Source organism: Syngnathus leptorhynchus, chromosome 6 (assembly GCF_054491065.1).
Source record: "Syngnathus leptorhynchus isolate UIUO chromosome 6, UIUO_Slep, whole genome shotgun sequence".
Lineage (NCBI taxonomy): Eukaryota > Metazoa > Chordata > Actinopteri > Syngnathiformes > Syngnathidae > Syngnathus > Syngnathus leptorhynchus.
Genome location: NC_141200.1, coordinates 12,289,859 through 12,411,754, shown reverse-complemented (window position 1 = coordinate 12,411,754; position 121,896 = coordinate 12,289,859). Strand labels below are relative to the sequence as shown.

Below are 121,896 nucleotides of genomic sequence, written 5' to 3'. Positions count from 1 at the left end.
GAACCGCTTATATTCTTACCTTACAAGGTTCATTCCGTGATTAGATTCCTGTGCATTGCTTTGAAGTGTGAAAGCTTTGACTTATTGTCGGTAAAAACAACAACAACAAAATTGTTAAACATGCAATGCTAGAAAATCCAGTGTAGTGCATCTGAACTGAGAACAAAAGTGTTTGTTTTCCATGAGGACTTCCCTCTATCCCCCTCCCACCCAATCTGACTCAAATGTGACAATATTTCTGATTCTCAGCCAGACAGGAGCAACTGTTCCCGGCAGCCATTTAGAATAACAAACATTTCAGCAGGCCTGTAGGCTCAAACTACACTTCCCGGAGCATGAAATACACTTGGCTTATGATCGGCTGCAGTGCTGTCAGAAGCACATATTGGTCCCATAATGTAAGGCTACTGTGCAGGATGCCAAAAAGGATCCCTGGAGTACCCCAGACATGGGTAAGAACCAATTAAATAAAAACAGCTCAAGCACACTCTCACTTCACAGTGACTTGAGCTCTAAAAGTTGTAGTATGTTGTAACTCTTTTATAGGAAACTGTTGTGTCATCCTAACAAGTAATCAATAGTTGTTCACCTAAATCTCTTTGTTTAAACGAGGTATGCATAAATATTCTTTGCAAATTATTCCAAGAAAGGGAGATGATTCACCCCAGCACTGCATTTAAATAACTTTTTTGTATTTTTTTTTTCCACAATCTTCACTTTCTTGGTCATTAAATATGCTCACACTGTGATACAGTTTGTGGGTGGTACAGTGTAATAGGGGTTAGCATTGCTGCTTAGCAATTCTAAGGTTCTGGGTTCAAATCTCAACTCTGGCCTTGCTGTGTTGAGGTTGTGTTCTCTTCGCACTTGTTTGGATTTCCTCGAGGTAATCTGACTTTCTCCCACATGACCAATCAATTTAAATCACCCAAATATTTGTGCCCTATGATTGACAAGTGAGCAGTCCATAGTGTAGCGCACCTCTCAACGCAAGTCAACTGGGATAGGCTCCTGCTAGTTAGTCACAGTGAGAACTAAACCAACCCTGCCTTCAACAAAGTCAGGCAAATGTACCACTACATCACCTATAAACCTCATAAAGACTTTTTTTTTTAATCATGTTTAAAGAGAATTTGTATTTACAGAAAAGAGTAAGCAACATAGTACATCCAGAGCAAATTACCTCTAGTTTTAAATCAACGCTTTTAGTCACAACAAGCTGATAGAGCATCATAACATCAGTTGACTGCATGTATTTTTGACTGAGATCAAATGTGTGTGACTGTTTTAAATTCCAGGGGGGATCCGATGCGATCAATCCAGCACTTTCATGCGATGGCTCATAAATGGGTCTGACTTATGAAGCATGGAGTCTCTGGAGAACAGTGACAATTTGTGGCTGTAGAGGAACACTCATCTCCACCTCATCTGTATATGCTAAGGGCTGTGTATGAAGGAAAAAAAACCTTGCAGTGTCATGAAGGTATATCATGCTTTTTGTACTTAATACTGAAACATGCACCTTGAAGTCAAGATAAGCTGTACACTCTACACGCAGTGAAAATGCTTGCAGTTAGTCTTGAAAAATGTTCATGTAAAAGCCTGCAATATAAAAGCAAAAGCTTTGTCATCCACTGTTTTTTTTTTATTTACTTGAACAGGGCATTGGATATGGGTCATTGCTCTGTCCTTTTGACAAAATTTATGAGACAAATGATTTTGAGTTTCAAGACTGTTGTAGTGGCTGCTTTTTTTTTTTTTCAACTCCACAATTGAAACACACAGTTGAATCTGTAAAAAATAGGATTGATGAAATTCAGCAAGAAAGCATGCATTCCTCTCTTTTGGTGTTTTGGAAAAGGCGGGCGGTGAGAAAAGTTGGAGGCGAAATTGTACAAAGTTCATAATGTATTTACTTGAGTCCCATTGTATTGAGACGATTCTGTTCAAAACAGCAACAGCAAAGACAGAAGTATGACAAGGTTGTTGGAGGCAGCCAAACGACTGACTCGCGCTCTTAGAGACTCTTGGTTGAGCTCTCCTTGGATGCGGGAGCCACGCGGGGACGCTGTTGTTAATGTGTGACTGTCGCGGTCCGAGCACATGTCGTAGAGGTTTCCCGAAAACTGCATCTTCTTGGATTCTTGGCGCAGGGACTCCCAGACAGTCGCTGCTTCCTCCGGACAGCCGGCCATTGCCAAGTTGGCGCAGGCATGAAACTCATCCCATGACCTGAGGACAAAAGGAACACGGCATCTTGTTCATGATTGGCATTTATTCTTGATCATTTTATATCAATTTCGGGTTGGGTTTAGTTTTATTCCATGCTAGTCTTGTTCACTGTTTAAGTTGTCATTCCCACTCATTTCCTTCAGGCCCTATATCTAACCAATCAGCTTCTTCCAGGTCATGGTCTTGTAAGTTTGCTTGTTTTCAGTTCAATATTTTTTGTTCGTTTGTGTCGGATCATTGTCGTCATCACTAGTCTTATTATTTGGACTTAAGGCACTTGTTCCTGGAGCTCCTGCTCATGCCTGCTTTCATCATTTTCTCTAGTTCTTAGATTTAGTTTGAAGTGTGTTGATCACACACTTTGGCAAGTTTATCAAAGTGAAAGTTAGTCACAGAACTATTAAAAAAAAAAAAACTCATCAAAAACCTTTCAAACTGCAGAATTGATTGATTTGATATCATCAAGATCGTTAATATCTATCCATTTTCTATGCTGCATGTGAGTTGGAGTCTATCCCAGTTTATTTTAATCACCAACCAATCCCGGAGGATATTAAAAAAAAAAAAAGCAATGGACATGCACAGTTACCCCTATGGGCATTATATTTTCTTCAGTTAACCTAGAACTGATTTTGGGGGCGAATGTGCGTATGGAGTTCCATTTGTACCATTTGTATGTTCAATAGAAATAGCCAAATGTCACGTCATATGCGCAGACGAGATGACACGTCCAAAAAAGAAGAGACAGCGTTCATACTCGTCGGAATTTATTGAGAAATTCATCACGGAATGTTTAGACCTCATGAGGACTCACTGAGTTTGTGCAAGCTGCCAAGCTATAGGGCACTTCATAAACTCCCTAGACCGTTTGAAACAGGGTCATTTTGAATGCATCATCTGGAGTATTTACCATTATGCCATTACTTGACAAACACATGTAAAGTGATTACAAGATTTAATTAGTGCTGTTGTTTTGCTATGCAATCAACAATCTCACCGCAGCAAGGAATTAACTCATAGGTCCTCTAGGGTAAAGCAAAAAAAAAACCAAAACAACAATTTAGACATGTCATGTGGTTTTAAAAAAACAAGAGACTGACAGAGACTAGAAAATGTATCCTATTGTCATCTTATTTTAGTAGTATTCGTTTTTATTGAAATAACCTTCCATCTGGATCTTGGGAGCGCAGCCTGCCTGACTACAAATGGCCACTAATGCATCCAAACACAATGTTGGCTATCTTTTCCCAGTGGAAAGACTGGCAGAGTGATGACAGAAGAGAGAGAATGGGGGGAGTTGAGGTAAACTGAAGCAGATGGTTCTGATAAAACAAAAATACTGACACAAAACACTCCAAACCTAAAGGCATTTAAAGACCTTCCGAAGAGATTAGCGCCAATGAAAAATCACATTTTTCAGATAATTAACATAACATAACAACTGATGTTGTAAAACACATGTAAGGCCCAAATGAAGCAGTCAAAAGCATAATTAATCATTTAGTGTGTCTACTCTTTTCAAATATTACTTATCTAAGGTGATGAAGGTTGTGTATGTATTAAATAAAAGCTGGTGCATCTAAGACATTTTGTGGAATGCACACCACATCACAAGTGATAAAACAGATTTGTCTGCTTGTTCTGCGTAGGCGTATGACGTGACGATTGGCTGTCACCGACACGCCACCGTCAAGAGATCTATCGGCGAAATAGACAGAGGCAAAATATTTGCTTCAATAATTTAAAACATACCGCCTGGTGCACAACTGTACCTGACCACGGGAACTGCATCGACTATTTGGATTAGATCCACTCAGTTAACCGTAGCATTAGACAACACTCCGCACGGGGTATGACTATAGTCTACAAAACAAAGTGAACGAAATGACCTTGAAAAGTGCCGATATAACAATAAAAAGTGATGTTTGGAAACTTTTCAATATCATATTTGCTTCTTGTCACCTTTACACACGACCTGCTACTTTAAGATAACATTTGGAAAACGTCCAGGACGTAAGCATTCCAGCAGTCTGCCGCTGGTTCAGGGAGGATGGTGTTCTTCTTGTTATGGTAGGCACAGCAGATGTCTGCATTGAGTTGAAAGGTGTTGATTTTTTGCATTGGCCCATTCTGTATGTTTCCTTGTGTTTTGGCTCTAAGTCACAGGTGGTGCGTAAACAGCAGAAGCACTGAGGACACTTAACAGACAAGCAGCTGCTTCCAACAAGTCTAAAATCTCAAGAGAGTTCTGCTCTACTGATGCTAACATCCTATTCCTGTCATTCTCTAACTTCCAAGGCCCTGTTCTGAGTTTTGTTCTTCTAGTTACTTTCTTCAATTCCTAGGAATACTGTCACTAGAAGGTTATTGTGGATCTTAAATTAACAGCACTATTTGAGATATTAAGTGGCAAAGTTGTATCGGTAGATTTGAGGAGTTTCAAATACTGTACTGTACTTCATAACTATTCATTTGATTTTAATGTTAGTTACAGATGATGTATCATTTTATGTGCCAGCCTCTTGCCCTGGGATTAACTGGCAACAATTCCAGGTGGTCATCCGACTTTTGCCAACTGAAAAAAGCTCCAACTCACCTGCAGCCACGGACAGCATGAGCAGCATAGAGAATGAATGGATGAATGTGTTTCAATGTTCCACTTCAATTGGCCACTTTTCATTTTCTAACTGAGTATAATTTCCAATTGCAGTAACCAAGACTAGACAAGCAGACAAGAAACAGCAAAACGCTGGAAACAATTCAGATGCAGCAAAAACAAAACACAAGTGAACAGCAGATACCCTATTTTTTTATTATTGTTATAGAAAAATAATGATTCAAAACATAAAAAATATTCTGACTAAAATCATTTAAGAACAGATTGTGCTCAGCCATAGAAGCAATTGTGCCCAATCCATTAAAATATTTGACTCAGCCACTCAAAGTGGGCGTGAATTATGAGGTCATTGTTTAATGGATCATAATTTAATTCTCTATTTTATTTTGTACTTTTTACTACTACTACTACTACTTTTTACTACTGCAATTCCAGTGGGCGAGTAACCTTTAAGCTATATAATTTTGCCTTGTTGAAACACAGCGACTATTTTTTATCAATGCCTCATCCGTTCTTTCTTAAGCACAGTAAAAGGTCACTGTTTAATTCTATTGCGCATCCTTAGCCCCAAATATTTTCCTTCACCTCTCCTGATGTGCAGCCACTGAGATTACAACGGCACAATACCAATTGTGAGAATGAAGGAGAAAAGAAGGGTTGCATTCATGAGATGCCTCTAGCAACGCTGCAGCCTTGGCCTAGATGCAAAATGCACTTTCTCAGGGAATGTACAAATATTGTTGCTTTCCATTCGTGCTAAAAATCGTGTTATCAGAAGGAAGGATGGAACTGCGCAGTAAAGATGTAATAGGAAGAGAGAACAACTAAGTACATGAGAGTGAAGAGAATGAGAGAGAATGAAAATTTATGGTAGGAACATTGGGAGGACAGCTTGGGGCAAAGTGTGGATGTGGACAAGCGGGTTGTGTGAGTGTTTTAACACCTCTGTCATTACGTTAGGACCACTCCTGCTAAGGTGGCTGGGTTTCAGGATAAGTGCTTTAATTGGTACCTCAAGGAATAGAAGCAAGTGAACAATAGTGAAGTGGTGCGATTTGGGTGGGCTGTACACTCAGAGTAACATGTAAATACTCTGTAAAACCAAGGGTTTGAAGATATTTTTGCTTAGGAGGAAGCATTGGGAACTTTTCCCTTAATCACTCTTTCCACTAGACTACAGGTGTCAAACTCAAGGCCCGGGGGCCAGATACGGCCCGCCACATCATTTTATGTGGCTCGGAAAAACAAATTGTATATCAAATTAGTGTGTCATCACTAGAATTACAAATTGTCTTCACTATTAATAATATCTTTTTTTTTTGTAATATTTGACCAGTTTTTACTCGTCTGATTTGAAAACGAGTTATTTGTCAGTTTGTTTTGTAGCTTTTAATGTATATAATATGAGGTGCTCATTCATTTATTTGGGTTGACTGTCATAATGGGCCTCCGAAAGAAGCTATGACTGCAATGCGGCCCGAGAAAAGATGAGTTTGACACCTCTGCACTAGACTGTTCACAATGAACAGCAGTAGATCTTCAGGTTGGTTTTTAACCCTTGCTCCTTCTGTCCTTGTATTAGCTGACTTAGTCACTTCTTTTGTGGCTGTTAAGTACTCAGAATAAGAATAGCAGTATAGGTTTAGTTAACTAACAGCAAGTGAGATGCATTATTATCTTAACTTCTGAAGTCAAATGCCCCTTATGTCGTATAATTTGGAAGTCTGACAAAATTCATCTATGTCTGTCTATCCACCCGGCCACCATCCATCTATTACAAATGTATTTATTTTTCAGAATCTGAAAATTGATTTGTATCTGAACTTTTTTTTCAACATCAATGCATTGCAATGCTCAAGTTCAAAACATGGCCTTGCAACATTGTTCCAAACCACATTTTGCTTGAGTTATATTGAGAAAATGAATGCCTGCACAGGCGGATGTTGTTGAGCAACGCAGTGGACAAACCGGGTTCATAAAAAAAGAAAAAAGAAAAACATTGATCCCAGGTGCCGAAACCCCCCCCGTTCTGAACAACCAAATTAAAGATGAGAACACTTCATTGAAACACCCAACACCACGTGAAGGTGGTTCTCATAGTCAGGCTGAACTGGCAGATGAAGTGTGCTTGGGTGTAAAACCCTCTTTCATTATGTATTGTGGAAAGAGTGCAACTTCTCGTCCCTGCTGCTATCAGTCAGCTTTACCGTACAGGCAATTTTGACTGACATCTGCTGTGCTATCCACTGAGATGATTCCATTTGCTTCTTTTAGCTCTACATTTTTTTTTTTTTTTTGGACAGGAACACTGCACTTAAATCGGTGACCTTTTTCTAAGACTCTCAGCCTGAAGATCTTTAACTTAGTCAGAAGCATATGTATTCACGAGAAAAAATGTATGTATAAATAGCACAGTGAATACAGATGACAGAGTGAGAGCGAGGAGTGATGGATAGGTACAGGATATGGAGGATGGTAGTGCTACATGAAAGGAGAATGGGAAAATAACGTACGAGAGATGTAAATCTTTAAACAGCGGCAACTAGCACAAATAAAGAGAGTTTAAAAGGGGAGTAAGAATATGTTGCGGAAAGAAATACGCTCTTTCAATTCCCATTTGTGAAGCTATACGTATCGTATATAGAACGGCATAATGCACAAAAGTCTTCGTAAATATGTTAAACTGAATCACCCGCACTGGGACGCTCAATTAATTCACAATCTGTGGTTTACTGACTTTTTGCCTGAATCAGAATTTTATGATGTAAAATAAAATTAAATCAGAAAGATACACTGTGTCGGGAAAAAAGCAATTAAGATCCAAAACTCCCCGTTTGATACAGTATGCTGATTGGTGTTGAGTGGTCAATGTCCACATTTTGTTTGTGACTTTTTGTCTGCAGACCTGCACAAACAGATAGTTTATGATAGATAGATGGATGGATGGATGGATGGATGGATGGATGGATGGATGGATGGATGGATGGATGGATGGAGGGAGGGAGGGAGGGAGGGAGGGAGGGAGGGATGGATGGATGGATGGATGGATAGATAGATAGATAGATAGATAGATAGATAGATAGATAGATAGATAGATAGATAGATAGATAGATAGATAGATAGATAGATAGATAGATAGATAGATAGATAGATAGATAGATAGATAGATAGATAGATAGATAGATAGATAGATAGATAGATAGATAGATAGATAGATAGATAGATAGATAGATAGATAGATAGATAGATAGATAGATAGCGCCTGCGATCGAGTACAATTGATCGATCGTAAGTATTGATGAGTCATATGTGTAGTTCAGAACAGGATAAGCAGTATTAAAAATGGATGGATGGCACCAATCTTGCCATCCTGTGAGCCAAACCACACTGCAATGGTTGGACGACAAAAGTGGTATGCACAGCAGGTTTGTTTTTCTCAGCAACTCAGCATGTGGGTGTTTCAACAGGACCTTCGTGTCACTTATCTACCGACAAGACAAGTAGTGTGCAGTTATTGTTGACACCCTGGGAAAAGAAACAACAATCACAACAGCTTGCAAGCCAGCAGATCTCGTCTTGGATTGCATCCAACAGCTCCGAGTGCAAACAATCAATTTCATCCACTTCTGTTATCATCCTTCCTTTTGAATGGATTGATAGATTAATGGATTTAAACTTGAGCGCATGATGCATTGATGGTGAAAAAAAGTTCAGATACAAATCGATATTCAGATTCTGAAAAATAAATACATTTGTAATGGATGGACGGATGGATGGATGGATGGATGGATGGATGGATGGATGGATGGATGTAATAATCATAATGTGAATTTGATGGAGTTAATGGAGTTGCCAGTAGATTTAGCTAAAGTGGGTACAGCTAAAGTAGTCTAGTGCTAGCTGTAAAATATGTTGACCTTGCTCCAAGTCTGTGCTGATGTCCGGGGGCGGGATTGCAAAGATAATTATGCCCCGAGGTTTTTAAAATCATTTATGAAAAACACCTTTTAGGACACATGAAAACTGACTCTTTACTTGTTCCATCAGACCATGCACAAATACTGTATGTATGCAAAGATTTACATAGATGAATAATGGTTGACCTTCATTTTAAAATGAAGAGATAAATGATTAAAAAAAAAAAAACGATGAAAAGGATAACGAATACTACATGATGAATCTACCCAGGGCATGGTGACCCATGTGCTTTACACATTTGCCTCAAAGACACTGGTTCTGGTTTTGAATCTCAACATGGACATTTCTGTGTGGCAGTTAATTGCATATACTACTCTTGCTTGCATTCTTTTTTTTTCCCCAGGTGCTTCCTCCCAATACACGAAAACTCCTTTGCAAAAGGCCTGAGCGCACACTGAAAGTTACTGTGGCAAGAATGCTCCTATTTCACACCACTAAGAACTGAATTTAGTTTATGATTCAAATATTTTGATAGTTTTCGGTGAACAAAGTGAAGTGTAATCCAAAAAACAACATCCCAAATATTTTCTCACCTGAAAATCAATGACTTATTTGTGCTCTCACATCTGTTGACAGTAGTAAAACAGAATCATACTGTCTGTGTTGGGCCCTCATCAAATACACCCTACAACATAAAGTCTTAAAGGTGAAGGCAAAGTAAGGAACTGTCTTGAGATGAGCCTTCAGAAGAATAGACAGCACTTTTCATAGTGAGTTTGAACTTGTAACGCTAGGCTATAACAAGTACTATAGCACAATAGTTGAGCTATAAATTCAAAATAAGACAAAAACATCTACGTAACCAGCCTGCAGAATTTCCATTATGGAGTTACGGGGGTTGTGGAAAGCTCTTGAAGCCCAATAACAAAATATTAGCAGCTCAATAAGAGTAACATTTATGACATTGATTGCAAATAAAGAAGATTCACTGGCAAAGACACGTTTACGATGGCACAACTCAAAATTAGCCAAAGGTATTAAAGTCTATAATTAAATGAAAAATCCGTATGCGGTGACCATCAAAGAAGCTTAAATTGGTGATTAAGTATCTAATATAAAGTGACAAATAACAACCAATAACAGTCACAATGTAAAGTTGAAATCTTGAGTGAGAGAGAGAGAGAGAGAGAGAGAGAGAGAGAGAGAGAGAGAGAGAGAGAGAGAGAGAGAGAGAGAGAGAGAGAGAGAGAGAGAGAGAGAGAGAGAGAGAGAGAGAGAGAGAGAGAGAGAGAGAGAGAGAGGAGGTGGCACCAAAGACAAACAGTGTCTTTTTAACTTTAACCAAAGTGAATAGGATTATCTTTGTGAATAAATTGTTTTTTAAGGTTTTGTGTTGCATTTCCTCTATTGTGTAATTTGTCCCTTCTCATGTCAGTGACGACGGTGCTAACAAAAGAGATTACACTGACCTGCAGATTGAGTGTATCTCATGTGTGTCTTCATCCTTGCGTGCGGTGTCCGTCAGACTGTCACCCAGAGCCATAAGACACCGAGCAAAGCCCTTGTAAATGGAATGACACCTTCTTGTTGAAACTGTGGCAATAGAGCAAGGGCTCAGCACTGGAAGTACACACAAGAAATCAAAAACACAATATTCAATTGGAATTGAAGGCAACGCATACAGTATACAAGATTATGTTCATTTTTGTTCAGCATATCTGAAAACATAAACTGGTTCTAATTATTTTAGTCACATTGAATTTGAAATTGATGTGAGGGTAATAACACAACTGATTTGCTTGAAAGAAAGTACGAGCAGTCCATTTAGTTTCTTGAAGTACAAAGCAAAAAAATTACCTTATGGTATCAAGACAGCAAAAGAGAGGTACACACAGCCATTGAGGTCAAACATACTGTCTTTAGTGGGTGGAAATCATCCTTCATCGGGGTCTTATCACTTGGTAATAGGTTTTAACGTTACCAGACCCAAAGGAAAGACCTCATCACGTGTGTCATTGAAACGTACAACCAAGGAAGCAGTTTGGGGGGGAAAAAAAAAAAAAAAAAAATTTAATGATGAAAATTTTGGGACATTTATTGACCAAAATTTCACATGGTTGTGGCCTGTTAGCTCAGTTGGTTAGAGCGTGGTGCTAATAACGCCAAGGTCATGGGTTCGACCCCCATATAGGCCACAGTCCTTTATTATTACTGCATCTCGAGGTTTTCCTGAACTTAATGTTGCAAAGGTCCTCACTCAAACATACTGTCCTTAGTTGACTGAGGTCGGCCTTCGTCAGGGTCTTATCATTTGGTAATAGACTTTAACTTCACCAGACCCCAAGGAATTACTTTACCACACCTCATTGAAAGTTACAACCAAAGCAGCAATTTTTGGGACATTTATTGACCAAAGTTTCGCATGATCGTGGCCTGTTAGCTCAGTTGGTTAGAGCGTGGTGCTAATAACGCCAAGGTCATGGGTTCGACCCCCATATGGGCCACAGTCCTTTATTATGAGTGCATCGGTCATCCTTCATCGAGCTGTTATCACTTGGTTTTATTAGTGCACCTCGAGGTTTGCCTAAACTGAATATTGCAAAGGTCCGAACTCAAACATACTGTCCTTAGTTGACTGAGGTCGTCCTTCGTCAGGGTCTTATCATTTGGTAATAGACTTTAACTTCACCAGACCCCAAGGAATTACTTTACCACACCTCAGTGAAACTTACAACCAAGGCAGCAGTTTTTGGGACATTTATTGACCAAAATTTTACATGCTTGTGGCCTGTTAGTTCAGTTGGTTAGAGCGTGGTGCTAATAACGCCAAGGTCATGGGTTCGACCCCCATATGGGCCACAGTCCTTTATTATGAGTGCATCGGTCATCCTTCATCGAGCTGTTATCACTTGGTTTTATTAGTGCACCTCGAGGTTTGCCTAAACTGAATGTTGCAAAGGTCCGAACTCAAACATACTGTCCTTGGTGGGCTGAGGACATCTTCGTAAGGGTCTTATCATTTGGTAATAGACTTTAACTTCACCAGATGCCAAGGAATTACTTTACCACACCTCATTGAAACTTACAACCTAGGCAGCAGTTTTTGGGACATTTATTGACCAAAGTTTTTCATGGTTGTGGCCTGTTAGCTCAGTTGGTTAGAGCGTGGTGCTAATAACGCCAAGGTCATGGGTTCGACCCCCATATGGGCCACAGTCCTTTATTATGAGTGCATCGGTCATCCTTCATCGAGCTGTTATCACTTGGTTTTATTAGTGCACCTCGAGGTTTGCCTAAACTGAATGTTGCAAAGGTCCGAACTCAAACATACTGTCCTTGGTGGGCTGAGGACATCTTCGTAAGGGTCTTATCATTTGGTAATAGACTTTAACTTCACCAGATGCCAAGGAATTACTTTACCACACCTCATTGAAACTTACAACCAAGGCAGCAGTTTTTGGGACATTTATTGACCAAAGTTTTTCATGGTTGTGGCCTGTTAGCTCAGTTGGTTAGAGCGTGGTGCTAATAACGCCAAGGTCATGGGTTCGACCCCCATATGGGCCACAGTCCTTTATTATGAGTGCATTGGTCATCCTCCATCGAGCTGTTATCACTTGCCTTTATTAGTGCACTTTGAGGTTTGCCTAAACTGAATGTTGCAAAGGTCCGAACTCAAACATACTGTCCTTGGTGTGCTGAGGAAATCTTCGTCACGGTCTTATCATTTGGTAATAGACTTTAACTTCACCAAACGCCAAGGAATTACTTTACCACACCTCATTGAAACTTACAACCAAGGCAGCAGTTTTTAGACATTTATTGACCAAAATTTCACAAGCTTGTGGCCTGTTAGCTCAGTTGGTTAGAGCATGGTGCTAATAACGCCAAGGTCATGGGTTCGACCCCCATATGGGCCACAGTCCTCCATTATTACTCCATCTCAAGGTTTTCCTGAACTGAATGTTGCAAAGGTCCGAACTCAAACATACTGTCCTTGGTGGGCTGAGGACATCTTCGTCAGGGTCTCATCATTTGGTAATAGACTTTAACCTCACCAGACGCCAAGGAATTACTTTACCACACATCATTTACAACCAAGGCAGCAGTTTTTGGGACATTTATTGACCAAAATTTCACATGGTCGTGGCCTGTTAGCTCAGTTGGTTAGAGCGTGGTGCTAATAACGCCAAAGTCATGGGTTCGACCCCCATATGGGCCGCAGTCCTTTATTATGAGTGCATCGGTATTCCTTCATCAAGCTGTTATCACGGCTTTATTAGTGCACCTTGAGGTTTGCCTAAACTGTATGTTGCAAAGGTCCGAACTCAAACATACTGTCCCTGGTGGGCTGAGGAAATCTTTGTCACGGTCTTATCATTTGGTAATAGACTTTAACTTCACCAAACGCCAAGGAATTACTTTACCACACCTCATTGAAACTCACAACCAAGGCAGCAGTTTTTGGGACATTTATTGACCGAAATTTCACATGTTCGTGGCCTGTTAGCTCAGTTGGTTAGAGCGTGGTGCTAATAACGCCAAGGTCATGGGTTCAACCCCCATATGGGCCACAGTCCTTCATTATTACTCCATCTCAAGGTTTTCCTAAACTGAATGTTGCAAAGGTCCGAACTCAAACATACTGTCCCTGGTGGGCTGAGGACATCTTCGTCAGGGTCTTATCATTTGGTAATAGACTTTAACTTCACCAAACGCCAAGGAATTACTTTACCACACCTCATTGAAACTCACAACCAAGGCAGCAGTTTTTGGGACATTTATTGACCGAAAATTCACATGTTCGTGGCCTGTTAGCTCAGTTGGTTAGAGCATGGTGCTAATAACGCCAAGGTCATGGGTTCGACCCCCATGTGGGCCACAGTCCTTCATTATTACTCCATCTCAAGGTTTTCCTGAACTGAATGTTGCAAAGGTCCGAACTCAAACATACTGTCCTTGGTGGGCTGAGGTCATCCTTCGTCAGGGTCTTATCATTTGGTAATAGACTTTAACTTCACCAGACGCCAAGGAATTACTTTACCACACCTCATTGAAACTTACAACCAAGGCAGCAGTTTTTGGGACATTTATTGACCAAAATTTTACACGCTTGTGGCCTGTTAGCTCAGTTGGTTAGAGCGTGGTGCTAATAACGCCAAGGTCATGGGTTCAACCCCCATATGGGCGACAGTCCTTTATTATTACTGCATCTCGAGGTTTTCCTGAACTTAATGTTGCAAAGGTCCTCACTCAAACATACTGTCCTTAGTTGACTGAGGTCCTCCTTCGTCAGGGTCTTATCATTTGGTAATAGACTTTAACTTCACCAGACCCCAAGGAATTACTTTACCACACCTCATTGAAAGTTACAACCAAGGCAGCAGTTTTTGGGACATTTATTGACCAAAATTTCACACGGTTGTGGCCTGTTAGCTCAGTTGGTTAGAGCGTGGTGCTTTTAACACCAAGGTCATGGGTTTGACCCCTTTATGGGCCAAAGTCCTTTATTATGAGTCCATAGGTCATCCTTCATCGAGCTGTTATCATTTGGCTTTATTAGTGCACCTTGAGGTTTTTCCTAAACTGAATGTTGCAAAGGTCCGAACTCAAACATACTGTCCCTGGTGGGCTGAGGACATCTTCGTCAGGGTCTTATCATTTGGTAATAGACTTTAACTTCACCAAACGCCAAGGAATTACTTTACCACACCTCATTGAAACTCACAACCAAGGCAGCAGTTTTTGGGACATTTATTGACTGAAATTTCACATGTTCGTGGCCTGTTAGCTCAGTTGGTTAGAGCGTGGTGCTAATAACGCCAAGGTCATGGGTTCGACCCCCATATGGGCCACAGTCCTTCATTATTACTCCATCTCAAGGTTTTCTTGAACTGAATGTTGCAAAGGTCCGAACTCAAACATACTGTCCCTGGTGGGCTGAGGACATCTTCGTCAGGGTCTTATCATTTGGTAATAGACTTTAACTTCACCAAACGCCAAGGAATTACTTTACCACACCTCATTGAAACTCACAACCAAGGCAGCAGTTTTTGGGACATTTATTGACCGAAATTTCACATGTTAGTGGCCTGTTAGCTCAGTTGGTTAGAGCGTGGTGCTAATAACGCCAAGGTCATGGGATCGACCCCCATATGGGCCACAGTCTTTCATTATTACTCCATCTCAAGGTTTTCCTGAACTGAATGTTGCAAAGGTCCGAACTCAAACATACTGTCCTTGGTGGGCTGAGGTCATCCTTCGTCAGGGTCTTATCATTCTGTAATAGACTTTAACTTCACCAGACGCCAAGGAATTACTTTACCACACCTCATTGAAACTTACAACCAAGGCAGCAGTTTTTGGGACATTTATTGACCAAAATTTCACATGCTTGTGGCCTGTTAGCTCAGTTGGTTAGAGCGTGGTGCTAATAACGCCAAGGTCATGGGTTCAACCCCCATATGGACCACAGTCCTCCATTATTACTCCATCGCAAAGTTTTCCTGAACTGTATGTTGCAAAAGTTCTTACTCAAACATACTGTCCTTAGTTGACTGAGGTCATCCTTCATCTGTGTCTTATTTGGTAATAGACTTTAATTTCACCAGACGCATAGGAAATACTTTACCACGTCTCATTGAAATCAACCAAGGCAGCAGATTTTGGGACATTTATTGACCAAAATTTCACATGATTGTGGCCTGTTAGCTCAGTTGGTTAGAGCGTGGTGCTAATAACGCCAAGGTCATGGGATAGACCCCCATATGGGCCACAGTCCTTTATTATGAGTGCATCGGTCATCCTTCATCGAGCTGTTATCACCTGGTTTTATTAGTGCACCTCGAGGTTTGCCTAAACTGAATGTTGCAAAGGTCCGAACTCAAACATACTGTCCTTGGTGGGCTGAGGACATCTTCGTAAGGGTCTTATCATTTGGTAATAGACTTTAACTTCACCAGATGCCAAGGAATTACTTTACCACACCTCATTGAAACTTACAACCAAGGCAGCAGTTTTTGGGACATTTATTGACCAAAATTTTTCATGGTTGTGGCCTGTTAGCTCAGTTGGTTAGAGCGTGGTGCTAATAATGCCAAGGTCATGGGTTCGACCCCCATATGGGCCACAGTCCTTTATTATGAGTGCATCGGTCATCCTGCATCGAGCTGTTATCACTTGCCTTTATTAGTGCACCTTGAGGTTTGTCTAAACTGAATGTTGCAAAGGTCCGAACTCAAACATACTGTCCTTGGTGTGCTGAGGAAATCTTCGTCACTGTCTTATCATTTGGTAATAGACTTTAACTTCACCAAACGCCAATGAATTACTTTACCACACCTCATTGAAACTTACAACCAAGGCAGCAGTTTTTGCGACATTTATTGACCAAAATTTTACATGCTTGTGGCCTGTTAGCTCAGTTGGTTAGAGCGTGGTGCTAATAACGCCAAGGTCATGGGTTCGACCCCCATATGGGCCACAGTCCTCCATTATTACTGCAACTCGAGGTTTTCCTGAACTTAATGTTGCAAAGGTCTTAACTCAAACATACTGTCCTTAGTTTGCTGAGGTCATCCTTCATCTGTGTCATATTTGGTAATAGACTTTAATTTCACCAGACGCAAAGGAAATACTTCACCACGTCTCATTGGAAGAAACCAAGGCAGCAGCTTTTGGGACATTTATTGACCAGAATTTCACATGATTGTTGCCTGTTAGCTCAGTTGGTTAGAGCGTGGTGCTAATAACGCCAAGGTCGTGAGTTCGACCCCCATATGGGCCACAGTCCTTTATTATGAGTGCATCGGTCATCCTCCATCGAGCTGTTATCACTTGGTTTTATTAGTGCACCTCGAGGTTTGCCTAAACTGAATGTTGCAAAGGTCCGAACTCAAACATACTGTCCTTGGTGGCCTGAGGTCATCCTTCGTCAGGGTCTTATCATTTGGTAATAGACTTTAACTTCACCAGATGCCAAGGAATTACTTTACCACACCTCATTGAAACTTACAACCAAGGCAGCAGTTTTTGGGACATTTATTGACCAAAATTTTTCATGCTTGTGGCCTGTTAGCTCAGTTGGTTAGAGCGTGGTGCTAATAACGCCAAGGTGATGGGTTCGACCCCCATATGGGCCAAAGTCCTCCAATATTACTGCATCTCAATGTTTTCCTGAACTTAATGTTGCAAAGGTCCTCACTCAAACATACTGTCCTTAGTTGACTGAGGTCATCCTTCGTCAGGGTCTTATCATTTGGTAATAGACTTTAACTTCACCAGACGCCAAGGAATTACTTACCACACTTCATTGAAAGTTACAACCAAGGCAGCAGTTTTTGGGACATTTATTGACCAAAATTTCACATGGTTGTGGCCTGTTAGCTCAGTTGGTTAGAGCGTGGTGCTAATAACGCCAAGGTCATGGGTTCGACCCCCATATGGGCCACAGTCCTTTATTATGAGTGCGTCGGTCATCCTTCATCGAGCTGTTATCACTTGGCTTTATTAGTGCACCTTGAGGTTTGTCTAAACTGAATGTTGCAAAGGTCCAAACTCAAACATACTGTCCTTGGTGGGCTGAGGACATCTTCGTCAGGGTCTTATCATTTGGTAATAGACTTTAACTTCACCAGACGCCAAGGAATTACTTTACCACACCTCATTGAACCTTACAACCAAGGCAGTAGTTTTTGGGACATTTATTGACCAAATTTTCACATGCTTGTGGCCTGTTAGCTCAGTTGGTTAGAGCGTGGCGCTAATAACGCCAAGGTCATGGGTTCGACCCCCATATGGGCCACAGTTCTCCATTATTACTCCATCTCAAGATTTTCCTAAACTGAATGTTGCAAAGGTCTGAACTCAAACATACTGTCCCTGGTGGGCTGAGGTCATCCTTCGTCGGGGTCTTCTCATTTGGTAATAGACTTTAACTTCACCAGACGCAAAGGAAATACTTCACCACGTCTCATTGGAAGCAACCAAGGCAGCAGCTTTTGGGACATTTATTGACCAAAATTTCTCATGATTGTGGCCTGTTAGCTCAGTTGGTTAGAGCGTGTTGCTGAAAATGCCAAAGTCATGGGTTCGACCCCCATATAGGCCACTGTCCTTAATTGATTAGTTTTTTGATTAATTAGTGCACTTGAGGTTTTCCTGAACTGAATGTTGCAAAGGTCCTAACTCAAACATGCTGTCCTTAGTTGGCTGAGGTCATTCTTTATTGGGGTCTTATCATGTGGTAATAGAGTACACAAAGTCCTTTGGAGACAAAGGAATACTAAATGTCTCATTGGAGCTTACAACCAAGGCAGCAGTTTTTGGGACATTTATTGACCAAACTTTCACATTAAAACATACTACTTAGGCAGCACCTTTTGGGACATTGACCAAAATTTGAGTTGGAAGTTGCCCGTTAGCTCAGTTGGTTAGAGCATGTTGCAAATAAAAGCAAGGTCATCGGTTTGACCCCCCCCCCCCCCCCCCCATATAGACCACTTTGCATTATGTGTACATCTTGTGCTTTGCATCAACTGAAATGAAATACTTCACGCGTTTCATTGAAATTTACAACCAAGGTATGCTAACAATGCCAAGGTTATGGGTTCGACCTCCACTTTCTTTGCTTATGTGTGCATGTTGAGCTCTGAAAGAACTGAAATGCTGCAAAGGTCGTAACTCGAACATACTCTGCTTAATGTGCTGAGGTTTTATCACTTGATGTGAACACCCCCACACGAATAGAACAACATAAAAGGTTTGTATTATATTTTCACTTGGGTGTGAGGATCCCTGTTAATACTTATCACTTGCTCAAATAAGATTCCTTTTAGAAAAAGCTCCCTGTTTCCTTTGACCAGCTGTTTATTTGCGTGTGGCTTTGAAGTTTCTGAATTCTTGCTGTTGAAACTTCATGAAGCGGCCACACCAGTCTGCATGTTATCTGTCAGTGTGAATTGTCACGGCTGCTCGTGACCGTGGCGACTGTCAGCTTTAAAAGCTTCTCTCTAAAACTCCTACAAAGTGCATTCAACGCTTACACACGAACACCCAGCACAGACTAAGGAGTCTCACCCCTTTCGAACTGTGGAAGGCAGCCAGGGTGCCCTGATGCAAACATCAAAGTGGAAGACTGAAGTTGACATTCTAGCCCCAAACTTCAAAACTGTGAGGGAGATGTGCAAACTACTCGCCGTGTTTTTAAACTGATGTAATTAATTTCTGTGTTATGCTACAGCAAACTGGGATTAGCAGTTCTCTACTGGGAGAAAAACAATGCTATTTGATTAAGTTGAAGAAGGCCTGTGGGGGCTCTACGCAACAATGGTCAAATGACTAAATAAAAAGATGTTATCATCACACAATTTTGTTGTTCTTTTGATAAACTCATAGTATATTCCTCATTATCCCTCTAATGAAGAAACACATTTAGTCAAGTAGGTTCTCAAATGCGCGTGACAAATGATGTTGCTCAAGTCCGGAGCTTGGACAAAACACATTCAATTAACAGTGAAAATAAGATCAATCTTAAGCAATCACCGCATGTGCAAGACCGCTGAAGAGGTGCGGAAAATGTGTGTTTATTCGTGTCACAATTCATCTACAAATTCATTCATCTGGAAGCTCATGTCTGCTGACAGGCAGCACACAACAATGACTAGGTGCTTGTTGAGTTACAAGGTCTGAAGTGTGCCCACCAGAGTGGGCTCAGGTGAAAGAATGAAGAATGATGACGATTAAAACCACATCGTCTTATGAATATCATGCAAATGATACATAATAGCCTTGCGCGTGTCAGTCATCACAGTGCACAAAAGCCATTCAACTCATGAGATGGAATTTAATTAATGGAGCTGACGTGCTGCAAAAAGCATTTGGTAAGTGCTTAATTATGCAGCCTGCGACTGAAGGATCCCAGATTCAGTTCTCCCAACAAACATGGGAAAGAGTGAAGGGGGTAGCAGCAGCTTCCTTCTACCAACCAATACATCTCACAATGCCCCTGGATAAGGTACCATCGACTAATGCACCAAACTCCTTCAAATCAGAAGTGGTCTTTTGTGTCCATGCTAAAAATAGTCAATTACTGTACGCATAGTGAGTCTTGCCTCTGGCAGATATAAGACAGGTCCTTAAATAACAAAATCCTACGTTTTGGGGCCCATTTGGGCACTTTAACGCAAACAAGTAAATCGTCATGACGTTAGCATGGGCAGTAATGATACCTTATGTAACATAACAAACTCAAAAATTTCAATATTGTACTTATTTGAGAAATTGTTGAACTGTAAACATGAATTTAAAGAGATAGCCTGCCAACTCGTGGTGAATTAGAATACAATTCTAATTTTTATTTATTTATATATAATTCTAAGTTGGTGTTTCAGAAAGACCACACTTTACAAGCCTACTGTTGGTGTTCCAAGTTTTTTTTAAACAATTCTAAGTTGGTGTTTCAGAGAGACCACACTTTACAAGCCTACCAACAATGCCGTCAGCAGAGGTGCAAGCAAAATTTGATCACAAACAACTTCTAGCGTTCTCTCAAGTTGCCAAGTAAGTGCATTGCATTTGTTACACATGCTATATTGTCCATGATCCCGCAAATTTGAGATTGGGTGATTGTCTCCTTCAGGTATTCGTAGCAGAAAGATGGCATGGAGACATGACATTTATTGTGATTGATAGTATTGAAGAAATATGCCAATTTCATTTTCCTGATTATAAATACATTTGTTCATGAATAATAAAGTATCCATGACAACCTTGGTTTGGGGTAATTTGAATATTTTTAGTCTAACACCAACTTTATATATATGCCACCAGTTATCCATTATCCGAACGGCTTATCCTCACAAGGGTCGTAGGTGAGTTCTCATCAAGCAATAGGCGGAGTACACCCTGAATTGGTCACTAGCCAATTGCAGGGCACACATATAGATAAACCTTTGATGCTCACAATCAGACCTATGGACAATTTAGAGAGTTCAGTTAATCTACTGAAACACGAAAAAATGCATGTTAAAGGGAGGAAACCGAAGCACCCAGAGTAGGCATGGGGAGCCGAGTCGGGGGGAACAGGCAAACTCCACACCATTCCACACACATTAACCAAACTATTACCGCTCCTTGAGGACCTTGACAACACACAAACTCGGAACCTTTTGGCACAGAATCTTACGTAGTTTGTTGGCTGAAAAGACCCTTTATAGCAAATGATAATATCTCTCATGGATGACACTGAGAAGTGATTTTACTCCCTCCATAATTGAGGCTAGCCAACCAACAAAGTATCACATTTTGTTTGCAAAAGATACAAGTCAATAGGTTGTTAAGGTTGTTGTTTGTTGACCGGTTAATTCTTTATCAGTATTACACAAATAAGAAACTACCGATTCCCTCATAGTGTTTTAGACATTTTAGATTGTCTCATAGACAAGATTGTGTGGCAGATCCCCGCCGCAAAAAAAGATTTTCTACATCAAAGTATACTGCCACCAACAGGACTAGATCTGCAGTTGTACTAAGCACCATTCTTGTTAAGGGTTATTTGTTTTTGTCAAGCTGTGAACTCTGTGAAGCCCTCTAGCATGCACCCAATGAGGCACACTTCACACAGGCTATTCCCTACCCCTCGCTGGTTGTGGCATTTGAATTGCAGTGCAGCTTAATTAAGTCACTACCAAACGGTTGCAGGTAAGAATGTATAAAAACAGTCACCAACTCTAATGAGTGAGATAAATCCATTGAAAGTTTCAATTAGCTTACATCTATAGGGGTGAAATTTGAAGGGAAAGTCTAGATCTTCCTGAATGGCCAGTCTGTGTCTGGGCCAGTCTGTCTGGACCATTCAAGCCCCCATATGCCTCTGAATTTTTTTCACTGGAAATATGTCATGAGCTTCCATGCATACAGTCTGATTGTTAAAACAACAATCCAGGTATGTTTCCATAGAAGATACTATGGCACATAGAGAAGGACATTTAATTTGCACAAAACATGTTATCTAATAAAACAAGCAATTTAAAATAGCATAATATTTTTTAACCTAAAAGTATTTGATTTTGGTATTGGTATCAGAGATACTGGCGCCAGTATTTACTTGGTATCGATCGATCCTAAAATCTCAGTTATTGCACAGCTCTAGTTATTATGACTGTATTTTGGTAAGACTGTTAGAGGCGAAGCGTTATTAACATGTTTTAGTAAACTGCTACTTCATCTGAATGATTCGATCAAAACCGATCATTAGTCTTATTTTCATATTGATGGTGCACTGCGGTTAGTGATAGTAGAATATAAAGTCAGTATTTATCAGCTCTTTCAATTAAGGGTCTTCAATTTCCAGCCTGGATTAGAGTGCTTACGTTCATCATATAAGGAGTGGAATACTTCAAACAAGTCAGATATCAGATATTGAGGGAAAATTGTTCCTTGGAATTCAAATCACTTTTGTTCTGTACAGAGCCAAGCTGTTGATTACCTGCCATGATGGGTGAGATGACGCGATGTGCAGTCCATTATACTGGGAGCTATATCAATCAATCGTCGGCTTCCATGATGGCCTCATTTATATGATTCCGTCCTTCCTCTGCATGAATTGTATGATTTGGTCCAACCACCCACATTCAACCTGATTCAGCCACTTCAGTGTACAGTTTGGAAATCAAGGGAAGAACTGCTATGTCTGCTTGAAGATAAATAAGACTGTCCACCTTTTAACGCAACCGACTTTATTACTGTGTTGGAATTGATATGCCCCTGAGGTTCTGAGATTCATTACGTCTGAAGTGACAGGATGGTTAGGCATGACTGTAACTTGTTGCTTTTGACGCTTTTTTGGGGGGGGTCGTCCTTCGACTTCACTTGGTGGTATAGACCAGAGGTGTCAAACTCTTTTTTTTTCGCGGGCCGCATTGTAATTATAGCTTCTTTTGGAGGGTTATTATGAGCTAGTAGTGGGCTACATCTTTTCCCCTTGAGCAAGGCACAAAACACCCAAACTGCTGAGAGTTGAACTGCCCCGGTCACTACCTTGTCTGTATGCCTGAATGCTAGCTGTTGGGCCAACTGACTGACTGACTGACTGACTGACTGACTGACTGACTGACTGACTGACTGACTGACTCAGTTGTTTGATTGATCAGTTGATTTCCATAATGCTCTTCCCCTAAAACATGAAGTGAAAGAGTTTATATTATTCACAATACAATTGTAAAAATATAAAATTTGCTGTTGTTTGGTTATTCCATCCATCCATTATCTGTACTGCTTGTCCCCATAGGGGTCGCAGGTGTTCTGGGGCCTATCCCAGCCATCATCGGGCATTAGGTGGGGGACACCCTGAACCGGTTGCCAGCCAATCGCAGGGCACACAGAGACAAACAACCATCCGCACTCCCACTCACACCTAGGGACAATTTAGAGTGCTCAATCGGCCTATCAAGGGTGTTTTCAAGATGTGGGAGGAAACTGGAGAAATGGAGGAAATCCACGCAGGCACAGGGAGAACATGCAAACTCCACACAGGGAGGACAAAAGGTGGAATCGAATCCGCAACCTCTTAACTGTGAGGCGGACGTGCTAAATTTGCTTATTTGTTGTTGGGGTTTTTTTCTTGTCCTTTTCTTGTTTTTATCCAACATAACAAATGTGGTGGAATAGGTCAGAATAGAATGCAGTTATGTAATGTAAACAGATATATAACAAATTACTTCCAACAAATATATAAGACAAATGAGCATGCTGGCAGACCAATTGTAGGACTGCTGATCAATTGTTTGCTTGTCTGCTTGCATTAATATTTTATGTCTAACACCCAGGTAGCAGGAAAGCAAGTAGAATCTTCATGGCTTAATTCGGCAAGCCATTGTTTTCACAAAGAGTGGATTAGGTGATTAGGTGAAGATGAAGATGTAGAGGAGTAATTGTAACTGATGACCAGCATAACTAATTATTTTACGGAATTGTTTAAGTGTATTGATGTTAGCAAACATTGATCTCACTGCAGATTGCAGGACGGTAAAAGGAAATCATCAATTCATTTTCAACACCGTTTAGCATCCACATCCACACCATCATCGAGCAGGTTCCACTCCCATGCTGCCCTCTCCCCATACCCCTCAATGGGATAAACAGTTTAGAAAAATGGACTGGAGGAATTTGTGTGCAGATCTGTGTCTGTGGTGAATGCAGCGGATACATTGGCAAACACAATATTATTTTTATATTTACAGTAATCCCTCCTACTTCGCGGCTTCAACTATCGCGGCTTCGCTGTATCGCGGGTTTTCAAAAATGCGTAAATTAATTATTTTATCGCAGAAATTTCATCATTTCACGAGGTTTCGCGGCCACTTGAGTTTCTTCATTTTCCTTTAATAATGATAGCTTACGTTTAAAAGTCGTTTTCTTGTTTTGAAATGAATAAATTAAAGAGTCAGTACAGTATACTTTATCGTCACATGTGACTTCAGGGCGTTCTCTCTGTTGTATATTTTGGACTAACTCATGTTCCGTAGTGGGAAAACCCCGGATGTGGGAGGGGGAGCTTCGGGGACGTTCAGTGTTGCGATGTACGGCCAGTGAACTGACTGTGATGAAAGGAATAAAGCAGTATCCATCACGTCGTTGTCCGAACCATGCTTGCTACATCAGAACCTGGAAAATAGTAAAGATATAACACTCTCCACCGGCGGTGGCCTTCATCTGGACATAGCAATACACTGTTAGTCTCGTCGCTAAGGCATGAATGCGGAGCGCACAGTCCATTGATATGAAAGTCCCCTAGCAGCGAGCTGGTTGATGTCAGCGATAAAAATAGAATATCTTCCAAGAATAGCTCAAAAAAATCTAGTTTCTATTTCGCGGAAATTCCCATTTCGCGGGTGGGTCTGGAACGTAACCCCCGCGAAGTAGGAGGGATTACTGTATTCCGTATATGTAAAAACTATTAAAAGGGCAGTAAAGCTGGCCAAACATCGCCATATATACATATATAGTCTGTATTAAAAAATGATGCCAGTACTACCATTCCATGAGAAAAAAGCTCAGAAGTGATTTTAGGGTATTTTGGGACAGGGTGATGGTGGGCTTACTGACGCCCACTTTTTGGGTGGAGTCTGCTTGATTTACTGACACATCAGCCTGACTACATCAGAGAAGACAGTAAAGGCACGTTATTCTTGCTTTCTGGCTTGCTTATTAAGCTTAGTCAACATCCTGTTTGAAATAAAGTATTTTTTTTTTACATTTAAGGCAGCAAAGATTCCTAATGCGTTGTGGCTGGGTGCAAGACATCAGAAGAAAAGATCAACATGGATCAATCTATTCCATAAGGATGAAAACATTAAGCTTGCTGTTCAACAAGGAGGCTTGCCTTGGACCGCATCAGCTGTCCCGTTGCTCCAATTCAGCTTACATAAAGGCTCACGGAACACGTCATGTTTGCGTATATTGGTGACTGGTGAACAGTAATAGACAGACGTGACAGGACATCTGCAGAGAGGCTGTTCATTTCTTGTTCTTAAGTCAGCCATGGAAAGGCGAATCATTTTATGAGGTTTTCAGAGGTTGGAATGGGCCTAAGTAGAAATGTCCACATGCATTTTGAGGCTGGTTGATCCCTGTTATTTTGATATTAGAAGTGATGTGTGCTTCCTACAGTGATGTCATCAACCAAGACATAGAGGGGAGGGGTGTGTGGCCCTCGTATTCCTCATTAATAGTGGGTGTTTCTAAAACATTAGTTGTTTCATTATTTTTCCAAAATACTATGAATAAAATGGAAACTTTTTTTTCATTTTCTTGATCAAAAATACATCAACTGGTATAGTAGTGAAAAATCTTCACTTTTGTGTCCCTTCAAAATGCCATAATGTTTTCCATGATGTTCCCTTTAAAAAAGCGACAGGTTATCGTCCTCTTCATACACCAGTTAGAGTATGTGAGGTTTGATCTATAGCCAGTTTGCTCGACATTCAGATTGCTTTTGATTGATGCACTTCATAAGATAGAGACATAGCCACACCTGTAGTGGAAGGGAAATTCATCTCTCTCCTTGACTTTATTGTGTAAAATAAAGCTCAAATTCAGCAGTGTGGAGGGATACACCAACACTAATGGGGTAAAGAGCCCAATTTTATATCAGCTTCTAAACCTCAGAATTGACAAGGCAAAACCCCGAGGCACACTGCATAACGGTGCTGAATGCTGCATGGTGATTCTTTATAAAGCTATGCAGCAAGGTCAATGTTATTATTTGAGGAGAGAAGAGGAATATGCTCCCAGTGCTCGTCTGAAATGTTCAATTTAACCTCTGCAAAATGCCACATGGTTTGATTAAGAAATGTTCTGACATAAACTTGGAGAAATATTTTGTCATATAGTCAAAGCTCTACATGCCACTGCTTAAACATCATCACCAACTATTCTAGGGTGTTCTGATTCACATTCAGCAAGTCAGCATTGTTCAGGCTGCCTGAATGATATGCGTCATATGAATATGAGCGTGTGAGTGATCTTGCGAAACAATATGACCGGAACATGTCAACAATTTCGACAATCAAGCGACGACGACTAAACAGAAGGAAGCCCTCAAAACGGTCAAGCCATCCAAGGGGATCACCATCATCTCTAAATCTGTAAAGCGGTCTAGTGAGGGTGAGGAGGAAAGTAAAGCAAAGAAAGCCTGAATTGTGTGGAAGTCAAGAGGGTGAAGATGAAAGTTAAAAAGAAAAAGTATATCCATGCATTTTCTATACCGCTTGTATAAAAAATAAATACGCTAAGTTAGTTTGAAGTTCACACACTGTAAGTTACAGTAAGTTACAGAATGTATGTATCTCTGTGAGTCTCTAAGGTACAGTGACAATAAAGCCCCCTTTTTATTGATTATTTCTTTGTAATTTATTTCTTTTTATATCTCTCTGATATAATGCATTTGTATTTTGCTAAAATCTATTTTCAACACCGCTTATCCTGTTCAGGGTCATGGGAGGTCCCGGAGCCTATCCCAGCTGACATTGGTCGGAAGCCAGACTATACCCTGAACTGGTCAGCATCCAGTCTCAGGGCACATATACAGACAAACAACCAGCACACCCACATGCATACTACCACTGAGCGGTAATCGATCAGCGACTTTGTCGCAGACATAAGTTAGCCTATGTCAACTAAAGTGCTTTATTGAAACTTGTGGTTTGAACTGCATTTTTCATGGAGACATGAACATCAGCTACAGTTTAACTTACTCTACTAGTGGTTTCACTTTAAAATGTGTAAAGGTGTTGCCAACATCACAGCTGTTATTTCCGGTTTTTTTTTTGTACAGATGGCATCTTGATACATGCTTGCACACTAACACCCACGGTACTGATCTATTCATGAGTTCACTTGTGCAGAGGCTGGCAAGATCACTGCTGACTGGACTAAAATGCTGCTGATGCCTGCTGCTCTCCTCACCTGACGAACACATATACATCCAGAACAGATTCAAATTGATTAGACCTGCAACTATTTTTCTTCCACTGTCAATCCATCCCTAAATGATACACATAGCTCCATGTTATCACCACAGCTCCAATACCCTGCACATACGCAAAACACAAGCAATGTGAAAGTATGGCAACCTTTGTTATGGAGACCTTAGTGCGTCACGCACGTAGCTACTCATGAAAACATATTTAGAAGTTAATGATGGTTCTCAGGGTGACTGAGCTCATTGCGTGAGAAACAGAGTACCTTTGAGAGTACATACTGTTTATATGGATGCGTGTGTGTGTGTGTGTGTGTGTGTGTGTGTGTGTGTGTGTGTGTGTGTGTGTGTGTGTGTGTGTGTGTGTGTGTGTGTGTGTGTGTGTGTGTGTTGCCTTGGCAGTCTGTGAATTTGTGGCACCGAGGGTGAACAACATAATTAGTTTGGCCCATGTCAGGTGATTCGCTTGAATACGTGCCAAATCGTACCTTTTTCCATTAACACTTGTGCATGACTTTTGCAAGACAGAAATGAATTATGTGTCCAATCAGAAGGTGTTTCACAGTTCTTAAAGTCTCCATGGGCTAATTCACTATGTTTGGATTTCTGTATAAACTATTTTTTAAGCCGGATTCAGAGGAAGTCCCTCCCACGCAGGACTACTTTCATCCCCCTCGGATGACAAGTCTTTAAATTGCTGCTCATGTTTTATCTACACAGGACCATTTCACAGTCATGGTTAAAGTGTAATTCATATAATTTTTATGAGGTATGCTGATGCCAGACGACCAGGATGAAACAGTCTGCAGAGGAGCTGTATAAATTGGGAATTTTTAAACACTTTACTTGTTAAGCAAGGCGTGTTCTTGTACGTTTAACATGGTACTTGAAAGTAACCAAAGAGAAAGAAAAAAATATTTCGAGTGCTTTGATATTTCTGTTATGTCTACTCATTGTAATCCTTTTACTTGCTCCTGTTAAACATTTATATCTTCTCACATGTATTGAGTGGACTGTCTAAAAGTTGCAAATGTTTAAAAGCGACACACATTTTTGGAAGCAATACAATCATTTCTTACATTGCAATGCATTCGGTTGTTTCCACAAAATTCACAGAGCTATCTGAAGCCAATCCAAAGCTCAATTTTTAATAAGCATGATGAGCTAAACGTGCAAATATGTAGGTTTGTTCTGATAAGAAAAGGTTCTTCCAGTTTCTTGTATTGTTTTAAAAGAGAAGTTCAAAAATAAAAACTGATGAGCGGCAAGGAGGTATTTGAAACTTCTCTCGAGAATTTTTCCATGTGGTATTCTTCCAACCAGTCCCATTAGAGGAAATATAATTTCAAGTTATAAACTTCATTGGTTGCAAGAGCCCATTTGTAACCTAAAACCTAAATTGATGTAATGTTTACTATGTAAATGAATGTAAATTAAATGAACCTGTTCCGAACTCAAAACTAAGTTGTTGTTGTTGTTGTTGTTGTTGTTGTTGTTGTTGTTGTTTGACCAGTGTGTAGTTAAAAATGAACATCATACAAAATATGAAATTCATGAAAACAGACTGTTGTAAAAAGATAAATCAGTTGTAAAAACTCACAAAAACAAATAATTTCTCTAACTTTAACTTTGGAATGGGTAAAAGGGAGGACGACTATAACTTCTAAAATGCGCCTAAAAAAAAGAGTCTAAATAATAAAATGGGAAAATTCTGCTTCAAGTTTATTTTAATTCATTAAGACTGTTCATTTTGTAATTCATTGGTTTATTTTGGCACACCAATTCAAGGAAAACTGTCTACTTCTGCATTCATTCATAATTCTGTGATTGGTCCATATTGTGTGTAGGTTAAACTTCTGCTCCGTGACAACATGCACAGATGGCTATTTTGACAAACATGCCTGCAATCCTAGTGAGTGGATGATATGCCAATATTAGGCATTTATTGTCTTTATCAAAGAGACAGTACAATTCAGTAACATACCGTTCCTAGTATTTTGTGACAAACGCAAAAACACTATCACATCAGTCATTTGTGATTGGATGATCAAGGTTGAGGAGGCCGAACTTTCGCCAAAGATGACCTATTTTTTCCGTTTTTAGCCATGTGTGATATTCATATCCATATCCTGAAAATAGTATGCAAATAATTTTTCAATGAAAATTTTGTGCGTAACCCAAATAGTTCATAAACAGGGGGCTAACTCGAGTTTCCACTGTAATGTCATATAATGATGAATGCTGCGCTACTATGGATGGTCAAGGAAAATAAAGGTGTGGATAGTTGAAAGATGGCCACCATGTCCCAGCAAGGCTGGGAGGTGGAAGAGTGTTATTTTGGACTGGAATAAAGTTGAATGTAATGGTAGACTGCTTTGGAACATCTTAAGGTATCTTCTGAAAATTACGTGGAACTTCGACAAACATTTTAACCATTCTACCATACTTAGTTTTCACATTTTCCAAATCTAAATTTTGACAAATAAGATCACATTATGTATGATAGTCAGGTCCCACAAAGAATCACAGTGACGTGTTGGTATCACCAGTCTTGCATTTCCAGCCACAGGTAATGAGCAAGAGAAGCTACGGGACCCAAACAAAGATTCAGCTCGGGACTTACAGTGATATTAAAGGTGCATTAAATTGTTGTCAGGAGAGAAACTCCAATGCCAGCACAGCAAAGCAGAGATGAAATGCATCTCAGAGTTTACTCAGGGCTTTTTAGTCCAGGCCTTGAGACAGATGATTAAATTGGTTTTAATAGCAGGGTGTGTTTTCTATGTTTAAAATTGTGGTATGATGCAAATTGCTCAAATTGGAGCAACGTACTTTGAGTCCCTTAATGCCTTGCTGGGTACATAGTCCAAAAGAAAAAGGGACAAAAAGGGCAGATATGTACTGAAATGGCAACAATTTGGCCCATGCTGACTAGAGCGTCTTGCAATGGATGAGTGTGAATATTCATCAGCATATCTCACATGAGGTCACAGCTGGAGTCTACCCGAGAACACCCAGGCTACATTCACCCTGCGGTGAAATATGGCGGTGTCCGCTCGTCTTCCTCGCGGGACACACAAATCCTTAGCACATGTTAATGAGAACAGAAACAATCTATTCTATCATCAGAAGTGCTGATTCAAGACCTCGCTGCAGTCTCCATTAGGGTCAGACAGTATTTGTGCGATGACAATCAAAGTCACTCATGCAGAGTATGTCAACCAAAAAGTCCAACAATTTATGAAGATCAAGACATGTCGAAATAAGTTTGCTGTGTTTGGAGTGTGTATTATGGGAATACAATGAAGGAACAATGTCAGCAGAACATGCTCTTTCACTTTGTATTCTGTTTTCATACCTTCATGCACCATACAAACAGCCTTTAACAAAATCAATTTCACTCTGCACAGGTTGTCTATGTTTCACTCCAAGCAGCTTGTTAAACTCATAACTACCGTACAAACACTCCCCTGAAATAAAAACTCTGCTAATTTGTATTTTTCACCACTTTGCTCAAAGACGTGCTCCCGCTTGGCCCTAATAGCATTTTACTATCAAGAGAAGCTACTCTGACAAGCTACAATATAGTGATGATATGTGGCAGCCCGTCACATTATGCAGTTACACAATGGTTGTTTGCTGCTGTAAACTCTTCTGGGAAAATAAAGGCATCTTAGCTCTTTTCTTTACTTTGAATCTTTGTTCAGGATGACAGAGCCCATTCACGTGACTGACATGGCAAATGTCAGGCAATATCTTATTAAACGCATGAATATAGTCATTACTATTTATTCGTATTATTCTTATTATTATTGATATTCATATTTTTTGTTTTATTAGTAGTATTATTGCATAATAATATGATTAGAATTGTAAATACTTTTTATTAGCATATACTATAGTCAAATAAAGTACAATAACAACGTAATTCACACTGCAATATGCAGTACCATTTTTTCACTTATGGTATATTTTTCTTGCTTTGTGCAGAATATTATAATACACAATGTCCATCCATCCATCCATCCATCCATCCATCCATCCATCCATCCATCCATCCATCCATCCATCCATCCATCCATCCATTCACCCACCCAGAAATAAATGGTACAATGGTACAAACTACTGGATCTGGTGATGCATTGTCTTAGTTAAAAACTATTGCTAGAGCTTTGTCATGATTGGCAAGCCAGTATTGTTCTGTTGTTTTTGTCATTTTGCATGTGAAGTTTGATTTGCCTTATCAGATTGTAATAGCTACTAGCAATAAATGTCTTATGTTAACCAGCAAGTAAGATAAGTAAGCAAGATTTATAACTATTAAAGCTATGCAAAAACAAAAAGTGTAAGATTTTTAAAATTACAAGACGCAATACCACAGTTAGCACACCGCTCCATTAACATTGGTGGGGAGCCGAGGATTCTTTCTAACAAACATTAAAGACCAATTGAAATTCTATTCTCCACCTACTAGATACCAGTGGACCATCAATAAATTTCAACTTATCATATATATGAATTACTACAGTGACCTAGTGGTCACAAAGTCTGCCTCAGAGTTCTGAGGTTCAGAATTTGAATCGTAGCTTAAGCCTTCTTGTGTGATATTTAACATGGGTTGTCTAGCTGCCGCCATCATTCCAAAAACACCCACATTAGGTACATAGAAGACTTTGAATCAGGGCTATTCAATTACAAATTCATCCTGAAATGTAGCTATTAGTGATGGAGCCAATTAGTGAATTTCTTTTTCAATATTACGTATCAAAGTTTTTTTTCCCCAGTATCCCGTTTCTAACACCACAAACCACACTTAAAAACAACTCCATTAGCAATGTAGGCTATGCGAGTGTTACATTTCCACTGTAGGATTTGTTAAAATCTTGCAAACCAAGATACCGTCTTGAATGCAGGCAGGCTGGGGTTGGTTCTGTGCCGCAAAGTCTAAAATGTCCATTGGTGTGAATGTGATTGTGAATATTGACAATCCGAAGGACAGACACTAAAGCAAATATAAAAGTTGCTTCTTCAATCACAGCCAATGTCTTACGCCTGCTTGGCATGCTGTGTAATTAATAATGATTTGGTTACAAAATAAACTATACAACAGCTTCATCTCAGTCCATTTCACACAAAAAGGCATTTACAAATACAGGTCTTGCAGCCATTAACACGTTTCTTCAGTACAGTAGAGCAGGGTTTAAGAGAAACATAGTGCTGTCAAGATGAGTGGAGTAACTGCATGTTGTTAATGGGTATGCCGTGTCTCCACACTATACATCTGTGGCAGTCCGATCAATACGAGGACTGAACTGCAGAAACAAGAGCTTGTAGGAAAATCCTCCTACACTCTTTTCTGCACACCCAAACTCCTGTTAGAGTGTTCACGTAAACCAAATTTAATCAAAGAGCTTCTGGTATAGTCAACAACAGAATCTTATTCTGTGCGCCGCTAACTAACCCCACATGAAGTTAATTTCAGTGCAGGATTTACTGAGAAAAAAAAAAAACAGCGTAATAAGACTGTGCCGAAGTAAAGAAAGTTGTTGGTGCATAGCCAATTACGCTGACTGACTGCTAAGTCTATATTGGTCACCGACAAACAAACATGAAGAAGGCGATTAAAGTGTGACCAATACAGTCAGATGAAATGTGAACATAATTAATAAAAGTGGACTTGTTCTCATTTTTATCAATCCATCCATCAAGCCATAATTCACCTACCATTGTGGTATTAATACATTCAACCCTCTAGATTGGTATATAATGACAAATAAATGCATTCTAATCATTGGTAAGATATGTGGTATTTGCAGACCTTCCTGTGGTTGTTGCAATTACGTATCATGTGGTAAAAAACATAATAATAATGGTTTGGTTTGACAAGACATGTTGTTATCTGTAGTGGTTATTAAATAGGCCTCACAGTTCGGAGTGCTGTTTTTATTCGGATAACAAATGATCAGCAACTACTTCCACTTCTGGACAGTAAAAAAATAAATAAAAAAACACATTGTCCATTTGTTGTTGCAAATGTTTTAATTTCCTCAGTATTCCCGACACAATATATATATTAATAAATGCATACAAATGTAGTGGAAAAAATGCTCATTTACATATACTGTATATCCACATCCTATATGTTATGAGCCATCTTTGGCAGGAATTACAAACCGAGTCTATTTGAGTAGCACAAACTTGGCGCACCTATTTATATGCAGTGTCTTTTATTCTTCTTTGTAGATTCTCCAAACTCTATCAGGTTCTGTAGGAAGCGTTGCTGCACAGCCAATTTTAAAATCTCTCTGGGGATTTTCACCCAGGTTCAAGTCTTGGCTCCTCCTTTCCACTGGCAGTGTGCTTAGGACCGATGTCCTGTTTGAAGTCTGAGGTTGACACAAGCAGGTTTGCATCAAAGATTTTTCTTTGTTTTGCTGCACTCATCTTTCCCTCAGTCGAGAGAGCCTCGCAATTCCTACTATTGAAAAACATCCCCCAAGCTGCCACCGCCAGGCGTGCTTCACTGGTCACTGATCAGGAAATTGTTGGTGAATGTTATTTCTCAAGGCCTTTTGAGATGAAACAGTGTATGAAACAGTGGCAAAATTTCCAACAGTTAGTAATCGTATTTCAGATGTTAATGATCTTAGGGTAGTAGGCTAGGTACATCCTGAACTGGTAGCCAAACAATTGCAAGATAGATAAACAACCATTCACAATTTTACACCAATGTTCCCTCTAAGATGGGCGCGTGCGCAATCGTCCACTGCTTGCACGTTCTCAGCGAACAAGATAATCACATATACCGATCATTTGGAGCAGTCACTCAGCCTACAATGCATGTCTTTGGAATGTGTTAGGAAACCGGAGTACCTGGAGGAAACCCACGCAGGCACGGGGACAACATGCAAACTCCACACAGGAAGGCAGAAGCCGAAATTGAACCCTGCATCTCTGAACTGCAAGACGGACATGCTAACCAGCTCCCACCGTGCCGTCCAGATCCCAACCAGAGTCGTGTAAATATTAGCAAAAACAGACAACAGCAGCATGTGCAATCTTATAGAGCACACATTTAATTTAGCATCCATTATTTAGGATCTTGCTCATCAAGCACTTCGTGACATTGTCACTATATTTTGTGGGTATTCACTCTTGTAACTCTTTCAAAAAAGCAACCATTGAAACATCTAAGAACTTTTGCTGGTGTTATTGTGGATATTTGAAGACGTGCTTGCCCAAAGCCGCCCTCGTGTCAATGAAAATGTGTGTCGACGCTGGGGTCAAGAGCTTCAAACAGAAACGACTAAACACTGAGAAAATGCTTGCGTTGACGAAAAATCATTTCGGCACTTGAATATACCCAACTTCAACGAAGGACATATCAATAACATTCGCTTGCAATCATTGTCATGATAATTGTGAATTCTTTAAACTGTTTGATCTCCAATGGCCCTTTAGAAGCATTTTGGAAAACTCCAAGCCATCATAAGACTGAAGAGCAGTTTGTGCCTGATTTGCCCTTCTGGAAGGCTCTTCTATCCAATCATTACTGGAGCTCCGTTAGAAATATTGCTCAGTTCTTAGTCACCAAAGTCTCATCTTGGGATCATATGCAGGTGAGTCGCATGTTGATAGATTTCTAATCCAATCAAAGCCGAACAGTTGCAAGAGGATACACCTGAGCTCAGTTAGAGACAATTGTGCATGCACAATTTTTTCCTGTAGAAAAAGAATCATGTGGTTTTGTTGATGTTGTTTTGATTGGACTTAGTTTTATCATGTTCTGTCTCATTAGGTTTTTTCATCTACCTGTTCTTGTCTCCTGTTCTTTTTCACATATAAGTCGCTCTGAGTATAGGTCGCCCCCCCCCCACCCAAACTATGAAAAAAAAATCGCGATTTATAGTCCGAAAAATACGGTATTTTTAAAAGCACCACTGCCTTGCCTCCCTACTTCTCTGCAACTATGTCTCAACCACACAAAACCATAACAGACCTAGATAAACTATGATGGAAAGGAGCAAATGAAATGTTTTGTCAACACTTGTTTTCATATATGTCCCTATATTGGACTGTTTCCAACATATGCGGTGGGCAATCAACCAACATGAATAACTGATGGCACTTAAGAGAAAGAGAAGCGAAGATAGAAAAAAACGTTAATAAGTAAGAGGCGAATGTGCGAGGGAATTTGGTGAGATTGTGAAGGGAAGAACTCCAGGAAGGTTGCTGTGTAGAAAAAGGAAAGACCAGAGGAGTCGTAGTGACAAGGTGACGTTGGCAAGTACTTTGTAGAAAAGGGGAAGTCTATTACACACGGTGTGATGGGAGTAAAGCAACTTTGGTGTATTGTTTTAAACTAGTGTACTGAAACAAGTGTGGAAATAAAAGATGGGTGAAAAGTGATGAAGGAAAGAGCAGCGATGAAATGGATCCATAATTGCATATTCTGATGTGATGATCTGTCACTCATTTCCTTTACGACAAAGAAGCCATTGATGTGTGGCCATGATTGTTCTTGATGATTTCCCTATTGGTGCATGAACACCCATACAACATGCGCACGCGTGCACACTGCCGTGAATTTGACTAGACACACTGCAGTCAGTCCCATCATAATAACACTGAGTGATTAAAAAGACCTTTGAACAAATGGTGTTGGTTCAGCCATGTCTATTCAACTTTCAAAGCGTGTGTGTGTGTGTGTGTGTGTGTGTGTGTGTGTGTGTGTGTGTGTGTGTGTGTGTGTGTGTGTGTGTGTGTGTGTGTGTGTGTGTGTGAGCGCACACATGCACAAAGTGGTTGGGGATCCTCTCTGGCATTGAAAAGTTGAATGCAACACTCTGCTCCACCACACACCACACGCACCTCCCACACACACAAAGTCGTCAGTGAGTAGTGTACCTCAGGAGGTAGACGATCTAATCATTTTGGCAGAAAGCTTTTAAGGTCCATGCCAGTGTTTTATTCAACAGACTGAGTTGCTCTCATCGTCCCAGAGCGTGTCACCAACAAATTAGAGGGAACTTTGTCACTAGTTCATTTTAGTGTTAAGATGCTTAACTATCAAACACAGTAGGTTCTTAAGTTTCAGGACTGGTGTCACAAAAGATATATTTCAAACCCAAAATATTAAGTTTTCACCATTGATGAGGGCTAGATGAGCGGTTCATAGTCTTTTTTTTGACGCCACAAACCAGTAACATGTCAGATAATATTTTCACGGACCGGCCTTTATATAAATATATAAATAAATAATACATTTATAACAAAAAACACATAAAAATAAAACTCACCATTATCTGCTCCTTTGTTACGTGACCGGACGAGCGTCTTGAGCTGAATTAATTGATCGTCGATAAAACAAATATACATATTTTTTTTCTGTGCGGCCCGGTACCAAATGACCCACGGACCGGTACCGGTCCGCGGCCCGGTGGTTGGGGACATCTGGGCTAGATGATCAACCAGATCCTGCAGCAGGACATGTTGCTGCTTTACTATGGCAATGCACCTGCACCACCCTGAGCATCTGACAGTTCCTGGCTGGACTGGAGCAACCTCCCATCTCACCAACCTGGCTCCATTTTTTTTGCTCATTCCTGAGGTCAAGTGTGAAAACTTGTCGTTTGTGGTTGGAAATTCAAATTTAGCTTTTTGTGACGATAGTCGTAAACTTTTTCTGCCATACCTTGTGATGTCCATGTGCGTTTTAGTCCTGCAAAGTTCATTTGGTGCAATGCAATCCAAAGACATGTAAATTTGGGAATTGCGTTAACCCCAAAAGCGTGTTATATAAAGTTTTGTTTTTTTAGAAAGACATGTTTTTGGCCAGCCGAAGGGGTCCTCTGTTACGTTAATTTACGTCAGGCATGTCGTTTGCTGGCCGAAAAAATATGGGGTCCATGACCAAACCGCGTTAGAAGTGGCGTGGAATCAAAGCGTGTCAAATCAAGTGTACAACTTTTCTGTCTTTGATTGAGGATTTTGTTGCCAAACCCTGAAAGAATTATCTTGCATAAAATCCTCTTTCTTTTCTGATTCCTTATAGAGCTTATGCAAATCTAGTCATGCTCTAAACTTAATGATCTCGCTTTCTGTCTTAATTATTCACAGTTAAAACATATGCTTCATTCATCAGCAACCATGCAGCATTAGCAGTAGTGCCGTGCGGCACGATGCACATTATATAAGAGCCAATCAGAGAGCACTGAGATGGCACAAATAAGGCTCCTGACTATTGCGAACACAGTGGAAGCCTCATCTGTCCTGACAGAAATTGTAGATTTAGTTAACACGCCAGCTGCTCACGGCTCTCCTAAAACGCAGTTTATCCATCGATCTCTAATCCATCCATCCATCCATCCATCCATCCATCCATCCATCCATCCATCCATCCATCCATCTATCTGCAGGCACCCGTCGGTTGCATTCCGCAGTAAAGTCCATATAATATATATATATATATATATATATATATATATATATATATATATATATATATATATATATATATATATATATATATATATATATATATATATATATATTATTTTTTATTTTTTTTATGAACACCCCAAAAAGAACTGCAATGTTTTCAGCTTTGCCCAGCCATTGAAAATCAACATTTCACAAGGCAAAATCAAAACTCAACAATCAAATTCAGCCCAATGAGCTGCATGTTTGTACCCTGCTTAAAGTTTGTTAGGAATTCCAATTAACTGTACTTTCTCTAAATATAGCTTGTCAAAACCATTTCCAGGATGGACTCTACCTGCCTGTAGGTGTGACCTTTTCTATATCATCGCTGAGTAATTAAAGCCACCATCTACCTGGTTGACCTTTACCCATGACACATGTTTATATGAATGATATTGACATATATTGGGACATATATAGCCTGGTGAGTAGAATACCCTGGCAGAGTCCACTAATAATGAAAATGAAGTTTCATTAGTATTCAAACCTTTATTTTTCGGTTCCATTACACGAGCTATTTTTTTATCATAGCATGTTATCACAGTGACTGGACACTTATCTACGGGGAGTGAAAATGGAAGAACATATCTCTGCATCTGTAACAGCTTCCGCTGTTCTGGAGAAAAATAACTTTTTGAAGCCTGGATAAACACATTGTGCTCATTAAGATGCTAGTCAATTTTTAAACTGTGATTAAAAAAAAATAATAATAAGATGAGGGGGGGGGGGGGGGGAAGCAGCAAGTGTGAGCTTACTGCTGTAGATGTTGGGGACCTCGAGAGGATCAATGCAGCACATCACACACGTCGCGATAACCTCCAGAGAAAATTGCAAATCTAATCGACCACATCAAAGGTCATAGTACCGAGACTGACTTGTGACTGGCAGTCAGTTTTTATTTGGGTACACAACCAGTTGTTACTCTAAGTGAGGCGACAACACTGTTGCTCTGTCAAACTCTGTGTTGATTACCCCCCCCCCCACACACACACACACACACACATAAAAAGTACTGAACATCGGTTGTCTTGACTCTTTTTCTCAGACAATTGGAGAGGAAAATATTACTCTTAACATTACGCGCTCTGCAGAATAATGAGTCCTGATAATCTTTTTTAATAGAGACCTGTGCTATGATTGGAATGCTGGAAACATAATCAAATTCAGACAGATTATCAGGGTGTGTGGAGTCTGCTTAAATTGAACAAATTAAGTATACCTAACATTTTGACGATATATTTGTCCACTTATCCTGGAATGGAGTTCCAGGATTAAGTGTTCTGTCACATATTCACAATCTGCTACTCGTGGATGAATTCCCCTATTTGGATTTATTTTTTTTTTTCTTGGTCCCGATACTCTTTTATCACTTAGTATTTGCTGCTTTTGTTCTCAGGCCAAATCCATGTCTAATATAAAAGCACTGCTTTAGCATCTTGGCGCCAAGGAATTATGTGGACGTTCTGGAAAAAGTTTCATTCGCACGCGGTATAGTCTGATTTCCAATTTTAAAACGTAGTGCTTTGGCGCAATCTGCAGACATTTACTATAAGCCTTTGAGGGAGGCATCAATTACTCGCTCATTTTAGCAGCAGGTTTTAGTTTCGAACACTGTAATGGAGAATTGTCTTAGTAAGATAAAGAATTAATATTCAGGGGGGAACTAAAGGGTCTAGCTCAACCCCAGATTAATTAATTCATGAAGTGATAGAGAGTGATGTCCCAAGAGCTTTTTTCCATGCACTGCATATTCTTTTAATGAAGGGCAACCGCAGAACTGTCCATAGAGGACGCACAAGTGTTGTGGGAATGTGTTTCACAAATTGGATACCTGCAACTTCTCTCTCCGCCTCCTGTGTTCTACCCACGTAACCTTCCAAAATCTACTGAAGGCCACATTCCAGTGGGGAGATGCTACGCTCTGCCATAAATCAGATCGATGATCAGCGAGGAGCTGCTGGCCACCATTTGGAACATTATGCAGCCTAAAAGCTTGTTGAGAAGGAGTCGACAGTGTTGCCATAATGAAAGATTGATGTGTAAAAAGAAAGAAAACACTTTGGTTGGGTAAAGCAATGAAGAAGCAGTTGGTGGGTGAAGTGTTGAGCGGGACTACCCTGAACACACAGACCCCGCATGCTAAACAAGATAGGAAATGACCCAATATTTATGGGGGGGCGGGGGGTCATAGATGGCAAACAGTTGAATTTTTAATCTCTTTGTGTTCACTCCTATAAAAAGGCAAGAATATTCTCATAGTACAGACACAAGTCTCAATTTAAAGTTGCGGAGCACAATTGAGTGGAGCACCACTTTGTAGCACGACTGGAAAAAATTAAGCAAGAAGCAGAAGCAGAGAAAGCCTCCATGTTGTGAATGTGCGAGTTACAATACTAATTGTTTGACAGTTTCCAATTAAGTTCTTTGTGAATTTCCAATGGCCCAGCTATTGCGTTTCCTATTATACGTTAGCATTTGGCGAACTAATATTTGTTTGAAATTAGAATACATGACAATATTAGACATGTTCAACATTGTTTTTTTTATTGTTTATCATTTAATTCCAATTTCTTTGAGGAGTCTCTTTAACAGTTAACTTCAACAGGGAGTGACAAATAAAAAGCTTGATTCAAACATGCTTTTATCTTTTTGTAGAACTGTGAGCGAGGGAAAAGAAATTATTTTAGAGGTTTGTAAAGCTAAAAGGTGTTTCCTTGGAGGATCGACAAAGTACAGTATCTACCTAGCTAGCCCAAGATACTGCAAAGCTGTAAAAAATGAGTCCCAGCTGACTTTGGGCGAGAGGCAGGGTACACCTCCGGACAGTTCGCCAGCTCAGCAACTATTCACGCTCACATTCTCGTGTACCGTACGCTAGATATTAGTCTTCAATGAACATCACATGCATATTTTTTGAAATATGGAGGGAAACCAGAGTACCTGCAATAAAACCACATACCCCAAGTATTAAAACACACCAAGCCGGATCCAAACAGGATTCGAATCCAGAAAGTCACAACTGCGAGGCAGATGTACCAAACACTATCATCAGTAGTTGCAGCATTTCACTGTACGTATTAGAATGATTTATTTAGACCCTGTCCACATGAAAACATTTTGGAGCAGGCATTTCAGAAGCTGTTTTCTGCTTCTCTGCTACCAGTGACTGGAAATAAAGAGCATATCTAACCAGAACTGCAACTATAATAAACTTCTGGCTAAGTTTCAGTGTTTTTGTGTGAACACCATAGCTCATATTTGCACCCAAAATCCACATTTCCCTGTTTGTTTACTATTTAAGCCAGTCACTAATCAACTCGAGCAGGTTACTAATTGTACTTTTGCAGCTCATCATAGTCCCAAAAAAAATTAAAAATCCAATTTGGGTATGATGGTAAATGCAGTGCACTTACTGTGACTTACTGATTTTGTCTACGCCATATGTTGTCCAAAACGCTTTACCAAGCCTCATATTCACGATTAAACCGACGCACTAAGGTTTTTTCCGATTTTTTTTTTTAAATAGATGACTTAAATCTCCAAGATTCCTTGCCATACAGTTTCTTCATCCCTCGCCTTTCCAGGTCAATGGAAGAACCCAAGGTTTTTTTCCCCTCTACTTTTAGTAGTTTTATATCCATCTGTGCTCTGTCGTACCAGTTAGCTAGCTCGAGGAAGGGTACGTCCCTCAAGTTGCAGTTATCCAAGTTCGCAAACTACATTCGTGCGAGGACGGCTTCAGAGGCCACGAGAGGCCTAAAGCGAAGTACAGGCATTGATAATGAATAATTGCTGAACAGTTGAATTGAATGTGCATTCGCTCAACATTCCCATACACGCACAAACACTTGGGTGTTGCACTTAAACCGCGCACTTCAAATCACAGTGAACCCTAATCCTACACACACATACTGCGTATATACATTACATAGGATTCCATTCAAATATTACTGTGACACGAGTACATGAAAGCATATGCTATGATTTGTGCTCACTTGAATCCATTTTCTGAACCGCTTTATTCTTACAAGGGTCGCGGGTGTGCTAGAGCCTATTCCAGAAATCTGGGTGGTACACCCTGAAATGGTCGCCAGCCGATAGTAGGGAATCTGAAAATGCTTCTCGGCATTCATAATGGCTAATTTGCAAGGCCAATTTATGACCCCCCCCCCCCCCCCCCCCTCTGGCTCACCCAGAAGTGTCACAACAAAAGGTTTATCGCAGAGAAAATATTTTCATTGTTTCATTCTGTATTAAAATGAATGGAAAGTAAAAGGTCCCTGAAGGCTGGGAAATGAGCAATAATTTGAAAGGATTGGTATTAGTGTAAAGTATTATAACAACCTTTTGTCACATTGACTGCTTTCATTTATCATATACTTGTTATTGTTTTTTTTTTATTTGTTCCTTTCTCTTCCCCACACTTCCCCCCCCACCACCACCACCGTCAGAAGAAATGAAGCATGCTCCCATTGATCCAGCGGCTCACACATGAATGCATACGCAGGGGAAAGTGCAGCCGCACTCATGTGCACCTTACCACCCTGCAAGAAAGACAAAGTGGGACGTGGATCTTGTTGGACGGAGCCACCGACCCGCTTGTTGAGTTAATGAGCTTTTATTGACTTCAGCACCTGAAGTGGCTGCTGTAACTTATCACAGTTAGCACTTGGCTCCCCAGACACACACACACACACACAGATGTACTGTTTGTGTGCAAATCTCCATGGACACACACACGCACGCACACACACACACATTTAACGTGTAGTATGAGTGTTTTCAGAAATTCAACAACTGAGTTGTCCTTGTATTGTCATTTTTGTTCTTGGTAAGGGAACAGTTTGCAGGAACCCCATTTTTATTCCTGAAGTGTAAAAAGCAAGGTACATAAAAGCATAGTTGGATATGTTTGGTGACATGGAACCTCCTGCATGAATCCTAACCTAACATATCATAAATGTTTTTTTTGGGTAATGAATTCCAATAGAAAAACTCGATCAACAACAACGAGGATTGTATCCAGGTATAGGCGGACAGAATCTGAGCCCCGCGCACGTGCCTGGTGGACGTCATTGTATTTCATTCATAAATATGACAACAGCATGCATCAGTTCCTCTGAATAATTGGAGAAATGAAGTCATATAATTCATTATTATCATCATCATCTAACGTACAGTATATTTTAAAAGCACCCCCCCCCATGGTTGCAGTGCAATTATGGCTAAGGGCCCGCGTTGTCACACACAGAGCTAGGGCGGTCTCCAAGTGCCACTTCACAGTGGTTGTCTTTACATCATCTGCAAGTGCAGATGTCCTTGCATTTCCTTTGAAATATACTTTGTTTTTGCAAAGTCCATAATCCTTTATGTAAATATTATATGTTAGGACAGTGGTGGAAAAGGAAGGACACTGCATCACCTTAGGATTCTTTGAATGGACGTTGGGGAGCCAGCATTGAACATGCAAATTGAGACCAACATCATTGAAATCACTTGCGGGTTTCCTTCTTTTTTGCATCCAATTTGTGCAAACAACAGCTTATTTTCTCCAAGTTATGGACCACAGGCAAAACTTTATAAATTTATGGCATCCCCATCACAAGTGCACTGAATATTGAATGCAAGGACACCACTCATTGTTATGCCTACTGCCACTTTAACCTTCCAAAATGTTGTCTTCACTTCAAGGTATACGCAATAAAAACTAGGGGGGAGGGGTTGTTCAAATGAGGCTCCCTGAAGCACACACATCAGTTGCATCAGGATTTTTTTTTATTAAAGACAACAAAACTAATGAATAAAACAATGATCATCCTGTAATATAGAACTTATTGCATCTCTTTGGAATCCTTAGCAAGTACTGACGAACTTGTTCAAGGCAAAGCAACCCTGGAAGCTGATTGCTATCTCTTGAGAAGGAAATCTGAAACCTATTGAAAGGCATGTTACACTGAAAGTATGAAATGACACAAGGTGAGAGTCGTAGGACAGAAAAACAGAAAACACTTCATTGGAATTTACTCTTGCTGTTTTTCACATGAACAACAAATGTTGGGCACATGCCAGAATAACTTTCTGATGTCTCCAATTTCTCATTTTCACTCCATTCAATTATGATACATAATGCATATTTCAACCTGAGAGCGGGGGATAAAATATAGGGACTCTTAAAGAGTTCAAAAGCGAGTATGAGACAGTTTAATATTTTTTATATCTTTAAAAGGTCGGCCTGTCAAGATTTTGTATCACAATAGGTCATTGTTTTTTTGGGGGTTATCGTGATTTTGCTCGTAGCCACAAAGCTAGATTTTGTCCAGGTCCAATTCCTGCCCATCGCAGAGAGACACACAAGCGATGAGGCATGCAAACACATACGAGCACACGGCATATGTGTACATGCACTGGGACAGGCGCATCTTTTTTTTATGGTAACGTCACTTCAAATTGTTGCAACTAGTTGCAACTACATCCTATCTCATTCTCTCATCTGTGGTGGGATTCAGAGAAAGAGAAAAACAAAACAACTCTTAACAACTCTGATTATAAATTAATTTAAGATGAGTTAAATTGAGTCAATATCTCATCTGGCACATGCAGAGCTCTAGTGGTGCTCAAGCACTTGCCTCTTTGCCCTGGTTGAGAAAATTGTCCTTTCTACTGGAGCTCAATTTGTTTTGTCATTCACCAAAATGACCGTATTGGCCCGAATATAAGACGACCCTGATTACAAGACGACCCCCTCTTTTTCAAGACTCAAGTTTGAAATAAGACTTTTTGAACACCGAATTGAATTTTTATACAGAAAATAATGACAGTACATCTGAAACAAATGATTATAACAATATATTCGAGAGAAAGTTATTTTGCCTCATTCAAATCATGCAAAGACTGTCTCACATCTCAATATCTGAACATTTAAATATGTAAACTAAAGTGCAATCACATTTGTAAATGAATGGCTTCTGGTTTTTGAAATGTAAATGAACTAATCTACTGCAATAAAACAACAAAATTGCAATAACTGCATGAACCATCAAAGTGAAGTCATTGGGACTTTAACTTGTTTTCTTTTCTTTCTTGCCGCTATTTTTTATTTTTCTTCTTTGTGCTACCGCGAATTTTATTTTTCTTCTTCGTGACAGATCAGCATTCGCTTTAAGGCACCATCTAGCGTTGTGAATGGGTATAATGTCTAGACCCCGAATCTAAGATGACCCCCACTTTTTCAGTCTTATTTCAATGCAAAAAACACCATCTTATAATTGGGCCAATACGGTATAAGTCGTAAAAAGAAACACCCAAAGTCTTTTGATATCTGACAGGCTTTTATTTGAGAACTTGTGAGGATTGTGCCTATGCCTTGCCACTCCACTCCATCCACCTCCCATGCAGTGTTGAGTGCCAGCTGCCAGGCCAAAAAAAATCTCTGAAGTTTATAGTTTTCTAGAACCTCATTAACTTTTGTTACATGATTAGAGAAAATAGCCATACATTCTGTGTCAAACACATTCATTGCATTTTCCCTTGTGCATCATTCAAAGCATTTTCTCATTCCACACACAATTTGGACAGTGTTTGTGTAATCCCAGCTGTTGTTTGATTCAAATGTAACTACAATACTTAACATAACAACATTATATTGCTGGTGAGGTATATTTTCATATACACATAGAGTTGCAAATAGTGAAGGAACTTACAATTTAAAGTTAGAGTCTGATGAGTAAACTGATTGGTATATAGACTTCCTGGTGCCTTGCATGGAGAAAAGACAAAGAATTGCATGTCCCCACCCAGTTTATAGTTGCTTGAAGGTATTATCGGTTCCCGGCTGGAGATGAAGGTATTAATTGCCCGCTATGGTGACCATTCGCCTCAAGGGGAATAGAGCCCACAGAGGCCTTTGGGAGTAGTTAATTTGCATAGCTAGGCTGGACACAAAAGGAGAGGGTCACGGGAGCAGAGAAAAGAGAGACACGAGGAAAGAAGCTCGCGTGGACAGAGACGCGCGGACACGAGGTATTAAAGACATTAGCATGAGCAGGAATAAACTATTTTTCTAAACAAGACACCTACCTGTGTCATGAAGAGTCATTTTCATTTACTTGAGTGAGTCAGTAACAAACCAGCAGTAATGCAATGCTGTTTTACAGCACAGTACAATTTACCAGACAGTATTTTGAATTTTAGCAGAGCTTTTTGTTTTCCAATGAGGACCTGCTCATTAGTCTGTAATCAAAGGCTCCCCCCCCCCCAGTACAGCCCCTCTGTGTGTGCAGTTGTGTGCACATGTGTAGTGCTTAGACTCTGTTGAGGTAGTTCTGTATACAAAGACCATTAACAAAGGACTAGCAGAGCATGACTCTCGTCTCCTTTTCCCTTAATAATACTGAGCATGAATATTCATTCACACGCAAGTTACTTTAGTACAAATGCTGTATCTCTCTTTCTCGCACTCTCTCACACACGTACACACACACACACACACACACACACACACACACACACACTAGCATGCAAATGCACACACACTCGAGTGTGAGAGATTAATGCAGTTAGAGTGATTATGAAAGTGGACAGCTATTCCACTTTGTGTCCTTGCTGCAATTCTAAAATACTGTGATGCATAGGCACATTGTACAGTCACATTATTTGCCACATTTACCTATAGGGCGGCTTGGCTCAGCGGTAGAGTGGAAGCCTCTCAACACAGAGGTTGAGGTTTCGCTCCTCAACCCTTGCCCTTGTGTTCTTGAACAAGTCACTGACCCCTCTACTCGCTCCTGATGTTATGTCATCAGTGGGTGAATTAGGAAGCCGTGTGAAACGCTTTGATTACCGAAGGTGTTGAGCATATGCAAAATTTTAGACAATATATTATGTCTTGACCAATGTGTACTCAAACTTTCATTCAAAGTTTGCCAGGATACTTGACCCTGACCCTGATGACAGGCACTAGAAAATGGACGGTTGGATATAATCTAATAATCTAGTGTCCATTACTACAGTGAATGCAGCTTTCATTCTGGATCTCATTGTAGTGCACTGGTTTCTTTCGTGAGTCATAATGACGCACCCACCATGTTTGAAAAGATTACATGTAAGGCTATTATTGGTAAAAACAGTGGTCAGTCAAGGTCAATGCTCTCATCATTTATGTGCCGTGCACAAAAAGATTGAAAAGGTGTACCATTTTGTCTTGGAGGCCCTGAACACAAATGGTGTAATGTGGCAGAGATTGAGCCAAAGGACAAGTGAAGAAAGCAGACGTATGAGAAAATGCATTGGACGATAGGATGCAGCCGCAAAGATCATAACCTATATTTATGAAGCCGGTCCGTAAAAAGCCAGGACATCATGGGTCACTCACTTGTCACATCCACTGTAATGTGATTTGAAGTGAAAGAAAAAGTTGCAGAAAAGATCTTAATCGTTGAGAATGAAATGGACAGAAGAAGCGGTGAAAAAGAATCTGCAATTCTCTCAAGGACGAATGAAAAGGAGCTATACCTACAAGTTTCGAGGAAATTATTTTTACAAGTATTGTGAACCAAAAACGAGCCAAGGCTTTCAAACACTTCAGTAGGTAGAAAAATGTTGAACATTAGCAAAATATTGCACATAGTCTGCAGCAAGGATACGCAGGGTGGTTCAAAACCTGTGCTGAGACAACAAATGTAGTGTTTTTAGATTTCATTAAATGTCATTTGATGGTGGCATGTCTGCCTCACAGCTCAGAGGGTGCAGGTTCGATTCCACCTCCCTGTGTGGAGTTTGCATGTTCTCCCCATGCCTGCGTGGGTTTTCTCCGGGCACTCCGGTTTCCTCCCACATCTCAAAAATATGCTTGGTAGGCTGATTGAGCACTCCTAATTGCCCCTTGGTGTGAGTGCGAGTGTGGATGGTTATTCGTCTCTGATAATGGATGGATGGATAAATGTAATTTGTCTTAAAGGTACAGCGTGTAAAATTCAAATGCCATCTCGTGGTTAACTAATAGAATGCAACAACTTCAATTTTGAAGTACGTGCACTACTGTGCCTTAGAGTGACCACAATTAGCAAGCCAACCACCAATTTCTTCAGCAGAGGTGCAAGCAAAAATCTCATCATAAATGACCTCATGAAGTGATGAAATAACTGCATTGAATTTGTTACCAGTGTTGGCAATAATATCGTTTAAACTGTTAGGTCTTTTGTTTTTGTTTTCATAATTGAACTAATTATTTTTCCTGCAGTTAAATCACCGCAATGCATTACAATTAATTTATCGGTTTATGACTACTGCATAACCCCAATGCACACTGGCTCCACTAAAACATTGATTGTGACCAGTAGGTTGTTCTCACACCGCCAGGAGCCTCCCAATTGTCTTTAACGCATATTGAGGTATAAGGGTCACGGGCTAACATAATAACAAACCAAATAAAATAATTAATGAATATTTAGAAGCTGAAGTTCATTATTTTAAAGCACTCCAAAGCCGCTGATGGTGTACGGGTACACTCGCCTGACTTGTGGGTTTGTTTCCCGCTCAGTGGCAGTATGCATGTGAGTGCGACTGGTTGTTCATCTCTATATGCTCTATGTGTGCCCTGCCACTGGCTGGCAACCAGTTCAGGGTGTAATCTGCCTTTCGCTCGACGTCAGCTGGGATAGGCTCCAGCACTTGGATTAAAAGCCTTATCTAATTAAAAGAAAATCATTTACACACCCTATTTCTGATCGGATCAAGCTTATTCCAATAAAGAAATGAACGGAGCGATGTTTTGTTGACACAGAAGTCACTCTAGTTTTTGGTATATTGTGTGACCAATGAAAACGCAAGTACTAATCAGATCAAAATTTTGAGTGTCCATGAAAACAGTGCATCCGATCATAATTTTAATCTTCGGTGTTGCTGTGTGGAGTTTGCATGTGTGCGATTCCTTCAGGTGCTCTGGTTTCCTCCTACATTCCAAAAACATGCACAGTTAGCCAATTGTACGCTCCAAAATGTCCGAAGGTGTGAATGTGAATGGTTGTTTGTCTGTCTGCCCTCCGATTGGCCAGGACAGGGTGTACCCCAACAACCGCCCATAGACTACTGGGATGGGCTCCTGCACACCCTTCTAAGGATAAGCACTTCAGAAAATGGATGGATGTATGGATGGATAATTTTATTATGGCTAGAGTGTACATGATATTGTAGTTTATCACTTTTATTAAACCATAAAAAGAAAGATGGAAGAGGAAAAAGGCCAGAAGAGGAGTGTGGAAAGTCAAGATTTGTCAGATGGGAAATCTTGCACTTCTATGAACCTGCAGTATGTATTTTGATCATATAGGTTTTGGCAACAGAGACTGAAATCTTTATTATTTTATCAACATCAAGTATATGAAATTATAAATATAGTTAAGTATTGTTGTAGAACAAAATATACAATATAGCAACTGAGTCTCATTACCTTGAAATGCAAAGATATATTTTTTGTCAGCGGTCCTTCAAACTCTACGTGAAGTGTGTTGTGGGTAGCCACACGGCAAGAGCAACACGTCACACTTGAAGCGATTTCATTCATGAATATTGGACAGGAAATCTTGCAAAACCGCACAAGATTAAATGTGACTTTATGTTGCGCAATGACTCTTTCGGATTGGATTTGCCACTCTGCTTCTTCGCTACCACGTCACTTTGCTTTCTCATTGGCTGCACGTCACTATCAACCGGCTGAATGCACCTTTGCTCTTGTCAGACCAAACAGTCCAAAATATTAATAACCCCGATTTGAGGTCGGAGTGGCCGGCAGACCTATGACCTAACTTTCAAATACCCTGAAAACTGTGTGCTGATCATTGAGTTGGGGAGAGGGTTGAAAACAGTAAGGGTTAAAAAATCACAGGGACAGCAAGGTAAACATCCTACTTGACCTTTACAAGGATTTCAATGAAGAAACTTCCACTTGCAGTGTCTGCGCTGCAGTTGAAAAACTGCACAAGAGAAAATGTGGGAGGAAGCAAAATACTGTAAGTGTTCTCGAGGGAGAACAATTAAAATACAATACCCTGCTCACCAGTGGACAGCTATTAATGTGATTTCGAGGTCTCTGATGGTAGGGAAGACTGCAAGGAGCACACTCTCAGTCTCTCTCTCTCTTTCTCTCTCTCTCTCTCTCTCTCTCTCGCCCCCTCTCTCTCTCTCTCTCTCTCTCTCTCTCTCTCTAATATAACCTTTATCATCAGGTTCCACTATACAGAATTTTGAATATTTCTGCGCAAATTAATGGAGCACGTTACAAAGTCCCGAGCAGTGGTCCCCAACACCCGGACTGCGGACCGGTCGCATCATTTGGTACTGGGCCGCACAAGAAAGAATAAATAACCAGCATTTTTATTCTGTTTTATTTATCTGAGTCTGAACAATCTTTTATTTTGGAAAATGGACTGGATTGTCTACTACACCTCAATGACGTGTTACGAGGACGCTGCGAATAAAGTTCCATAGGAGTACACAGTGGATCCCTGTTTATTATTATATCATACTGTGGTGTTCGCATTCAGAATTCCCACATGGAAATAAGGGTTGAGGGGTGTGTTGCAAACATGGTGTATATGTGGTAACGCACCTCCGTTGTTCTTTTTCTTGTTTTACAAGTATGTTCAGTAAAGTCTTATTGTCTTTATGCCGGTCGTATCATTTTATTTTGTTGTATTTATCCGCCACACCTTAAAAGCCGGTCTGTGAAAATATTGTCTGAAGATAATCCGGTCCGTGGTGCGAAAAAGGTTGGGGGCCCCTGGTCTAGGTTACATTTCAAGCAACAAAAGTCTCACTAATGTATTTTGTATCATTGCTAATAGTTTCCAGTATGCAGTGGTAACCAATTTTTTGTTCTGTTTGTTATTGACAAGTGATGGGTAATTGATTGCTCTCCCACTTTATTATTATTTGATGTTAACAAGTTTTTCAGAATAACTTAGTTCCCCCCACTCAGTTTCAGTATAGAAAAGTATTTTTCTGCTGCTGTTTGATTTAATTTACAGTGTGCTTTGTTTCACCTTCTTCTTCATGGTTGCATGTGAAATACAACTTATCCCAGCTGAGCTAAACACTAACACGTTCACATATACAGTATTAGCCAGTGATCCAATGTGTTAGCCATAAAAGATCATCAGGTGCCCCATGGAAAATTATCCAATGTCAGTTATTTTGGAAAAAAAAAATCTCTGCTATGTATTGTACAGTAATAGGCCAAAACAATGAAAAGGCCAGCTCTTCCACTAGTTGACTAAAGGTATATAATTACTAACCTGTACACCCATTTTCTGTGTATCAAATTATCTAAGTGGTGTGCTGAGACTTTTTCCCCATATGGAATATGTGAAACACGTACACCTATTTAACATGGTGATATTTTGTGTCTTTAATAACCTACATGTGTTTGGAACGTGGGGGAAACCGACACAAGCAAAGGGCGATCATGCAAACTCCACACAAAAAGGACCGAGTCGATATTTGAACTTTGAGACTACAATGCTGCCCGTCATTTAATCAAAAGCCAGGCTACAATGAATTTGTGACTTAAGCCAACTGAGAGAGAAAGATAACTCAAACATGAATTTTCTGCCATACAGCAAGGCGTTAGTGCTGCTTTATCACTGACGCGCTCGTGTCTCAATACCGCAATACCACATCTTATTACATTGTATCCTTCACGATGCATAAACTCCCTCATTCCTTCTCTTATGAGTTGAAGTATCCACACGCACTGTATATCAGAATGAAGCATGAATCACCTTTGCTTTTATTTGCCTTCTCTTTTAGAGACCTTACGATTTGGTATTTCTGCAAAAGTCCAACATAGTCAAAGAACACTGAGGAAGAAATTCCATATATCCATTTTCAAAACACACCATTATCCAAACTGACTTTAGGTAAATAGGTTGGGTATATCCTGGAGTGGTCGCCAAGCAATTTGGGCAAATATAAACAATTAGACCCATGGAAAATCCACTCAAGGGCAGGGACAAACATGCAAGGTTCAAACCCTAAAGCTTAGAACCACGGTGGTGTGTCACATATACAAAATTAAAACGGATTAAATAAGCAAACCTCTCTCCTCTCTCTCTCTCTCTCTCTCTGTCTCTCTCTCTGTCTCTCTCTCTGTCTCTCTCTCTCTCTCTCTCTCTCTCTCTCTCTCTCTCTCTCTCTCTCTCTCTCTCTCTCTCTCTCTCTCTCTCTCTCTCTCTCTCTCTCTCTCTCTCTCTCTCTCTCTCTCTCTCTCCCCCTCCCTCTCTCTCTCTCAAAGTCTGTGCGACAAAGATTGAGTGACATTAATTAACGTCTTAAGTTAACTGTCAGAGGCTGTTTTGCATGGAAAGAGGTAAAAGATGTCTCATGGGACTGAGGAAGAGGAGAGAGAGGAAGCGGAGGAGGGAGACAGATGCTATTCATTTATCTCCATCGTGGAACTTGAATGTGTTGTTTGTTCCCTCACTCTTACGGTGTCTTGCTCCCGTGGGACGCTTTTACCCCACCTTCCGCATCTTCATTGCACTGACAGCAGCATGACAAGATGATAACGATGGCAATGACAACGATAGGAGCTGATAACAATTTAATACACATGATCCAACTTGGACATGGAATACATTTTTTTTTTTATGACAAGACACCGCTAGTTTGACTTAAGTTTAGCGGGGAAAGACGCATGCGGAAACTTGCGTGCGGTTGATGAAGCAAGTGTGACAATCCGGAGGAAAAAAAAGATCTAAAATTCCATGTAAGTTATGAGTCAGCATCTATATTTACAGCGAGACGCAGCCAATTGTATCCTTCAAGATCCAAGCATGCACACGTAATCTTTCATTAAAAAAAAAAAAATACAGTAGATTGAGCATAGAGAGACTCTTGTAGAAAATTAGGGCAGCTCGTACCCAAACTAAGGAACCAAACTTATAAAAGGTTATTTGGAGGACAGTACTTACGCAGAAGGAAAGCAACAGGCACGAAGAAACACGAAGAGTTCATGATGTTGAAACGTGTCCCGCAAGCACGCATAAGAGTCCCGACGGACGTTTTGTTAATGATCAAATAAAACCAGTTGCTAGTGTAAAACGGCTTCTCTCCTATGTTACTGTCCGGAGTGAGCGAGAGGATGCACCGTGCGCTCCTCTGATGGGGAGGGCGAGTGGGAGGAGAGGAGCCGAAAGGAAGGATGAAGCGACACCACTTCTGCTCCAAACGGACGACGGTGATGTGCGCAAACTTAACTGAAGGAGGAAGCGGCGGGATAAGCGTTCCGATTTTTCAACCCGTTACGTTTCAGTGCAGCCACAAAAACATAACTGCACAAGCGATAGTAGATTGAGATTTCGCTTAAGATACAAGAAGCTAAACTCAAACGTAGAATTGCGCTTCTAAATAATTCAGTATATGAAATCTGCAAATCTATCATCAAGAATGGGCGAAGAGTGACTGTTTTGACTGTCCAGCTCAAAAATCCTTTTTCTACCTCGTTTGCCCTAATCATGGTGACATACACCTTGACCTTTCACTCCAAATAAAATTGGGTCAAAAAGGGACATCACATGAAATGCTAGTGTATTAAAATTCAACTTTAGTACCTCTCTCTAAGCTTTGTGTGAAATGCTCCCCTTGGTATTCCCGACTTCAAATGCAGCTACCACTTTCAAGAGAAGGTGAACCATCTTAACACGTCACAATATATCAATTCAACAGTTGTTGTTTTTTTTAATTCCAATTGTTTAAAGTAAAATAAACTGTAAAATATCCAAACAGCAACGGGAACAATTGAAAGAATACAAGACACAATCTTCACTTGTGTTCCCACTCAGGGCGAAGGAGTCGAACTATTTTCTCGAGATGCGTAACTGAAGAGATCATAATGATAGTAGTCAAAAAAACGTCTGTCTTCCAAGCATCCAAAATAAGTGACATGGATTTTAAATGTTGAAAGTAATGGTTCATTTCTGATGTGCTGTTTGAGTCTTGACTTTATATGCCACCACAAACTGCCTGGCTAATGACATAATTGCTGAGACAAGACTTAAGAGGGCAATGCTTCATCACTAGCGCTTCCTGAAGGCCTAAACAGGATTAAAGAACCATGTAAAACAAGATAAAATACAGTAAGGCACTTTTTAGGCAACTCCTAATTTCAATTCTGAGCAGAAATGTCAAAAAACCAGAACTTTGACAGTCAGCAAAACAGTGGCCAGCCAGCAATTTTGTTTGTAAATCTGTGCACAAAAACAGTCAGAGGAACATGAGTTAACAATGCTTGTAGTTCCAAAACAGACTCAATGGGCAAAAAAATAGGGAATGCGCTTCAATTAGGTGCTGCCTCCCAAAGCCCACAAGAAGTAACTACACATCCAGTTTTCAAACAGATATCCTCTGATAAAAGGTGAATGTCAGTAACGTAGGTCAAAACACTTGCTTCATACTTTTGGACATGTGTACACTATTGAATACAGAAACTAAACAAATGAGAAAACATAGGATTGTAGAGTGAGACCACTTTACAGTTTCTCTGGACGGGAGCCAACATTAAAGCCGCACACATTTCAGATTGTGAAGGATGATTTTTGAAGCATTCTCTTCAAATGTGGGGGGGGGGGTTCTTGCATCCTATAGGAAACCTTAGTGGAATGTTTGTTGGAAAAGGCCAGTTATAATAAAGCATTTTATCTTTTTCAATATGTTTCCAAAAGATTAAAGTAAAATATTCAAGAAAGCAACCTGGGTCAGTTGAGTCTACACCGGGCAAAAATTCCAATTGTTTGACGAGCTTAGTAGTAAAAAAACAAAAAAACACTAAAGATGTCAACTCTTTGTCCTTGGAGAATCAAGTTCTCTATATTTATCCAAAAACAGACTCGACATCATTTGTTTAAAAAAAAAAAAAAAAAATCTTCAAAATGAGATTTGAAATAAACTAGTGGTTGACAAGTCCTTGGAGCATCATCATGAGGCGTCGCGCTCTCTTGGTAAGAGGGTTATGGGGGTCCTGCTGGATGAATGCGAAGAGCTTTGGTCTGACTTGGGTCAGCACAGAGGCCATGTGATCTCGTGTTCGAGGATCGCCGTGGTCCAGGTTCATCAATGCGTCTTCCAAGTAGCTGCACACGGGACGGGACCCAGAAGAAGATTTGGATTAGAATGACTGTCACTGACAAAAGATATATTCTGGCACAGAATGACATTTACAAGTAAAACACGAGAGGGACAATGTTTTTCTTGTTGGTTGAGTCACTTAACCTTCAAAGTCAGGCACATGGCCTTGCTGGCTACCGGCTCACTTGTGTTAATGTATTTGCTGTGAGATGGACTCATCATCTCCAGCTGCACCCTCGCCTCCTGCCACACTGCATCTTTCTTTGCAATTCATTGTTTCAGTCCGACATCTGGTGACCCGAGTGTCCACCAGCTTTACTGTCTCAGCAGTTTAAGTGAGCATTCATCTATATAGGCTTTCCCGATCTATAGTGCCAGCTGGCCCCACATTCAGGCCAACACAGAAGGTCACAACCGTCCACAACAACTGTAGGTACCTAACCTCCATTTTACAGACTCTCATCCTTTCTGGGTATTTTCTAAAATTGAAAGGTTTTTGCAAATTTTCAAAATTTTAAGCAACGACAGGATATGGATGTCCACTATTCAATTTCTCTGGAGATTTTCAGCAATGATCTAGTTGCTAAGCTCAACAGGACAAATTTGTACTTGATTGAGCTAATAAAAGTTCATAATGAACCACACCTTCTTTCTCTACGGGGCCATAGCCCAGCTGCAAACCAGAGAGGTGTCCCAGGCTGTAAAAAGACATTGCTTTGCTAAGGGAATCATTTGACTGCGAGAACAGGAGAAAGGATGCACACACTGAGAGCAGAAGGGGACATAAAGACACTCTCTGAAGAGACATTAAGTATCTGAAGGGTGTGTGTGTGTGTGTGTGTGTGTGTGGGGGGGGGGGGGGGGGGGGGGTACATTCAGACAACCTGTACAAGACAACCAAGGAAAAGATTCAAGCGCAATACTGATAAACCCCATCAAAAGTTAAAACAGCAAAATATTTGTTATTCACTAAATTATTTCTATATTCCAGATTGTCACAGAGCGAAACATAAAAACCTGGCAAGGTGCAGCGGTTTAACACCTCAGTTGGGGGCATCCTTAAAAGTAAAACCGTCCCACACCAGGACTTACAGTATGTATGACTTGGCAACATGAAAATAATGGGATTTTGTGAAAATCAACTGAGACAGGAGCAGGCATGTTGCAAGAGCGCTGGCAATTCTAAATGGGTGCGAAGAGACAAATTACTTTTAAGATCCAGCAGATAATTATGTGGTGACGCAGGGCTTATTGACAAAAAAAAAATTCTTACCAATCGCCCCAAGCTTAGTGTGCTCTAATTAGCTCACTTTGATTTGGGATGTCAATGGCATTTGTATTTTTCCCTTTTTCTCACACTTTGAATTGGACGAGAGTCCAAATAATATCCAATTTGTGAATTTTGGTAAAGAATGGCTCTGTGTCATACCTGATTTTGAGCTCAGAGCGAGTGTTGAGGTTGGATGAGAGCTGCTGTATTAGTGACAGCAGCACAGGTTGGCTAAGAGGGCACGGCTGTTGTCCAAACACCTGCTGGGAGTCGATGGTCTCGCACACGTACAAGACCAAGTTCAGATCTGTTGCTGACAGAGCCTAAACAGGGAGTAAGAATGAGATATTGTTCAGATAAAACACATTTCAGAAAATCTTTGATCCCAGTCCTGTTCATGTTCATGCAATACACAAGTGGTCCCAGAAAAGGGAATGCATAAGACTGACATATTTCTGCATAAATTGGTCAGAAATTTTTATCCTATCATTTAAGTTACAGCAAGAGCCGAATTTTTTTTTCAAGATTATGGCACAAAAAACAAATGAATTTCCACATTTTTAGGGGCCGATATGTAAACCTCACAGTGGACAAAAATCGGCAGCAAATAATCTCAACTGCAATTGGCACAATGATCTGACAGAATTTTTAAAATAAAAACGTGAAAAAAATGTTTGTGTGTCACCTCTTGAAGAAAACAGTTTATTCTAGTCCCTCAAAAGATTAGCTCACGTTATTTTTTACAGAAATTAGTTCACATACTTTTTCCTTCAAATATAAATACTGTACAGGCTGGTTTTAATGTTGCAATTTTGCCGCAGGAAAGCAAAAATTGCATTACGTTAATTGTCCTGTTGTTCACTGAAATAAAAAAAGGATAAAAGTTCACAAATGACAACCCAAACTTGGTTCTTGTGTAGAAGAGTAAAGAAAATCACAATGATGACATTTTGCCGCTGCGGATGTCAATGTGAATATGTTGTGCGTTACCTGCTGGAAAGCCTGGTTGAGTTGTCCCTGCTGAAGAAGCTGTAGGATGTTAGCTTGCTGTGTCTGGTAGTCTAGATGTGCAGTAGGGACGGGGGTCCCTGCTGCAGACCTCATTGCTTGCACTATGCTGGAGGTGACCACTGCCTGCTGCTCCTTCATTGCCAGGCTCACCTCCCCTTTGATAATGCGCTGTACATGACTAAGAATTGACTCCTGCAAACTGAACAAGAAAAGAAGAATTGAGGGGTGGGATCCATGATGCAGCAATCACTTTGGAGCTGCACATCAGATAATTTGGTTTATTTGGAAATCGAATGCTACAAATCTCCTTTGAATTCCCTAGAGTCTAAGTACTTCGTTTTAGTAGTGGTCATTGTGTTTGGGTTGGAATAAAACGGACATTAAATCTCTTCAACAAAATACTCAAATTAACACAGAAATCAATGTAAGAAACAGACAACTGTGTTCTAACTGTAATTATGACACAAATGTCAACGAAACAGATGGCACAGATGATGCGTAACGTCAAGCAGATTGAGGGTTTGCATGGGCAACACAATTATAAGAGCAACATGTTCAATAAATGAGATTTATAAAGATGAGGGTATTGAGCCAGCACTTTTCAAGTTGTAGTATCTCAGCTTTCCAAACAAAGAAACTAGCACTGACTGATGATGGATGACTTGGACACTTACTTTCCCACCATCATCTGGATCTGATGTTGGATCTCAGACCGGATGTTAGCTGTCACGCTATTGGCCAGTTGATCGGTGGAACTTTGGAAGGTGTCTATCATATGTTGCAGTTGGTCAATCGTAGGGTCTCGTGTTTCCTGCTCTCTCTGCTTTTTGTTCTTTGCATGGACCTCGAGCTGCTGTATGTCTACAGGAAAAAAAAGAACAACTCCAATCTTATCCTCACACAAGCAAATAAGACAAGAGCAGAAGCCTACATACAATGTCTAAATGATCCAAGCATTATACAAGACAGCCTGCGATGCCTAGTAGACTGAGACAAGTCCCGATTGCTCCTAATAGTACTTGGGCTATCTTCGCAAATAGTCTTGTAGATTGAAGCCTTTAAGCACATCAGAGGCAAAACTTGAAGACAACTTGACATATCATTATAATTAAGACTTGGTCGAATAAACTCAATGGTCTTCGATCTGCAGAAACTCAAACATAGCTTTTCTCTACCTATATGCTCTTTTGCAGGTTTTCACTACAACACTCATTTGTTTCATGCCTTCACTGGTTGAAAGTCTGGTTCTCGTGGGTTGAATACGATATCGAAGTTCTTTTTGAACTGGCTAAGTATGCAAAGGTAGGTTTCTAGTCAGAAGGCAATTTTGAACACATCTTGTAACGTGAAAAAATGGCGACTATCCAAACTGCAGCCGGACATCTTTGCAACCTTAATCAAATCCTGACCAAAAAAAATAAATAAAAAAATCAATATCCACTAGCCTTGTATTTTCTAAACCAAAACATTGTGGCAGTGGTTGGTGTGCCTGGAATTGAGTTCGGCTTACACCTGCTCGTGTGATTAAAAGTTACAGGAACCAAAGAGTTACTAGCACTGCCAAGGTCCTCCTGCCTGCTAACACATCACCTCCCAAAAAATGGTGGGCATGCCTTCTCATATGCACAGCACTGTTTCTGGGCTTTGTGTGAGTCTGAACCACAGATAATATGCGTAAAACGGAATTTCACCCGAAGGGACAAAGACGTTTCTTAATTGAACAGGAACATAAATAACCACCCAATAAATAAATAAAATCCATGCCAACAAAACAGTCCTTGGCTCAAAGAGAGTAGCAATGATGTTATAGCTGCGCGCACAGTTATTGTCAAGTTTACGGGCTAGATTGTAAAACCTCAATTTTGTTAAGGGTTGTCTATTAAATTTTAAAACTCCCCATTTATGGCCAAGGAGCTGTACCTCTCCCTCTGCAGAGAGAATAGCAACTTAGCTGAAGTTTTAATGAAGTTGCTGGTGTGAAAAGCACAACCTCAGAACTACTGGACATCATCTCAAAACTGCAGTGAGCTGATAAAATGATAAGGAAAAACTGTCTGAGCTTTTTCCAAATAATTATTTTTGACAAAAATCAGCATCCGACATGAAGCCTTTTTGAGCAGCGGCCCCGGTCAGAATTGCTCGGGCCCTGAATAGTTGTAACATGATCATTTCATATTTTGCATCTTCATACAGTACCATTGGAATTCATGGCCATTATTTTCCATTTAATCTATATTTATAGTAATATGCAAAAGAAAAATATAGGCGCGCATGTAGGTCTAGTAATCGCTAATTATATTTCAATGGGCGCGCCTCACCTTCCAAGAGGCTAATGTTTCATCATCATCTTTTTGCTACAGATACCCAAAGTAGTATGTACAATGAGATTTCCAGACAATCACAAAGAACTTACATTCATGTGTTCCTTGCTTGAAACTTTCATTAATCTGCTGAAACATGGTCTGGCAGCCTCTCTCAAAAACAGGCAGCACAATACTCTGGAAAGCATCTTTGTAGGCAGCCTGGATAGGACCCTGCATTGCCTCTGCTGCGGCTCGGCCAATCGCATCTGTTGTGTTCTAGCGACAAAGAAATAGCTATTGTGAGCAAAGACCTAAATACGAAGAGAATTGACATGGCAATACAGATCTTAAGACCATGTAGATGCAAACAAGTCATTTTAGAAGTGGTCGTGAAGCCTAGACACCTACCTTGGATTTGACCACCTTGATAACATTGTCCTTCAGGGTAACTTCTACTGAGGTCATCTTCGAAGAAATGGTGTTGTTTAAATGAGATGTCACTGGCTCCAGACTCTTTGAAATTGCTAAACAGATTAGAAAAACAAACACACACGTATACACATTGGCCTTCAATCGCCTTATTATGTTGGCAAGGATTCCCTACCAAGCACAACTTGAATAGTGGTCAACCTAAACTTGCATTGAGTTATATGATTTGAATGTGGCTTGTGGAGTTAAATTTGGGAGAGAAAAAAAATAAAGACCAATACCAATAGGCGATAATTGTCCGTGCTAGAAGAAAATACTTGGAATGAAATTCAGACAGAAAAAACCCCCAAACTGATATAATCTGAAAATTACTAACTAAACTATAAACCTCTTTAAAGAAAAATAGCCAAACCAACCTCTAAGAACTGTCATGTTTTACAGACAAGCTCATTTGTCAAGTGTACATTTCTATTTTGGTGATCATCAACTTTTTGTGTTTTTCTTTACTTGGAGGAACAGTTTTCTTCATCTCCTCTCGAAGCACTTTGTCCATTCTGGTTGTTAGGGAATTGCAAAGGGTGTGGCTCAGCTGCTGGCTGAGTTGTTCCTGATGGTGCTGCTGAGTCCGAGTCTCTGCTAGAACCCGCTCCAGTCTGCACTCTGAAGTCATTGAAAGTTAAAGTTCACAAGAAAATAATGTATACAGTAGCGTTTTTTTTTCACATGGGCAACATAGGCGAGCTGCCCAAAGCGGCATTTTTTTATGTTTCGTGGGGGGGCGCCACAGTGCAAAGTGCAAAGTGCATTTGTTGTGTCAAACCAGTGACTGGTTCAAATGTGGGGTTACTCCTCAGAAATATTACATAACAAAAATTGACAACTGGCTCCAATCTCACTAGATCTGAAGGATACGTTCTTGTTCCTGATGATTGGTCAGCGCACGTTCTACTCGGGCTATAATGGAGCTCTGCATGGCTTCAATTTGCCCACGTAGTTCAGTTAACTCTCTCTGTTGTCCTCGAAGAAACATTACTAACTCTTGCTGCACATCTGTATTCATCTGCGGAGGACAAGAAGAAAATGAAAGAGATGGACAAACACTACGTAAAGACTAATCCAGAGCATGGGCTAAGGAGTTGCGTGATATCATTGCTATCTGATTAATCAATAGATGGAGCAGTTTCTTAGTCAAATAAAGCTTGAAATTTGCTTCATGAACCATTTGTTGTCATTTCTGACTCTGGATGACTTTTCCTGAACGCTTTTGCTTTTTGTGAGTACTTTACCTACCTGACTAGAGTCCAATTGTCTCAACTGCGGTGAGTCACTATTGGAAAAAAGAAAAACAAAATTAAAAGAAAGAACACAGGTTCATGAAGTGTGCCAATTCAATTCCCATTTCTCAAGTTCTACATTGACATGAAACTTCGACACACACCTCTCATCTTTTCTGGTCTTTTTCTTAAGCTTTGGTGAGCTTCTGGGTGAGGTTTTCCAGTCTTTAACAGGTATTCTGTGAGAGGAACGTGAGCCACAATTTGCAGAAGATGATGCTGAACCAGCAACTTCATCCTCATGGTCACTAAAACCAAACAGTGAGACAGTGCGTGTTAAAAAAAACTGAATTAACAGAGCACATATGTGTGTTACCTCTGCTCAGCACCAGGATCCTGACTGTCGTTCTGTGAGAGGCAATAGGACCGACATGCATAGGGTGAACTCAGGAGTCTGTCGTTTGAATCCTCCCTTGAGCTATGACAGAGGTGTAAATCCACAGAAGTATTGAGATAAACAGCCACTAGACAAAGGTACATTGTACTAACAGACATGCTGTTTCATGCCATATATTATTTGGATTTGATATGGGGATTTCAATGCAACTTGTCACAAAAAGGCTTTGAGTACCAAACCCAATTTCCACATATTCCTATACTGTTATCACAGTGCAATAAAGCATTCAGTCTATCAATGGTGGAAGTTCTGAGGATTCAAATCATTTAAATATCTCCCCCAAAAAATCTGTGTACAGTACAGTGCACAGTTCACCAACAAGGCTGAACTATGAATAAACGTGAAAACATCTTGTACTTTGGATTTTTATATTTGTCACTAAGCATCTTAAGATAGCAATTGTAAAGAAAATAGATTATGTTCAATGGAAAAAGAAATGCAGTCTGAATTTAATATTGGCCCATGCCTACAGATGAATGGTATTTGAAAGATTATTACCAGTCTCCAAGACTATTTTCTCGATTCCTTGTTTCCCTGGTGATGTCTGGAGCAGCTGGCCACGAGGTGTGTCTAATGCTGTTCTCTGTAGACCCTCCTGCTAACCCAGGATTATCCTGAGATAAAGCGGTCTCCAGGAGAGATGGTGTTTGGCTAAGTCTGGGCTCCAAATCTAGAGACCCTCCAACAGCCCCATCTACACATCCAAGCTCAAGGGGCAATAAGCTGGAAAAAAATTTAATAAAAGAAAATGCATGTCTTAGTAACATAAAAGGATCATGAACGCAATTAGCCAACGAGAACGAGAGTGGAACAACAATTTCTCGCAATTATTTACAGTTTAATTAATGGCTGCATATGTCAAATCTATCCTTCATGAACAATGGTAATATTCAATTATATTACCATGCGGATGCTCTGGCACACAACCTAAAGGACTAGCGTACGCACTTTCTGAGTCACTTTCTGGGACATATTTGCAGGAGACCCTGGCTGAATGGGTCGCAATTATCCTGGACCAGGGAGTTAACTCAGTTGTTGCACTGATAATTCAGGAAAAGATTGCAATAATGGACTAGATATGTATCAATGTGAAAACTAAACCTTTTAGACCAGTGCTCATCTAAAAAATATGCCTTTTCTTAAATGACACAACTGGAGTTGCCCCGGCCTACTTCTCAGTGGCTCAATTACACATTGCAAAGGAGAGCCTCAGGTTACAAACTTGTTTTTTTTTCTGTTTCCCACTGAAATGAAGAGAAATGCAGTATTTTTTAGGAGCATGTGATTGAAAATATTGGGCAAAACAGAAATAAGGGAATACGCAATATAAAAAAGTAAAACACAAAAAAATTAAAGAGGGAGAAAGGCCTCATCTTCTCCCCTGAAGGAGAGTTGTATTTTAAGAATTTTCAATTCTGGTGTTTATATTTGAGTTCATTGAGTCATTTTGACTTAAAAAAAAAAAAAATACAAGAAAAGTTTTATGCATTACCCAAACTGTTTGGAAACAGGATCATTCACAACCCAAGGTTCTACTGTATATGTCGGTTTTGACTTCAACACAGCTGTGTCAACCAAAAATATTTAACTTAAATTGCAATTATTCCTTTCCAATGTTATGAAATGTAATTCACATTACAGTGCACAAACTGACTTTTGTGTTCTCAATTCTTTTTAAGAACTTCATACATTTGACTTCAATGTGGTACCTGTTGTTGGCTGAGCGTGGTGAAGTGAGCAAGTGAAGGGCAGAAGCAGCAGAGGCCATACTATCAGTTTGAAGAGCAGACAGCGGTAAAGAATCCAAAGTGGAAACAAGACCACGCTGGAGCTGCAGGGTCTGGGATGCAATCTCCGGTATGTCCTGGGACATGACCGTGGACGCTGAGGAGATAACATCAGGGGAGCGGGCCCTTGTTGGGGAGGCAAGGGGTGCCATAAGTGGAGAATCAAGAACCTGAGGGCTGTCAAGCGCAATTGGAGCGCTAGGGGATGCCAGTGTCTGCAAAGAGACAGATGGAGAGAAAAAGCGAGAAAGAACATTGGTAATATTTGACAAAGTCTTAAGATTGAAGAGTAGCTGGCAGATATTGTGTCAGGTCACACCTGAATGCCTTCCAGTCCACGCAGGACAGTGGAAGCAGTAGAAGCAGGTCTTGGACTGCTACTAGAAACCGGAAGTGACAAACTGTTATCTGCACGGTTGGGACTCTGACTAATGTCATCAGATGTTCTGTCAAAATAAAAACATACCAATTTGTTTCTCGTGTGTTATTTTGTATTTATACATATTACATTGGAAGAATGTTGAAAACGGTTTGACACAGCAAACACAAGTTGGGGAAAGAACTTGAGAAGATGGCGAAACTTTGACTAATGATGCTGGTATTATGGTCAAATGATAGGCCACTTTTGTCTTGTTACATTTGAACTCAACAATATATCGACATTTCAAGTGGTTAATTATCTTGGAACACAATAACTATATTTAATGACTCGCCAACCTCTCTAAGGTTTATGTGATTGCATCCTTCAGCCAATGGCAAATGCCTTACAAAGCCAAATTAAATCCCATCAACATTTATTATGATTCCCATTATGCAGAAAAACATACCTATTGGTTGAGTCGCTGATTGCTGTCACAATTGTCAGACTGCTGGCACTACTGCCAGGAGATGTAGGCACCTGAAGAGTATAATAATAGAAAACATGATTGTCCATGGTGACGCAATGTCTCCATATTTGTGCAATAGGTACAATCAGGGCATTTTTAAGTCAGTAAACACTGACCATTATCAGAACAATGTTGTGCTTTCATAATAAATAATATGGTGAAAAGAACTGCAAATTTCAGTTTGCAAGAGAACGCAGTTGTGGTCTGATTGATCAGCTACCGATCGTGATCGTCACTGATAGGCTCAGTTGATTTTCATGGAAAAGTGCATATGTTGTTCAATACCTCACATTGTATTTGCCAATTTTATGCTACAAATGCATGAAGAATTTCAGATTTTTTAAAATTTCATACCGAAGTGTTTAGTGTCATGAAGGCATCAGGAGTCATCAATTTTGGCATTTGCTCATTGCCATTGGTAGTGTTTGACAGGAAGTCAGCAGGTGCAGGAAGTGATGAGATGTTCCTTAGGTCGGTTTGGGATCCACTCCCTGAGTCCTTGTCAGAACTGTGGTCTGTCAGATGGGCTGAAAACCCTAATGGATACATGAAGAAATAATTCATCAGAAACAAACTGAAATCACATTCATTCACATGAATGGCCACTTTACATAATTGCCAAAGTGATATTTGAATATTTTTGGAAAACAAAAGAAAACAATGTTTTGTTAGAACACCCACGCGGTATTATTATTGGGTCTTTTTTCCTTCCGTTACAATATCAATAAAAATATGTGCTATTTTTTTTTTTTTTGGAAAAAATATTGAAATGATTTAGGCAGTTATACAATGCGGCCAATATATATATTTTTATATTGAAAACTTGCTCTGATATTTCAGGGTCACCATTAAAGGAAGCAGTAACCATTTCGAGAGACCTGTTGTAATTGTGCAAACAAACAGAATAACATATAACCCACCAAAACCATCTGAAGGATCAGAAAGGGGCAGACTAGTAGAGTTGGAACCCACATTAGGCTGGAACCAGATCTGGACATCCTGTAAACTCCTAAAACCACAAGATATTCAAGTAAATGATAAATGGAAACAGACATGCAGTTTTTAGCTTATCTACTTAAGTGTAACATTTAGCTTTTAATATTTAACTGCGCAACAGGAAAACAAAGTATTTCCGATAAAATAATGCGGTAGAAGGAATGAAGCCCCCAAAAAAACCTTTACAGACCAAGCCACCATCCAAGGAGCACCCTATGTATGTTTCCTGTGCCTACATAAGAACCCTTGAGTAAGCCACCGACTATACTTATAAAAACTAACGCTATTGAATGCTATACAAACTTTAAACTGGTACTTTGTTGAACAAAATACTGATTTAATCAGTGTACAGAAACTCACTTGGTATGAACACAGAACAGTTTAATCTGGATGCCAGATTTGGACTCTGTGGGCCCTTGAGTGCCCTCTGAAAGAAATCACATACAGGGGGGAAAACAATACCAATCAATTATGACCACTGCGTTGTGTATAAATGAATGATTATTAAATTGCTCTAAATGAAAAAGGGCCCTCCAGTTTGCCTCCAACCCTCCCAGACCCATCACCACCATAAAAGCCTTCATGGACTCACCTGTTGTTGTGCTCTCACTCTCCTCCTCTGCAGGAAGAACTTCAGTGTGTCGCAAACGGCTTTGGGCAACATCTTGAACTCCAAAGCTAAGCACAGGATGGGTCAGTAGAAACTCAGACACGGCAGTGAAAGATGCCTTGCCTTTTACCAGATCTTGTTTCAGCTCCATCACATAAAGAACCTGCCGAGGAGCCACAGCAAGTTTATATTTAAAGAAGAGTAGAACTAGGCAATAATGTTGGTGGTCAAATAAAGTGCTTCATTTTTTTTTTACCCCCGATGAAAACAAGCACACTTCAAGTCAAGTCAAGTGTGTTTTTGCTCCTTAATCAGACATTGTACATATTTGTTTGCCCACCAGGAATCACAACAAAATTACCCACAGTGCAATGAATAAATCCACAACTTAAATATATTTTTTGACACTGACTAATGACAGTGATCCTTGCATCTGAATTATTAGGAATTGAAACATGCTTGAGTGCATGTCTCAATCTCTCAAGAGGAGTAAACATGCAGACAATCCACAATGACAAAATATGATTGGCAATTTTAATAAGTGACACATACAGAATGAAAGACTATCTTTCAAAAAAATACTGGCTTGCTTCAGAAACTGCCTATGGTAATATTGCTTTCATGTCTCCGACTTACTCTACCAGCATGTCACTAGTTAGAAACCCATTTTGTCTTAAACATACTCATGACTACTGTGATGATTGTTTGCATCTTATTGTGCTAACAGTTTACATGTGGAGAATTGCTTTACAATTAGACACACATCTTGCAATCATTCATGTCAGGACTTTTGCATTCCAGAATATAAATCAGAGTCAAGTATTTATGTCTTAACACCTGAATTGGAATAATAATTATAAGAAAGCTATGTAAATCTGTGCATTTGTTTTCTTTAAATCACACCAAACAATACAGTACATGAATTAAAGTTGCAAAGATTTCCATACAAAGTGAGCAATTATATAAACATACTGACAATATTGCACTGACCTTCCTCTGTACGTCAGAAAGGATAAGATACTCAGCAGACAGGTCCAAACTTGCCTTAAGACTAGGCAGAATTGTCATGTTCAGTGGATCTGGAGAGAATCTACAAAAGAGGATTAATGATTAAAGGTTCCAACAAAGTTGGGGTGCTCATACAACAAAAGGGCAAACATTTAATTCATGGTTTTAGTGAATGTGTTTGTCTTGTTTTTCTCCATATTGTATAAGAGCAGGGATCCAGGCACTGGTAGAGCTAGAGGGCCCCTGCTTTGTGGGGGCACTGGTCGCACATGAAATGCAATTGGACCCCTCCATGTGCCAGGGTAAGCAATTGACTTTTGGGTTGTTGTTTTTTTATTATTATTTTTCCACATTCCAAAAAAACGTTTTTGGTTTTTTTTATGTTTTGCGGACTCCCCGAGATATACTTGGCGCCCCCAAGGGGAAAAAAAAAATCCTAGCTCCGCCAGTGGATCAAGGGAGTGTTAAGTTGTAAGTAATGTTAAGTGTTGCTTTCGAAAAAGTGGCCCAATCCAACCAAAGACAATGATAAGTAGTTACTGAGATAACACCAAGAGTGCAACTGAAAGAATGAAGTATAAACCTGATCGTCTGCAAACACGTCCATGAAACTGTACACCACATCTTTAATTCTTGGTTCTGGTCTGCTCCAGTTATAAGAAACCTCCAGAATGAAACACTATATAGAGAAACAGAGGAGTGACTATGTTTTTTTTTTTTTTATAAATAAACAGCAATAGATTCATATGTGTAGGTATCATATAATTTGTTCATAGCAATCTGGACTTCTCTACTTACTCAGGGTCCTGCCTTTTGTGGTTGTCACAGAAGAGTAAACAGGAAAGGGGATGTCCACCATGAGGACGCAATTCATGTAGACATCTAATTAGGAAAAGAATTGAAAATAAAAAAGACAAAGAGGACATTCTCCGACTCTGGTATAAAAATACCAGGGAGGACATCAACTTTCGATATTAAAGGTACATTGTTCTGGCATACCTTGGCTTGTCCTGGCCCCCTTCTATATATATCTGCCAGAACTTGATGTTTCCATCATGACTGGCTGTGGCTAACACTGTTCCATCTGGAGATAGGGCGCCTTCACTGACACGCTGGTAGGACAATAAAATAACCACAATATTCAAGTATATTAAATCAAATTACAATTATAGTAAATCTACAATCTGGCAAAATGAGTAAAATAAACAGACGTGTTTCGAAAGTTTCTTTGCAATGGTGGAAAGGCCCAGTGAGGATTTAACACAAGAAAAAAGAAGTTACATTTCTCAGAATATGGATGTGCGGTGACAGGCGATTCCCTTCTCTGCACAATATGCAGCAAGTGGGTTCTCAATAAGTCAAAGATGCCTTGAAAACTGATTTGTCAACATGGCATATTTAGACTAGTGGGAGCATGTAGAAGATTACTGTGAAGAAAGGTTTTTGACTTGACTCCCCCTTTAAAAGTTGTTTTTCGATATAGTCAAGTATATATCAAGTCCTACCTGGTTATATCCTTCCACTATGATGAGGCCTTCTTTCAAATCTGTGATATTAACAGGCCAACTTGCATTGTTGGCCCTCAAGATTTCAAGGTCCCACACTTCAGCCTAGAAGAGAAAATAATACAAGATATGTTACATGGACAGAGTAAGTTGTGGAACTCAAGAAATAAGCTGCCGTTACTAGGGGTGGAGGAAAAAAAAAAAACATTTGTTCTAAAAAGAATCACAATTCCTAGCCCTGGCGATTCTGAATCGATTCAAAATTCCATAAAATCGACTTTACAATGCTTAAATGTATGGCCACGGAGCAAGAGCAACGCGTCATTCAACCCGCCCCATCATCACTAAAAGCCACAATTTGGGGACACTTTGGATTCTACAATCCACGAGGAAAGACAGCTGGACATGAGTACAACAGTTTTCAAAAAGTGTAAAACGACATTACAATACTTTGGAACCACGACAAATGTCCGCGCTTATTTGGCACGACACATCCAGAGCTAAAAGAAGTTGGAAAACTGCCCAAAGCTGCAGGTCAGCGTTTTCTTGAGCAATGCAATAATCTTCCAGCTAATTCTGCAAGGGCAATGAAGATTTCACACTATCGCCTGCTACACAGCTCGATCGACGGTAAGTTTATGATAAATACGCTATACTTGAGGTAAGTTATAGTCACTGGGGAGATTGAAGTTATAACCTCGTGCAGCTTTTTCAGCGATAAAGCAGTTCCAAAACGTTACGAAAAAACTGCTCTGGAAAAAAAAAAAAAAAGCCACTAGAAGCGTCTTTTGTGACATTTACGACACACTTCGTTATTACTAATGACTAGCACATAAAGTTGTGGGTTTGCAACAAACATTTCTGAATCGAAAATTGTTTCTGAAATGAAAATTGATTCTGAATCAAATCAAGACCATGAAAATTGGAATCGAATCGCCAAACGCTTAGCCACTCAGCTAAACATGCCGAGTCGGATGCAAAGTAGCACAGAAATGCTCCTCTTCTGAAAAACTGTTTAGGGTTCTGAACTGCTTTTACTAAAGATTTACAAGAGTGGATTAGTTGTGCTTGAATACTTGACTAATACTTTATGAAACCCAGACACACCTAGATTATCTCCCACAAAAGCTAACTGAGACCCTTGCCTTACACTGACTCCAATGTGCCTAGTTTGAGTGCAAGATTAACAGAAGACTGGTATTTGCTTCAGCTCACGTTACATTTTTCACATTAGACAGATACCCTATCTTCATGCAGAAGAGCCAAAGTCTGGCTGGTGTCATCTTGGTTGTCATCATTTTCATCTGGAATGAAAGGACACCAGATGAGACGCCGATGCAAATTCAATGGAGTGTCCTGTGGCCTTTGGATGTGAACAACTATTTGATCTCTTAGGGCCATGGATTAAGGAAAGCAAGACGAAGCAAATGTTATTTGTGTATGTCTGCATGATATTACATGGTACATTTACAGCTCAAAAGCATTTGGATGACTAGACTGATTCTACAAAAATAATGCTAAGTAGGTATATAAATTGGATGTCATGAAAATGGTAGAGCATTTTTTTAAGCTGAACTTTGAGTCAGGATACAGTATTGTACTGCTGGTGCAGGTGAGCTCCCAAACCATCAGGTTGCCAGCTTCATCTACACAACCCAACAGAGGCGAGTCAAGGTGGGCGAAAGCCAGATCGGTGACGGCACCAGTGAAGCCTTTCAGTAAGCATCGCTCGGCAGTGCCCACACTCAAAACGCGTATCATAGCCTGGTTGTTGGCTCCTGAGGGAAGGTATGATGGAAAAGACATTGAGCACAGAAAACACAAGAAATGCAAAACACACAAATGCATGTTCATTCAGTTTAATTTTGTATAAACAAAGCTTATTACTGATGTGACAAAAAGCATAAATCATTTCAAACGGCAACTTCTCTGGCTTAGAGAAACAAGAAATTCAAGAAAAAAAAAACCGTGGCAGTCAGCAACAGTTGCGTATGGAATCACTCAAATCTGAGGGAAACAATATTGAAAAATGCAAATAACTAAAAACAAACACTTCAACACACTAGTTCTTTATTGCACTACCTCCGCCATTGGCTTTTCTCACAACTCGCAGTCTCAGAGGCATTGGCTTAATGAGCGAAAAACAGCTATATGCGTTTTCATCTTGAGAAATGATTGCATTCAATTGATGGGTTAAGAAAAGTGTTCAAAATGTCAACAATAATTTTCTTTTAAGACGTAAGGACAGCAATCTCCCCAGTGACTTGACCTGATATGCAGCGCAATATCATCAACTGTGGAAATGTGCATGTTTTCTTCCTCACTCTTATAGGAACGGCACCAGACAAAAAGTTCCAGCATTAACATAATGTCCAATAATGCAGATTTGCAAATTGTTTCCATATTATGACTTTTATCCAGTAATTCACAGTGCACGATTACTTTTCCTTAGCCCATTATCACATTTTGTTCTGTTTAGGTGCTAACAAGTTGGATAATTCTCTCCTTTGATCATTTCTGTTTAACAAGTGGATCCAGTCTAATGCAGGTGCTAATTTTGGGAATGAACAATAAGTGGGGCATTCCATATTTTTTTGCCTCAGAATTAAGTGATTCCTTCATTTTTGCCTCTGGCCTAAAATTGTTGCTGTTATTGACTACCACATTTTTGTCTTTTGTGCTTCTTCAGGGAAAAGAAAGTTGTCTTTTGAAATGTCTTAAGTTTTGCGTCATGTCTATGACCTGCTTGCTACAAATTTAAACAACTGGATAAAATTCTTTGGAGACTGGAGATTCCATAAATTTTTGCCAGGGGTTATATTTCTCAGTACAAGTGCATAAGGGCTGCCGCGCACAGTACAAACGAGGCTTCTGAATCCAACCGGGACCCAACCATCGCAAAAAAATGACAGCACATTTGGGTGATTTAAGCAGTTGACTCACTGCAATTTGAAATGCACAATCCGGTATTGCATTCTTAGGCTCTCCATATAGTATGTTGAACTGTATCGCTTTTAATCCATAATGAGCTTGCGTGTCAGTCAAGGAACACATAAGTTCCTACAGAAAGAGGAGGTGCGATGAATCGGGCTGCACAATATGTCGAAACAATATGAGTATCTCAATATTGGCCCATATCACAAAGACGTGCAACAAGTTTCTTATGGAATGCTTTGCTCTGAAGTTGAGCAGTCAGACGAAGACTTAAATGTGCATCTCCATCAATTAGCGAACGTTGTCTCATTGTCTTGGGGAATTTTAAGTAGCTAGGAAAGCATACCGATTGCTTATTTTGGCACATTCAAATATGTAATTCTTTCATTTGGTAAAATGTTATTTCTTTGCGTACATGTTAAATATTGCAATAATATATCATTGTAACAATACCACTTGAATGAACCTGGGAGGGTGGGCACACCGCTCATTCATGTTTTTACAAGTCACTTTTTCCATCCACAGATACACTGCATAGACTGCATTTCCATTACTTGACAGCAGGTGGCTGTCTCGCGTGCTTAAAAATCTGAATTGTTTTGTTTTACTCTATGAAAGCTCCTGTGCATTTTGATTGGTTATGATTTGCAATGTTATCACAATCACTGCAAAACCAGTGGCCAAGACCATTAGTGAAATATTGTGGCAGAACTTTGCAGTGGAGTTCCAAGTCATCACTTAGTGCGCAGCAGCCCTGAGATAAATAACCGTGTTTGTCTTTCCTGGTCAATATATAGTATTTCATATTTAGTTTAATCGCAGACTCTTACCTCTAATTGCATATGCCATGAAGGAATTTGACACAGCAATCAGTCTGCCATAATGATACTTGTGCTCCCAGTCGTACTTGGCAACAGGCTGAATCTTCACCTAACAGAAAAAGTAATTCACCATTTGAAACGATCCACAATACAGAGAGGTCTTATTAATACTATGTGATATTTGGGTGGGCAAAACCAAAATGTTGCTTTTCTTAAGTAGGTTGTATAAACAAGATGTGGTTTAATTTTGAGAATGGAGTGGGAGAGAATACAATTTCAGCCTTCAATTTCTATAGGGGGGGGGGTTCAGAGTCGTTACCTCGTGTAAAATAAATAAAATACTGATCATGTTTGCCTTCGTAAAAACTCATGCCGACGTGCTTTGCTGATGTACAAGAGCATCACTACCAACACCTACACCTCAAAATGGCCAATTAGTAAGTGGTGTGTTTTTTTTATGTCTAATGACAGAGCTATGAACGCTCACCAAAACATTTTTATACAACAGATTTTTCGACAATTTTCATTGGATGGGCAAATGATTCTTCTGGGTGGACACGGCTTATGTCGGGGTAGGCAATGCCCACTCCGGCCCACCCGTAGACATGCCCTCGATTATGAATTACAAGACTGGATTTGTAAAGGTCAGATCAACTGAAAACAAGGTCTGCCAGAACTAAGGCCAATTCTTTGCCAACTCAATCGCGTAAAGAAAAATGTTATGAAGGGAAAAGCTTCTGTACCGTTTTGAGTTTTTCCTTGCCCTACTGGAAGATAAGATCAGGGGATGTAGAGAATAATGATCAACTGTGGCCATGTGAACGAACCCCTTTGAGACATGTTTGTAATTAAAGGCTATATAAATAAGATTGACTTGACTTACAGATTGAAGAATATAGAGCTGTGGAATGTTAGTGTGGTGCAGGGATTTCTACATTCACTAATTTCATTTTATGCTCACTGTTTTGACCCGCCTTAGCAAATGAGTCAGCAATCACTCAGGTCAAATAGATACTGAACTACAAAGAAATAATGGCCCAGTATCCATGACGTCCCTCATGTTCACTACAAGTTAAGTTTGAAAGTAAACAACAGTAGCTTTATAAATTTCGCCTGTTGGTGAGTAACACACGGAGAGAATGGTTTAATTTTTTTTTTAGTCCCATTTAGTCATCTCTTTCCAAATACAACAGTGACCTATGTGCACTAAAAAAATAAAAAATAAGAAAAAAAAAACTCAGCAGAAGCATATAAGGGACTGTCAATCTATTAATCCATTGTATCCTGGCACTCACTAAAATAACAACAGGTAGAGTAAAAAAAAAAATTAAAAAAAAAGGAATATCCCAAATCTTACCATGTTACTACCTCGAGCCTTGCTGTTAATGCTCGATTCCTGACTCGCCACAATCTCCACATTGTCCGAGATGATGGGGATGCAGGTAGACTGATCATCTCCAGAAAGGTGACTGAAATTGGAGCAGCCATTGAAATAAAATTACCTCATCTGAAACTCATGACAACAAAAACTGCTTGACATTTTTAGTGGTAAAAAAATTAGGAATGGAAGCAAATGAAAATGTTCAAGTGACAAAAGAAACAATTGATAAACAGACATTATCTGGATATCCTGAGCAATGCTGTTGACTGCAGAAAGAGGTCTGGTCGAGTCAGATGTCAAATCACCACCTCCGAGAAGAGCTGCTGTTCCCAATAGCCCATTGAGTTCTCCATTAAAGGACAACCGTCTTTGACCATCACTTGCTTCTGCATCTAAAAAATGAAAGACATTTCTCTCAGGTGCTTTCATTATAACAAAAATGGTCAACATATATCTACTACCACAAAATGACAATTATTCCAACTCAAATAAAAATTCATGGTTGACCAAATTGCATCATAACAGTATGATGTACCAAAAGTTACTATATCGTCTCCAATCCAAAAGTTTCAGGAAAAGTTCAGAGGGTTCAGATATCCTCAAATATAATGGATATTAAATGTTTAACTCATTTTACTGAATCTGTTCTTATGTTTGTTATTGTCTGCTGGTTTGAGTAAGTTTTTGTATTTTTATTAATTCATTTGAGCTATTTTGTCATCATTTATGCTTTCTTTTAGAGGGGTCAATTGTTAAGTCGATTGTATTTGTGGATTGTTATTTTTCTGTGCCAGAAATCGTCCCATGGGCACAATAAGAACTCTTACATCTTGAATATTTAATACACACACAATTTAAAACGCACTGAGGCAAACAAACCCTTCATGCACTTCAACAATCTTTATGTTCGATTTATGTCAACCTTAAGATACACATTTGTAGTTTCTTGTTAATTGACAAGTTGCGTTTAAGTTGGAAAACAGCCTCATACGCTCCAATCTAGCTTTTAACACGAGTGCAGCAGCATACACAAAACATTCATTCCAACGACATATGAGAATATATATTATCCAACGTTTGATTGTCACATTTCCTTGCAAAGCAATTTGACATAAGAAAAGGATCGACGCCTTTCGATTTATCTTATCCCAAACACAAACGCGTACAGCGCAGTTAGTAGAGTATTGTGAAGTACATTCAGTCATGAAATTGACCCCAACTCAAAAATTGACAACCATGAGGAATTGTGTCAATCTGAAATGTTGTTAATTTGACAATTAAATTGTTCTTGGTAGATACTAAGCGACCATGGCCATAGTAAGATCTGCATCAATGCGTGTGGCTAGGGTTGCATTAGCTTCTGCGGCCTAGACGAGCCGCATTTGCATTGACGGTCAAACTCACCTGTATTGTTACCAGGACGGTCGAGCTTCAGGATATCACGGAGATGCTGTGTCGCATCTTCAACGTTGTTGAACGCCATGGCTGAGGGACTGGGGGGGAAACTAACGGGGGTGAGGAATAATTTTGGTCTGAAGTGACGCCGTCAATATTCACTTCGTTCACCCGGAGCAACGGCTTAAACTTCCGGTCCGCAGGATAAATGCTCCGGCTAGTATCTGTGTATTGCTGGTTAGGGTTAGTTCCTACCTCTACGTACTATTCGTACTAAGAAAATAAAACATTTGTGACTAGCAATGGAAAGGTTTGTGTTTGGCTAGGTGTTTTGTCCAATGCGGTGGAAAACAAATTCAGTTACTGGATATTGACAGTAGAAGGGGCCAAATGCTGATATAACTAACGTCACTTATTATGCAATACAAATAGTTGGAAAATTCGACATACTGTAGATAATTCACACTATCATGGTTAGTGAACTGTAAAATAAATTTACCAATTTACTATGCTTCAGTAAAACGGGCCAAAATTAATTTATTTTTGAAGTGAAAATACTTGATAAATTGCTACAGTATTCCCACAGGCGACTTCTTTTGCTTGCATAGTCTTTCACAATACAATTTGATTTTTATCTGCAATACAGAAGTCAACCCTCAATGCTTGTTTTACATACGGAGTGGGGAACAAACCTTATTCAAATGATCAGGACATATATCACGCTCCTGCAGATCTTGCTGTTGAACTGATCTTTTGGTTCAGGTGTTTCGGAGGAGAGAAACATCGAAATGACCATGCAGGATGAGTGGCCCTCGAAGACTGGAGTTTAACACATGAGCTATAGGAAGTCACAACAATAGACATTTTTTTAAACACCACAATTGTTTCCATATCTTTATGGAACACGTGTAAACAGTCTCTAGTGGATAAAGTATATGAATTTCTGATTTAATGAACAGTTAAATCAAACATTTCCTGTGTAGTTGTACAACAGACAAGAGGAATTTTGTACCATTCCACCTCCAAAAACCTTTTGTTGAGCAATATTCTTAGGATACCTGGGGTGAATTGCACTCCTGAGGCCATGCCACAGAATCTCAACTGACTTTAGGTCGGAAGTTCGACAACGCAACTTTAGAAGGCGTATTTTCTTTCGTTGTAGCGTTTTAGTTGGTTTATTTCTGTCCTGTATCGCTGTTGTGTAATGTGGCCCACTTTCGTAAACTAAGATGCTGCTCCGTCATACTTCACAGCTGGGTTGAGGTTCTGATGGGAGTGGTGTGCTTATTAGTATTGCACGCTCCTTTTAAAGAACTCAACTTTGGTTTAATCTGTCCACACGAGCTTGCCAATATTGGTGAGGAACATCCTGCTTGAACAATCCTTGCACTTCTCTGCAAACTACAAACGTGCAACAATGATTTTAGCCACTCGTAGAGCAAAGTATCAACAGTGCAAACCATCTACAAACCATATGCATTCAAAACTTTGCTTGTATTTGAGAGATTTGTTGTTAAGCCTTGAGACTGAGATGCAAAGACAAGTCACACCATTATGAAAAAAAAAAACCGTCTGGGTTTATTGTGAATTTTGGCTTCTGTCCATGTAAATTGCCAAACATTTCTGTGTAATAAAGCAAGACAGATGGAGGGGGAAAATGTAGAATAACACAGCAAACTCGGACATTGTCTTAAATGAGTCTTTGGTGGCGTGACAATGAGAACCTGGCAGAGAGCATTGTATGAATTGTAAAAAACATAACCTAGCCTAAAGAAAGCTAGAGTGACTCCAGTAGCATCTAAACCTGACATGACGCTGAACTGATCTGAGCCAAGCTTGATCTAAAACTAGATGAAAGAAGTCAAACGGAAATTGAGGAGAATGAATTAGAGGTGTGAAGCAGACTTTCTTGGATGGTGTCTGGTCTGATGGGTTGGCCGATGTCAGCAGAGGAGGAAGAAAAAAAAAAAAGGAGTTTCATTTGTACTGTCTGGGATGGATTGGGGTCAGTGATTGAGAATTTAGATTCCGGTGTTCACATGCTTGTCAAACAAACAAAAGCAGACAGCAGGAGGGAAGCATGAGCTTTGTCCCATCTCTCCATGGCCAACCCTCCCCTCCACCACTTCGACTTGCCCATGCCCACCAGAGTCGAAGAATCGTTCAGGCAAAGTTGTGAAGAGCCAGCCTGAACATCTCGTTGGTACACACCCAAGCACTATTGATTTCCTTCAAGAGGAAAATCTGATGAAAACCCATGATTTGATCATTGTCAGCCTGCAAACAAAAAAAGCTAATGTTGAGATAGCCACCAGCATGTCCATTGCAGCAAACATGATTTCACTCATATACAGTAGTTGCAAACAAAATCTGAATAAAAATGTCCACAGTCAATTTGTTTTGTGCCAAACCTATTTTCATCACAAGTACAACTTTAATTTGGCATTTGTAGCTCGACTTACTTTGAGCTGTCCTACAACCATACTCAGGACGCAGCTGTCTGTAGTTGGCTGGTGGTCATGTGCTGTAATAGTATGCCCTATTTTTTTTATGCCCAGATTCTGTCTCACACACACAGAAACACAAACGTGAGGAAAGTTCAAACATAATAGAGTTGAGATTTAAGGTACCTTTGCTTTGATAGTCTGATCAACATGGGACTTTTTGCAGATTCATGAGCTGACTGCAAATGGCTCATTATTAATTTAGTTATGTCCACAATTTGCAATAAAGAGTTATCGGTATTGGAATTAATAATGGCCGATCTCGATCTGTTCAACTGTAGATGTAGGTAAGTTTAGCAGAGGTAGCCAGCATCTTGAGGAAATGATTTGGGCAAAAAATAGTTTGTCAAAAACCAAGGCTATTAATTTAGCAATGCTGCTATCGCTTGGGTCGGTGTGAGCAATCATAACGTCAGCGGCCATGCAAGGGACATCGTCTATGTAAACATTTTGAGCAGAAAAACTTACAAGGAGTTTCTTGGTAATTGCATCCTTGCCGCAGATCTTTTCTCCTTCCCAGGTTAGTAACGACTCTGCAATCTGTGTGACAGACAGATAAATTGAAGTGAGAGTTTATGAACGAAAATCACATACATTGATCATTTGTGACTTGGTTTGAATATTGGTTTGAATGTTTTTAAGTAAAAAAACAAATCACTGACCAATTCAAATGAATGAATTACATTTCTTCCAACTTTTGATTTTATCACGGTACTAGTTTTTGAGTCTTCCACACACATCCTTGAAAAATGCTCGTCAATCAAAAAAAAAAATCATAATGGCCTAACGCTGAAAGTTCTAGATCATAGGTGTTTTACTAGTCTCTGATTTCAAAAGTCGCTATTCATCAGTTTGTTTTGTAGCCTACACCGTGTATAGAAGACATTGACAATCATAACGGCCCTCCGAGGGAAACTATGATTACGATGCGGCCCGCGACAAAAACATGAGTTTGACACCCCTGTGAGCCAAAGTTGCACTTACATACAGATCAGCCAGTTTTGCTCTGTCACTTTGAAATAACTGGTAGTAGTGTCGCACAAAGCCAGTGCCGATCTGCTCCCACAAAGGCGGGTCCTGCATCCTGAATAACGCTGCAAGGGATACAACCAAAAAGGATCGTCATGTGAAATGGCCAGGGGCCTGCACAAAGAGCTGTGTTCAACTTCAGCTGCGGTAAGATTTCAACTGACACCCATCATTCAGCCATCCTTTGTACAGTAGTCAGAAAACTTCCCTGGCCTGTACCACAAAGATTTGAATATATCACCGATAACTTGTGTTATAAGGGTTAGACACGTGACTGTAGCTCGATGGCCAGCAAACACTTGACTAAAATGGGCATGCATTTGGCGTGAGCTTCATGTCGCAAGTCTGTCCGCCACGAGCCTTAATAGCTCCAAACCAGCGGCTACGGGACCATATAATGGAGGTGAAGAGCAAACGCAGCAATGCAAAGTGACATTTCATCACCAGATTAGTATGTCCAATAATGTATAGATGACAATTAACATCTGTGTGCAAACAAAATTTGTCTACTAATGGGAAACTATTTTTTATTGTTTTTATTTGTATTCATTATGAAAGATCTAGAACAACACGCACCGACACTTTGTGGCAGTGTCTCATCCCTATAAGAACAACAATTGGAAGTTGAAGAGTAGCTAATGGGGAGTAATCATTTCTTTTCATTTGTCAATCATTCCAAATATTTAACATAAAAGTGTGTTAGTACTTGCTGGGCGTGTTAAGTAAATGTTTTTACAAGAATTGTATTGATTTATTGTTTGAGGCATAGACTATTGGTGTATGCAAGTTTGTAATACTTTGATTTTACTGAGATTAGTACACAATCATATCTATTGAACAGTGTCAAGATACTGACTATGAAATAACCACAAAAATCTAACATCACATGCATTAAGAGTACCTTATAAGACTGATGCAATTAAATTAATGATTGAATGAGGTTGCTTGTAATACGTATATTAATTTGGGTCAAAGCTACATTAAAAAAAATACGTATCTACTTGGCTACAGAAAACAAAACATACTCTGTCTACGGTACTATATCTAGCATGGAAAAGATGAGTACTAACGATCTACTGTGTTGTTCTGCAAAATAAAACAAGCGCATAATAAACTGTTTATTAACAAAGGTTACCTGGAATAAAGCAGTTTTAGTTGACTCTGTAAGAGCTATAATCAAATATTGCGTTTGTTTGTTTTTCTTTCTTTCTTTCTTTCTTTATTCCGGCGTGTAAATTGTGAGACAGACTGGCTGAAACATGCTTTACAACGCCCAAGTGTGTATGAGCTTGATAAACGAGTCAGTGTGACACAGCAGGGCGTTTCGTTAGCACGCGGGACATCCAGCCATCGAGTTGTGTACTTACACTTTACCTCTTTCGACCACAGCATATTGTTATGGAATACGTTTGATGACATCATAGTTGAACAGGGGACTCAATAAAACGCACTTTCGCGAGCTATTCTTCCATCGCTTAATATCCAAGTGAGGGTGAAGGATGGTTGGGTTATTTTTAACGTTCAAGGCAGACATGCCTCCATACGGACAAGTTAGCTATAGCTTCCTCGCGTTTAGCCGATGAGCCACCTAGCTAATGGCGGTACGCGCTATTAAAGCAATAACATATCGTGAGTTTCATCTCTTCCGACCCCTGTAGACGCCTGGCATGGTGGTGTCTTCGTGTGGTATTTAACTGTGTAGGTTTACTGATCCATAGAAATACTCTGTCCCAAAGTGTAGCTGTCTTCACCGTTGGAGCATACAGCACTGGCTAGCTAACGGGCATAGGGAACCCCAACTCGACTAGAAAACTATCACAATTCGGCCATATCAAACAACGGCTCCTATATTTATTTTTAAACCAGATTAAATTCGAATGTTTCCAAAAGTTTTTGGTTTAAATAAATAATCCTCACCTCGTAAACCCGGGCCGGGTACAGATGACACAGTGCGACTTTTACGTACGCGGTACGCACCAAAAGAAGTCCGTCTCTTGGCCCGGTGTATTGTGGGCGTTGTAGTATTTCAACAAACACTTTCTACACAGTTCCAGGCTAGTTGTCATTGTAAAACACCGGCAAAACCACACACAATATCTAATGTTTTGTCAGTCCAGAGCCACATAACATCACTTATGTCCCTTGGCTTTTCATGCTTTATTTTGGACAGGCGGGTGGGAAATTTAAATTCCATTGAACCTGTTAAGACTAAATGACCACCTACATACAGCCTGCAGGTATGTACAATCCCTGAACAAAGTCATTGTACAGCACAGCGGGCATTTGCACCCTTGTTTGAGTCCTTCACTAGCGAAATGGTCAAAGTATTTTATGTGGGCTCGTCCAGCGGGGATGCAGCTCGCAAACTCCTTAAGATTTGCCAGGGGAACCGCGTCTTAGCTCTGGACATCCGGACCATTGCCCGACAAAGCTTGTGGGACACCCAGGCTGTAATAGACACGTTCTATCACAACTTGGAGGACTATTAGAAGGATGAAATGGTATCCTATGAACTCCCGACCACCCTCGACGAGGCTATTGACCTGCGCAGATTGACTGTCGAATCCAGGTGTAGAAAAAGGAACTGGGCAGGTCAGCGCCTCGCCCCCTGCCCCTCTGAGCCGAAAACTGTGGATGGACCACCCGATCCGCGGCCTCGTCGCATGGAGGTTGGGCATGTCTCGCTGACCCCAGAGGAATGCCAGTGCCGCCTTCACTCGAACCTTTGCCTATACTGTGGGGGGCCATGGGCATCAAGCGGCAACATAGCACTGGGTTCACACGGTGTCAGTGAGTCTACGTGAGGTCAGGTATCGTAAGCAAAAGACCTTGCTTCCGGCCTGCCTGCTGCTCACCAATGACGCTCACGCCAACTGTCATTGATTCCGGAGCAGAGGTGAACATTATGTATGAGGAATTGGTCTGAAGACTGAAGGTGGGTATCCTTCGTCTGCCTGATCCCGTACCCATACGCGCCATGGATGGGCATCCCCTGGGCATGGTCACACGTCACAACCCCTATAACCATCCTGCTATCTGGAAATCATCAAGTGCTCATACAGTTCCATCTTTTATGTGTCCCAGGCCAATCCCTCATCCTGGGCCATCCATGGCTATGTTAACACAACTCCAATATAAACTTTGAGACTGATGTAGTGCGGTAATGAGCGCCAAGTGCCACCAGAATTGCTTTAAAGGGGCTGTTGTGCCTCTCCACCGTCATTCAGCCAGCCTGCCTCCCGATGTCTCATGTGTCTTCCGACTACTACGAGCTCCAGGAGGTATTACGTAAGGCCAAGGCCATCTAGTTACTACCCAATCATCCTTACGACTGCGCGATTTCCCTGCTGCCGCACTTATACTCAGCCTTAGAGCTCCTCCATGGAGCCATCATCTTCACAAAGCTGTACATGTGTAACACAGCACAAGCATATATGACCGATGTCATAGCACAGTAATTTCATGTATCGGATATTGTTCTTAAGAGCAGAAAAAAGCACCTCGGTTTTAATCAGAACATTTTGTATATTAAAAACACAATGGCACTTTAAATCCATATTCCAGTCAATTGCATTGGCTTTTCAGTCGGTATCAGATGTGGAAGATTTATATATTTGCGTGATGTCATATAAAATCTAATAAAAATAGAGACTTAATGGCGATTTTTGAAGTTCTTGATCATTCCCAGTGATCCGGATTCTTCTGCAGTGTGCACGATGGCCACCGGTTGCCAAAGCAACAACAAAAAAGACCCATATATAATAGGCCACAGCACGCCTGATCATTTTTCCAGTCGCTCGTTTTGTCTCGCTCACAGAACACCGCACAAGACAACACAAACTTACAAATGTCCTCAAGGAAATCAAGTGACTATTATTATACAACTATAAGCCCCATTAAAGTTTTCATACAACGCCAGTATTCGTGTAAATTTAAAATCCAACAACACACAAGTCAACTAGTTCACTTGCAACCCGATCACTTTAAAAACATGGCGTGTTTTCAATGGGATTTACTCGCCATATTTGCCTTTTACTTACTCTTGTCCGTTATTATAGCAACACGAGCCCATTTCATGAGGAAAACTACATTTCCCAGCTGCCTTGGTTCGTAAAGGACCCCCGAGGGGTGCGGTAGCGAAGCAGTGTAGTCTTTTCTGGAAGCGTTAGCATGGAAGAGCGTAATTAAAAACTACAATACCCACAAAGCACTGGTCCAGCCTAGAGTGACTACTGCTGCTTATCCGGGGATGTCACACCGCTGCTATTTTCTCCTCACAGTCCCCTCTCACTTTCAGCGTACAGTTCCAGTGAAGTGACACGGGATAGCTATAGAAAAGCGAACATTAAGAAACGAGACAAAAATGGCAGAGCTTGGTGCGGGCAGCTTGTCGTTGGGGGATCCTATATTTAATTACCAAGAACATGAGCTGAATGAGCGACTCAAGCGGCTTTATCCGGCCGTGAACGAGGAAGAGACCCCTTTACCTCGATCTTGGAGTCCCAAGGATAAATACAGCTACATTGGACTGTCACAGAACAACCTGAGGGTCCATTACAAAGGTTAGAGATTTGTCACAGTAACGTTAGTCATATGGACGGTGTGTTAGTTCTTATTTGTTGCGATGGTTATATCTTGCACTCTATAATCATGTTGACGGTGTGAGTGGTGAATCCAGTAATAGCTGCCTTTTTGGCCCCAGCCTTGCTTTGTTTCTCACACGAGCAAATCTAACTGCCCAAACGGTGAAGTCACTCGACTCGACAACTCATCCAATAACAATACTGAAAATTCACCCTTCATCAACAGTTTTCCTTTCCTCATTTGTCACTTATGGCGTTGTTGTTTTGTTGTGACATGACATTGTGTTTGACGCACTCTATAGTTAAAATTTCTGGGTCAAAAAGACTATTTGTGATTAGTGGCTCTGATGGTATTTAGGAGCTAGCTAACAGCTATGTAAGCACGGTATTTAGCTGGATGGCTAGTCAACGTTTCCGAATCTAGTTTGGACTTGTGACTAGAATGCTAGTGGGGAGCGAGGATGACAGGATAAACAGGCCACAACTTGGATACGAAACATACAGTACGTGTTAACCTTTAACACGACAGCACTGGATAGAACTGATGGGGGGAGGGGGCACAAAATAACACCCAAAATAAAGTATCTCGTACTTTACAGCGATCGGGTTCTAAAAAAATAAATAAAAACGCATATTAGCTTAACGGTGTGCCTCATGAGACAAACGGCCCAGTTTAGATGAATCCGAATTTGTCTCGAGCTCAGTCTGATGCCTCTTAACAGGCAACCAGCTCGTTTTCACCAGCTGCTGGAGGCCTCTGCGCATACATAAGGCCAAATGCACCGATCCTGTTGTCTATTTTATCGTCGACATTTGCCTAATCCACAAAGTATTTGTCCTGCAATAGAGTTAGTCGCCCATATTGATGACAAGAATATCTGTTGTTTTTATTTCACGCAGATAACAAGTGTCATCTCTATCAAACCATTGTTTTCTGTTACTTTTGAGAAGGTCAAATTGTCAAGAAAGCAGGCTTTTTATATCGCTCAAATAGTCATTGAAATCGGTTTTCATCACTTTAAACATGACTCACATAAGATGCCGCACTGCATATTATTACTCAGTTTCAGAATTTGCATACCTGCTAAGTTTCCTTCGGTGCAGAAATGCTAAAGGCCTTATTTTGATGAAATCTAGGCTGACATGCAGAGATGGATGTAATCCACTGATTATATTTTGCAGTATTTATCTGTTTGCTTTGACAGAAGCATGGTCTGGTTTGATATAGCTCACTATTTATTTATTTTTTACATGAGGTGCTGTTAAAGCTCTTGTTAAAAATTCTTTCCATTTATTCTAGATAGTGTTAATTTATCTATTGTATTGTAAATATCTTTACAATAGCCTTTTCATTTGACCATTTATGACTCACACGTTTCATAAATAGCAGATTAATACTTTAGCTGTTCACAATGGGTATTCTTGCAAGCTTCTGGAAAATAATTTTCAGACTGGAATTGGGTTTGATTTTACCTGCACTCTTTTTGCGGATGTGACGTCAAGCGACCTGTTAGCTCGTTCTCTCATAGTAACAACCGGAAGCTCTTGTTTTGCTGAAATAGATTCGACATCCAGTGGCATGGTGGCGCACTGGTTAGCGCATCCACCTCACAATTTAAAGATGTGGGGTTCGATTCCGCCTTCGGCCTTTCTGTGTGGAGTTTGCTTGTTCACCCTGCCTACCTGCGTGAATTACCTCCGGGTCTTCTGGTTTCCTCCCATATACCAAAAACATGCATGTTAGCCTGTTTGACTACTCCAAAATGTCAGTAGTTGTGTGTGAATGGTTGTTTGTCGATGTGCCCTGCGATTGGGTGGCGACTACTTCAGGTTGTCCCCCCCACCTTCCACCCTAAGACTGCTGAGATAGGCTTCAGTGTGCCTGCAGCCCTTGTGAGAATAAGGAAGCGCAGATAATGGCTGGATGGATGGATTCTACATCTGCTTAGAAGAGACCGCCCCAGACACCAACAGTTTCTCTGAGGAAGATTATATAAAAGGAAAAGCATGCATTCAAAGAAAGAGGTTCAGTTTCATTTTTCTAATGCCAAAGCAGCTGCGATGGGCTCCAGCTCTGTCGTGACCCTTATGAGGCCCTTGACTCATGCAAACATACTTGTGACCAAATACTTCAGTATTTGTCTCACCTGACCAGAAAACATTTGTCTAGAAGGCATTTAGCTTGTCCATATGAGTCGGTGCAAATTTCAGTCAAGCTTGAATGTGTTGATTTTGGAGCAGGGGCTTCTTTCTTGGTCGGCACCCACACAGTCAATAGCACTTCACTGTGGACAATGACACTGTTATTTCAGCATTTTCCAGTTCTGGGCTGGCTTGAATATTGGTGGTTCCTGGGATGTTACTGAATGTCTTTAAAAAAAATAAAAAAAAAACCTCAGCATTCTTCAAATTTACCTCAAATCAATACTTAAACACCTGAAACCGGATGTTCCTCCTGGACAGTGATCCCAAACGCAAATCATAATTACGGGGGTGTTTTACTGTTTAGATATGTAATACTATTACCTCAAAGACCAAACACATAATATTGGCACAATTTTAAAATAAATTCAGGACCCCAAACATTTTAGACTTGATGGACATTTTCATGTGAGAACATTTTCAAGGACCAAAAAAAAAAAACATGAATCTGAAGCAGATGCCCGAACTTAAAAAATGTGTGACTGCACTCCAGATCATATAAATCCTGAAGTAAATTGATGTGACCTTCTTCCACATCGACATAATTGGTTTTCACTTGCAGGACATGGCAAAAATCACAAGGACGCCGCATCTGTACGAGCCACACATCCAATCCCTGCAGCTTGCGGTATCTACTATTTTGAAGTCAAAATTGTCAGTAAAGGTCGAGATGGGTAAGTACACTCCTTTTAAATATTAGCTTTTTTGCATTTCCCTACTTGTCATTTATATAGAGTGTGTGTATATATATATATATTTATATTTAGCGCGCACACACACATTTTATCCATCCACCTGTCACTATTCATACAAAAGAATAAGTCATGGCTTTCTGCAAGTATAATTGGTTTTTGTCTGATTATATTGGCCCAGATTTCATACTGAGTTACTCAGTCTACGAGTAAATTGAGACTGGATCATCATTATTCAAGCTAGCTTGTTTGGTGATCTGTCATAACAATTTTATTATCTAAAATGGGTGTCTCTTTTCAAAGGTTGGGTAACTCTTCTACAAACTGCACATCTGGTTGGTGTGGTGTGTTTGACATTCAAAGATTGCCATATTTGTAGTCAAATCTTAAATACTGACACCCAAACTGCGTGTTTACTCACTCTAGCAAATTCCAAGTCCTGATAGTAATAACGTGGTGAAGACATATATTGGGTTGCTTAAAATAAAGGAATAAAAACTAACTTTGTCTCTGTTTGATGCAAATATTTGTTGCGTCAGTACCTTGTAGGCCAGGGGTCGGGAACCTAACCAGATATGGCTCTTTTGGCAACGTTAAAAACTTTATTAAAAAGAATACATTAATACACTCAAAATCGTTGGTCTTAATTAAAATACATGCATTTAATTGTATTCAACCTATCTTTTTTTTTTTTTTTTTTTAAATGGTATGGCTCTCACTGGAAATTATTTAAAAAAAAAAAAGGGTATTTATGGCTCTGTCCGCCAAAAATGTTCCAGACCCCTGTTGTAGGCAGTTCAGACTGAACTCATTCGTAGAGGCATAAAAGAAGAGCCGAAATAGTATGTTCAAAATGCCTTATGTCCACTTGAATCCAAGTTTTGTTTCGAATACAGCACATACAAAAAAAAAGCCAAATTTGAAAGAAGCTTAGTCTGACAATAATTGCATTTATGCAAAAAATAAATAAATAAATGAATGCTAAGCAACATGTTCTCCTTTTTTTTTTTTTTTGCATCCAGCTACATGGGAATCGGCTTGTCTGCACAAGGGGTCAACATGAATCGATTGCCTGGTGAGTAACAAGTGACTGACATTGCATTATAGGAGCGGGTGGACGTAGAATAAAAAGGTTTTGAAATTTGTGAGTATTTCTCAGTTTTAACACCGATTCAGTTTATGCCTTAAACATAGCCTGAATATTGCCTTTTGAAATAATGCTCCATTTGTATGGAGTGTAGGGAGGAAGAGGAGCTGCAATGATGTGCAAGTGCTTTCAGAATGTCAAAGTCTGCTTTATTGTCAATTTCTTCACACATCTTCGCTGTCTATGCCTAAAAAGCTTCTTCTGCTTTCACTATTGACTCTTTTTAGGTGGTCTTTAAGGGGCTGGGTCATAATTGAAGCGTTTCAAAGAAATTAAATGTCAAATTTATTTCTTTAACCCAGGGGTTTTCAACTGTTTTTGTCCAAGGGACAACCATTATAACCGAGAAGCAACTCACGGACCACTGCTTTGGTAGAATATTATTTTACTTTGCACTGAAGGAGGATAGACCTATACAGGGTATTTATTTGCATCTGTATGTCTATTTTGGAAATCTCAGCTACATTTGACATAATTTCATAATCAAGCCTAAATAATTCTTTTTTTATATTCTTTTTTTTTTTAAATTGTTTTAATTTTTTTATAAATGTTACAATTATTGTCCATTTCCAATTCCGCGGACCATCTGCAATACCACCATGGACTGACCACAGGTTGACAATTCCTGCTTTCACCCGCAACCTCAGTCACACAATGCCTCTTGGATGGCAGTCCACTTGTCAAGCAGGACTTGTTGAAAGTCAACTGACAACAGATATATCCTGGAGAATAGATTAAAAAAATGCCCTAAATTAGATACAGTAGAAAATCAATCTGGTCATTGCACATGTTGCTGTTGCACAGGATGGGTTCGCTTGCATGCTTCTTGGGAGCTAGCTGTCGAGGCCATAGATATACAACTGCTAGTGTTTGTGTTTGACTTCCGTTCATTATAACTCATTGATTTCTTCAACGATTTTGACACAGATTGAATTGTTCCCAACATTAAACATGCAGCTATAATACGCCAAGTGTCATTTTATAATCAGAGCTTTAACAAAAATACCATCGCAGAACATCCCTTCTTAACGTCAACACTGCACTAAAGGCTAGATCAATGTATTGATAAATATGCCTGCGGCCGGCTGCCAAATTGTACGTCTTAGTTTTAGGTTGAAGTAACATACTTTAATCTCTGATCCCTTGGCATACCCTGGCATGAACCAGTTATTGTTTTGGTCCAGGTCTGTCTGGAACCATTTGACCTGCTTATTGAGCACTCAAATTATAGTTTGTTAGTTGGGGTTTGTCAAATGCAGTGGACACAAGGGCAGTGAGTTTATCTGACTTTAGATGCACTCAAAGATCATTCTTCTTGATTCCAGTGTGTCATAGGGTGGAACAGGGTAGAAAATGGTTTCATGGATGAAAGTGTTTACTAATTCTGTCCAAACATTAGACATGAAAATATTCTTGGTTACTAGGATTCCGATGGACAGTAGCCCTGCTAGACAGATTACTGTTGATTGCGTTCAATCTGAATGAATACTGTTCATTTGGTTGTGTTTATTTGTGAATCTGTCTGGACCCGTTGGCTGTTTGTGAGGAAACTTTATGAACTTTATTTGTTGATTAACTGTTTACACACATTTATACCCATGCAAGAAAGGTAACTCATGCATCTTTGCGTTTGCATGGGTGTCCCTTAATAGTACAATGTTCTCTACTGCTGACCTCTATGTCTGATCTCGCTGTGGAGGCCTGCCCATTTCATTAGCATGTTGGAGTAGTGAGCCTGGCTTTAGAGGCAATATCCCTGTCAGAAGATTAATCTAATACTGGACCATACAAAGAGGACACAGACACAAAACACACAAATATACAAATTATACAAAAAGACAAGTATAAATAGCACCGTGTACATTTAACTACACACATTTAATGAAACAGTACAGTGGCTCCCTACCATATCACAGTTCATCTTTTATGCCCCGGCTATATTGTAGAATGTTTTAAAACTAGTTTTGACAGTTTTTCAGCCAAGTTTGAATTTGGATATTCATGCAATAAGTGTTACAATGTGCCACATAGCACTGAGCTCTATGGAATATATGTAGATGTAGAGTATTTATCATGCTGCTCAGTTTGTGTTCAAGTAGCAGTTGGTTGCAAATTTATAATTACTGTAACATCTACTGTAGCTATGCTAAAATCACGAGACTGGCAGTGGTATTTCTCACTATGGCAGCATTAATCTAGTAGACATTTGTTATTTTATGGCTTCGGTGTACATTTTGATGTTTAAATCTGCAATGCTTGATTTTCTTAAAAGTAAACTCAAATTGGGAGTGAGTGGCAAAAAACTTGAAGGAAGCATGCTTATTTGGAGACCAGTTTTTTCTTCCCTCAAAGTAATGTTAAATTTCTTCACAGTACTTAAATAAGTTTGTTAATAAGTATGTTTAACGCATGTGGAAAGGGCATCATTATACTTTATGGTCTCTCTCTATTAGGGCTGCAACTAATGATTATTTTAATAATCTGCAGTGACTTTCTGACTGTAGAATCAAGGTCGGCTATTGCACACGTTAGGGTTGCAAAATAGTGCTAAATAGTCCACAGTCCAAACGGCAAATGCTGGAATGTCTTCGCTTGCGTCTCATTTTTATATCATAAATTAAGATAGTAAATCTAATTACAGTATTTTCTGCACTATAAGGCACACTGGATTATAAGTGCAACATGTGACACGTATCTCTCTGGTGAACCAAACTAGATCGCACATTCAGTGACAAACACCTTTCGGTAAAAATGCAATTAGCAAGTGGAATGCAGGGAGTAAAATTTCATTTGACTGTCTCCCTTTAGTTCAGAATGCTGCTGCAAGGCTTTTCTCATTCCCATAGGTTCAGCCACATCAATCCCTTTCTGTCGTCCTTGCAGTGACTCCCTGTAATTTTAGAATTCAGTACAAAATGTTAACAGCTACTTAAAGATCCCACAATGGCTCCTACATAGAGTACATACTTGGTAGATCTGGTGACATTTTATTTTCCTGTTTGGTCACTATGGTCTGATGACTTACTCACTGTCCCTCATACAAGATTCAAAACTAAAAACCAATTTGTGAAATGTGATTCCTGGTACTTTGGTAAAGCTACAATATAGTTATATACTAGATCTGTGGAATAATTGGGGCCGCAACTGACGACAAGGCTGACATCAGCGGTGCACGTAGGTCCGGAATCGACAGCTGTTTTTTTTTTTTCTGACACAGTTACAATTTTCAAAAGTCTTAATGTCTACAGCAGCGTTTCTTAAACTACACTCTTTTCAATTGAAATATGTATGTAATGGCCAAAGTTACACAATTCATGTCTTGATTTTTTGCATACAGCTGGCAATCACTTTAGGGTGACAATAAGCGATATAGAGTATAGGTCGACGTGGTTTTCTGGTTTAAGTATAATTTAACATTGTGGATGAACAAACCAGTTGCTTAGACACGTATGAGAAAAAGGAGCAAAAATGATCACGGTTAAAAACCGAAACTCATGACCGGTTGGTTTGGGTTCTGTGTGCTGCTGTTCCTGCTGACTCTTTCACCAGTTTATTCCCTCAAGAGAGCCCCTAGCTGGTCATCTATTTCACTTCACTGTTAATACAAAAAGTGCATGCCTCAGAAAGCCCATCAATGCAGATACTTGCCGGAAAATTGGCAATGAATGTGAGCATCTGACATAAATAAGTGGCTTAGCTATGTTCCAATGAACATGATTCACTGATTTCGTTGAAAATGATATTTCACACTTTCAATTTCCCTGTGACAGACATATTTTCACAAGGGTTCAAAGTATAAAGTAAAAGCTAATCCTAATCCTCGCCCTATTTCAGGATGGGACAAGCACTCATATGGTTACCATGGAGATGATGGCCACTCCTTCTGCTCCTCTGGAACTGGCCAACCATATGGTCCAACTTTCACGACGGGTGATGTGATTGGCTGCTGTGTTAACCTCATCAACAACACTTGCTTTTACACCAAAAATGGCATCAGTCTAGGTAAGTGGAATTCGGTCCGTGTACCCCAATTTCTCGAGAGTAACACAACCTCGTGCATTTTATGTATATATTATATATGCGTGCTTACAGTAGCTTTTTTTTTTGTAAACAAAGGTAAATGACCTAACATCTCCGATGATGCTTAGAAGACATAATTTGATAAGATAGCAATATCTTGCGATGCTCTGTGACTCACGGTGAGTTGCAAAAATTTTCACTGTGTATGTAATATTAGACATTAAAATATCATATTGGAGTGAAAGTATCTAACTTTTTCACAAGCCCTAGGAACCGGTAAACATCCACATAATATGCCAGATATTTTTTTGTACTTGTGTATTATGCTCCACCCTGATTTGTAATTCTCAAGAAATTGTGGTCCATTTGCAGTCAATATAAATGAATTAGAACAATGTTATTCATTGGTCATATTAATTGGCTGGAATCATATATTACAAAGGCAATTTTGTTTTACCTTACAGGTGTGGCTTTCACAGATCTCCCTGTAAGTACCTTGTAACATTTACCTTCAAGATGTCACCTACTCAACTCTGAGGCTAAATTGAGCTTTCCCTGCTCTTTGATTGACTTACAGTGGATAGAAAAAGTCTTAAAACATTTGTACAAATTCACGTTTTTGTGATTTCAAGAAATGAGACCAAGCATCTGCTGCCATTTGAAGTGCCAAATATTAACCCCAAATAAAGCATAAATGTTCTAGTTGGCTTTTTTAAATTTTTGTAGGCACATTTTATAGCTTAATCCATGGTCCGTAGACCGTAGGGAACATCAGTTTCTAATTTCTAAAACAGCCACATCAAGTTATGAAAGTATAACACAATAAGGACATTACCAACTTCCCAAAGTTGATGGAATAAACTACAAGAAAACTGGTCAGAGATGTTCCAAAGAGGCTGACAGCAACATTGGATGTCTGTTTACAACATGTGACTCTCATCTTCTTCACATGTCTGGCCTATAGGCTTGGGTGTCAAGACTGATGGAAGTCTTGCGAATATAAATATCCAAGCCGGCTGCATTTTGCAAAAAAAAAAAAAAAACATTGTCCCACAAACCCCTAGATACACTGATTGTCCCATGGGTGTGATAACATGCAGGGTTTATCCACTTATGCATAGTTGAAAAACACATTTTACAAAATAGTAGAAGCTATTTTCGGCTGTGTCAAAGCGCAGAGGCGTTGCAGTCAATGAGAAGTCATGTCAGTTATCTGTTGTAAGTAGCTGATTCTGAAGAAAAGATGAAGTTATTCTAGCACATATTTATTTCAGTAAATGCTCACCACTTTTTTCCCCCCTGTTGGGGGAGGCGACGGGGCTTTTAGAGGACACTGAGCTTCCCTTGCAGTCTCTGAGCAATCACCACTGCTGCATGTGTAGAGAAGGTATTACGGTCCGATGAGAACTAGCATTAACTTTGTGGTTAACATTCCAAATGCACACTGCTCATCACGAAAATAACGTGAAATGATCTAAAGCAGTATGTGCATGGGAGATAACCTACAATACAATCTGTCTGATTTGGAGAGGTCACGGATTTTGCACATTTTGCAACATTAATATGTTTCACGTAGATTTTTTTTCCCCCATCACAAAACCCTGGCATTTGATCAGGTCTATGAAGGCTTTTTATATCCACTGCACTTGACCTCAACATCCTTTTTTCTGTTAATTCATTGCTGTTCCACTTACCAGAAATCTGTTTTCAAAGGGCACTTTTGTCCAGTAAGAGAACAGTATGTAATGTTCTTTGATTTCCAATGTTGGCAATTGAAATGTTTCCTTAGTTTGATTGGATTTCACAAAACGGATCACATTTGATCCATTTAATGTTTTGTTGGGACTAACGAGAAAGGTTGACTGTTACTGAATACAACAGTGCTGCAAGAGTGACATGGCACATCATAGGAATGTAGGTATAATCTTGTTTCCAACATTTCTACTCTCCTATTAACCCAGCCTAACCTGTACCCCACTGTGGGACTTCAAACCCCGGGCGAGATTGTCGATGCAAACTTTGGACAGCAGCCATTTGTCTTTGACATTGAGGACTACATGAGCGAATGGAGGGCTAAGATCCATGGAATGATCGCTCGGTTTCCAATAGGAGAAAGGCTGGGTGACTGGCAAGCTGTCCTGCAGAAGTAAGTTATTCTGTTTACGTCTTTCAGTCACTCAATGTACAGTCAGGTGTGTTGAACTTAAGTAACAACAGCTTAAGTCACAACAAGATGACCGCCATATGTGTTTTACATGTTAAAACAACTCCTACAATGCCTTCAGAACTGAGAAACAAGCAATATATAACTCAATTAGCAAACAGAATAAAGAGGATTCAAACAAAATAAGAACAAAAGCAAACCGTGCATTATTTATCTCATTAGTCACATTTACTCAAAAGGAAGAAAGCTCGGCAAATTTTTCAACAGAAAAACATGTCTTGTCGTCTGGGCCGAACTCCCGCCTTGTTCTCAAAGTGCAGCGCCTCTTCTGGCGAATACAAACCCAGTTGCAGTGAAGTTGGGACATTGTGTTCAGTTAATAAAAATAAGACTATTTGCAAATTATGGTCAGCCTATATTTAATTGAATACACCACAAAGGCAAGATACAGGTAATGCTTAAGATGATCAGCTTGATTGTTTTTAGTATTATTTTCAAAAACAATTTAGAATGTGGACTCGTCAGACCACAGAACACTTTTCCACTCTACATCAGTCCATCTTAGATGAGCAGAGACTCAGAGAAGCCGGCTGTCTGTGTTCCTGGGTGGTGTTGATGATTTTGCTTTACATGATAGCGTTTGAGCTGATATCCTTTACACATTGATGCAATGTCGTCTAAAGGATCGAAGGCCCGGCCGGGCATTCAACATTGATTTTTTTTTTATGGCCTTGGAATCGGTTGCAGCCACAAAATTCAAAGTTAATAAAACAATAACACAACAATAAAGACAATAAAGTTGGTCAATTTGAACATTAAATATCTTTTCATTGTAGAATTTTCCATTAAATATAGGTTGAACATGATTTGAAAATCATTGTATTGTGGTTTTTGTTAACACAAAGTCCCATTCATTGGAATTGGATTTGTAAGTATCAGTTAACAGTGTTCCTGAACAACTATGTATATTTGGCGAACAAAATAAAAGTGTTTTAAACTAAAATAAATTACTTGAGAATTCTAACTTAACATTTTAACAAGAAATAATGTTTTATAATTTTGAATCAAATTAAAACTACGAAATAAATGACGCAAATCAATGAGTTGCCTCTGACAGCATCTACAAGAGGCACAAAGGGACAGTTTTTAATTTGATTTTTTAAAATGAATTTCCTTACTCCCCAGTATGGTATCCAGCTACCTGGTCCACCATGGATACTATGCCACTGCCACTGCTTTTGCCAGAGTCACAGAGACCATGATACAAGAGGACCAAACATCTATAAAGAACAGACAGAGTAAGTGAATAACCCGCACATACAAATTAATTTCTTTGTCTTAACTAGCAACTACACTGTCAATCTGCTGGTGTTAATATAACCCCAAGGGCAGTGATCAGCAACTGACGGCCTGTGGGCTGAATCCAGCCCAACGAACCATCGAATCGGGCCTGTGACCGGATTCCATAATTATCAATCAGAGAATCAAAGAGAAAATATCATGTAGTCCACACATTAAACAACAATGACTGGGCCTAAAACTGAAAATGCACTTCATCTTCATAATGAAATAGAATAAAACAATAAACATCAAATAATAATGTTATGCCAAAATCTTATTTTATTTTTATTGGAGGGCCCGGCCCCCAAGGTGACTGTCCTTTCAAACGCTGGCTCCTCGACAAGAGTTGGTGACCCTTGACATAGGACGTCAATTTTAACACTGGCAAAGTGTCTATCGGCACTGCCCGGGTAACAGAACTGAGGGTAGGAAACCTGTGTAACTTGGGTATGATGGGAGTGGCTAATGGCAATATACATCTAAACAACTGTAGAAACTAGTAACAAGTAACAAAAAACTTAATGTGTGCAACTCTGGCTATTCTGCACAAACTGATGCAAAAAATCTAGCTAGCATGGGTACAAGGCCCGGTGACGTAAGCCACTTATGTTGCTGAACACCTATCCGAATGATCTTATCCGACACGGCCGATCAATTCAATTGGCAGGCGCTCATTGAGGAGAAATCTCTTGACAACGAGATGCCTGTGCGGCAGTGCACCATTGTTCTAAAAAAGTCGGTCGCCACCATCAGCAGCTAGGTGTACCAAGTGATGGGGTGGGAGAAATGTGTGCAGATGAATATTTCACCGCTGACACATTATCACAAACAAAAAATGGGTCCCATAAAAGTCTTCCCATTTATCCACCTCGATCGACACAGGAGCAGGAAGGACTTTCTGCTGCTTTTATTTTTCTTAACAGTGTACCTTAGAAACACATGACTCATTTGTTCAATGATGAACTCAGGAACCCCCGAATGACCTTTTTAAGAGTACTGCTGTGTTGATTTTTGAATAGACCACCCAATGTTTTTTTTATATGACTCTTGACCTGTGGACCAGAAAATGTTTCATAGTGTAAACTAGATCCAATTTGCTGCAGGAATACAGAAGCTGGTGCTGGAGGGACGTGTGGGTGAAGCCATCGAAGCCACACAGCAACTTTATCCTGGCCTGTTAGAACACAATCCAAACCTTCTGTTTATGTTGAAGTAAGTTCGCTTGGGATTTATTGTGAAACGCAGCAACGCTAATACGCATATTTTATAGGTGTCGTCAGTTTGTGGAAATGGTGAACGGTACGGACAGCGAGGTTCGCTGCTTGACCATTCGCTCCCCCAAGTCCCAGGGAAGTTACCCTGGTTCTCCCAACCTTAGCCCTCGCCAAGGGACTGGTAATTCACACGTGCACGCTGGAGGTGTGTTTTTGCTTTTCAAACCTTTTTTAGAATCCTCACAGCTGGGGCTCAAACGTCATGCTCCTTCCTCCAGGTGTAGACAGCCCAACATGCAGTAATGGGGTGACTCCCTCCAAAAAATCAAAGAGCCACAGCAGCGTTGTTAGCAGCAACATAAAATACCCCAGCACGTCCTCCTCAGCCTCCTCATCCACTTCCTCTTCACCTTCATCCATCAACTATTCTGAGTCTAATTCTTCTGACTCCACCAAGAGCCAGCCACACAGCAACAACAGCAACCAAGAAACCAGGTAGAAAGAGCATGGCTTCATCTGCTTTTCAAATAAGTCTTGGTCTTGAAACATAATCTAGTATATCTTTGAGACCCTTCTAAATTCAATCACTGTATTTAATTAGGAGCTCGACTCCTGATTGGCACCTGAATCTTACCAAGATGTTTTTTTTAATAATAAAAATGATTTGCTTTTAATTTTGTGGGAGTTTTCTACACATGACTGTGTTCGAGTCCACAAAGGAAGATCTTGGGCACACAAGAGAGACATGTCCAGCGCCGGTCCTCAAGGGCCACCTGTATTCTATGTCTCCTCCTCGCAACCCACTCGATTCAAATGATCGGCTTTGAAAAAACTTGAGAACAATCTTAATCATTTGAATCAGTGTGTTGTGGCGTGGAGACATGGAAAACAGGCTGGACAGTAGCCCTTGAGGACCGTAGCTGGACACCCCTAACCTAGCAGATGTGTTCCTCTATCCCTTCAAGGGTTTAGTATACACTTAACTGGAATACAGCCTTTACAACGTATTCTGAAAAAGAAAAGTGAAAATTGAGTGTATATGATTAAAATTTGGTAGACTATGCTATCATAACACGTTTTTATCATGTGCAACCAATGTACATGTTCAAATTTAGTAAATGCAAAGGACCTTTCTCCCAGGACACACACACACACACACCATATGTGGGCCATGGAAGAGCTCAAAGCAATCAAGAGGCGGAAGTGACATTCTAGTCACACAGACTGAAAGTACTGAATGTCACAACACATAATGTTACATAAAAAAAAATAAAAAAAAATATCCCACGCTTTGGCCTCATGTTCCAGTTCATTATTCTATGTCGTGATATTTGCGTCTTGAGTCGTAATGAATTGTTATGCCTCAATTGAATGTTAAAATGTTACCCTTCCTTGAATGGTGGTACATGGTGATCTACCCACCTGACGTGTTTGTTTATGTGTGCATAGTGACAGCGAGATGGAGATTGAAGCAGAACACTACACTAATGGGGTTGTCGAGGGGTCATCCGCTCGTATCATGAATGGCACATATAAACATGAAGAGATACTTCAGCCAGATGACAACAGTATTGGTAATGGTGTCACAGGTATGCACACACTAATGTAGAGCGTCATGAAATTTTACCAAGTTACTTTCACTCTTTTTCCATTCTTTTTTTTTTCTTGTTGCAATTTAGCTTCATGCGTGCCTTTTTTTTTCTGTTGCCAGGAGAAGAGAGTTATAGAAATGGCAGGCAACTTTGTGGAGGGAATCAAGCCGCCACAGAGAGGATGATACAATTTGGACGGGAACTTCAGGCCCTGAATGAAAAGCTGTGCCGCGAGTATGGCAAGAACACAACACACAAGAAGATGTTGCAGGTAAATATACGCATGAGCATGCATAGACACATACTAACACACAAACACACTCGCTCACCTGCACAACCTCACATGCCTCCACTAACATCTGCACTATTTCTGCTTAAAATCATGCCACAACTGTGCTGAAGATTGTTGTTGTTGGCAACAAATCCCCGTGACAGTTTTGAAATTCAACAGAATTTATATTAAACTTGTACCTTGACTTAAGAATTTAATTTGTTGCGTGATCAAGCTTGTTACACAATTTACTTGGATAGCAAATCAACTCATTGAAAGTCCGTTAATCCGTTCCAGCACCCCAGTGGGTGTTACCTCAATTGCTCCATTATTCGAAGAACTTGTAAGTCAGGGGAACCTACGGGTCAAGATTTTTTTCTTTTTGATAAGACTCTATATCAAAATTTAAATTTGAAACATGTTATTATCATAGCAAGTGGTGAATTTTGCGCCATCATCATGGTGCCACACTCAATCATCCATTACTTTTGAACACAATCTGTCTTTACAGCCCAAATACAATATTTTTGAATGAGCCTTTTCATTTAAAAAAAAGCAGTAACAACAATATAATGTTTGTCTTTCAAACAAATGCGCACCACACATGAAAATCACATTATTGTACAATAATTAAAATTTTGAAATTAACCAGGTGATTATTCACATTGTTTGTTTCTGCTGCCCCCAAGTGGCCAAATATGAATGATTCAGACTGTGAATGTTTACCTTTTGGCAATATGAAATGTGTGATATTTCCAATGTTATTGAGGATACATTTGTGTGTGCAGGATGCATTCAGCCTGTTAGCGTACTCCGATCCGTGGAACTGCCCCGTGGGCCAGCAGTTAGACCCCACACAGAGAGAATCGCTTTGCTCCGCACTCAACAGCGCCATACTGGGTAGAAAAGAAAGCACACTCTTGCATGTATTGTACACTATTACATCATTGAGCCCAACTTGGTCGTTTGTATTTTAAAATGGAATACTTTAGCAGAACAAAGTAAAATAGTGGCCAAGTTATCAAATCATTGATGTCAAACATTTTCGCTGAATTTATACTTATTAGTGATACATTTTACTCTGTTTTGTGTTTCTCATATGTAGAGTCCCAAAATCTGCCTAAGCAGCCTCCTTTGGTGTTAGCACTGGGTCAGGCCACAGAGTGTGTACAGCTTATGGCCCGGGTCAGATCTGGTTCCTGCTCTTTCGCCAGAGTCGACAACTTTCTGCTCTAGCCCACGTGTGGGTATGTACTAGACAGAGAACAAATATGTGAATATGGTTATTCTCTTAGCAAGTACATGTTTATATATATATATATAAAAGAGACAAGGTACAGTTACATTTCTTTCCTATCGCTTAAGGCATTGAGCAATCTGAAAAAAAAACACACCAAGCCCAAACAGCCCCCAGCATCCCCGATAGCTCCTTCTGTGTATGATGATGATGATGAATTATTATTGCCAGCAAACTGACATGACAGATTTTTCTTACATGTCACAGTTTTAAATGTGAAAAGTTTTATACATTGATACGCATTATACACAGGATTTTATGGTACTCATTTCTCCATGACAGTGCTCAGGAATAAGGTAGATATGGATTGACATACAAGACAGTTGTCACCTATATGTCCAATACAATAATCTTGTAAATACTTAAGATTGTTGATATCACAATTAAATTTAGTGTCATGCCGAGAGATAATGCAGATAATACACAGAATACATATGTGTTGTACTTAGACTACTGTCTGTCTCCCTACAGGGTTTATGTTAAGTTGCACTGAGAGAGGGCATGTCCAGCAGGTGGTTGTCATGGCTACAGAAAAGGAAGCATGTGTGTGATTGGTGTGTTTGGCTGACTATCAACGCCGGAGCCAGCGGCTCAGACAGAAAAAGCAGAGAGAAGATTTGAGAGAAAAGCTTCCTTTTTAATTTAGTATTATCAAAGAAACGTGTGACTCTATTTAAATATTAATTATATTTCTGTTGATCTATACATTTTTTTTTTTGTCAGATTGTAGTGCTCCTCACCAACCAGTCATTCTCCTCTTTTGCTTTTCATTAGTGGACTTTGACTTCCTGCAGATTACACAGATTTCACATTTGATCTTCACCATATCTTGTGCCACACTGTCCATAACTCTTTACCACGGTGACACATTACATTACATTACATTATTACAATATCCAGAATAAGTTACAAATCCCCCTGTAACACACACAAACAAATATTCATTAAGCAAAGCAGAGCACTGTTAAGAGCAAAACAAAAGTTATTTGAGTACCCAGTGTGTTCAATGTGCAAAAGACCTAGCTGAAGTACATTATTCCGGGATGGGGAAGCAAAGAGTCAATCACCTCTGACCCAAGTGTAAAATTATCTCAAGTCCTAGCAGCAGTTTTATGAGGACCAGTGTTATTTTAAACTATTTCATGACAGTTATGCCGTTTTCTCCTCTCCTCCCATTTAAACTAATCAAAAGCCCCATTTTAAAAAATATAATTAATTTAATGTTAGACTGACAGTACTTAGGACATTCTATTAATCATAACCAGCCTTGGTCCAAAACAGAAATGGGTGACAAAAATTACATCAATATTCAGTATGCTGTCAGAATGTAGCATAAAATTGATGAAACCACACCTAATAATAACTTTTTGTGTTTGCCATTTCCTTTCCCCCCCAAAAATGTAACTAACAGCTGATTTAATGTTTTACATTCTTTGTTGCAACTATAGTATTTAATTGGAGCATGACAAATTTTCACACATTTCATTACACTTGTTAAATCAAATAGAGTTGAGGAGGCAGTTGAAATAATGAGATTCTACATTTACTATAGCATAAATAAGATGTTTTATTCCCTTGCACCCCGTGTTTTTTCTTGTTTTGAAATTTATCATCCATAATAATCAAATAAACTTCTGTCCTGTGGGACATATCTTACAAGTGCATTCCAACAAGGTGTTTTTTTTTGGTTCTGTTTTTCAAAATAAACAGAATTGGGGGAAGTGGTTTCTTTCCATTAGCAGTGGATATTTTGTTTAGAAAATGGAAGTGGAACTAAATTTCATGCTTGTAATAGGACTGCCAAACAACAACAAAAATCATCTTCCTGGGTCATTGTATCCTAAGCATGACATTTTTACCCTGGCAAATGACAGGAAATTACTCTACAAAGTACATAGAAATCCCACAATACAATTAAACAGTAATGTGACCAAACTTTTTTTTTTTAAAGAAAAAAAAAAAAAGGGTTTAACATGTTCTTGACCAACTTGTATCAAATAATAGCAACCACAAGAGCATCTGATTTTCTGCTTTAAACGACGCTTGTTACACCGAGAGAACTTCCTGTTATCATCCCTAAAGGGAGCACTCATAGCTGGTTACACTGACCGAACTTCCTGTTATCATCCCTAAAGGGAGCATTCTTGGTTGATGTTTTAACCTAAGTCTCCCTCGATCCCTGCATAGACATGACCAACTGGTCTGATCAGTGACTCATAGGACACAAGAGCTTTGGTGGAAAAAGGTCCAAGACCTATTTCACAGAGAACATCTTGAGCCTTTGCAGACGAGCAGTGTACAACTGACTCCTATTGTGATTTTAATTTCTTTTACGTTTTAGTACAACAGTAATAATGGATTTATTTTCTTTTTTGTTTTGTTTTTAAGTTTAAAGAATTACTGTCTCCTTAGCATGACTTTGAAAATCTACAAAAGGTAAAAAAATATATATAATTGGAAAAAATATGTACTGGATATGTGTTAAAATAAAGAAATATTGTATTCTGTTTTAACAGAATTATTTTTATTAAAATACATCCATGAGCATATGACTGATCTTGTGTGTTTTATTTTTGTATGAATCGGGTCTCATGTTAATGGAGGACTGTGCAGTGTAAATACCAAAGAAAATATAAACGGTCACTGTTCGTGTTTGCTTTGCCTCAAATAACAAGGCATAAAAATTCGTAAGAGGCACAGATAACCTAGCGAAGCCTCAAACAAAACAGAATCCTAACAGTCTTGGGGGGAAAAAAAAAACCAATTTCAAACACAGAGTGTATACTGCATATTTATATTGTAACTGGATTCATGACAGCAAACCAACAATAAATTGAAAGGTTTCAATGTTGGACACTAGAGGGCATCGCTGAGTCTATAATGCCTGAACCCAGAAAAAATGGACAAAAAAATGCAGATTTTTTTTTAACTGAAACCTTTATTTGAGTCTTTAACAAAATTGAAACTATACATTTTATATATATATACATACATATACACATATATATATATATATATATATATATATACCTGCTGGTAATTTGGTTTAAAAAAAAAAAAAAACTATTGAGTTTTGACCTTATATAAAGTCATATATATATATATATATATATATATATATATATATATATATATATATATATATATATATATTTGACTGGGACTTTTGACTGTGTGTTTGTGCTCTCCCATTTGTATCAGGAATTATACTTCAAACATTGCATGACGTGTTACATTCAAATCATATGACAATAAATATCAGCTACCTTTAACAGTAACTTTTTCATCATGAAATGTAGTAAGCATGAAAGCCTCACCTCTCCACTCCCCCCGTCGCGTGATCGATCCGCGTATGGTCATTTCTGCCCCTCAGTCCCACCAGCTAGCCCCATGTGTGTTGTTGTCAGGGTATCCAGTCGTGTCGCTGTCCCACGTTTAAGCTCTTTCCCCTCCCTGTGGTGCAATCAGCCCAATCACTGTCACCTATTTGTCTTGTTAGCACCGTGTATTTAAACCCTGCCCGCTTGTCGTTCCCAGCTGGTACATCCTGCTCTGTTCAGTCACGCTCCCGATCGTTCCCCTCGTTTGTCTTCCTGATCCTTCTTTGTTTCCTGACCTTCCCACTCGTGCTCACCTAAAGCTCTTTCTTGCCAGTAGACCTGCTCTCCGCTACGCCTTTTGCCTTCAATAAACCCTTCGGTCCAAGCTGCATTTGGTCACTTGCTACCTTCACCTTTTCATCCCATCTGGTAAGCTGGAAAACAAATCCTGTCCTTGTTTGGGCAGAGATAGAACCTGTATTTTCCACAGCGCATATGGAAAAAATGTCCTGTGCAATGCTTGCACCTTTGGCGCTTTTCCCAGGATGGAAAGTGGTGCATTATATCTTTTCTGACCTATGGAGGCACAGTGGTCGATCTCTCGCCTTTCCTCCCCTTACCAGGGAAGAGCAAACTGAGGCCTGACACCTTCTCAGGGGCGTACTGTTTTTCTCTAAGTCCAATCCCTACAGGTCTTGTCGATGCAGGGACAAAGAATTGATGTGCCACTGTGCCACCAAACATACAAAGTACCATCTTCTGGTTTTGAAGCTGTAGTTGTACAGGGAGGACAACTTTTCCAGAAGATCCACGCCACCCATGTATATGTTATGTTTCCACAATGGATGGGCTGGAAACCATGACATATGTTTTTTTTTTTCTTCCGATCCCAGCGTCTCACACGGCCTAGGGAAGTAATTCCAACAAAAGAGGACCTCTAGTTGACAACCTTGTTGTCACACCATCGTACAATGATTGCATTGTTTGGTTGAATCCAAGGACCTTCTTCTCAGTTTCAGCTCTTTTTCATCCATCATGCTACAGCCGGGGTACCCTGTTCCTCCTGAAGGTGCCAAGGAAGTATATCCCCCCTCTAGCAGGTGGAAGTGATGTCAAATAGTTATCCGTGATCACTTTGTGATTCTTTCCTACAGGAAGGGTTGCAACCTCAGATTTTTCCTTGTCTGATCAGCTGCCCCCTTGACAAACGAAGTCATACAGGAAATCACTTTGTCCTGCATGTCCCCACATTCTGAAACCCCATTTATGAGGTTTTGCTGGCATGAAGACTTTCAGATGAGATTTTTGAGCCATGGTTTCATCTACTGCATAATGTTCTTCAGGAGGTACACAAAGACATTAGTTCACACAGCTTTTTGAGCCATGGCCTTGCTTTCCATAATTTATCCTTCGTATTTTCAGACATACTGAGGTGATCTTGAAATTCCAGCAATGTCAGCATTTTCTCAAATCGATTTTGTGGCATTACATTATCAACATTTGGGGTAGACTTGGTTTTCATTTCCAAATAGGCTCTAACATTTGGTTTAAATATCACATTTTAATCAATAATTGGTGGTGTAATGTATATCTAATGTATACTGGACTATGAAAAAAAGAAAAAGTGGGCATTCAAGTATTCAACGTCATATTTGCGAAAGCGGCCACACATGAAATTCTTTCATGAAAGAACTCTTTTGGATACGTACCGTTGAGCTTCACTTATATGCGGCATCTCTCCACAGACCGATAAGCGTTTCCTCCTCTCTCCAGGGACTGCTGTTGTCATGTTCTTCGATGTTCTCCATTCTTTACCGTTCCGCTCTTTGATCAAAAGCTTGGGTCACATGGAGTGACAAAACTGATTTGTGTGTTTGAAGCAGTTCAGACCGAGACGCATCGAAATTGGATATCAAACGACCTGCTTTCAGTCCATCTGCTAAAAATCGGATTTTGTGTGCTGTGCTTTGTGATTGTTGAGAATACACAAAAGCCTTCGAATTTTCAGCGGGATGGGCTAAAAATTGAATCTTGGCTGGCTGTTTGAATGGAAAGCCAACTTCAGAATATCCCAATATACATTCTTGGATGTTTTTAGCTATGTGTTTTGGGGTCCCCAATAGGTTTTCACGTATCTCACTAGAATACGTTAATAATTTTGAGATAGGGGGGCCATTCGGAATTTCATTTTGCTTCCTTGCACTGCTCCGAGCGTGGGTGTGTTTGAAGATGTAGCATGCGCTCCGTTCCCATTCATTCCCTGTGCCAGATGGAGCATAGCAGCTGAAGAACATAGTAACAGAGCCTCTTCCATGTTTCACAATAATGTGTTCTCTTTGTGGTATGCTCATTTTTGTATTTGTGATCATAGAGCTGATGTTCCTTGTCAGAAGTTCTAGTTTGTCTCATCTGTCCCAGAGGCTTTTTGGATTGGCGACATGCAGTTAGTGAAATTCCAGTCTGGCTTTTTTTTCATGATTAAGTTTCCGCAATAGTATTCTCCTTGGTTGTCTGCCTTGAATTTCACTTTGGCTCAAATGTCAACCAATGGTGTCATGTCACACTGACCTCGGAGTTCGGAAATCTATTATTTCCATTGATATTAACCATCTTATCATTTTGTCAAGGATTTTCCTACTGTGGCCACGTTGAGGGAGGTAGGCATGGATTTTAAATCACCAGTTTTCTGAAGATGAGTCGGATCACTAGTGTGGTACAGTACATAACGGAAACGTCTCAGCAACATATTCAAAATATGTGTCCCATAATGTGTCATTTATTTGTGGGTTTGGTAATTGGCAAAAGTGACCACACCAAGTGCCTTAGAGCCACAACCCCAATCGGCCACCTCAATAATAAAAATGTGGGACATGGTCCACTTGGATTCAATCTTCCCCGCTAACAAAAACATGTAATTTATAAATAAATGATTCATCAGGCCTGAGGACAACATGCTATTTCACTCCCACACACAGGGGTGGTTAAATTCTATTCAAGACTCCCAGAAATTTTCTGGCTGGTCAAAGGTTAGTGGCTCAGACTCCGGCTTGAAATTTCACTTTGAGTGTTGTTGAACTTATTTTCTGGTGCAGTCAAAGAGCCGAGCTTGTAATTATTCTCAAGGCGAGCGCAGCGGGCTTCGAACGACTTTCAAACGTGTGTTATACTCTTTAAAGCTGTCGACATCCTCAGTTGCACCACAAGACCTCCGGCCTTCAGAATTGGGAAGAACATTTAGCGTGGTTGCTATGGGACACAGAAATCACCATGACAATGAGCCACTTCGTTCTCAAAGGGGGGGGTAGAGATGGGGTGGTGAAATACACAACACCCACTTTTCTTATCGCCCAATCACTTCAATGCATGTTCATAGTCACGCGCAAGTCATTGGAGACATGTTTTCGAACTTCAGTCACCTTTTTCTCCGTCTCGCCATACAGCTATGCTTCCTTCTTTTGGCCTGGGTGAATAATAATTACAGTGAGGCCAGTTGAAGGATGCCCCCCCCCCCCCCTCACCCCCGCTCTCAGCTAGATTGTAATGGGCTCGTGAGCGCTGTTGATTGAATTGATTGCCGCAGTTGGAGTCTGTACAGTGTACGATTCAGGGATATGTTGAAACATTAATCAGCTCACACCAAAAGACTACTGCGTGTCACTTTATTTCAAGTATAGTAGATGGTGTATACACAGAAGGCACCAGCACAATACAGTATTTTTTTTATTTTTACGTGCACAAATTTACATCACTCTGTGCTCGGATGAAGGTAGAACAAACATTGTTTAGTACTTACCATTATTGCAGTTTTAAATCCAAGGCCTTTGAATCTCAAATTAGGTCAATTAAAGACAAAAAAATTTAAGAATTTGGAAGGACAGTACACAATTATTTGGGGGATGATGGATGGACGGACGGATCGACAGACAGACGGACCGACTGACGGATGGGTGGATGTGCGATTGGAGTCGTCATCAGCCTTCTGCCCAGAGGCGGAACGATTTGCATTTGCTAGCTAAGAACCAATCAGAGTGATTCCCATTTTCCATGCTAATGAATTTCAATGCAGCAGGTTTTTTTTTTTTTCCTGCAAGCAGTAGCATCATAACTTGTAGGCTATTGGAAAGAATTTAAAATGCAGTCTTTCTGGATATCGCACATTTGAACGGATGGACGAATGAGGCTCCCTGAGGTAGACAGTGACTTGTTGTCAAGTCAGCAAAGGAACAACAACAAAATCACTAGTCTTCCAAAGTGTGCCACACATGATCACAGATTTCAGTGCCTATGTTCACGTTTTGTTTGGCAGTTGAACGTGACCACTCGTCTCTGGTTCACAATGTGACGTCCTCATTATAGGTCAACATAAAAGCTGTGCAAAAAAAAAAACAGGAAAGAAAAAAGTATTATTTGCTCCATATTGTCAAAAGAAAAAAAAATCCCTGTTTAAGAGAATAGGTGGAATTTGCAAACCACAAAACGGTAGTCTTATTTAGTTACTTGTTTGCATATTCTTAATGTACCCGCGACCCTGACCCATGTTTAGCAGTGTTGAAAATGAATTAATGGGTTCTAACTTTTGAAATGGAGGCACACATTTGTGTATATTTACATTTAAACAAGATGCAATGCATAAATGCATAAGTCAAATATCATGAGAAGTAATCATTAAACAACTGCTAATAGGACTAGAAATAAGTGCAGTTTTAGTGGATAGTATAAAAAGTATACACACCCCTGTTCAATAGCCTGAATTAAAAATGAGACCAAAATAAATAATGTCAAACCTCATTCCACCACTCATGTGACCAATAACCCGTACAACTCCATTCAAAATCTTAATTTAACCTTTAAGAAGAAGTAAGGAGAAATACAAATGAACACATGACAAAATATATTTTTTAAACTGGGGATGCGATTGTGTTCAGAACCCATCACTTCATCAAACTTATGTTAAATGGGAGTCATTACACACCCGCTACCATATATAGAACCTTTGATTAATCTCAAAAGCCATCTAATTGTTCTGGTAGAATTTTCCTGACATGCTACCAAATAATCTCTGTTGTTTATTTTTACTTCCCCTCCTGTAAAGTTTTTTCAAATAGAATTGTACTGGGTCACATTAATGGTGGGAAAGGTTTCATGATTTATCGAAGCCCCCTAAAACCTGCTATTTGAACAGATTTACCTGTTGTGTGTGTGTGTGTGTGTGTGTGTGTGTGTGTGTGTGTGTGTGTGTGTGTGTGTGTGTGTGTGTGTGTGTGTGTGTGTGTGTGTGTGTGTGTGTGTGTGTGTGTGTGTGTGTGTGCGTGTAGACTTTTTCTATCCACTGCGTATGTAAGCACCACACACTGTGCACAAACCTTAGTCTTACCTTGAATCGAATTCATATCCAACAAGATGAGCTACAACATGGTGAGAGGTCCGTACACAAAAACACACTTTAGTATTTTATACACTACCATTCAAAAGTTCGGGGTCACTGAGAAAATTTGATGTTTTCTATGAAAAATAACATAATTGTACAAAGGTTTTCAAGGGAGAACACTGGAGAGGTGGGACCTATGTAGATGTATTGCTTTAAAAAAAAACACGTTTGCCACTAGTATAGTCATTTATCTACGGAAGAGGATTAGGGCCAGTGAAGAAAAAAAAACCGAGGGGTGAAAGGATTCTGACTTTGTTTCCTCAGAATTCTGACTTTAAAGTCTGACTTTATTCTGAGGATTCTGAGAATAAAGTCAGAATTCCCAATTTCTGATTTATTCTCAGAATTCTGACTTTAAAGTGACTTTAAACACTGCAGTTTGATTGAAACCCACCCCACCCGTTTTTGACATTTTTTGCTTTCTGTGACTTACCTTTTTCCTTGTGGCCTGTTCCCTAAGTATTTAGTGATATTAAGTCACTTTAAAGTCAGAATTCTGAGAATAAAGTCAGAATTCTGAGTTTAACGTCAAAAATTGGGAATTCTGACTTTAAAGTCAGAATTCTGAGAATAAAGTCAGAATAAACTCAGACTTTAAAGTCAGAACTCTGACTTTATTCTCAGAATTCTGACTTTAAAGTCGGAATTCTGACTTTAAAGTCAGAATTCTGAAAAAAAAAAAGTCAGAATCCTGTCACCCCTCGTTTTTTTTTTTCTTCACTGGCCCTAATCCTCTTCCGTATTTATCACATTAACAATGTATCGAATATTTTCCTGATTAGTTGAATGTTATCCTTGTTGAAAAAAATAGCAATTTTATTTTGAGAGAAGCTAGGAAAACTAGCCATGACGAAATGAAGACTTGATGGAATCCAAACTGAATGAATCAAAGAATATGAAGCATGGAGGAAAAGCAAGTAAAAGGCAAAGTACAAATGATGGGAATCCTGCAGTGAAGTAACTGCTTTCCCGTTGTTTGCCATTCAGGACAAACAATTTTGCAGTTGATGCTGTGTTGTGAATGCCAAATCTCCTGTCAATGAATGCTAATGGCTAGTTATGGATGAACATGTCAGCTCCTTCTTATTTCCTGTTAATAACGCCGGCTTCCGCCTGGCCGGCTGACCTCTCGGCTGGTTTTCCATTTCTCTTCATCGTAAATAGAGGCGATAACTGCCTCGCACCAAACATTTGCCTCAACTACCTTATTACTTTTTAGGGGTGGGGGGTGACGACACTTTTTTTCCCCTTAAATGAATTGGAGCAGTGGGCATTTTAAATCATGTTTGTTATGTCTAATGTCTGTGACTTTTTTTGCATTCTTGTCACAGCCAGTGTTTGCCGTTAGACACTCTGCACACACTTTGTAAATCTGAGACATGCCACCCCTTGCTGTTCAAGGTTTATTTTTTCCTTTTCGCCAAAGTGCTTGCTCATGCGGGAATCCGTTCCTTGCCTTTAGTGCGGTACTGGACCTGCTCCATATTGAAAGGGCCTTGAAGAAGCACACAGTAAATATAACTTAGCTGAACTTGGGGAAGAAAATCATTTCATATTTGAGGACTCTGTCTGTCTCTTAAAATCTCTGAGAATGATTAGTGAAGTCTGAAATCTTTTCTTTTGATAACACAACATAACCTCTTCATTCTAAATGATGCTCGTAGGTTACAAAGTAAATGAAATTTTTTTTTCCCCTCACACATTTTGCTGAAAATACTCAAATAGTGTGTTTTGTTTCGAATGTAACTACACATCTTTCCACTACATACCACTCAAAAAATATTGTTCTAAACCCATTTAAAAAAAATGAATTTTGCCTTTTTGTGTGATTTACACAATTCAAAAATTATTGACGTATGAGAAATAGAACTCTGGCCCCAATTTCTTTCATTAAAAAAAAATCCACAAATAAGATTTGATACAAAAAATTGCTGTCGTTAATGTTACTAATGTCACATAAAGAGAGCGAGCAATCAAAAGGTCACATTGTTGACGCTTTTTGAGTCAAACAATATAATCAGGCATGATCCGAAATAGAATTCCTCTTTCTCAGTGTTTCTTCAAAGTCAAACAGACCGCATATCAATCAGAACGTGTAAAATATTCTCGTAGCACCCGCAGCTTTACATCCAAACTTTCATCACAGTGGTAAACACGAGCAGCCTACGCATTGCGCCATGTCGTGTTCCGAGTCTGTCTCTGTACAATGCCCTCATCAGAGGTGCTGTCAGAGCCAACAATACTCGGAGTGACAGCTTGTGCCGGCACCAAGTTTAAGTTACTGCAGCCATTGATGCTCTACGGGGCGCTGGCTGCCTGAGTTAGCTCGCACAATGGCGGGCCGACAATGTGCTCGCATTGTCCACGGAGGAGGAGAGTGACAGCACGCGACTCGCCATAGTTCATTAGACCAATGCTCAGCTCCTATTCTTTTTTTTTTTCTTGTCGCCTTGTGCGCTACTTAAACTCTCCTCTTGTTCCCGCTCTCCTACTGCCCGCTGAGGTGTTCCTTGCTTTTCATTATTGAGCCAGTGACTTAAATTGAAGGTCCTTTCTGGTTAAAGCCACGCACACGCTCACAAAAAAATGTCACATTGAAATTGAGCTCCAAATCCAGTCTGCTTCTAATTTTCACATTTAAAAATAAAAAATGAGGGGGGTTGGGGTCACCCCGATGGTTGAAATAACTAACTGAGTCTTGGTTTGCCAGAGAGGACTTGTATCACTGCATGTACTCTGAAATGAGTATGAAGAAAAGCTTGAAGGGTGAGAGAGTTTCTGACTATTATTTTTCCAGCCTGGGTTGAACAATTATTTGGCTCCCCTGCTGAATAGTTGTGTGTCATTAGAGCTGACTAATTTATCCTCTTCACTTTTTGAGGAAGGCCCTTTCACTCCAAAGAGCCAAATAACTGGGAGAAGCCAGGATAGTATTCACAATGAAGCTTACAGAGTGTTCAAGGACACTGGGCTTCCATTTCTCTTCTGGTAATGTTCCATATTAGACTAATGTTCAATTAGCTTGGCAAGGCTAGTTAGTGAAATGTAATTCTTATATGGAGAGCTTGAGGAGGTGGGGGAGGGCGCTCCTTTATCACGGTCCATCTTATGCTTTGTGAGTCATTCTCCTTATATGTCTCATGCAAATCATCTCATTAGCTATTTGTTCATGATCAGGAATTCTAATAGCTTATACAGGGAAAATGGGATGTTCGGAACAACAGAGCATCTCTCTCTCTCTCTCTCTCTCTCTCTCTCTCTCTCTCTCTCTCTCTCTCTCTCTCTCTCTCTCTCTCTCTCTCTCTCTCGCACTCTGTCTGTCCATCCGTCTGTCTGCCTAGGTAGTTAGATGGAAGCCTGTCTTTTATGTAAAAAGGGAGCAATGATAGTTGGCTTTCTAAAGAAAAAAAAATCCAATTTGGAAAAGGGAATATGTAGTTCTTTTAATTAAACTACACGTCAGGTTATTCCATGTCGCGGGGATTTTACATATCTCTTAATATTGGTTTACTAAACCTAATAAAACAACGGCTTCAAAGTCGACCCTCCAAATATGTTTTCCTATTACCAGTTCAAGATTGACTCTGGCATTCAAAGAGAACATCAAGTGACTGCGGGTCGAAGTGTTTATCAGGAGGGGATGACCATCGGCTTACGGGACTCGTAAACAGAAATGCCAGAAGGTCAGACGTGGCAGCAGCCTAGAATAGTGAGGATGGAGCGAGCCCGTTACACTTGTGTGGCTGTTTAAACAACACTGTAAATGGATAGAATCACTGTTACTTTAAATGGTTTATTTAGCAAGCCTATTTGTACATTGAAAACGGTAGCCCTTGAAAAATGTGCATTAAGACAAAACAAATTCTACTGCAAATTCCACATTATACATCGAATGTGCCATTCCTTTAAAGTAGGGCTGTCAAACTCGTTTTTTTTTTCACAAGCCGCACTGTAGTCATAGCTTTTTTCGGAGGGCCATTATGACTGTCAACCCAAATAAATGTATGAGCACCTCATATTATATACAGTAAAAGCTACAAAACAAATCGATAAATAACTCGTTTTCAAATCAGACGAGTAAAAACTGGTCAAATATTTAAAAAAATATATTATTAAAAGTGAATTTGCAATTCTAGTAATGACACAAATTTGATGCACAATTTGTCTTCGCAGGCCACATAAAATGATGTGACGGGCCGTATCTGGGCCCCCGGGCCTTGAGTTTGACACCAGTGACATCCGCAATTGCTCAGTCTGAATAGCCTGAAATATACTTGGTCATATTGTCATGCGTACGTACACTAAGTCCCACACTGACAAGAAACATAAAGTCCATCCCTGCCATGCATCTTTTTATACACACCTGCTCCTACAATTTTTGGCAATAAAAAAAAAGGTAAAACCATTTTTATCCGCAGCATCCCCTTTTTTTTTTTCCTTTAACTACTTGTAGTATTTTTGCTTTTGCTCATTTGTCTCTCCTCCCCCTTCAATTTTTACACCCTGCTCTCCCCCTAAGGAGCCTTCATCCCCCCCTTTGTTCACCTCTCACCTCACCCACAGTTCCGGCACCGCAACCTCCTGCTCCGATGCATTCTCCAGTGTTGAATTAGGAGCAGCGGGAGGTATAATGACCATTGAGCGGAAGTGAGCAGAGTTGTACCAAAGTACTTCCTGCGCAGCGTGCTGGTCACTTCATCACCTGGGTCGTTAGTGTAACATCATTGGCCCCGTATCCTTTCTTCCCTTCACTCCCCCGGCTTAGTCTCCTCATGTCCTCCTTTTTTTTTTTTTCTCCTCATCACACATGGTCTGGCTCATCTTCGCTTAAGATTCAGGTGCTCTCTAAATACCACAGTGCACAGCGGACAGAAAGATGACGCTGTAGGCTGATCATTAGCAGCGCCCTGTGGTTGACTTCAATTAACCTGCAGAGACATTGTGCCGCACTGAGAACATCAAGTCAGGAGAGCTCTGCACCTCTCACATGTACAGTTACATTCAGAGGAGAGCTTTGGAAAATACCGATTGGCAATTCATCTTTAGATGGTGAGATGAAATAGAAAGGAACTACGATCTATGACTCGGGTAAATAAATATTTTAAAGCGTATTTGAATACACTTGTGTGGGTGAGTATGTGATGGGTAGTATTAAGAATAATTGCGCCCTCACTGAAAAAGAAAAACGGTGGTAAGAGTCATAAACAGTTTTCCTGTAATACAACGATATTCTTGCAATTTAGATTTTTTTTTTAACTCGTCTAATATTCCTTTCTTGTTGTGACATCACATCAGCACAATCATTTTCAAAGTTTAGTTACTGATGTGATCTTAAAAGATGTCACGACATCATTGCTTTTCTCTCCACCACAAGAAAAAGTCCAACTGGTATGTATGCATTTAAAATGTGAAAATACCTCATGCACTTCATATGTTGAGAAGTGGAAATGCAATTCCACATTGCAATTAAGTATTTCTGAACTAGTGACTCCACATGAAGAAAAAAAAAAAAAGAGTTACAATATAGGTGTACCATGTAAAAATAAAAAAAAACTACACCAAGCGAAATAAAGCTTGAAAATAAAGTGGTTCTATGCATTCAATGTGTGTGTGTGTGTCAAGAGCAGGACAATTATGTATGTCTCCTCTTGTGTGGCTACACTCTCCTCTCTCTCGACCCCCCTACGGCAGCCTGATGGGAAACAGCCTTTCATTTGCTCATTGTGGTAATTGGTGCGTGTGAGGGAGAGGTACATGTGTTCTGCTCCCCCTCTGCGTCTGTCAGAGAATTAGAAAATGAAATTCTCTGAAGAGCGTCTGCCTTCCTCATCCAATCTGACACGTTTTTATTATTCACTTGGCGACAGAACACATTTCTCTTTCCTTCATTCCTTCCATCCCAACATTAAGATCAATTCGGTAATGATTCATCGAAACAACTCGATTTCAACGGTTCAATGTTCAATTCAAGTTCTGCAGCCAAATATGTGTATATATATTTATTTTATATATATATATATAGCTGTGTTTCAAACTGGCTGGCAAATAAATTATCTTCATAATTAAGTAAAAAGAAACCAGCCGCTGTGGAATGATTAATTAGCCATAGCCTGTTATATCAAATCCCATTTTAAACTCTTTTATTATAGTATCTGCCAATTGGTGGGTAAACTCTACATCTTGTATTATTAGGAAACATGCGGTGGGCCAATGATTAAGATTGTGAGCAACAGTGTTATCACTTATTATTTCTCATATCGTCATATCTCTTTAAATTCAGCCTTATCTACAACCTTGATTTTTATTGTTATTGAAGTCAAGTCCCATTCAGATTCTAATTTGGTTGCAGCATACAACAAAACATAACAAAAACAAAACAGGCAGTAAGGGGTCGGGGGGGGGGGGTCAAGCCTAGAACCCTCCCCCCACATTTTGAAAATTAACTTCCATAAATGTTATGAAAGGAAGTATTTCTTTCTAAGGAGTATTTCACTAGCGTAATTCTATATTGCGGATTTCATTTATCGGCGAGGCGGTCTGGAGTGTAAGTGGCGTTATGGAGGTGGAATTATTATTATTATTATTTTTTTTTAAACAAATAGATCAATCAGCGTCTACTGAACCACAAATTTGCTAAGGGCCACTGGACATGGTTACACAAATCAATGTAATATCAATCCTTACATTCTCATAAAATCAACCAATGAGGTGTGAGACAGCACACATTCTCTTGAGAAATTAGGACACAAAATGAAAAAGAAAAAAAAAAAGGCAAAGTGGACACTGACTATTCGACAAGAACCGGCACTGACCATAAATAGCAAAAATCAATAAATAATTGTTGCGCAATAATTGCTCATTGTAATCGCCATGTCCAAAAAAAGCAAATAAGTGGATGATAATTAGTGAATAAGTAGTGCTTTAGTATGAATAAGAAGAAATATGTTTCCAAAAATCCACAAATGAATCTGTGAATGCCGAAGCGTGAATTTGTGGCGGTTTGCCACATGCAGTGTTTGGCTTCAACGACAACAGACTCCCGCTCTGATATTTTTCATCGAAAAGACAATATTGTCCGGAACAGGAGCCTTTATGTTCCGTAAAATGTATTACCTTTCAAACGATGTATAGTATAGTGCGCTGGTTTTTGATGTGCATAATTTTTCTGAAAGTTGAAACAAGAAAGAACACGTCTATCTTTAACCCCTTGTATGTGTCTTTTCAAAAGGTGAAAGAAAAGCTCTGTGATCTCTGCTCATCTTGGCCAATCAGTGAGCGGAAGAAGACAGAAAACATGTGGACCTTCCACCTTTCGCTATAGGAGCATCGTGTGCACGGCAGCGTGAGGTGAGGGCTCGCCACGGGGGGAAGGAGGGATGGGAGGTGAGCGTAGTCAAACACAGCGGCGAGAGTGCAGAATGGCCTCGCATTGCTTGAGGCGAACAAAGATGAGATGGGGCGGCGGGCAAAGCTCCCGAGAGGCCACGTTAAGAACGGGACCGAAAATAAAATAATGCCGGGAGGCGAGGACAAGGAAGAGAGGAGGTTTTCTTTGTAAGGGTGGTGGAATTAGCGAGACATGCGAGAAATGGGGGAGTGTTAGTGAGAGAAAAGAAAGGTGCTACATGAGGACTGCAGCTGAGACATCTGGAGATGGTGAAAGCATGGCAGAGAGGAAAAGGAAGTGGGAGAGGACAAAAAAATAAATAAATAACGGCAAGCAAGAATGACACAACAGTCTCACAGGCTCCTCTGGGATGTGCTCGGGGTTGCACTCGATAAGACACCAACTGGCTCTTGTCAATATGCATTTACGAGGCTACTTGTACACTGAACACCTGACTGAACACGATGAGGGGCCTTGTGTCAATATTCATTTTCTTGTAAATACTGCAAGGGGAAATAAGACGAGAAAGCTGTTTTATTTTCAGGTGCTTGACCGCACTTGTGCCAGCCAGCCTTTCGTGCACTGCATCTCTCAAATGAGGTAATCCTAAAAGTTACAGAATTTTAATTTTACAAATGTCAAAGTTTGTATGTTGTTACTGTGTATTTTACGTGAGCTATTTTGGCCATTCGCAAAGTAAATGTCGCCTATTTACAAAGAAAATGCATGGAATCAAAGAAAAGGGAAGTCAAGGGAAGCACATTTTGTGTATCATGCTTTGAAAAAGGAAAGTGGGGAAGAAACAGCTGTTAGCTGTAAATACATTTATTTATTTATTTATTTATTTGTTTATTTATTTGTTTATTTATTTAAGTTTTTGTGGTTTCTTTTTGAAAAAAATAATGGAAATAATTATTTTAGAGGTGATGAAATTACTCAATATTTTCTCAAATAATGCAGAACACTTTTTCTCTACATGTCTTTTTTTTCATTGATTTATTGTTTTATTTTTCTATTTTCTGCAACTTTCAATCTAGTTTAAATCTACTTTCTATGGATCCTTGCATTAGATGGATAGTTTTACCTAATGCTGCGATTGGTTAGTGAAAACCTATTTAGAAAAGTGCTTGCTCATCTGTCATCTGTAATTGACAACAATTATACATAAATATCCCCACCCAAAAAAAACTAAAGATTTGCTTATAAAGGACTGAAACTAAAAGCAATTGTACATGAATAAATAGAGGTCATTTTGCATAAAGTACATTTTTTTACCTTCAGGTGAATAAGAAGCATCCTGTATTATGGATGCTAATTATTTTGCTCATAAAATACATACAATTGAGACAAAATAAAGAGAAAAATGTGACATCGGCAAAAAGCAAGTTGCCTGGACCCCTGAGTGCAAACTGTCAAGGACATCAAGACAATCCTTTTTGCATGCCTGCTGCCTTTCACCAATGCTTTGCCACAAAGGTTCCTAGCAACGGTTGTTGAGGAAAGACATCATGGAGATGAACACCTGTTTGATCTGCTGTGACCCTCTATGATAAGTGACACCAGTAACCATGCCGACCACAATATGGGACAGATGCATAGGGTGCTATTGACAAGGACTGGAGTATCAAACATACACTTGACATACTGACTACACACACACACAAGACGGAATCACAAAACAAATGCAAGACATGTTTTACACCTGCAGGCGCATGAATAAAATTGCACACACAAAAAAAAGTCTTACATTCATAGAAAATAAAACTGCATTGCATTCAAAATGGTAAACTCCAATAGAGTTGGAGAAAGAATGCAACGCCGTGTGGAGGAGAATGAGGCACCAGATGGCGAACATGCTGAGAGTTACTCACAGCGAGCAGGTGGACAAGGAAGTCGCAATGGAAGTCAGCCTTGACCTGTGAGTGCCAAAGTAAGAGTTGTGGTTACTTATAAATCAAACTTCTCTCACAAAATTGATATTTCTGTCTGTAGCTAATTAGGGTAAAAATTATTTTCAATTCAGTGCAATCTTTGCACAACAATCTTTGTATGGTATTCATACACCATGTTATGTATTTATCATTTTAAATTGTCATAGGTGTGAAGGTACGTAGTAAAAATCTTTTATAGAAAGTTCCAAATAGCATTCAAGTACGTATCTCAACTGTGTTTTGCATGCGATCAAAAAAATAGAAACTATTGCAAATTAGACCCACAGTAATAAACATCGTCGTTAAGACAGAAATGTTGATACGGACAGATATTCTAGATACTGGACTGAATTGAAGGAGAACTTACTGACACATCAAGAATTAAGAATTAAGTTGTCAGAACAAGAATGCTGGAGAGACTGTGAATTTTTTTTTCATCAAGATTAAACAGACAGAGCTAAAGACTTGACATGCAATTCCCATTAGGAAGCTTGTTGCTACCCACCCCCTTCTTCTTCAATTCCTCCTTTCTTCTCTCTCCATCCAAGGGCCCCTACCAACCCTCCCGAGCCTTCCCATCTACTTTCGATAAGGCCATATCAAACATTGGGTTAAGGTTGCACACCAAGCAGGCAAGGGAAAGGGAAGCAACGTAAAAAACGAGCAAGAATAAAGTGAGGGGACCAAAGGTGAAGGTGCGGCGGATGGGTGGGTGGCGAAAAAGAGGGGAGGTCACGAGGAAGGGGAGGTCAATGCCGGGGGGTATGCCAAGAAATATTACATATATTCCTCAGAGTCATACAGCAAATGTTAAGTTGCATTACATTAAAATGTGCCCGTTGGTCTCTGGAGACTTTGCATGGGGGCAGACGCCAGTGTCAATACTTTTCATATCCTATACAGCAGTGACGGCAATATTATTGTGTTAATAAACTTGGATCAGTGTGGAGAGTCTCAGTCAGGGAAATGCATGAATTCAGTCAGTAAAAGGTGTCAATAACATTTCAAATACTCTCACTCGCACTTTATTCTCGCCTGCTTCCTCGCTTTGTATAACACTTTACTATATACGTAGCGAGAGGAGCCTGAGAAATCGGCTTTATCCTTGACAATCATGTCATGTTGTTTCTGTCAATAATAAAATAAAGCGTCTTGAATTGATTTAAGAATGGTACAATTACAGCCTTATAAACTACTCTGCCTATCAGAGCAAAAAAGTGCGACTAAGAAAAAATCATCTGGTCTAGATTCATTTATCTGCAAGGTCAGTGGCTCTTAACATTTTTCCGGTGATTTATACCCCTTGTGATTTTTTGGGGAAGGGGGGGGAGGCAGTACCACTAAACTAGCGCAAAGCATTTTTTCCAAAAAGCATAAAAAAAGACAAGATAAAATATAAAAAATAAATGATTAATTAATTATGAAGAAATATGTTTGCATATATATATATATATATATATATATATATATATATATATATATATATATATATATATATATATATATATATATATATATATTGAAATATTTAGAATATATTTATATTTCGAATCTCACTTACCCCCATAAATTGAAAGGGTACGATAATAAATAGAATAAATACAAATTTGCTTCTATCTATTAATATGTAGCCTAGGTTGTCCGTGCCCAAATATGTTTTCATACCTAAAGTCGTCGGACTTGGACAAATAGATGTGGGAGGTTTAGCTTGAAAACCCATATTTGACCAAATATATGATTCCACTAGTCCAGTGTTTGTCAACCTTTTTTCATTCACGGCACACCTTTTCATTGGAAAAAAATCTGTTAAAACGTAGCCACCTATATTAGCAATATAGTTATTCTTATCAAAGTGTCTTAAATAGGAATCAACTCAAAAACATATTTTATCATCCTTTATATTTATTCTTTCAAATAAAAAGTGCACTTAAAGTGCAATCATATTTAGGAAAGATTTCACTGTTACAATATGAAAAGTTGCATGTACAAAATGTCAATCTCAGTATATTTTACTCAGTGTGAAACCTGTGCATGTTTGGATGAACACAGAGCTGATATCCTAGTTAATTCGTTTTCAAAAAATATCTTTAGACCAATCTGGTGAAATTGGATCATTTTCCACGCCACACCTGACCTGACGATCACTCGGTTGACAAACAATGCACTAGTCAAAAGCACAGGGATGAAATTAGCTGTCCCTCTATGATGCAGATATATATTTTTTAATTCTTTAATTTCTTCCTAGCACAGTTTTTGAGCTGTTCAATTTTAGTTTTTCAATATAAAAGCTTGCGCAGTACAGATTTTACCATGCATTGACATTTCAGAAAGAAAATCCACCTTCAGAGATATTAAAAAATATTACCTGCGACCCTCGTGAGTTTCAAAAGATGGATAATTGCGTTCCAGAAAATAGATGAATACCATGTGTCATATAATAATAATAATTAATTATTATAATTATTATTAATATTGCATTGAAAAAAACAGGGGCAGTTGGGAATCAGCACAAACAAAAATCATCTTGAAAAGTTAACTTGCATCCCTGATTTAAAAAAATTAGTTGGAATTTGTTGACCAATGTTATTTTGTGCTACTTTTTCCTCTTAATTGTCTGAATACTTGTTTTGTACTTAGTGCCGAGCTTATCTGAGAAAAACGGCCGCACAAGAACAAAAAAGCAAAGTGGGACGCAAATAACTTTGGTGGGAAGGTGAAATCGACGAGTTGCCATCCTGTTCCTGCCTTAGCTGCGGTGAATGTCAGATGAAGAGTAGCTGAAGGAGCAATGGCGGTGGCAACACCAGGTTAGAGAGGAAGACGGTACAAGTGGTGCAGGGAGTGTATGTTTTGTGTCGTGTGTGTGCGTGTGTGTGTGGGGGGGGTTAGTGGCAGCAATGGCATCATCCCCCACCAGCACTGTCACAACCACACGCTCGGCTTCTTCTTCTGCGGCTGATTGTGATTGTTGTTCAAACAAGGCCGACAGCTGCCACAAACATTTCGTCCTCGGCATGGCACAAATCTCGCGTGCTCACTTCATGTGCGCGCACACACAAATGCAAGCGACGGAGTTGACGTGTCACTCTCCCCTGTCACACTTTATGGCACCCTGTTATCTTTTTGTTCTGCTTCTCGGTCCCTGATAAGACGGCCGCCGCGATGATTGCCCTCCGCTCTCCAGTAAGTGTGACAGCTCAATCATTCGTCAAATCAACATGTTCCCTCATCACGATTGAATAAGAAAATGTGTACGTGTTTTCGACACTGGTCAAACCACTTCCACCAACAACAGACTAACTGACCTCAAACGCACGATTGTTTCTCATTTTTAAACATGCATGCACTTTTATCCGACTGCAACCACAATTGTAAACATTTTGCTCAATTACTTGATTCCAATTAATTGACAACACCTATAATGGCTTTCAATTATCAAATCGGGATTTTTACTTGTGTGTGTGTGGAGAAAATAAAAGGGGTTAAATGTGGATTTCATTAAAGTAAAATTAAAATCATGTCACCATAAGCCAAATACATTCGAGCCCGATTGTGATGTATGTGTTTTTTCTCGACGCCTCACCGAGCAATCAATTAATCATGAAAATAATCTGCAGATTAATCTGTAATAACCATCACCTGCAGCGTTAATCGCTTTTTCATTCTAGTGTTCACATTTGCTCTCTCTCCAGTGTGCTGTCTTTAAAGGCTGCACCCTTTCTAATCAGTATGCCATGCATCTGCAAGCACAAAAACAACCATTTAACTAGAATGCACCAATTGCTCCAGCGTTTGATAAAAAAAAACAAAAAACATTTTTTTCCAGGAAAGAAAAGAAAATCCATTACTGTTTAAAAAAGAAAAGTACCTTCAACCCGCTCCTCCAAAGCTGATAATGACTCAGGACAAGAAGTGGAGCAGGTCTGAAATTTAGCTTGAACTGGCTTGATTTTTTTTTTTTCTTTCAGCTTGTCAAAAATGAAAACTTTTGCTACCTCTCTTTTGCTCTCGCTCTCCTGCTGTTTTTTTTTCTCTACTATTCCTTTCCATCAAAGCAGTTGCACATTTTGGAATGGTAACCAGGTAATTGCAATAATTGGGAGAATGTACTACATGGCCTGTTTGAACACCTGTTGGCACAGAATGTCTTTCAGGGAGGCGCATTGTAGTAGGATATATCGTATATAAGCAGGATGCGTGTTTTGGATGTGGCCTATTTAAGCCTCACCATGTGCTCATGCACATGTTGAGGAGGTTTGGGGGTTATTATTATGTAAATAGGAACAAGTGTCACAGCACAAGCTTCCATTTTAACACCTCTGACCCTTCCAGAAGGTGACAGCCGGTCACTAATAAGTCCCCAGTTGCTATTCACGCCCACTGATTTGGGTCTTTGACAAAATAAATAATATGCATGGTACATCTTCACACCTCTCAAGCTGTCATCACTAGACTGCAATCACTTCAAGTCTTTCTTTCTATCCAATAAACATGTATAAATGAGATGTTTTGGCATCATAAGCTGTCTATGTGTTGAAAATCAAGTGTATTTTGTTTACATTCACTCTTATTGCTGTGAGACATCTGGCCAGCTGTGAGGAGCTGTCCCCCTCCGTGGTTCTGAAATGTCAATTCACACTCTCCTCCTGTCTACTGGGTAAACATGCGTCGCCGCGTCTGACTTTCAGAAAAGCTGTAATTTCATCAGGACTAAAATAGACATTCATTTCAGTATTTGCAGCAGGGGTCAATCACAGCCATTGCATCCTTATGTGAGATTCTCTGCAGTTATATTCACGCAGCATGTTCCTCCTCTAGCAGGAGTAGATCTGAACCATTTATTTGAAAGCAGGGCTGCAAT

General features: G+C 39.8%; 4 protein-coding genes and 22 non-coding genes across 29 annotated transcripts; 23 read left to right on the top strand and 3 right to left on the bottom strand.

Annotated features, from left to right (window-relative positions):
- Window positions 1–225: 225 nt before the first annotated feature.
- nrn1la (neuritin 1-like a) lies at window positions 226–52,827 on the bottom strand. Its single transcript, XM_085913941.1, has 3 exons — window positions 52,694–52,827; window positions 10,237–10,387; window positions 226–2,232 (listed from the first exon to the last, which is right to left on the bottom strand). The coding sequence occupies exons 1-3, from the start codon at window positions 52,764–52,766 to the stop codon at window positions 1,947–1,949; spliced, it is 510 nt and encodes a 169-aa protein (XP_085770067.1). The 5' UTR covers window positions 52,767–52,827; the 3' UTR covers window positions 226–1,946.
- On the top strand, window positions 10,889–10,962 carry trnai-aau (transfer RNA isoleucine (anticodon AAU)). The gene has a single exon. It is a non-coding gene; the product is annotated as a tRNA-Ile (tRNA).
- On the top strand, window positions 11,198–11,271 carry trnai-aau (transfer RNA isoleucine (anticodon AAU)). Its single transcript has one exon. It is a non-coding gene; the product is annotated as a tRNA-Ile (tRNA).
- Window positions 11,553–11,626, top strand: trnai-aau (transfer RNA isoleucine (anticodon AAU)). Its single transcript has one exon. It is a non-coding gene; the product is annotated as a tRNA-Ile (tRNA).
- On the top strand, window positions 11,907–11,980 carry trnai-aau (transfer RNA isoleucine (anticodon AAU)). Its single transcript has one exon. It is a non-coding gene; the product is annotated as a tRNA-Ile (tRNA).
- On the top strand, window positions 12,261–12,334 carry trnai-aau (transfer RNA isoleucine (anticodon AAU)). Its single transcript has one exon. It is a non-coding gene; the product is annotated as a tRNA-Ile (tRNA).
- trnai-aau (transfer RNA isoleucine (anticodon AAU)) lies at window positions 12,614–12,687 on the top strand. Its single transcript has one exon. It is a non-coding gene; the product is annotated as a tRNA-Ile (tRNA).
- On the top strand, window positions 12,916–12,989 carry trnai-aau (transfer RNA isoleucine (anticodon AAU)). Its single transcript has one exon. It is a non-coding gene; the product is annotated as a tRNA-Ile (tRNA).
- Window positions 13,268–13,341, top strand: trnai-aau (transfer RNA isoleucine (anticodon AAU)). Its single transcript has one exon. It is a non-coding gene; the product is annotated as a tRNA-Ile (tRNA).
- Window positions 13,576–13,649, top strand: trnai-aau (transfer RNA isoleucine (anticodon AAU)). Its single transcript has one exon. It is a non-coding gene; the product is annotated as a tRNA-Ile (tRNA).
- On the top strand, window positions 13,885–13,960 carry trnai-aau (transfer RNA isoleucine (anticodon AAU)). The gene has a single exon. It is a non-coding gene; the product is annotated as a tRNA-Ile (tRNA).
- Window positions 14,194–14,267, top strand: trnak-uuu (transfer RNA lysine (anticodon UUU)). The gene has a single exon. It is a non-coding gene; the product is annotated as a tRNA-Lys (tRNA).
- trnai-aau (transfer RNA isoleucine (anticodon AAU)) lies at window positions 14,549–14,622 on the top strand. Its single transcript has one exon. It is a non-coding gene; the product is annotated as a tRNA-Ile (tRNA).
- trnai-aau (transfer RNA isoleucine (anticodon AAU)) lies at window positions 14,857–14,930 on the top strand. Its single transcript has one exon. It is a non-coding gene; the product is annotated as a tRNA-Ile (tRNA).
- trnai-aau (transfer RNA isoleucine (anticodon AAU)) lies at window positions 15,166–15,239 on the top strand. Its single transcript has one exon. It is a non-coding gene; the product is annotated as a tRNA-Ile (tRNA).
- Window positions 15,469–15,542, top strand: trnai-aau (transfer RNA isoleucine (anticodon AAU)). Its single transcript has one exon. It is a non-coding gene; the product is annotated as a tRNA-Ile (tRNA).
- On the top strand, window positions 15,823–15,896 carry trnai-aau (transfer RNA isoleucine (anticodon AAU)). Its single transcript has one exon. It is a non-coding gene; the product is annotated as a tRNA-Ile (tRNA).
- trnai-aau (transfer RNA isoleucine (anticodon AAU)) lies at window positions 16,177–16,250 on the top strand. Its single transcript has one exon. It is a non-coding gene; the product is annotated as a tRNA-Ile (tRNA).
- Window positions 16,480–16,553, top strand: trnai-aau (transfer RNA isoleucine (anticodon AAU)). Its single transcript has one exon. It is a non-coding gene; the product is annotated as a tRNA-Ile (tRNA).
- trnai-aau (transfer RNA isoleucine (anticodon AAU)) lies at window positions 16,835–16,908 on the top strand. Its single transcript has one exon. It is a non-coding gene; the product is annotated as a tRNA-Ile (tRNA).
- trnai-aau (transfer RNA isoleucine (anticodon AAU)) lies at window positions 17,143–17,216 on the top strand. Its single transcript has one exon. It is a non-coding gene; the product is annotated as a tRNA-Ile (tRNA).
- On the top strand, window positions 17,497–17,570 carry trnai-aau (transfer RNA isoleucine (anticodon AAU)). Its single transcript has one exon. It is a non-coding gene; the product is annotated as a tRNA-Ile (tRNA).
- On the top strand, window positions 17,803–17,876 carry trnaf-gaa (transfer RNA phenylalanine (anticodon GAA)). Its single transcript has one exon. It is a non-coding gene; the product is annotated as a tRNA-Phe (tRNA).
- A 457-nt stretch (window positions 52,828–53,284) lies between the features above and the next one.
- On the bottom strand, window positions 53,285–75,660 carry edc4 (enhancer of mRNA decapping 4). Of its 3 annotated transcripts, XM_085913939.1 has the most exons (31): window positions 75,606–75,660; window positions 74,923–75,023; window positions 73,754–73,910; window positions 73,495–73,606; window positions 72,147–72,246; window positions 69,974–70,160; window positions 69,625–69,772; window positions 68,383–68,487; window positions 67,877–67,989; window positions 67,676–67,759; window positions 67,461–67,556; window positions 66,860–66,959; window positions 65,852–66,032; window positions 65,620–65,686; window positions 65,184–65,272; window positions 64,618–64,799; window positions 64,204–64,274; window positions 63,696–63,822; window positions 63,299–63,591; window positions 62,088–62,312; window positions 61,509–61,610; window positions 61,297–61,440; window positions 61,149–61,185; window positions 60,771–60,918; window positions 60,366–60,518; window positions 59,838–59,953; window positions 59,540–59,705; window positions 57,801–57,987; window positions 57,106–57,325; window positions 56,275–56,438; window positions 53,285–54,850 (listed from the first exon to the last, which is right to left on the bottom strand). In XM_085913939.1, the coding sequence occupies exons 2-31, from the start codon at window positions 74,999–75,001 to the stop codon at window positions 54,667–54,669; spliced, it is 4,137 nt and encodes a 1,378-aa protein (XP_085770065.1). In that variant the 5' UTR covers window positions 75,002–75,023; window positions 75,606–75,660; the 3' UTR covers window positions 53,285–54,666. The 3 variants fall into 3 exon arrangements, with proteins under 3 accessions (XP_085770065.1, XP_085770064.1, XP_085770066.1); XM_085913938.1 differs by lacking the exon at window positions 75,606–75,660 and having other exon boundaries at window positions 74,923–75,156; XM_085913940.1 differs by lacking the exon at window positions 75,606–75,660 and having other exon boundaries at window positions 63,696–63,756; window positions 74,923–75,156.
- A 180-nt stretch (window positions 75,661–75,840) lies between these two features.
- On the bottom strand, window positions 75,841–80,477 carry nutf2 (nuclear transport factor 2). Of its 2 annotated transcripts, none has more exons than XM_085913942.1 (5): window positions 80,364–80,477; window positions 78,402–78,511; window positions 77,886–77,957; window positions 77,376–77,474; window positions 75,841–77,190 (listed from the first exon to the last, which is right to left on the bottom strand). In XM_085913942.1, exons 2-5 carry the CDS (start codon window positions 78,498–78,500, stop codon window positions 77,077–77,079), a joined length of 384 nt encoding a protein of 127 aa, XP_085770068.1. In that variant the 5' UTR covers window positions 78,501–78,511; window positions 80,364–80,477; the 3' UTR covers window positions 75,841–77,076. The 2 variants fall into 2 exon arrangements, with proteins under 2 accessions (XP_085770068.1, XP_085770069.1); XM_085913943.1 differs by lacking the exon at window positions 80,364–80,477 and adding an exon at window positions 79,582–80,350.
- Window positions 80,478–82,678: 2,201 nt separating this feature from the next.
- On the top strand, window positions 82,679–101,508 carry ranbp10 (RAN binding protein 10). Its single transcript, XM_085914708.1, has 15 exons — window positions 82,679–83,008; window positions 85,794–85,905; window positions 86,946–86,998; window positions 90,905–91,072; window positions 91,555–91,577; window positions 93,052–93,236; window positions 94,440–94,552; window positions 95,699–95,807; window positions 95,866–96,014; window positions 96,088–96,304; window positions 97,259–97,398; window positions 97,521–97,672; window positions 98,461–98,572; window positions 98,778–98,919; window positions 99,441–101,508. The coding sequence occupies exons 1-14, from the start codon at window positions 82,810–82,812 to the stop codon at window positions 98,906–98,908; spliced, it is 1,863 nt and encodes a 620-aa protein (XP_085770834.1). The 5' UTR covers window positions 82,679–82,809; the 3' UTR covers window positions 98,909–98,919; window positions 99,441–101,508.
- Window positions 101,509–121,896: the final 20,388 nt, after the last annotated feature.

Excerpts from the sequence above, each read along its gene's own strand:
- nrn1la (XM_085913941.1), bottom strand. The coding sequence starts at position 52,766 with ATGCGTGCTTGCGGGACACGTTTCAACATCATGAACTCTTCGTGTTTC. Across the intron at positions 10,388-52,693 it reads GCCTGTTGCTTTCCTTCTGC|TGCTGAGCCCTTGCTCTATT; the intron begins GTAAGTACTGTC and ends GTGTACTTCCAG. Across the intron at positions 2,233-10,236 it reads GAGATACACTCAATCTGCAG|GTCATGGGATGAGTTTCATG; the intron begins GTCAGTGTAATC and ends TTTTGTCCTCAG.
- edc4 (XM_085913939.1), bottom strand. The coding sequence starts at position 75,001 with ATGGCGTTCAACAACGTTGAAGATGCGACACAGCATCTCCGTGATATC. Across the intron at positions 63,592-63,695 it reads GTGGACTGGAAGGCATTCAG|ACACTGGCATCCCCTAGCGC; the intron begins GTGTGACCTGAC and ends GTCTCTTTGCAG. Across the intron at positions 60,919-61,148 it reads GACAATTGGACTCTAGTCAG|ATGAATACAGATGTGCAGCA; the intron begins GTAGGTAAAGTA and ends TGTCCTCCGCAG.
- nutf2 (XM_085913942.1), bottom strand. The coding sequence starts at position 78,500 with ATGCAGGACCCGCCTTTGTGGGAGCAGATCGGCACTGGCTTTGTGCGA. Across the intron at positions 77,958-78,401 it reads CAAAACTGGCTGATCTGTAT|ATTGCAGAGTCGTTACTAAC; the intron begins GTAAGTGCAACT and ends TCTGTCACACAG. Across the intron at positions 77,191-77,375 it reads TGGTTGTAGGACAGCTCAAA|GCTGACAATGATCAAATCAT; the intron begins GTAAGTCGAGCT and ends TTTTGTTTGCAG.
- ranbp10 (XM_085914708.1), top strand. The coding sequence starts at position 82,810 with ATGGCAGAGCTTGGTGCGGGCAGCTTGTCGTTGGGGGATCCTATATTT. Across the intron at positions 85,906-86,945 it reads GTCAGTAAAGGTCGAGATGG|CTACATGGGAATCGGCTTGT; the intron begins GTAAGTACACTC and ends TTTTGCATCCAG. Across the intron at positions 97,399-97,520 it reads TATTGGTAATGGTGTCACAG|GAGAAGAGAGTTATAGAAAT; the intron begins GTATGCACACAC and ends TTCTGTTGCCAG.